This window comes from Zea mays, chromosome 5 (genome assembly GCF_902167145.1).
Source record: "Zea mays cultivar B73 chromosome 5, Zm-B73-REFERENCE-NAM-5.0, whole genome shotgun sequence".
Classification (NCBI taxonomy): domain Eukaryota; kingdom Viridiplantae; phylum Streptophyta; class Magnoliopsida; order Poales; family Poaceae; genus Zea; species Zea mays.
This window is the reverse complement of record NC_050100.1, coordinates 72615997-72760175: the sequence shown is the minus strand read 5'-3', so window position 1 is coordinate 72760175 and position 144179 is coordinate 72615997. Positions and strand designations below refer to the sequence as shown.

At 45.0% G+C, this 144179-nt stretch overlaps 4 protein-coding genes, 3 long non-coding RNA genes and 2 pseudogenes across 8 annotated transcripts; 4 read left to right on the top strand and 5 right to left on the bottom strand.

Annotated features, from left to right (window-relative positions):
* Positions 1-57396: 57396 nt before the first annotated feature.
* Positions 57397-63601, top strand: LOC100282933 (spermidine synthase 1). Of its 2 annotated transcripts, XR_552420.3 has the most exons (13): positions 57397-57619; positions 57922-58139; positions 58242-58286; positions 59201-59277; positions 59358-59480; positions 59641-59745; positions 59824-59896; positions 60047-60118; positions 60425-60620; positions 61374-61471; positions 62470-62599; positions 62901-62975; positions 63095-63601. XR_552420.3 is itself a non-coding variant. In NM_001155838.1 (12 exons), exons 2-12 carry the CDS (start codon positions 57953-57955, stop codon positions 63173-63175), a joined length of 1164 nt encoding a protein of 387 aa, NP_001149310.1. In that variant the 5' UTR covers positions 57419-57619; positions 57922-57952; the 3' UTR covers positions 63176-63355. The 2 variants fall into 2 exon arrangements, 1 of the variants encoding a protein (NP_001149310.1); NM_001155838.1 differs by lacking the exon at positions 61374-61471 and having other exon boundaries at positions 57419-57619; positions 63095-63355.
* Positions 63602-64779: 1178 nt separating this feature from the next.
* LOC100281193 (uncharacterized) lies at positions 64780-67077 on the bottom strand. The gene is made up of 2 exons (NM_001154112.1): positions 66785-67077; positions 64780-66509 (listed from the first exon to the last, which is right to left on the bottom strand). Exons 1-2 carry the CDS (start codon positions 66995-66997, stop codon positions 64962-64964), a joined length of 1761 nt encoding a protein of 586 aa, NP_001147584.1. The 5' UTR covers positions 66998-67077; the 3' UTR covers positions 64780-64961.
* A 14837-nt stretch (positions 67078-81914) lies between these two features.
* On the top strand, positions 81915-85523 carry LOC109939703 (leucine-rich repeat protein 1-like; annotated as a pseudogene).
* A 4839-nt stretch (positions 85524-90362) lies between these two features.
* On the bottom strand, positions 90363-91158 carry LOC109939500 (uncharacterized). Its single transcript, XR_002261965.2, has 2 exons — positions 91047-91158; positions 90363-90568 (listed from the first exon to the last, which is right to left on the bottom strand). It is a non-coding gene; the product is annotated as an uncharacterized lncRNA (long non-coding RNA).
* A 1692-nt stretch (positions 91159-92850) lies between these two features.
* Positions 92851-93837, bottom strand: LOC103626538 (uncharacterized). Its single transcript, XR_552996.2, has 3 exons — positions 93544-93837; positions 93140-93253; positions 92851-93071 (listed from the first exon to the last, which is right to left on the bottom strand). It is a non-coding gene; the product is annotated as an uncharacterized lncRNA (long non-coding RNA).
* A 1411-nt stretch (positions 93838-95248) lies between these two features.
* LOC103626537 (uncharacterized) lies at positions 95249-95617 on the bottom strand. Its single transcript, XR_552995.2, has 3 exons — positions 95540-95617; positions 95400-95450; positions 95249-95316 (listed from the first exon to the last, which is right to left on the bottom strand). It is a non-coding gene; the product is annotated as an uncharacterized lncRNA (long non-coding RNA).
* Positions 95618-115326: 19709 nt separating this feature from the next.
* On the bottom strand, positions 115327-116879 carry LOC103628266 (uncharacterized; annotated as a pseudogene).
* Positions 116880-117926: 1047 nt separating this feature from the next.
* Positions 117927-121638, top strand: LOC100191747 (uncharacterized). Its single transcript, NM_001360244.1, has 13 exons — positions 117927-118124; positions 118204-118251; positions 118340-118423; positions 118670-119023; positions 119238-119337; positions 119439-119484; positions 119721-119814; positions 119931-120002; positions 120117-120175; positions 120327-120395; positions 120538-120589; positions 121097-121174; positions 121257-121638. The coding sequence occupies exons 1-13, from the start codon at positions 117990-117992 to the stop codon at positions 121332-121334; spliced, it is 1269 nt and encodes a 422-aa protein (NP_001347173.1). The 5' UTR covers positions 117927-117989; the 3' UTR covers positions 121335-121638.
* Positions 121639-124432: 2794 nt separating this feature from the next.
* On the top strand, positions 124433-125357 carry LOC103626534 (uncharacterized). The gene is made up of 2 exons (XM_008646954.2): positions 124433-124830; positions 124979-125357. The coding sequence occupies exons 1-2, from the start codon at positions 124545-124547 to the stop codon at positions 125065-125067; spliced, it is 375 nt and encodes a 124-aa protein (XP_008645176.1). The 5' UTR covers positions 124433-124544; the 3' UTR covers positions 125068-125357.
* The last annotated feature ends 18822 nt before the right edge of the window (positions 125358-144179 follow it).

The window sequence follows — 144179 nt, the reverse complement described above, 5'->3', positions numbered from 1 at the left end:
CACACCGGACAGTCCGGTGGTGCACCGAACACTGCACTATTCATTGTCCGGTGAGTGCCACGTCAGCCGACCATTGGGATTTGGAGCTATTGACCGTTGAAGTCTTCTGTATTCTTGCGGCACCGGACAGTCCGGTGCGACATATCGTCGCAGGCTGTCTTCTGACTTCTGGTAGTGCAGACTGCGTCGCAGTCAACGCAGTCGACCATTGGGCGAAGTTGACCGTTGCTCCGTTGTCTCACTGGACAGTCTGATGGTGCACTGTACAGTCCTATGAATTTTAGTGGACGAGAGCGGAGAAAACCCGAGAGCGGCCAGTTCATGCAGGTCTCCAACCTAGGCACCAGACAGTGTCCGGTGCACACCGAGCAGTGTCCGGTGCGCCACAGGCTGCGCCAAATGAGTTTTGCTCCAACCATGTAGAATTCCCCCAGGTCATTTTCTTTGTATGTTTATGTGAACTTTATGCACATGAGAAAACATCCACTAGTTAAACTAGTTAGTCCATATGGTTTGTGATGGACGTCAAACACCAAAATCGATTATAGAAAATGTTGAGGCCATTTCCCTTTCAAGAGCGTGTATCAAGGTTTACATTTTCTCTTTTACTGTTTTGAAATCTCGTTTTGACTGAAAACTATATTTCCCAATTTTACATTTGAAATTAGAACATATAGAAAAATGCACCAAGAAATGTTTTAAGTTCCCTATGCCCGGGAACAGGATCTGGATGTCGCCTAGAGGAGAGTGAATAGACAAATAATAATTATCATTGTAAAACTTAAAACCTTACTCTACTCGAATACTGGATCACAGCAGAATGAAGATTGCTTCGAGTATGTGGCAGCGGAAATGAAGTTCTTGTCTCAAAGAGTCCTACACTTCACAAGTAACTTATACCACATATAAGAGTATATGAAGTGCACATAGTAATAAGGCAAGAGGCACAGAACAGAAACAGAGATAAAACAAGAGTCACAACATAGAGCACGCAGGACACAAGGATTTATACCGAGGTTCGGCCAAGCCTGAAATGCTAGCCTAGTCCTCGTTAGAGTTAACCACACCTTGGTTTGGAGTATCTTACTTCGTCCTCCGATGTGCTCAAATATATCAATGTGACAGATATAGCCTTTCAATATGTTGATGGTTGTTACAACGTTGCCGCGATTGCTTACAACCTTCTTGACAACACTTCAACAGAGTAACAGTGCTCAAGATCTTGATCTTGCTATCAGCAACACTTCCTCTCTCTCTAAAGGCTTATAACTGTGCCTCTACACAACTTAAAGAGAAATACACAAGAGAGGGAGAGCAAAATTATTTGCAATGAGTCTACAAAGTGTTGTTGCACTTGGGAGTGTTCCACACATGTAGATGGACGCCTAGGGGTCCTTTTATAGCCCCAAGTGAGCCCCTAGTCGTTGGTTCTTCAAATGGGAAGCAATCAGCCTTCCCTGTCTGCGTGTGCACCAGACTGTCCGGTGCACACCGGATAGTGATCAGTAGCTGATTTCCTTCCGTTTCTGGCGAAGCCGACCGTTGCCACCCTTCGCCCACTTGGCACACCGGACAGTCCGGTGCGACTTGATGACCATTGGCTCGACTGACGTGGCGGCACTGATTGCGCGGCCGACCGTTGGTCAGGCGTGCGGCTGGCACACCGTACAGTCCGGTGCACACCGAACAGTCCGGTGATTTAAGCCGCAGCGCACCAACTGCTTCCCGAGAGCGGTCTGCTCACCGAGAGCCAGCCTGGACACCGAACAGTCCGGTGCTCCCAGACTGGTGCAACTTCTTTACTCCAATTTGTCTCTTTTTAGGTTGATCCCTAAAAGTCGCCTAGAGGGGGGTGGATAGGCGAAAACTGAAATTTACAACTTTAAACACACTACACGCCGGGGTTAGCATTAGAATAAAATCCCAGTCCGGGAGAGAGGGGAAAACAAATCAACCAAGAAAATAAAGCGGATGACACGGTGATTTGTTTTTACCGAGGTTCGGTTCTAAAGAACCTAGTCCCCGTTGCGGTGGTCACAAAGACCGGGTCTCTTTCAACCCTTTCCCTCTCTCAAACGGTCACTTAGACCGAGTGAGGCTTCTTCCTTAATCTCACGGGTCACTTAGACCCCGCAAGGATCACCACACAATTGGTGTCTCTTGCCTCGCTTACAAAGCACTTGAGAGTAAGAAGTGAGAAAGAAAATAAAGCCAAGCCAAGCAAACAAGAGCAACAAGAAACACAAGTGATCCTCTCACAAGTCCTAATGCACTAGAATTGAATTGGGGACTTTGATCAGATCGGTGGCTTTGATTTGTGTCTTGGAGTGTTGCACTTTGCTCTTGTATTGAATGGAGAGTGTTGAATGCTTGGATGGTTGGAGCGGAGGTGGTTGGAGGGTATTTATAGCCTCCAACCACCAAAACAACCGTTGGGGTGGCTGCTGTCGATTGGCGCACCGGACACTACCCAGTGCGCCAGCCACGTCACCCAACCGTTAGAGTTCTGATGCAGCCGATCGTTGGAGCGCTGACTTCTGATGGCACCGGACAGTCCGGTGCCGCACCGGACAGGCACTGTTCACTGTCCGGTGCGCCTCTGACCTCTGCTCTGACTTCTGCCGCGAACTATAGCGCTGTCAGGGGCACTGTGCAGTCGACCGTTGCGCCGAAGAGCCATTGCTCCGCTGTCACACCGGACAGTCTGGTGGCCCACCGGACAGTCCAGTGAATTATAGCGGAGTGGCGCTGGAGAAACCCGAAGGTGAAGAGTTTGGACTTGTACGGCCCTGGCACACCAGACAGTCCGGTGCACCAGACCAGGGTACTCTTCGGTTTCTTTGCTTCTTTCTTTTTGAACCCCAACTTGATCTTTTATTGGTTTGTGTTGAACCTTTATGCACCTGTGGAATATATGATCTAGAGCAAACTAGTTAGTTCAATTATTTGTGTTGGGCACTCAACCACCAAAATCATTTATAGGAAAAGGTTAAACCCTATTTCCCTTTCAATCTCCCCCTTTTTGGTGATTGATGCTAACACAAACCAAAGCAAATAAATAAGTGCAGAATTGAACTAGTTTGCATAAGGTAAGTGCATAGGTTGCTTGGAATTAAACCAATTTATACTTTTACTAGATATGCATGGTTTGGTTTCTTTTATTTAATATTTTGGACCACATTTGCACCACTTGTTTTGTTTTTGCAAATCTTTTTGGAAATTCTTTTTCAAAGTCTTTTGCAAATAGTCAAAGATATATGAATAAAATTGCAAGAAGCATTTTCAAGATTTGAAACTTTCTCCCCCTGTTTCAAATGCTTTTCCTTTGACTTAAACAAAACTCCCCCTGAATAAAATTCCCCTCTTAGCTTTCAAGAGGGTTTTAATAGATATCAATTGGAAATATATTTAGATGCTAATTTTGAAAATATACCCATTGAAAATTAACATGCCAATTTGAAATATATCAATTAAAAATTTTCGAAAGGTGGTGGTGCGGTCCTTTTGCTTTGGGCTAATACTCTCTCCCCCTTTGGCATGAATCGCCAAAAACAGAGACATTGAGAGCCCTTTCTCCCCCATTGGTAAGTGAAATATGAGTGAAGATTATACCAATTTGGAGAGTGGTGCGGAGTGACGGCGAAGGGTAAACAATACCGATAGAGTGGAGTGGAAGCCTTGTCTTCGCCGAGGACTCCATTTCCCTTTCAATCTACGACTTAGTATAAGAATAGACTTGAAAACACATTAGTCGTAGCAAATGAAAGAGATATGATCAAAGGTATATAAATGAGCTATGTGTGCAATGTTTTAATCAAAATTTCGAGAATCAATAATGTTTAGCTCATTCCTAAGTTTAGTAAAGGTTTTCTCATCTAATGGTTTGGTAAAGATATCGGCTAATTGTTCTTTTGTGCTAACATAATCTATCTCGATATCCCCCCTTTGTTGGTGATCCCTCAAAAAGTGATACCGAATGTCTATGTGCTTAGTGTGGTTGTGTTCAACGGGATTATCCACCATGCGGATTGAACTCTCATTATCACATAGGAGAGGGACTTTGCTCAATTTGTAGCCATAGTCCCTGAGGGTTTGCCTCATCCAAAGTAATTGCGCACAACAATGGTGAGAGCACCTAGAGGGGGGTGAATAGGTGATCCTGTAAAATTTAACAACTAATAGCCACAAAACTTGGTTAAGTGTTAGTATGGCTAAGTAGCGAGATCTTGCGAACACAAGTATCACAGAGACACGCGAGTTTATCCCGTGGTTCGGCAAGTATAACACTTGCCTACCTCCACGTTGTGGCGTCCCAATGGACGAGGGCTGCACTCAACCCCTTTCAAGTGATCCAATGATCACTTGAATACCACGACTTTTCTTTGCTTATCTCTTTTCCCGTTTGCGAGGAATCTCCACAAGTTGGAGTCTCTCGCCCTTACAATAAAGATCACAGTGAAAACACAAGAGTAAGGATGGAAAGCAACTCACATAAATTCGTACCAATACACACGCACGCAAGCCAAGACTTGAGCTCAAAATGAAGCACAACGAGTTCACTACAAGAACGGAGCTCAAATCACTAACACGATCGATCAAGTGCGCGAAGACGGAGTGTGGAAGACTTAGAATGTTTAAAGTATGCTTGGGGTTACTCCTCCATGCGCCTAGGGGTCCCTTTTATAGCCCCAAGGCAGCTAGGAGCCATTGGAGGCATTCTTGGAAGGCAAATCTTGCCTTCTGTCGCGTGGCGCACCGGACAGTCCGGTGCACCACCGGACAACCACTGTTCATGTCCGGTGCACGATTTCCTTCCATTCCTGGCGCAGCTGACCGTTGCAACTTTGGGCTGATTGGCGCATCGGACACTGACCGGTGCACACCGGACAGTCCGGTGCCCTAAGCCGACCGTTGGCGCGGGCCACGCGTCGCTCGCGGATTGCGCGGTCGACCGTTGCTCTAGCGGCCGTTGGCTCACCGGACAGTCTGGTGCACCACCGGACAGTCCGGTGAATTATAGCCGTACGCCGCCGATTTTTCCCGAGAGTGGCCTGTTCGCCAGAGTCCACCCTGGCGCACCGGACAGTCCGGTGTGCCAGACCGAGCTGAGTCTTTTTCTTGTTCTCTTTTCTCTGATTCTAGCACTTAGACAAATATATTAGTACACACAAAAACCAATGTACTAAGTCTAGAACCATACCTTTGCCTTGATTATTACTTCTCTCTTTATTTAGCACATGAGAGCATATTTAAATGTGTTGGGCACTTAATCACCAAAACAATATAGAAATGGCCCAAGGGCACATTTTCCTTTCAATCTCCCCCTTTTTGGTGATTTATGCCAACACATCAAAAAGCAAATGCAAAACATGCAACATTGATTCAAATTGAAGACCAAATTGTTTTTGACTTTAATTTGGCATATTTGGATCATTCTTTGCCACCACTTGGTTTGTTTTTGCAAATCAAAATCGTTTTCCTAACTCTAATCCAAACACACATGTTTAGGCATAAAGAGAGATATTCCAATTGAAAAAAACCAAAAACTCCCCCTTTTTCTCATAATCGTAAATTCTCCCCACAAGAGACCAAATATTGACACTAAGAGTATTTTGACAAATCAAAAGTTCTAACTCTACTATTTTCACAATTCTCAAGTGGTAGCTGATCCATTTGCTTTGGCCTTAATTACTCCCCCTTTGGCATTAAGCACCAAAACGGGATCATTATTGGCCCTTTAACCTCATTGCCTCACCCAAAAATGTCAATTAAGAGCAAAAAGGCAATATGAGCTTAAGAATGAACTTGGAGGTTAGTACACTAATACCGGAGTGCAGTGGAAGTCTTTGCATGGTCCAAGTTCACCTTTCCCTTTCAAATCACCTTTGAGACTACATCTAGTAAACTCAAGCATAAATGTTAGTCTCAAAGGGTCAAGTTGTAGCACTTCTCCCCCTAAATATGTGCATCATTCACATATGGACTTGTGAGGTCCGGGGATCCCTTGCACAACTTGAGCACCATAAATAAACGATGAATCTCATAAATGCATAAAATAACTTGATCAAAGGCATAAAACACATGTATGCTATAAATCAATCCAAGTTACGCGAATCTAAGACATTTAGCTCACTATGCAGCCTGCAGAAGGTTTTCTCATCTAAAGGCTTGGTAAAGATATCGGCTAGCTGGTTCTCGGTGCTAATATAGAACACTTCGATATCTCCCTTTTGCTGGTGGTCTCTCAAAAAGTGATGCCGGATGTCTATGTGCTTAGTGCAGCTGTGTTCAACAGGATTATCCGCCATGCGGATTGCACTCTCATTGTCACATAGGTGTGGGACTTTGCTCAGATTGTAGCCAAAGTCCCGGAGGGTTTGCCTCATCCAAAGTAGTTGCGCGCAACACTATCCTGCGGCAACGTACTCGGCCTCAGCGGTGGATAGGGCAACGGAGGTTTGTTTCTTAGAACTCCAAGACACCAGGGACCTTCCTAGGAATTGGCACGTCCCTGATGTACTTTTCCTATCAACCTTGCATCCAGCATAATCGGAGTCTGAGTATCCAATCAAGTCAAAGGTAGACCCTTTTGGATATCAGATCCCGAAGCAAGGCATAGAAACTAAATATCTAAGAATTCGCTTAACGGCCACAATGTGACACTCCCTTGGATCGGATTGAAATCTAGCACACATGCATACGCTAAGCATAATATTCGGTCTACTAGCACATAAATAAAGCAAGGATCCTATCATAGACCGGTATGCTCTTTGATCAACGGACTTACCTCCTTTGTTGAGGTCGACATGCCCGTCGGTTCCCATTGGCGTCTTCGTGGGCTTGGCGTCCTTCATCCCGAACCTTTTGAGAAGATCTTGAGTGTACTTCGTGAAAGGGAATTAGGCTTACACCTAGTTCCTAAATAATTTTGGTGGTTGAATTGCCCAACACAAATATTGGACTGACTAGTTTGCTCTAGTGTATAAGTTATACAGGTGCAAAAGGTTCACATCTAGCCAATAAAAAGACCAAGTGTTGGATTCAACAAAGGAGCAATAAGGCAACCGAGGGCACCTCTGGCTGGAGGCACCGGACTGTCCGGTGTGCACCGGACAGTGTCCGGTGCGCCCGTAGACTTCGTTTTCTACCCTTCGCCAGAGGACTTCGACTTCAACCCTTCGCCCTCGGGAATTCGCGGAGGCCGGCGCGCTATAATTCACCGGACTGTCCGGTGTGCACCGGACATGTCCGGTGCGCCAACGAACCGCGGCCTCCGGAACTCGTCATCCTCGGGTTTTCACGACAGCCGCTCCGCTATAATTCACCGGACTGTCCGGTGTGCACCGGACTGTCCGGTGTGCCAGCGGAGCAACGGCTCTCTTCGGCGCCAACGGCTCTCTGCGGTGCATTTAATGCGCGCGCAGCGCGCGCAGACGTCAGACTTGCCCATACCGGTGCACCGGACATCAAACAGTACATGTCCGGTGTGCACCGGACACCCAGGCGGGCCCACAAGTCAGAAGCTCCAACGGCTAGAATCCAACGGCAGTGATGACGTGGCAGGGGCACCGGACTGTCCGGTGTGCACCGGACTGTCCGGTGCGCCATCGAACAGAAGCCTCCAGCCAACGGTCAAGTTTGGTGGTTGGGGCTATAAATACCCCAACCACCCCACCATTCATGGTATCCAAGTTTTCCACTTCTCAACTACTACAAGAGCTCTAGGCATTCAATTCTAGACACATTCAAAGAGATCAAATCCTCTCCAATTCCACACAAAACCCTAGTGACTAGAGAGAGTGATTTGCCGTGTTCATTTGAGCTCTTGCGCTTGGATTGCTTCTTTTCTTTCTCACTTGTTCTTGAGATCACAACTCCATTGTAATCAAGGCAAGAGGCACCAATTGTGTGGTGGCCCTTGCGGGGAAGTTTTGTTCCCGGCTTTGATTAGAGAAGAGAAGCTCACTCGGTCCGTGGGACCGTTTGAGAGAGGGAAGGGTTGAAAGAGACCCGGCCTTTGTGGCCTCCTCAACGGGGAGTAGGTTTGCAAGAACCGAACCTCGGTAAAACAAATCTCCGTGTCTCACTTGCTTATTCGCTTGGGATTTGTTTTGCGCCCTCTCTCGCGGACTCGTTTATATTTCTAACGCTAACCCGGCTTGTAGTTGTGTTTATATTTATAAATTTCAGTTTCGCCCTATTCACCCCCCCTCTAGGCGACTATCAATTGGTATCAGAGGCCGGTGCTTCATTAGAGCCTAACCGCTCGAAGTGATGTCGGGAGATCACGCCAAGAAGGAGATGGAGACCGGCGAAAAGCCCACTACAAGCTACGGGAGCACTTCATCGGAAGAGTCCCGCACCAAAAGGAGGGAGAAGAAGAAGAGCTCCTCCAACAAAGGGAAGGAGAAGAAATCTTCTTCTCACCACAAAGAGAAGAAGGAAAAATCTTCTTCCCACAAGCCACATCGGAAAGGCGACAAGCACAAGAGGATGAGGAAGGTGGTCTACTACGAGACCGACACTTCATCAACATCGACCTCCGACTCCGATGCGCCCTCCGTCACTTCTAAGCGCCAAGAGCGCAAGAAGTATAGTAAGATCCCTCTACGCTACCCTCGCATTTCCAAACATACACCTTTACTTTCCGTCCCACTAGGCAAACCACCAACTTTTGATGGTGAAGATTACGCTAGGTGGAGCGATTTAATGCGATTTCATCTAATCTCGCTCCACAAAAGCATATGGGATGTTGTTGAGTTTGGTGCGCAGGTACCATCCGTAGGGGATGAAAACTATGATGAGGATGAGGTGGCCCAAATCGAGCACTTCAACTCTCAAGCCACAACCATACTCCTTGCCTCTCTAAGCAAGGAAGAATACAACAAAGTGCAAGGGTTGAAAAATGCAAAGGAGATTTGGGATGTGCTCAAAACTGCGCACGAGGGAGATGAGCTCACCAAGATCACCAAGCGGGAAACGATCGAGGGGGAGCTCGGTCGGTTCCGGCTTCAAAAAGGGGAGGAGCCACAACACATGTACAACCGGCTCAAGACTTTGGTGAACCAAGTGCGCAACCTCGGGAGCAAGAAGTGGGATGACCACGAAGTGGTAAATGTTATTTTAAGATCTCTCATTTTTCTTAATCCCACTCAAGTTCAATTGATTTGTGGTAATCCTAGATATACTAAAATGACCCCCGAGGAAGTTATCGGGCATTTTGTAAGTTTTGAGTGCATGATAGAAGGCTCGAGGAAAATCAACGAGCTTGGCGACCCATCCGAAGCCCAACCCGTTGCATTCAAGGCAACGGAGGAGAAGAAGGAGGAGTCTACACCAAGTAGACAACCAATAGACGCCTCCAAGCTCGACAATGAGGAAATGGCGCTCGTCATCAAGAGCTTCCGCCAAATCCTCAAGCAAAGGAGGGGGAAGGACTACAAGTCCCGCTCCAAGAAGGTTTGCTACAAGTGTGGTAAGCCCGGTCATTTTATTGCTAAATGTCCTATATCTAGTGACAGTGACCGAGGCGACGACAAGAAGGGGAGAAGAAAGGAGAAGAAAAGGTACTACAAGAAGAAGGGCGGCGATGCCCATGTTTGTCGGGAATGGGATTCCGACGAAAGCTCAAGCGACTCCTCCGACGACGAGGATGCCGCCAACATCGCCGTCACCAAGGGACTCCTCTTCCCCAACGTCGGCCACAAGTGCCTCATGGCAAAGGACGGCAAAAAGAAGAAGGTTAAATCCAACTCCTCCACTAAATATGAATCTTCTAGTGATGATAATGCTAGTGATGAGGAGGATAATTTGCGTTCCCTTTTTGCCAACCTTAACATAGCTCAAAAAGAAAAGTTAAATGAATTAGTTAGTGCTATTCATGAAAAGGATGACCTTTTGGACTCCCAAGAGGATTGTCTAATTAAAGAAAACAAGAAACATGTTAAGGTTAAAAAGGCTTATGCTCTAGAAGTAGAAAAATGTGAAAAATTATCTAGTGAGCTAAGCACTTGCCGTGAAATAATTGACAACCTTAGGAATGAAAATGCTATTTTAAATGCTAAGGTTGATTCACATGTTTGTAATGTTTCAATTCCCAATCTTAGAGATGATAACATTGACTTGCTTGCTAAGATTGATGAATTGAATGCATCTCTTGCTAGCCTTAGATTAGAGAATGAAAATTTAATTGCTAAGGCTAAAGATTTTAATGTTTGCAATGCTACTATTTCCGACCTTAGAACTAAGAATGAAATGTTGCATGCTAAGGTTGTAGAACTTAAATCTTGCAAACCCTCTACATCTAATCTTGAGCATGTTTCTATTTGCACTAGATGTAGAGATATTGATGTTAATGCTATTCTTGATCATATGGCTTTAATTAAACAACAAAATGATCATATAGCAAAATTAGATGCTAAAATTGCCGAGCACAATCTAGAAAATGAGAAATTTAAATTTGCTCGTAGCATGCTTTATAATGGGAGACGCCCTGGCATTAAGGATGGCATTGGCTTCCAAAGGGGAGACAATGTCAAACTTAATGCTCCTCCAAAGAACTTATCTAACTTTGTTAAGGGCAAGGCTCCCATGCCTCAGGATAACGAGGGTTACATTTTGTACCCTGCCGGCTATCCTGAGAGCAAAATTAGAAAGATTCATTCTAGGAAGTCTCACTCTGGCCCTAATCATGCTTATATGTATAAGGGTGAGACATCTAGCTCTAGGCAACCAACCCATGCTAAGTTGCCTAAGAAGAAAATTCCTAATGCATCAAATGATCATGCCATCTCATTTAAAACTTTTGATGCATCTTATGTGCTTACTAGCAAATCCGGCAAAGTAGTTGCCAAATTTGTTGGGGGCAAACACAAGGATTCCAAGACTTGTGTTTGGGTACCCAAAGTTCTTGTATCTAATGCCAAAGGACCCAAAACAGTTTGGGTACCTAAAGTCAAGAACTAAATTTGTTTTGTAGGTTTATGCATCCGGGGGCTCAAGTTGGATACTCGACAGCGGGTGCACAAACCACATGACCGGGGAGAAAAGGATGTTCTCCTCATATGAGAAAAACAAAGATCCCCAACGAGCTATCACATTCGGGGATGGAAATCAAGGGTTGGTCAAAGGTTTGGGTAAAATTGCTATTTCACCTGACCATTCCATTTCCAATGTTTTTCTTGTTGATTCATTAGATTACAACTTGCTTTCTGTTTCCCAATTATGTCAAATGGGCTACAACTGTCTTTTTACTGATGTAGGTGTCACTGTCTTTAGAAGAAGTGATGATTCAATAGCATTTAAGGGAGTGTTGGAGGGTCAGCTATACCTGGTAGATTTTGATAGAGCTGAACTCGACACTTGCTTAATTGCTAAGACTAACATGGGTTGGCTCTGGCACCGCCGACTAGCCCATGTTGGGATGAAGAATCTTCACAAGCTTCTAAAGGGAGAGCACATTTTAGGATTAACAAATGTTCATTTTGAGAAAGACAGGATTTGCAGCGCATGCCAGGCGGGGAAGCAAGTTGGAGTCCATCACCCACACAAGAACATCATGACGACCGACAGGCCGCTTGAGCTACTCCACATGGATCTATTCGGCCCGATTGCTTACATAAGCATCGGCGGGAGTAAGTATTGTCTTGTTATTGTGGATGATTATTCTCGCTTCACTTGGGTATTCTTTTTACAGGAAAAATCTCAAACCCAAGAGACCTTAAAGGGATTCTTGAGACGAGCTCAAAATGAGTTCGGCTTAAGGATCAAGAAAATAAGAAGCGACAACGGGACGGAGTTCAAGAACTCTCAAATTGAAGGCTTCCTTGAGGAGGAGGGCATCAAGCATGAGTTCTCCTCCCCCTACACGCCACAACAAAATGGTGTAGTGGAGAGGAAGAATCGAACTCTATTGGACATGGCAAGAACCATGCTTGATGAGTACAAGACACCGGACCGGTTTTGGGCCGAAGCGGTCAACACCGCCTGCTACGCCATCAACCGGTTATATCTTCACCGAATCCTCAAGAAGACATCATATGAACTCCTAACCGGTAAAAAGCCCAACATTTCATATTTTAGAGTTTTTGGTAGCAAATGCTTCATTCTTATTAAAAGAGGTAGAAAATCTAAATTTGCTCCTAAAACTGTAGAAGGCTTTTTACTTGGTTATGACTCAAACACAAGGGCATATAGGGTCTTTAACAAGTCCACTGGACTAGTTGAAGTCTCTTGTGACGTTGTGTTTGATGAAACTAACGGCTCTCAAGTAGAGCAAGTTGATCTTGATGAGATAGGTGAAGAACAGGCTCCATGCATCGCGCTAAGGAACATGTCCATCGGGGATGTGTGTCCTAAGGAATCCGAAGAGCCTCCAAGTACACAAGATCAACCATCCTCCTCCATGCAAGCATCTCCACCAACTCAAAATGAGGATGAGGCTCAAAATGATGAAGAGCAAAATCAAGAAGACGAGCCACCTCAAGATGATAGCAATGATCAAGGGGGAGATACAAATGATCAAGAAAAGGAGGATGAGGAAGAACCAAGACCGCCACACCCAAGAGTCCACCAAGCAATCCAACGAGATCACCCCGTCGACACCATCCTCGGCGACATTCATAAGGGGGTAACTACTCGATCTCGGGTTGCTCATTTTTGTGAACATTACTCTTTTGTTTCCTCTATTGAGCCACACAGGGTAGAGGAAGCTCTCCAAGATTCGGATTGGGTGGTGGCGATGCAAGAGGAGCTCAACAATTTCACAAGGAATGAGGTCTGGCATTTAGTTCCACGTCCTAACCAAAATGTTGTAGGAACCAAATGGGTCTTCCGCAACAAGCAAGATGAGCATGGTATGGTGACAAGGAACAAAGCTCGACTCGTAGCCAAAGGGTATTCACAAGTCGAAGGTTTGGATTTCGGTGAAACCTATGCACCCGTAGCTAGGCTTGAGTCAATTCGCATATTATTGGCCTATGCTACTTACCATGGCTTTAAGCTCTATCAAATGGACGTGAAAAGTGCCTTCCTCAATGGACCAATCAAGGAAGAGGTTTATGTTGAGCAACCTCCCGGCTTTGAAGACAGTGAGTATCCTAATCATGTCTATAGGCTCTCTAAGGCGCTTTATGGGCTCAAGCAAGCCCCAAGAGCATGGTATGAATGCCTTAGAGATTTCCTTATTGCTAATGGCTTCAAAGTCGGCAAGGCCGATCCTACACTCTTTACTAAAACTCTTGAAAATGACTTGTTTGTATGCCAAATTTATGTTGATGATATTATATTTGGGTCTACTAATGAGTCTACATGTGAAGAGTTTAGTAGGATCATGACACAGAAATTCGAGATGTCGATGATGGGGGAGTTGAAGTATTTTCTAGGATTCCAAGTCAAGCAACTCCAAGAGGGCACCTTCATTTGCCAAACGAAGTACACTCAAGACATTCTAACCAAGTTTGGGATGAAGGATGCCAAACCCATCAAGACACCCATGGGAACTAATGGGCATCTCGACCTCGACACGGGAGGTAAGTCCGTGGATCAAAAGGTATACCGGTCGATGATTGGTTCATTGCTTTATTTATGTGCATCTCGACCGGACATTATGCTTTCCGTGTGCATGTGTGCAAGATTCCAATCCGACCCTAAGGAATCACACCTTACGGCCGTAAAACGAATTTTGAGATATTTGGCTTATACACCTAAGTTTGGGCTTTGGTACCCTCGGGGATCCACATTTGATTTGATTGGTTATTCGGATGCCGATTGGGCGGGGTGCAAAATTAATAGGAAGAGCACATCAGGGACTTGCCAGTTCTTGGGAAGATCCTTGGTGTCTTGGGCCTCAAAGAAGCAAAATTCGGTCGCTCTTTCCACCGCCGAAGCCGAGTACATTGCCGCAGGACATTGTTGCGCGCAATTGCTTTGGATGAGGCAAACCCTGCGGGACTACGGTTACAAATTAACCAAAGTCCCTTTGCTATGTGATAATGAGAGTGCAATCAAAATGGCCGACAATCCCGTCGAGCATAGCCGCACTAAGCACATAGCCATTCGGTATCATTTTCTTAGGGATCACCAACAAAAGGGGGATATCGAGATTTCTTACATTAATTCTAAAGATCAATTAGCCGATATCTTTACCAAGCCACTTGATGAACAATCTTTTACCAGACTTAGGCATGAGCTCAATATTCTTGATTCTAGAAATTTCTTTTGCTAGCCTGCACACATAGCTCATTTAAATACCTTTGATCATATCTCTTTTATATGCTATGACTAATGTGTTTTCAAGTCTATTTCAAACCAAGTCATAGGTATATTGAAAGGGAATTGGAGTCTTCGGCGAAGACAAAGGCTTCCACTCCGTAACTCATGCTTCGCCATCACTCCGAGCAACTCTCTATTCCTTGGGGAGAAATGAGCATCAAAGAAAAGGACTTCATCCTTGGGGGTGAGAGTAAAAGCTCAAAAGCAAAAGGACCGGATTTCATCTTTGGTATAATCTTAACTCATTTACTTATGACCAAAGGGGAAGAAAATACTAAGGAGGGCTCTAATGATTCCGTTTTTGGCGATTCATGCCAAAAAGGGGGAGAAATGAGCCCAAAGCAAAAGGACCGCACCACAGCAAAAGGACCGCACCACCACCACCAAATTCAAAAACTTAGTGCTTTCCAAAAGTCTTTATCATTTGGTATCCTATTGTGTTCAAAAGGGGGAGAAAGTAGTATTTCAAAAATGGTATATCAAAACCCTCTTGAACACTAAGAGGTGGATCTCTTTTAGGGGGAGTTTTGTTTAGTCAAAGGAAAAGCATTTGAAATAGGGGGAGACAATTTCAAATCTTGAAAATGCTTTGCAAACTCTTATTCATGTACCTTTGACTATTTGCAAAAGATCTTTGAAATGGATTTACAAAAAGAATTTGCAAAAACAAAACATGTGGTGCAAACGTGGTCCAAAATGTTATATAAGAAAGAAACATTCCTTGCATATCTTGTAAGTAGTTATATTGGCTCAATTCCAAGTAACCTTTGCACTTACATTATGTAAACTAGTTCAATTATGCACTTCTATATTTGCTTTGGTTTGTGTTGGCATCAATCACCAAAAAGGGGGAGATTGAAAGGGAATTAGGCTTACACCTAGTTCCTAAATAATTTTGGTGGTTGAATTGCCCAACACAAATATTGGACTGACTAGTTTGCTCTAGTGTATAAGTTATACAGGTGCAAAAGGTTCACATCTAGCCAATAAAAAGACCAAGTGTTGGATTCAACAAAGGAGCAATAAGGCAACCGAGGGCACCTCTGGCTGGAGGCACCGGACTGTCCGGTGTGCACCGGACAGTGTCCGGTGCGCCCGTAGACTTCGTTTTCTACCCTTCGCCAGAGGACTTCGACTTCAACCCTTCGCCCTCGGGAATTCGCGGAGGCCGGCGCGCTATAATTCACCGGACTGTCCGGTGTGCACCGGACATGTCCGGTGCGCCAACGAACCGCGGCCTCCGGAACTCGTCATCCTCGGGTTTTCACGACAGCCGCTCCGCTATAATTCACCGGACTGTCCGGTGTGCACCGGACTGTCCGGTGTGCACCGGACTGTCCGGTGTGCCAGCGGAGCAACGGCTCTCTTCGGCGCCAACGGCTCTCTGCGGTGCATTTAATGCGCGCGCAGCGCGCGCAGACGTCAGACTTGCCCATACCGGTGCACCGGACATCAAACAGTACATGTCCGGTGTGCACCGGACACCCAGGCGGGCCCACAAGTCAGAAGCTCCAACGGCTAGAATCCAACGGCAGTGATGACGTGGCAGGGGCACCGGACTGTCCGGTGTGCACCGGACTGTCCGGTGCGCCATCGAACAGAAGCCTCCAGGTAACGGTCAAGTTTGGTGGTTGGGGCTATAAATACCCCAACCACCCCACCATTCATGGTATCCAAGTTTTCCACTTCTCAACTACTACAAGAGCTCTAGGCATTCAATTCTAGACACATTCAAAGAGATCAAATCCTCTCCAATTCCACACAAAACCCTAGTGACTAGAGAGAGTGATTTGCCGTGTTCATTTGAGCTCTTGCGCTTGGATTGCTTCTTTTCTTTCTCACTTGTTCTTGAGATCACAACTCCATTGTAATCAAGGCAAGAGGCACCAATTGTGTGGTGGCCCTTGCGGGGAAGTTTTGTTCCCGGCTTTGATTAGAGAAGAGAAGCTCACTCGGTCCGTGGGACCGTTTGAGAGAGGGAAGGGTTGAAAGAGACCCGGCCTTTGTGGCCTCCTCAACGGGGAGTAGGTTTGCAAGAACCGAACCTCGGTAAAACAAATCTCCGTGTCTCACTTGCTTATTCGCTTGGGATTTGTTTTGCGCCCTCTCTCGCGGACTCGTTTATATTTCTAACGCTAACCCGGCTTGTAGTTGTGTTTATATTTATAAATTTCAGTTTCGCCCTATTCACCCCCCCTCTAGGCGACTATCACTTCGTTTGGGAGAGGAAGGTGCCATCCTTGAGTTGTCTCACTTGGAACCCAAGAAAGTATGTCAACTCGCCCATCATTGACATCTCAAATTTCTGTGTCATCACCCTGGTAAACTCCTCACAAGACTTTTGATTAGTAGAACCAAATATTATGTCATCGACATAAATTTAGCACACAAAAAGGTCACCGTCACAAGTCTTAGTGAAAAGCGTGGGATCGGCTTTCCCAACCTTGAAAGCATTAGCAATTAAGAAATCTCTAAGGCATTCATACCATGCTCTTGGGCCTTGCTTAAGTCCATAGAGCGCCTTAGAGAGCTTAAAAACGTGGTTGGGATACCTGTCATCATCAAAGTCAGGGGGTTGTTCCACGTACACCTCCCCCTTTATTGGCCCGTTGAGGAAAACACTCTTCACATCCATTTGAAACAACCTGAAAGAGTGGTGAGCGGCATAGGCTAACAAAATGCGAATAGACTCTAGCCTAGCCACAGGAGCAAAAGTCTCCTCAAAATCCAAACCTGCGACTTGGGCATAACCTTTTGCCATAAGTCGAGCCTTGTTTCTTGTCACCACCCCGTGCTCATCTTGCTTGTTGCGGAACACCCACTTGGTTCCCACAACGTTTTGCTTTGGACATGGCACCAGGCTCCAAACTTCATTTCGCTTGAAGTTATTGAGCTCTTCCTGCATGGCCAACACCCAGTCCGGATCTTGCAAGGCCTCTTCTACCCTGAAAGGCTCAATAGAAGAGACAAACGAGTAATGCTCACAAAAATTAGCTAATCGTGAGCGAGTAGTTACTCCCTTGCTTATGTCACCCAGAATCTGATCGACGGGGTGATTCCTTTGAATTGTCGCCCGAACTTGAGTTGGAGGGTTTGGTGGTGCTTCTTCTTCCATAACTTGTTCTTCTTGTGCTCCCCCTTGATCACACGCCTCTTCTTGATGAACCTGTTCATCATCTTGAGTTGGGGGGTGCACCATCGTTGAGGAAGAAGGTTGATCTTGCTGTGGTCGCACATCTCCAATCGCCATGGTGTGTATTGCGACCGTCGGAACATCATCTTCATCTATATCATCAAGATCAACTTGCTCCCTTGGAGAGCCATTAGTTTCATCAAATACAACATCGCTAGAGACTTCAACCAGACCCGATGATTTGTTGAAGACTCTATACGCCTTTGTATTTGAGTCATAACCTAGTAAAAACCCTTCTACAGCTTTGGGAGCAAATTTGGAATTTCTACCTTTCTTCACCAAAATGTAACATTTGCTCCCAAATACACGAAAGTATGAGACGTTGGGTTTGTTACCGGTAAGAAGTTCGTACGAGGTCTTCTTGAGGAGGCGATGAAGGTAGAGCCGGTTTATGGCGTGGCAAGCTGTGTTCACAGCTTCCGACCAAAACCGCTCAGGCGTCTTGAACTCTCCAAGCATTGTCCTCGCCATGTCAATAAGCGTCCTGTTCTTCCTCTCTACCACACCATTTTGTTGTGGTGTGTAGGGAGCAGAGAACTCGTGCTTGATGCCTTCCTCCTCAAGGTACTCCTCCACTTGCAGATTCTTGAACTCGGACCGTTGTCGCTTCTTATCTTTTTCACCTTGAGCTCAAATTCATTGTGAGCCCGCCTTAGGAAGCGCTTAAGAGTCCCTTGGGTTTCTGTTTTATCCTGCAAAAAGAATACCCAAGTGAAGCGGGAAAATTCATCAACAATTACTAAACCATACTTACTTCCCCCGATGCTGAGGTAGGCGACGGGTCCGAAGAGGTCCATATGAAGTAGCTCCAGAGGTATTGATGTGGTCATCACATTCTTGCTGTGATGAGCGCTTCCCACCTGTTTACCTGCCTGACAAGCTGCACAAGGTCTATCTTTTTCGAAACATACATTGGTTAGACCTAACACATGTTCTCCCTTTAGAAGTTTATGAAGGTTCTTCATCCCAACATGTGCTAGACGGCGATGCCACAGCCAGCCCATGCTAGTCTTAGCAATTAAGCATGCATCTAGATCGACCTCCTCTTTCGAAAAATCAACTAAGTAGAGTTTGTCGTCTAGTACACCCTTAAAAGCTAATGAACCATCACTCCTTCTAAAGACAGACACATCTACATTGGTAAATAGACAATTATATCCCATATTACATAGTTGACTAACAGATGATAAATTGTTCCCCAGTGATTCAACTAAAAACACATTTGATATGGAATGCTCGGATGAAATGGCTATCTTTCCTAGTCCTTTAACCTTGCCTTGATTCCCATCTCCAAAGATGATCGAATCTTGGGAATCTTTGTTCTTGACGTAGGAAGTGAACATCTTCTTCTCCCCTGTCATGTGGTTTGTGCATCCGCTGTCGATAGTCCAGCTTGAGCCCCCGGATGCATAAACCTGCAAGGCAAATTAGGCTTGGGTTTTAGGTACCCAACTCTTGTTGGGTCCTACAAGGTTAGTTACAATAGTCTTTGGGACCTAAATGCAAGTCTTGTCTCCTTTGCATTTGGACCCCATCTTTCTAGCAACCACTTTTTCATTTTTACATGAAAGTACATACGTAGTGTTGCAAGCATGAAAGACAGAGGTAGGTTTATTACACATTTTCCTAGGAGCATGAGACACAAAATTTCTCCTAGGCCTACCATTAAAATTGGAACTTGAAGCAATCATAGCATGTGAATCAAAAACATTATAACTCTTATTATAATGAGAACTTCTAGAAAATTTTCTATCATTGTACATGAAAGCATGATTCTTTTTATTACTACTAGCCATAGGGGCCTTCCCTTTCTCCTTGTTGGGAATAGGAGCCCTTTGGCTTGTTAAGTTCTTGGCTTCCTTTCGAAAGCCAAGTCCATCCTTTATTGAGGGATGTCTACCAACGGTGTAGGCATCCCTAGCAAATTTTAACTTATCAAAGTCATTTTTGCAAGTCTTAAGTTGGGCATTAATACTTGCCACTTCACCATTTAATTTTGTAATAGAAGTAAGGTGCTCAACACATGCATCAACATCAAAATCCTTACACCTATTACAAATGACAACATGCTCTACACAAGAACTAGATTTATTAACTACTTCTAGCTTAGCATTTAAATCATCATTAGTACTCTTTAAGCTAGACACAGTTTCATGACAAGCAGATAATTCTGAAGAAAGCATTTCATTCCTTTTAACCTCTAAAGCAAGAGAATTTTGCACACTTACAAACTTATCATGCTCTTCATATAAAATATCCTCTTGCTTTTCTAAAAGTCTATTCTTTTCATTTAAAGCATCAATCAATTCATTGATTTTATCTACTTTAGTTCTATCTAAACCTTTGAATAAGCTTGTGTAATCTACTTCATCATCACTAGACTCATCATCACTTGAAGTAGTATACTTAGGGGTATCTCGAGCGCTTACCTTTTTCTCCTTTGCCATGAGGCAAGTATGACACTCGTTGGGGAAGAGAGATGACTTGTTGAAGGCCGAGGCGGCGAGTCCTTCGTCGTTGGGGTCAGAAGAAGAGCAATCTGAATCCCATTCTTTGCCAAGATGCGCCTCGCCTTTCGCCTTCTTGTAGGCCTTCTTCTTCTCCCTCTTCCCGCTCTTTTCTTGTTCCTGGTCATTAGCATTATCGGGACAATTCGCTATAAAATGACCAGTCTTACCACATTTAAAACAGGAGTGCTTTCCCTTTGCTTTGCTCTTGTTGGGATGCTCCTTGCGTCCCTTTAACACCGTCTTGAAGCGCTTGATGATGAGGGCCATCTCATCTTCGTTTAGCCTGGCAGCCTCAACTTGTGCCACCTTGCTAGGTAGCGCCTCCCTGCTACTGCTCGTTGCTTTGAGTGCAACGGGCTGGGGCTCATAGATGGGCATTGGGCCATTCAATGCATCATCAACGTATCTTGCTTCCTTGACCATCATACGCTCGCTCACAAACTTTCCGAGTATCTCCTCAGGCGTCATCTTTGTGTACCTAGGATTTTCACTGATGAGGTTCACAAGATGAGGGTCAATAACAGTGAAAGACCTGAGCATAAGTTGGACGACGTCGTGGTCCGTCCATCCCGTGCTTCCATAGCTCCTGATCTTGTTGACCAGGGTCTTGAGCCTGTTGTACGTTTGCGTCGGCTCCTCTCCTCTGATCATGGCAAACCTTCCTAGCTCGCCTTCCACCAACTCCATTTTGGTGATCATGGTGGCGTCGTTCCCCTCATGCAATATCTTGAGGGTGTCCCATATTTTCTTGGCGTTGTCCAAGCCGCTCACCTTGTTGTATTCGTCCCTGCATAATGATGCTAACAAAACAGTGGTAGCTTGTGCATTCTTATGAATTTGTTCGCTGATAAACACAGGGTTATCGGTACTATCAAATTGCATTCCATTCTCAACTATCTCCCAAATACTAGAATGGAGAGAGAAAAGGTGACTACGCATTTTGTGACTCCAAAAAGAGTAGTCCTCTTCATCAAAGTGTGGAGGTTTACCAAGATGATTAGAAAACAAATGGGCATTGGAATTATAAGGAATACGAGAATAATCAAATGAAAAATTTGAGTTAACCAGTTTCTTTTTCTCGTCGTAGTCGTCGTCTCTTGGGGAAGAAGAAGACTCGTCGCTGTTGTAGTAGACGATCTTCTTGATGCGCCTCTTCTTCTTCCTGTCCTTCTTCTTATGACTTGAGCCAGAGTCAGTGGGCTTGTCGTCCCTCGGCTCGTTGAGGAAGGACTCCTTCTCCTTGTAGTTGACCACCATCCCCTTTCCCTTAGGATCCATCTCTTCGGGCGATTAGTCCCTTTTGTGAAGAGAACGGCTCTGATACCAATTGAGAGCACCTAGAGGGGGGGTGAATAGGTGATCCTGTAAAATTTAACAACTAATAGCCACAAAACTTGGTTAAGTGTTAGTATGGCTAAGTAGCGAGATCTTGCGAACACAAGTATCACAGAGAAACAATCACAAAAGACACGCGAGTTTATCCCGTGGTTCGGCATGTATAACACTTGCCTACCTCCACGTTGTGGCGTCCCAATGGACGAGGGTTGCACTCAACCCCTTTCAAGTGATCCAATGATCACTTGAATACCACGGCTTTTCTTTGCTTATCTCTTTTCCCGTTTGCGAGGAATCTCAACAAGTTGGAGTCTCTCGCCCTTACAATAAAGATCACGGTGAAAACACAAGAGTAAGGATGGAAAGCAACTCACACAAATCCGTACCAATACACATGCACGCAAGCCAAGACTTGAGCTCAAAATGAAGCACAACAAGTTCACTACAAGAACAGAGCTCAAATCACTAACACGATCGATCAAGTGCGCGAAGACGGAGTGTGGAAGACTTAGAATGCTTAAAGTATGCTTGGGGTTACTCCTCCATGCGCCTAGGGGTCCCTTTTATAGCCCCAAGGCAGCTAGGATCCATTGGAGGCATTCTTGGAAGGCAAATATTGCCTTCTGTCGGGTGGCGCACCGGACAGTCCGGTGCACCACCGGACAACCACTGTTCATGTCCGGTGCACGATTTCCTTCCATTTCTGGCGCAGCTGACCGTTGCAACTTTGGGCTGATTGGCGCATCGGACACTGACAAGTCACTAGGGATCTCCCTAGAAACTGACAAGTCCCTGATGTGCTCTTCCTATCAATTTTACACACTCCCCAATCAGCATCTGAATAACCTATTAAATCAAAAGTGGATCCCTTGGGGTACCAAAGACCAAACTTAGGTGTATAAACTAAATATCTCATGATTCTCTTCATGGCCCTAAGGTGAACTTCCTTAGGATCGACTTGGAACCTTGCACACATGCATACGGAAAGCATAATATCCAGTCGAGATGCACATAAATAGAGTAAAGATCCTATCATCGATCGATATACCTTTTGATATATGGATTTACCTCCCGTGTCGAGGTCAAGATGCCCATTAGTTCCCATGGGTGTCTTGATGGGTTTGGCATCATTCATTCCAAACTTGGTAAGTATGTCTTGAATGTACTTTGTTTGGCTGATGAAGGTGCCGTCTTGGAGTTGCTTGACTTGAAATCCTAAGAAATACTTCAACTCCCCCATCATAGACATCTCGAATTTTTGAATCATGATCCTACTAAACTCTTCACGAGTAGATTTATTAGTAGACCCAAATATAATATCATCAACATAAATTTGGCATATAAACAAATCTTTTGCAATGGTTTTAGTAAAGAGAGTAATATCGGCTTTACCAACTTTGAAGCCATTAGTGATAAGGAAATCTCGCAGGCATTCATACCATGCTCTTGGAGCTTGCTTGAGCCCATAAAGCGCCTTTGAGAGTTTATAAACATGGTTATAGTACTCACTATCTTTAAAGCCGGGAGGTTGCTCAACATAGACCTCTTCCTTGATTGGTCCATTGAGGAAGGCACTTTTCACGTCCATTTGATAAAGCTTAAAGCCATGGTAAGTAGCATAGGCAAGTAATATGTGAATTGACTCAAGCCTAGCTACGGGTGCATAGGTTTCACCGAAATCCAAACCTTCAACTTGTGAATAACCCTTGGCCACAAGTCGAGCTTTGTTCCTTGTCACCACACCATGCTCATCTTTCTTGTTGCGGAATACCCACTTGGTTCCTACAACATTTTGGTTAGGACGTGGAACTAAATGCCATACCTCATTCCTCGTGAAGTTGTTGAGCTCCTCTTGCATTGCCAGCACCCAATCCGAGTCTCTTAGTGCATCCTCCACCCTGTATGGCTCAATAGAGGAAACAAAAGAGTAATGTTCACAAAAATGAGTGACTCAAGATCGAGTTGTTACCCCCTTATGAATGTCACTAGAATTGAGTTGACGGGGTGATCTCTTTGAATCGCTTGGTGGACTCTTGGGTGTGGCAGTCTTTGACCCTGAATTTCTTGCTTATCTTCCTTGTCCTTGTTGACTTGATCTCCCCCTTGGTCATTGTCCTCCTCTTGAGGTGGCTCATCCTCTTGATCCTCATCATCTTGAGCATGATCCTCATCTTGAGTTGGTGGAGATGCTTGATTGGAAGATGATGGTTGATCTCGTGCTTGAGTGGGCTCTTCGGATTCCTTAGGACACACATCCCCAATGGACATGTTCCTTAGTGCGACGCACAGAGCCTCTTTATCATCTAATTCATCAAGATCAACTTGCTCCACTTGGGATCCATTAGTCTCATCAAACACAATGTCACAAGAAACCTCAACTAATCTAGTGGATTGGTTGAAGACTCTATATGCCCTTGTGTTTGAATCGTATCCTAGTAAAAAGCCTTCTACAGCCTTAGCAGCAAATTTAGATTTTCTACCTCTTTTATAAAGAATAAAACATTTGCTACCAAAGACTCTAAAATATGAAACAGTTGGCTTTTACTGGTAAGGAGTTCGTATGATGTCTTCTTGAGGATTCGGTGAAGGTAGAGCCGGTTGATGGAGTAGCAGGCGGTGTTAATCGCCTCAGCCCAAAACTAGTCCGGAGTCTTGTATTCATCAAGCATGGTCCTCGCCATGTCCAGTAGAGTTCTATTCTTCCTCTCCACTACACCATTTTGTTGAGGTGTGTAGAGAGAAGAGAACTCATGCTTGATGCCCTCCTCCTCAAGAAATCCTTATATTTGTGAGTTCTTGAACTCTGTCCCATTATCGCTTCTTATTTTCTTGATTCTCAATCCAACCTCATTTTGAGCCCGTCTCAAGAATCCCTTTAAGATCTCTTGGGTTTGATATTTTTCCTGCAAAAAGAATACCCAAGTGAAGCAAGAATAATCATCCACAATAACTAGACAGTACTTACTCTCACTGATGCTTATGTAAGCAATTGGGCCGAATAGATCCATGTGGAGTAGTTCAAGCGGCCTGTCAGTTGTCATGATGTTCTTATGTGGATGATGGGAGCCAACTTGCTTTCCTGCTTGACATGTGCTACAAACCCTGTCTTTCTCAAAATGAACATTTGTTAGTCCCAAAATGTGTTCTCCATTTAAAAGCTTATGAAGATTCTTCATTCCAACATGTGCTAGTCGGCGATGCCAGAGCCAACCCATGTTAGTCTTAGCAATTAAGCAAGTATCAAGTTCAGCTTTGTTAAAATCAACCAAGTATAGCTGATCCTCTAATACTCCCTTAAATGCTACTGAATCATCACTTCTTCTAAAGACAGTAACACATATATCCGTAAAAAGCAGTTGTAGCCCATTTTACATAATTGAGAAACATAAAGCAAATTGTAATCTAAAAAATCTACAAGAAAAACATTGGAAATGGAATGGTCAGGTGATATAGCAATTTTACCAAGTCCTTTGACCAAACCTTGATTTCCATCCCCGAATGTGATAGCTCTTTGGGGATCTTCGTTTTTCTCGTAGGAGGAAACATCCTTTTCTCCCCTGTCATGTGGTTTGTGCATCCGCTGTCTATTATCCAACTTGAGCCTCCGGATGCATAAACCTGCAAAACAATTTAGGTCTTGTTCTTAGGTACCCAAACGGTCTTGGGTCATTTCACATTAGAAACAAGCACCTTGGGTACCCAAACACAAGTCTTGGAGCCCTTGTGTTTTCCCCCAACATATTTGGCAACTATTTTGCCTAATTTGTTAGTTAAAACATAAGAAGCATCAAAAGTTTTGAATGAAACATTATGATCATTTGATGCAGTAGGAGTTTTCTTTTTAGACAATTTAACATGGGTTGATTGCCTAGAGCTAGAAGCCTCATTCTTGTACATAAAGCATGATGGGAAACAGAATGAGACTTCCTAGCATAAATTCTCCTAATTTTGTGTTCGGGATAACCAACAGGATATAAAATATAACCTTCGTTATCCTGAACCATGGGAGTCTTGCCCTTAACAAAATTAGATAATATTTTAGGGGCATTAAGCTTGACATTGCTTCCCTGTTGGAAACCAATGTCATCCTTAATGCAGGGCGTCTCCCATTATAGAGCATGCTTCTAGCAAATTTAAAATTTTCATTTTCTATCTCATGCTCATTGATTTTACTAGTTAATTGAGCTATATGATCAGTTTGTTGTTTAATTAAAGCAAGGTGATCATGAATAACATCAATATTAATGTCTCTACATCTAGTACAAATAGTGACATGATCAATAGTAGATGTAGAGGGTTTGTGAAAGGGAAATAGGGTCAAACCTTTTCCTAAATGATTTTGGTGGTTGAAATACCCAACACAAACAATTGGACTAACTAGTTTGCTCTAGATTATATATTCTACAGGTGCTAAAGGTTCAACACAAACCAATAAAAAGATCAAAGTTAGGGTTCAAATGAAAGGAGCAAAAGAAACCGAAGAGAACCCTGGTCTGGCGCATCGGACAGTGTCCGGTGCACCAGGGGCGATCGACTCAAACTCTTCACCTTCGGGTTTCTGGAGAGCCGCTCGGCTATAATTCACCGGACTGTCCGGTGGGCCACCGAACTGTCCGGTGTGCCAGCGGAACAACGGCTATCGAGCGCAACGGTCAACTCCAACGGTCGCCTGCAAACGTGAACAATGTGCGGACAGTTCGCGCAGAGTCAGAGCAGCGCCAGAAGGCGCACCGGTCAGTGAATAGTGACTGTCCAGTGCCCCAAGATGTCAGAGCTCCAACGGTCAAAACCGTCAGAACCCTAACGGTTGGGTGACGTGGCGGGCGCACCGGACTGTCCGGTGTGCCCATCAACAGACAGCCTCCCCAACGGTTGGTTTGGTGGTTGGGGCTATAAATACCCCCAACCACCACCACTCAAGGCATCCAAGTTCTTTAGACATCTCATTCAATATAAGAGCTAGTGCAATCAATACAAGACACAATTCAAAAGAATCAAAGCCTCTCCAAGTCCCAAATCCACTCCAAACACCTAGTGACTAGAGAGAGAGTTTTGCTCGTGTTCTTTGAGCTCTTGTTACTGGATCGCTTTCTTCTTCCCCATTCTTGTTCTTCAAGCACTTGTAATCAAAGCAAGAGACACCAAGTTGTGGTGGTCCTTGTGAGGGGTCTAAGTGACTCGTTTGATTAAGTAGAAAGCTCACTCGGTCTAAGTGACCGTTTGAGAGAGGGAAAGGGTTGAAAGAGACCCGGTCTTTGTGACCACCTCAACGGGGACTAGGTTCATTGGAACCGAACCTCGGTAAAACAAATCACCGTGTCATCCGCTCTATTCCTTAGTTGATTTGTTTTCCTCTCTCTTTCGGACTCGGTTTTATTTCTAACGCTAACCCCGATTTGTAGTTGTGTTTAAAGTTGTAATTTTCAGTTTCCGCCTATTCACCCCCCCCCCCTCTAGGCGACTTTCAGTTTGCAAACATTTAATTCATCTATCTTAGATTTTAGCATGGCATTTTCATCTCTAAGATAGGAGATAGACTCGTTGCAAACAATTAAATCATTAGCCTTGGAAATTAAGCTAGAAATGGATTCATTCAATTTATTAATCTTAGCAATTTAACTAGCATTCTCATTTCTAAGATTGGTAATTGAATCATGACATATGCTGAGCTCTTTAGACAAGTTTTCATTTTTCTCTACTTCCTGAGCATAAGCATTCTTCATCTTAACATGCTTTTTATTTTTATTAATAAGGAATTCCTCTTGGCTATCCAAGAGTTCATCCTTCTCATGAATAGCACCTATCAATTCATTCAATTTTTCCTTTTGTTGCATGTTAAGGTTGGCAAAAAGGGTAAGCAAATTATCTTCATTATCACTAGAACTACCCTCATCACTAGATGTAGTATACTTGGGGGTGGTTCTAGTTTGTACCTACTTCTTTTTGCCATCCTTTGCCATGAAGCAATTGTGGTCGATGTTGGGGAAGAGAAGACCCTTGTTGACGGTGATGTTTGTGGCATCCTCGTCGGAGGAGGAGTCGGTGGAGCACATGTCGGAGTCCCATTCCCGACATACATGGGCATCGCCGCCATTCTTATTGTAGTACTTCTTCTTTTCCTTCTTCCTCCCCTTCTTGTCGTTGTCCCTGTCACTATCACTAGACATAGGGCATTTAGCGATAAAATGACTGGGCTTACCACATTTGTAGCACACCCTCTTGGAGCGGAGTTTGTAATAATATATTTTATCTAAGTGCTAGAAACAGTGAGAAGAAAAGAAGAAAAGAACCAAAAAGACTTGGCTCGGTGCAGCCAAAACTCAACTCAGTCTGGCACACCGGACTGTCCGGTGCGCCAGGCTGGCTTCCGGTGAACAGGCCACTCTCGGGAAAAATCGGCGGCGTACGGCTATAATTCACCGGACTGTCCGATCAGCCAACGGTCGTCAGCGCAACGGTCGGTCGCGCAATCTACGGGCGACGCGTGGCCCGCGCCAACGGTCGGCAGGGGCACCAGACTGTCCGGTGCGCCATCGGGCCTGGAGCTGCAACGGTCATCTGCGCCAGAAAAGGAAGGAGATCGGCATCGGACTGTCTACAGTGACTGTCTGGTGGCGCACCGGACTGTCCGGTGCGCCACTCGACAGAAGGCAAGGATAGCTTTCCTTGTTGGCCTCCAACGGCTCCTAGCTGCCTTGGGGCTATAAAAGGGACCCCTAGGCACATGGAGGAGCTACCCAAGCTTACAAGAAACATTCTAAGACTCCAAGACTCCAACTTCACGCATTCGATTCTTTGTGATAATGACTTGAGCTCCATTTGAGTTGTGAACTCCGTGCGTTGTGTTTTGAGCTCAAGTTGTGACTTGTGTGCGTGATTGTGCTGTGGATTTGAGTCTTGTGTGTGTTGCTCTCCCCTCCGTTACTTCTGTACTTATTTTGTGATCATCATTGTAAGGGCGAGAGGCTCCAAGTTGTGGAGATTCCTCGCAAACGGGAGAAAGACTAAGAAAGGAAAAACCGTGGTATTCAAGTTGATCATCGGATCACTTGAAAGGGGTTGAGTGCAACCCTCGTCCATTGGGACGCCACAACGTGGAAGTAGGCAAGTATTCCTTGGCCGAACCACGGGATAAAAATCGCGTGTCTCCTGTGTGCCTTCTCTTTGATTATTTGTGTTCACAAGAACTCGCTTCAAGCTACTTAGCCGTTCTAACTTTCATAACTAAGTTTTGTGGCTATTAGTGTTGAATTTTACAGGATCACCTATTAACCCCCCCTCTAGGTGCTCTCAATTGGTATCAAAGTCGTACTCTTCACGTAAGGGACTAATCGCCCGAAGAGATGGATCCTAAGGGAAAGGGGATGGTGGTCAACGACAAGGAGAAGGAGTCCATCTTCAACAAGCCAAGAGATGACAAGCCCACTGACTCTAGCTCGAGTCATAAGAAGGACAGGAAGAAGAAGAGGCACATCAAGAAGATCGTCTACTACGACAGCGATGAATCTTCTTCTTCACCAAGAGACGACGACGATGACGATTCTTCGTCAAAGAAAAAGACGGTTAATCAAAACTATTCCTTTGATTATTCCCGCATTCCGTACAATTCAAGTGCCCATTTACTTTCTATTCCTCTTAGAAAACCCCCACACTTTGATGGAGAGGATTACTCATTTTGGAGTCATAAAATGTGTAGTCATCTATTTTCTCTCCATCCTAGCATTTGGGAAATCATGGAGAATGGAATGCATTTCAATGGTATGGATAATCCTGTGATGATTAATGAACAAATTCATAAGAATGCACAAGCTACCACTGTTTTGCTAGCATCTTTGTGTAGGGATGAATATAACAAGGTTAGCGGCTTGGACAACGCCAAGCAAATCTGGGATACCCTCAAGATCTCACATGAGAGAAATGATGCCACTATGATCACCAAGATGGAACTGGTGGAAGGCGAGCTGGGAAGGTTTGCCATGATCAAGGGAGAGGAGCCAACTCAGACTTACAACAGGCTCAAGACCCTAGTTAACAAGATCCGAAGCTATGGAAGCACAAAATGGACGGATCATGATGTCGTCCGACTCATGTTAAGGTCATTTACTGTAATTGACCCCCATCTTGTGAATCTCATTCGTGAAAACCCCAGGTACACAAAGATGACGCCCGAGGAGATCCTTGGAAAGTTTGTAAGCGGGCGTATGATGGTGAAGGAGGCACGATATGTGGACGATGCTCTAAACGGTCCACTACCCGTCTACGAGCCTCAACCTGTGGCTCTTAAGGCTACTAGCAGCAGGGAGGCGCTTCCAAGCAGGGTGGCACAAGTGGAGGTTGCTGGCCTCAACGAGGATGAGATGGCGTTTATCATCAAGCACTTCAAGACTGCACTTAAAGGACGCAAGGAGTACCCCAACAAGAACAAAACAAGGGGAAAGCGCTCCTACTTCAAATGCGGTAAGACTGGTCACTTTATTGCTCAATGTCCTGATAATGAGAATGATCAGGCACAAGAAAGACACGACAAGAGTGAAAAGAAAAAGAACTACAAGAAGGCAAAGGGAGAGGCGCACCTTGGAAAGGAGTGGGACTGTGACTGCTCTTCATACGACTCCGACGATGAGGGACTGGCCGCCTCAGCCTTCGACAAGTCTTCACTCTTCCCAACGAACGGCAAACGTGTCTCATGGCCAAGGAGAAAAAGGTAAGTGTTCGAAATACATCTAAGTATACTACTTCTAGCGATGATGATTCTAGTAATGATGAAGTAGATTATACTGATTTATTTAAGGGCTTAGATAGAGCTAAAGTAGATAAAATCAATGAGTTGATTGATGCTCTAAATGAAAAGGATATATTGCTAGAAAGGCAAGATGATATTTTGTATGAGGAACATGACAAATTTGTTAGTGTTCATAAGTCTCTTGCCTTAGAACTTAAAAGAAATGAAATTATGTCTTCCGAATTGTCTGTCTGTCAGAAATCTGTCTCCTAGTTTTAAGAATTTAAATGATGAATTAAATGTTAAGCTAGAGGAGGCAAATGCAACTAAGTCATGTGTAGAGCATGTTGTTATTTGCAATAGATGTAAGGACTTTGATGTTGATGCATGTAATGAACATCTTATTGCTATTACAAAATTGAATGATGAAGTGGCAAGTCTTAATGCTCAACTTAAGACTTGCAAAAATGATTTTGATAAGTTAAAATTTGCTAGGGATGCCTACACAATTGGTAGACACCCTTCTATTAAGGATGGACTTGGTTTTCGAAAGGAAACCAAGAACTTAACAAGCCAAAAGGCTCCCGTTCTCAACAAGGAGAAAGGGAAGGCTCCTATGGCTAGTAGTTCTCAAAAATGTCATACTTACATTTATGATAGAAAATTTTCTAGGAATGCTCACTATAATAGGAGTTATGATGCGGTTAATTCACATGCTATGTTTGCATCAAGTTCTACTTTTGTGCATGGTCGAAGTAGGCCTAGGAGAAGTAATGTTGTGCATCATGTGCCTAGGAGAGTATGTAATGAACCTTTTACCATTTACCATGCTTGCAATACTTCATTCGCGCTCTTATGTAAGAATGAAAAAGTAGTTGCTAGAAAGGTGGGATCCAAATGCAAGGGAGACAAGACTTGTATTTGGGTTCCAAAGGCTATCGTGACTAACCTTGTAGGACCCAACAAAAGTTGGGTACCTAAAACCCAAGTGTAAATTGCCTTGCAGGTTTATGCATCGGGGGGCTCAAGCTGGATTATCGACAGCGGATGCACAAACCACATGACGAGGGAGAAGAAGATGTTCACCTCCTACGTCAAGAACAAGGATTCCCAGGATTCGATCATCTTTGGAGATGGGAACCAAGGCAAGGTTAAAGGATTGGGAAAGATAGCCATTACATCCGAGCATTCTATCTCCAATGTGTTCTTAGTTGAATCGTTCGGGTACAACTTATTGTCTGTGAGTCAATTATGTAACATGGGTTATAATTGTCTATTTACCAATATAGATGTATTTGTCTTTAGAAGGAGTGATGGTTCATTAGCGTATAAGGGTGTATTAGACGACAAACGCTACCTAGTTGATTTTTCGAAAGAGGGGGCCGATCTAGATGCATGCTTAATAGCTAAGACTAGCATGGGCTGGTTGTGGCATCGCCGTCTAGCACATGTTAGGATGAAGAACCTTCATAAACTTCTAAAGGGAGAACATGTGTTAGGACTAACCAATGTATGCTTCGAGAAAGATAGACCTTGTGCATCTTGTCAGGCAGGAAAACAAGTGGGAATCACTCATCACAGCAAGAATGTGATGACAACATCAAGACCACTAGAGCTTCTTCACATGGACCTCTTCGGACCCGTTGCCTACCTTAGCATCGGGGGAAGTAAGTATGGTCTTGTAATTGTTGATGATTTTTCCCGCTTCACTTGGGTGTTCTTTTTGCGGGATAAATCAGAAACCCAAGGGACCCTAAAGCGCTTTCTAAAGAGGGATCAAAACGAATTTGAGCTCAAGGTGAAAAAGATAAGAAGCGACAATGGGTCCGAGTTCAAGAATATGCAAGTGGAGGAGTATCTTGATGAAGAAGGCGTCAAGCACGAGTTCTCCGCTCCCTACACACCATAGCAAAACGGTGTGGTAGAGAGGAAGAACAGGAGGCTAATCGACATGGCGAGGACGATGCTTGGAGAATTCAAGACTCCCGAGCGGTTTTGGTCGGAAGCTGTGAACACAGCCTGCCACGCCATAAACCGGCTATATCTGCATCGTGTCCTCAAGTAGACCTCCTACGAACTCCTTACCGGTAATAAACCCAATGTCTCTTACTTTCATGTATTTGGGAGCAAATGCTACATTTTGGTGAAGAAAGGTAGACATTCCAAATTTGCTCCCAAAGTTGTAGAAGGGTTTTTACTAGGGTATGACTTCAAATACAAAGGGGTATAGAGTCTTCAACAAATCATTGGGTTTGGTTGAAGTCTCTAGCAACGTTGTATTTGATGAGACTAATGGCTCTCCAAGAGAGCAAGTTGATCTTGATGACATAGATGAAGATGATGTTCCGACGGCCGCAATACGCACGATGGCGATAGGTGATGTGCGACCACAGGAACGACAAGAGCAAGATCAGCCATCTTCCTCTACAATGGTGCATCCCCCAACTCAAGATGATAGATAGGTTCATCAAGAAGAGGCGCGTGATCAAGGGGGAGCACAAGAAGAAGCACCATGGGACCCTCCAACTCAAGTCCGAGCGACGATTCAAAGGAATCACCCCGTTGACCAGATTCTGGGTGACATAAGCAAGGGAGTAACTACTCGCTCAAGATTAGCTAACTTTTGTGAGCATTACTCGTTTGTCTTGTCTATTGAGCCTTTCAGGGTAGAAGAGGCCTTGCAAGATCCGGACTGGGTGTTGGCCATGCAGGAAGAGCTCAACAACTTCAAAAGAAATGAAGTTTGGAGCCTGTGCCACGTCCAAAGCAAAATGTTGTGGGAACCAAGTGGGTGTTCCGCAACAAACAAGACGAGCACGGGGTGGTGACAAAAAACAAGCTCGACTTGTGGCAAAAGGTTATGCCCAAGTCACAGGTTTGGATTTCGAGGAGACTTTTGCTCCTGTGGCTAGGCTAGAGTCTATTAGAATATTATTAGCCTATGCCGCTCACCACTATTTCAGGTTGTTTCAAATGGATGTGAAGAGTGCTTTCCTCAACGGGCCAATAAAGGAGGAGGTGTACGTGGAACAACCCCCTGGCTTTGAGGATGACAAGTACCCCGACCATGTGTTTAAAGTCTCTAAGGCACTCTATGGACTTAAGCAAGCCCCAAGAGCATGGTATGAAAGCCTTAGAGATTTCTTAATTGCTAATCCTTTCAAGGTTGGGAAAGCCGATCCCACTCTTTTCAATAAGACTTGTGATGGTGACCTTTTTGTGTGCCAAATTTATGTCGATGATATAATATTTGGTTCTACTAATCAAAAGTCTTGTGAGGAGTTTAGCAGGGTGATGACTCAAAAGTTTGAGATGTCGATGATGGGCGAGTTGAACTACTTCCTTGGGTTCCAAGTGAAGCAACTCAAGGATGGCACCTTCATCTCCCAAAACGAAGTACACGCAAGACCTAATCAAGAGGTTTGGGATGAAGGACACCAAGCCCGCGAAGACACCAATGGGAACCGACGGGCATGTCGACCTCAACAAAGGAGGTAAGTCTGTTGATCAAAAGACATACCGGTCTATGATAGGGTCATTACTTTATTTATGTGCTAGTAGACCGGATATTATGCTAAGCGTATGCATGTGTGCTAGATATTAATCTAACCCAAGGGAATGTCACCTTGTGGCCGTTAAGCGAATTCTTAGATATTTAGTTTCTACGCCTTGCTTCGGGATCTGGTATCCAAAGGGGTCTACCTTTGACTTGATTGGATATTCAGACTCCGATTATGCTGGATGCAAGGTTGATAGGAAGAGTACATCAGGGACGTGTCAATTCCTAGGAAGGTCCCTGGTGTCTTGGAGTTCAAAGAAACAAACCTCTGTTGCCCTATCCACCGCTGAGGGCGAGTATGTTGTCGTAGGATAGTGTTGCGCGCAACTACTTTGGATGAGGCAAACCCTCCGGGACTTTGGCTACAATCTGAGCAAAGTCCCACTCCTATGTGACAATGAGAGTGCAATCCGCATGGCGGATAATCCTGTTGAACACAGCCGCACTAAGCACATAGACATCCGACATCACTTTCTGAGAGACCACTAGCAAAAGGGAGATATCGAGGTGTTCCGTATTAGCACCGAGAACCAGCTAGCTGATATCTTTACCAAACCATTAGATGAGAAAACCTTTTGCAGGTTGCGTAGTGAGCTAAATGTCTTAGATTCGCGTAACTTGGATTGATCTATAGCATACATGTGTTCTATGCCTTTGATCATGTTATTTATGCAATTTGTTACTTATTTATGGTGCTCAAGTTGTGCAAGGGATCCCGGACCTCACAAGTCCATGTGTGAATGATGCACATATTTAGGGGGAGATGTGCTACAACTTGACCCTTTGAGACTAACCTTGTGTTTGAGTATACTTGTTGTAGTCTCAAAGGTGAACTTGGACCATGCAAAGACTTCCACTGCACTCCGGTATTAGTGTACTCACCTCCAAGTTCATTCTTATGCTCTAGTTTCCTTTTTGCTCTTAATTGACATTTTTCGTGAGGCAATGGGGTTCAAGGGCCAAAAATGATCCCATTTTGGTGCTTGATGCCAAAGGGGAGAAATTAAGGCCAAAGCAAATGGATCAGCTACCACTTGAGAATTTTGAAAATAGTAGAGTTAGAATTTTTTATTTGTCCAAAATACTCTTATTGCAAAATTTGGCCTCTTGTGGGGGGAGAATTTGTGATTATGGCAAAAAGGGGGAGTTTTTGTTCCTTGATTAATTTTTCCATTGGAATATCTCTCCTTGTGCCTAAACAAGTGTGTTTGACTTAGAGATAGGAAAATGAATTTGATTTGCAAAAACAAACCAAGTGGTGGCAAAGAATGATCCAAATATGTCAAAATTTGTGAAATGCAATTTTGTTCTCAATTGCATTGATGTTGCACTTCTTTTGGATGTGTTGGCATAAATCACCAAAAAGGGGGGAGATTGAAAAAGAAATGTGCCCTTGGGAAATTTCTATTATGTTTTGGTGATTAAGTGCCCAACACATTTAAAAAAGTTCTTATGTGCTAAATGAAGAGAGAAGTGCAAATCAAAGAGAAGGTATGTTTCTAGACTTAGTACGTAGTTTTTAAGTACTAATATGTTTTATCTAAGTGCTAGAAACAATGAGAAGAAAAGAAGAAAAGAACCAAAAAGACTTGGCTCGATGCAGGCAAAACTCAGCTCAGTCTGGCACACCGGACTGTCCGGTGGTGCACTGGACATTGTCCGGTGCGCCAGGCTGGCTTCTGGTGAACAGGTCACTCTCGGGAAAAATTGGCGGCGTAGGACTATAATTCACCGGACTGTCTGATGGTGCACTGGACTGTCTGGTGAGCCAACGGTCGCCAGCGCAACGGTTGGCTATGCAATCCGCGGGCGACGCGTGGCCCACACCAACGGTCGGCAGGGGGCACCGGACTGTCCAGTGTGCACCGGACAGTGTCCGGTGCGCCATCAGGCCCGGAGCTGCAACGGTCATCTACGCCAGAAAAAGAAGGAGATCGGCACCGGACCGTCTACAGTTACTGTCCGGTGGCGCACCGGACTGTCCATTGCGCCACTCGACAGAAGGCAAGGATGGCTTTCCTTGTTGGCCTCCAACGGCTTCTAGCTGCCTTGGGGCTATAAAAGGGACCCCTAGGCACATGGAGGAGCTACCCAAGCTTACAAGAAACATTCTAAGACTCCAAGACTCCAACTTCACGCATTCGATTCTTTGTGATAGTGACTTGAGCTCCATTTGAGTTGTGAACTCCGTGCGTTGTGTTTTGAGCTCAAGTTGTGACTTGTGTGCGTGATTGTGCTGTGGATTTGAGTCTTGTGTGTGTTGCTCTCCCCTCCCTTACTTATGTACTTCTTTTGTGATCATCATTGTAAGAGCGAGAGGCTCCAAGTTGTGGAGATTCCTCGCAAACGGGAGAAAGACTAAGAAAGGAAAAACTGTGGTATTCAAGTTGATCATCGGATCACTTGAAAGGGGTTGAGTGCAACCCTCGTCCATTGGGACGCCACAACGTGGAAGTAGGCAAGTATTACTTGGCCGAACCACGAGATAAAAATCGCGTGTCTCATGTGTGCTTTATCTTTGATTATCTGTGTTCACAAGAACTCGCTTCAAGCTACTTAGCCGTTCTAACTTTCATAACTAAGTTTTGTGGCTATTAGTGTTGAATTTTACAGGATCACCTATTCACCCCCTCTCTAGGTGCTCTCATTATGTGATGCGTCATTTTATCACTCCACATACAATAATCTTCACCATCAAAACATGGTGGTTTGCCTAATGGAACGGAGAGTAATGGAGTGCGTTTAGAAATGCGGGGATAGCGTAGGGGGGTCTTACTAAACTTCTTGCGCTCATGGCGCTTAGAAGTGACGGACGCGGTGTCTGAGCCGAATGTGGAGGGCGACAAAGAGTCGGTCTCGTAGTAGACCACTTTCTTCGTCTTCTTCTTTTTGTCGCCACTCCGATGCGACTTGACGTGGGGAGGTGATTCCTCCCTTCCTTTGGCGCCAGACTCCCTTGATGGAGCCTTCCTGTGGCTTGTGGCCTTCTCGCCGGTTTCTATCTCCCTCTTGGCGGATCATCCCATCATCACTTCGAGTGGTTAGACTCTAAATGAAGTATCGGGCTCTGATACCAATGGAAAGTCGCCTAGAGGGGGGTGGTTAGGCGGAAACTGAAATTTACAACTTTAAACACACTACAAGCCGGGGTTAGCGTTAGAATAAAATCCGAGTCCGGGAGAGAGGGGAAACAAATCAACCAAGAAAATAAAGCAGATGACACGGTGATTTGTTTTACCGAGGTTCGGTTCTAAAGAACCTAGTCCCCGTTGAGGTGGTCACAAAGACTGGGTCTCTTTCAACCCTTTCCCTCTCTCAAACGGTCACTTAGACTGAGTGAGGCTTCTTCCTTAATCTCACGGGTCACTTAGACCCCGCAAGGATCACCACACAATTGGTGTCTCTTGCCTCGCTTACAAAGCACTTGAGAGTAAGAAGTGAGAAAGAAAAGAAAGCCAAGCCAAGCAAACAAGAGCAACAAGAAACACAAGTGATCCTCTCACAAGTCCTAATGCACTAGAATTGAATTGAGGACTTTGATCGGATCAGTGGCTTTGATTTGTATCTTGGAGTGTTGCACTTTGCTCTTGTATTGAATGGAGAGTGTTGAATGCTTGGATGGTTGGAGTGGAGGTGGTTGGGGCCTTAGGGGTATTTATAGCCTCAACCACCAAAACAATCGTTGGGGGTGGCTGCTGTCGATGGGCGCACCGGACAGTCCGGTGCGCCAGCCACGTCACCCAACCGTTAGGGTTCTGATGCAGTCGACCGTTGGAGCACTGACTTCTGGTGGCACCGGACAGTCCGGTGTCGCACCAGACATGTACTGTTCACTGTCTGGTGTGCCTCTGACCTCTGCTCTGACTTGTGTCGCGAACTGTAGCGATGTCAGGGGCACTGTGCAGTCGACCGTTGCGCTAAAGAGCAGTTGCTCCACTGTCACACCGGACAGTCTGGTGGCCCACCGGACAGTCCGGTGAATTATAGCTGTCACACCCGGTTTTGGAAGGTAAACCGAATGCGAACCATGTACGTGCCAGGATCCAAAATTAACGTACACGGCGATTACATAAATGACTCATCATAGCACAATGCTTCGAATAACAATAAAGAGTAAGTAATAATATGAAAGACTAGAGTCATTTACATAATATAATCAAAGTACACAGAATAGAAACGTAGCCAACGTAAATTAACCCACCACAGGCAGCTGACTGGGGGAGGTCGCTAGCCTAAACCACGAACTCGTCGAAGTCCTGGAACTCCTGGAGATCCGCCTCGACACCTTCTTCTCCTTCTTTACCTGAGCATAGATTGCACCAAAGGCAACCTTGTGTTTGTGAAAGCAAGGGTGAGTACACATCAACGTACTCAGCAAATGTCCCGTTTGGCTGAGGTGAACTAGCTTTATGTGGGGTTAAGGTCAAAGCAGTTGCTTTTAGTTGGTCAGGTATTTATTATTAGTGGAAGCCACGTTTTATAATATAACTAACCAGTGAATCATTTCCTCATCGAGGAACATCATTATCATCATCAAACCAAAATAATAAATAGAACCATTATATCTCAAACCATCTATATCTCTAATCAAAGAGAATCCCAAGGCCACTCATAACCGTGAGCACGACTGATATATCAGTTTCTAATCCTCTGCAGAGGTCGCACACTTTACCCACGAGTCATGATTCCCTTTCTGCCCGGGGAGAGCTAATCCCCATTGACCACTATCTAGGTGGCCTGGCAGGGTACCACTACGTAGACTTTACAAAGACTCCCCTGGTGCATAGCTGCTCGTTAGGTTTCGCCAGTCGTACAAACGCAGTACACCTCCCCAAGGTGGGTGACTAACAAAACCAAATCGAATGAACCTCTGCACCCCCTTAGCAGAGGGAGCACTACGCCCTGGCCCCCATTGATGGTCCTCCGGCAAAGCCAACTATACCCCTAGGTTCATCTAATTAATCAGCTAAGGGCGTCCCATTCCACCCTCATGGTTGCACTGTTATCCCGATTGGTCACTCCACAAACAGGTCCTTACGGAGAGGTACTCAGGAAAAAGGCCTGAGCCCCCTAGAGTATCACAAGATCATCAACATAATCAGGATAACAGTATCATATCATAAATGTTCACATCATGTTTATTGATTAAAGTAGAGCAATAGCATGAAGCTAACCATAATAACCCAAAAGGTAATCAAGGACAAGTTAAATAGAAAGCTAGTCAATCCTTAGGTTTCAATTAAGTAATGCGGGACAGTGAATTATAAGTAGATAGGACATAATGGGTTAGAGGACACTTGCCTTCACCAAACAGATGCTCAGGGTCTTCAACTTTGTACAACTCGAAGAGTTTATCTCTTGGTCGCCAACGCCTGACCATCGATTCCTCGAAGCTCGGAAACGAATCGCCATCTAATTGCAACGCGAAGCGAAGACGAACAAGCACAATCAAACAAACATATATATATACATAAGAACATTACACCATTCAAAGAAATCATAATAAAGCATGCAAAAATAGAGTTCGCTACTATAGTCATGCGAGTAAAGAAACGTCGACTCGAAGCTACGGTCAAGAAGTTAACTGGTTTACGCTAAACAGGTATAACTATTGTTGGGGGTATGCTTCGTAGCCGAAGATCCTAAAAAGAACACCTTCAAAAGGTCTTCTCAGAAGCAAACGCCGAAGCTATTATCTATAAAGCTTCGGCACAAAGACAAATCTCAAGATGAAGGGTTGAACCGACTTAAAGATGAGTTGACTTAAAGGCCCATGATGTTTTGTGTCATTATTGTAGTCGATTGTAAAGGACATAAATGTAATTTTGCGCAGGTTGCATCCTGTGCCCATAAATATGTGAACAGTATCTCGGCACTGTTCACGCGATCCTGTAATCACGGACACGTTATGCTTGAATTATTGCTTTCCGCCAAGGCGAAGGTATAATGTGCTTAAGTATTATGTTTTGATACTTGTATATTCATATAATAAAAAACATATGAAAATATTTTATACTTTATATTTCATTTTTCATTGATTGTCGTCTTACAAATATAATCACGAAGGTGAAATCTTTGTGATGCTTTACCCATGACCTTCGTCCGAAGATCATTAAATCCTTGGGGAGATAATGCTTCAGCGGACGAAGGGCGTTTATACTTAACATCTTTTGTGTTGTCTTATTCTTAATTCGAAGCATTTGAGAACAAGTCCCCAACATTGGCGCCCACCTCCGGTGAACTCACTTCCACTTTCTGAGCTGATGGCTTCGTTCAAAGCTGGAGTTGCTTCGGCTCCGAAGCTTGTACTCCCGATAACAGGTGGTTCATGCTCAGAGCCGGCTAACAAGAAGCAGAAGAAGGAGGCATAGAGAAGGGTACAACATGTAGGGGTGCAAGGACCCTTCATCAAGTCAAGATGGTCTCACATCCCGATTACCTTCTCCCAAGAGGATCTTCAGCTCAAGGATTACCCTCACAATGATGCTATGGTTATGTCTTGTGTTATCAAAGGATTTCTGGTCCATAATGTTTTGGTTGACACAGGTAGTGCAACGGATATTATATTTGCTAAGGCCTTCAGACAGATGCAAGAGCCCGAAGATAAGATCCATGACGCCACACATCCCCTTTGTGGCTTCGGAGGAAGGCAGATTGTAGCACTTGGCAAGATCACGATGCCAGTAACCTTTGGATTTATCAACAACACAAGGACTGAACAAGTTGTGTTTGATATTGTTGACATGGAGTACCCTTACAACGCAATCATTGGTCGTGGTACTCTCAATGCTTTTGAAGCAATTCTTCATCCAGCATATCTTTGCATGAAGATACCTTCGGATCAAGGGCCTATTGCTATTCATGGAAGTCAGGAAGCTGCCAGAAAGGCCGAAGGAAACTGGACAGATTCAAAAGCAATCCATAACATAGATGGAGCTGAAGCTTGTGAGCAATACAAGTATAGAAGGAAGAAAGCTGCTTCGGCCGATCAGCCGAAGCCCATGCTCTTATGTGATGATATAGCAGAGCAGAAGGTGCTATTGGGATCTCAATTGTCTGAGGAACAGGCGAAAACTCTGGTAAGGTTTCTATTCAACAATAAAGATGTCTTTGCATGGTCAGCTAATGATCTCTGCAGAGTCAACAGGGATGTTATTGAACACTCGCTCAATGTTGATCCATCCTTCAGACCCAGAAAGCAGAGGCTTCGGAAGATGTCTGATGACAAGGCCGAAGGTGCTCGGAATGAAGTAAAAAAGACTCCTTAGCGCCGGAGTCATCAGAGAAGTGAAGTACCCAGAATGGCTAGCCAACACTGTTATGGTAAAAAAGGCCAATGGCAAATGGAGGATGTGTATTGATCTTACTGATCTCAACAAGGCTTGTCCGAAGGATGAGTTTCCATTACCAAGGATAGATTCCCTAGTTGACGTAGCAGCTTCGTCAGAGCTTATGAGTCTGCTAGATTGTTATTCAGGCTATCATCAAATTTGGATGAAGAAAGAGGATGAGCCAAAAAACAGCTTCATAACCCCTAGTGGAACATATTGTTATCTTCGGATGCCTGAGGGGCTCAAGAATGCTGGAGGAAGCTTCAGCAGAATGACAGCGAAGGTTCTTCATTCTCAGATAGACAGAAATGTGCTAACTTATGTTGATGATATCATAGTAAAAAGCACGAAGCAAGAAAATCACATTGCTGATCTGCAGGAGACCTTCGCTGATTCTAGACAAGCCGGTCTGAAGCTGAATCCAGAAAAGTGTATCTTCGGAGTGAAGAAGGGTAAATTCCTTGGTTGCCCAGTTTCAACAAAAGGGATTGAGGCTAATCCAAATAAAATCGAAGCTATTCTTCGGATGGAACCACCAAGCACAAAGAAGGGGGCTGAACGACTGACAGGAAGACTTGCATCTCTGAATCGATTCATATCTAGATCAGCAGAGAGAAATTTACCATTTTTTGAAGTACTGAAGTCAGCCAAAGTTTTTCAATGGGGGTCAGTTCAGCAGAAAGCCTTCGACGAGCTGAAGCAGTATTTGATAGATCTAACGACATTAACTCCACCAGCGCCAGGGGCTCCTCTGTTGTTATATGTGGCAGCTTCGCACTCAGCAGTAAGTGCGGCACTTGTCCAAGAGAAGCTTGAAGGGCAAGCCAAAAAGCAAGCCCCAATATACTTCGTCTCCGAAGTCCTTAGTTTATCAAAGAAAAACTATACAGAATTGGAGAAGGTGATGTATGCTGTTTTGATGGCTTCCAGGAAACTTCGACATTATTTTTTAAGCATACCATATAATTGTTCCTTCTTCATAGCCTTTGAAGGATATTATGAGAAATAGATAAGCTACTGGAAGGATTGGGAAGTGGGCTGCGGAACTCAATGAGTTCTGCATTGATTATGTGCATAGATCTTCGATTCAGTCCCAGGCGTTAGCAGACTTCATTGCTGACTGGACGCCAGGGGCTCAGGAAGAAGAAGCAAGTAAAGATGCCGAAGCTTGGACAGTATTCTGCGATGGTTCTTGGGGAACCTTCGGAGCAGGTGCAGCTGCCGTCTTAATTGCACCTTCCAAAGTCAGAACATGCTACGCAGTGAAACTTGATTTTAGTTGTACAAATAATATTGCTGAATACGAAGCTTTGCTTTTAGGTCTTCGGAAGTTGAAAGCAATGGGGATAAGAAGGGCGGTCCTCAAAACTGATTCTCAAGTTATTTCTGGCCATGTTGAGAAAAGTTGCAAAGCAAGAGATCCGAAGCTTGAAAAATATTTGGATACAGTTCGAAGACTTGAAGCCTCCTTCGAAGGGTTTTCTGTTAAGAATATTCCACGAGGAGAAAATGAACACGTTGATCTACTAGCCAAGTCAGCAGCACAGGGGCTGCCATTACCTTCGGAAGTTTTCTTTGAAACAATAAAAGCACCTTCGGTTGACCTTCTTGAAAGAGCAGTGCTCAATATATCTCCTGTTTATAGCGAAGATTGGAGAACTGAGATCATGTCTTTTCTCCAGGGCAATTTTCTTTCAGATGACGAAGCTTATCAAAAGAGAATAGCGGCAAGAGCCCGTCCATATGTAATAATAGAAGGGGAGTTATACAAGCATGGAGTCTGTTCTCCACTACTCAAATGTCTATCCAGAACTGAAGGTATAGAGCTGATGAAAGAAATACATGCAGGCATGTGTGGATCTCACATCGGATCCAAGCCTCTGTTGGGTAAAGTCTTTCGTCAAGGATTCTATTGGCCGAAGGCAGCTTCGGATGCAGCAGAATTAGTCCAAAATGCGAAGGTTGTCAAAAATGTGCAAGAGATCAAAAACAACCTTCGTCTCTAACTCAATTAATACAGCCCACTTGGCCATTGCAAAGATGGGGCCTTAATTTGCTAGGCCCACTTCCACCAGCACAAGGGGATTTAAAATATGTTGTAGTGGCAGTGGAATATTTTTCCAAATGAATTGAGGCGAAGCCTTTAGCCACAATAACTTCGGTTACTGTTCAAAAGTTTTTCTGGCAAAATATTGTGTGTCGCTTCGGAGTGCCGAAGGCCATTACCGTGGACAATGGAACACAGTTTGATGTCGAAGCTTTCAGAGAGTTTTGTGAACAAATTGGCACGAAGATCCATTTTGCATCAGTTCGGCATCCGGAGTCAAATGGACTTGTCGAAAGAGCTAATGGCATTATAATGACAGGAATAATGAAGTTAATCTTCAACCAGCCCAGGGGGAAGTGGCCGGACAAATTAATCAAAGTGGTGTGGAGCCACAACACAACAATATCAAGGTCAACATGTTTTACACCATTCAAATTGTTGTTTGGTGACGAAGCAATAACCCCAGAAGAAGCTAAAGCGGGATCAATAAGAACAGTGGCTTCGGTAGAAGACGAAGCTGATTATTCTGTGGCAAAAGACGCTATAGAAGGGATCAGGCTTCAGGCTGTAGAGAATATCAATAAATATCAAGCCAAAACAATAAAATGACGTGACAGAAAGGTTCGGTTAAAAAATATTAAGCCAGGACACTTGGTACTTCGGAGAGTTGCCAACCCAGACACAGTAGGCAAGCTGCAGTTGAAATGGGAAGGGCCTTTCCTGGTAGTATCTTCATTAAGACCCGGTTCCTACAGGCTGAAGGATATGGACGACAGCGATATTCCTAGATCTTGGAATGCGGATGAGCTTCGACGGTATTATGTGTAACCTGATGTAATCTTTTTTATTCTCTCCTATGGCACCCTTTTCCTTTCCAAAGGAGGAGAAAGGTTTTTAATGGGGCCATAGCATGTAATTTCTCTTTTCCTTATATCAGCTCTACAAGAGCAATATCCCCCGAAGATGTAAATGTAAAAACTGGGCATGCACCATCGAGTGCAACGAAAAAAAGAGAGAAGAACACGGAGAAGCTCGAAAGACGTCCTTAAGGGGATGCAGAGCACAACGAAGCTATAAAAAGCCGTTCCTAAGGGAGCGCAGCGTAAGTTTTCTGCTCAAAAGTCGTTCCTAAGGGAATGCAGAGCTTACAGCGAAAAGTCAACGTTGATTCCGCCGAAATAAAAGGCGAAGAAGCTCCTAAGGGAGGCTTACAGCGAAAAGTCAACACTAATTCCACCGAAATAAAAGGCGAAGAAGCTCCTAAGGGAGGCTTACAGCGAAAAGTCAGCGCTGATACACCGGAAAAATAAGCGGTGAAGCCGAAAAATAAACGACAAAGAATTGTTATTATGGTTTCATATGTATCTTCAAACATTCATTTGCATGATACATTACATCATACATTTGCATTCATAAACATTCACTTAGACATACATAGGATCATCATCAGCATAACATACAAACTTGCTTCGGTTTCGAAAGAGAAAGCTTCGGGAAAAAGAGAAAAAGAGGCAATTTTATGCTTCGCTGTGTACGCAAAGAAGGGAAGGTGTTTTTCGCCTATGGCTCAAAAAGTATTAATTTCGTCCACACCAAAGCATTTCATACATGGACGAAAAAGTAAGATTATATTACAAAGTAAAATTCAATTACATCATACTTTATACAAGTTATCACAGGAGTTTTTTGAGCTATTTTTATAGACTATTCGAGCTTCGACAGCATCTCTGGAGCTTCTTCCTTTTATTCTGCAGCTTCAGCTTCGGCTTGGTTAACCTGTATGTAAGTTTTATAAGCTAAATTCAAAATTAAGGTAATCATAAGGTATAACATTGTTACCAGCTTAAGGTGGTCTCGGGCTTCGTCACCAGCTTTCTCTCGCCCACCCTTTGTCCATATCACCTTTATAAATTTATTCGCAATGCTTCGGGCGAGGTTAGGAATATCATCTAGAATTGCTGGTGATAGGCTGAAATTGGGTCTGTTGATAATTTTTCCATGCTCACAGCCAGATTTCAGGAACGCAGCAGCGGTGCCCCGAGAAGCTACCAGGGCACAAAAGTCGTCGTGTCCAGCAATAACATCATCAAGGTCATCAATCTCACCTTCGATGTGTTCGAAGGCTCCTGGTAGATCTTCAGCCGAAGGAATAAATTTTTCACTGCTGGCCCCGACTGAATAAAACACCTTCTTCAGTCGTTGAACACATTGATTGCTGAATTTCAAACATTTGTTCCGAAGGTCTATCAATGATTTTTTCAAAACTAAACCATTCTGGATTTCAGCCTCAAGTTTTTCATTAAGCTTCAACTTTTCTTGTTCGGAACCGAGAAGCTTTGTATTCAGTTCCGTTATTTTAGCTTCGGCTTCCGCTAGTAAACCTTCAGTTGTTTGGAGTTCGAACTCTTTTTTCTCAAAAGCAACTGTTTGATATTTTATTTTGTTTTCTAAGTTTTCAATTATAACCTCCTGCTTTTTGTCTTCTAAATCCTGTTGCATCCTCAAAGCTTTGCTCAATAGCATACTCTGTACATGAACAACCTTCGTTAGAAAACATTTTTTATGAAAATAAAAAGTTAGAGGGAGATTGTTTACCTTGAAATTGGAATAAAACAAACTACCAACGATGTGCTGTCATCGGTAGCGGCTAATATCGGCTTCGAGCTTCGGGAAACCGATACTCTTTGATAGAGTACCGATAACCTTTGCTCCGGTCTGATCTCGGATGCAGCCTAGATTCTCATCATCAACACCTCCAAAGAGAAGTGCCCCTGGCCGATAGCCGCAAGAAATGGCATACTCTTTTAATTCTTCTTTTTCGGCTTTTGTTAATTCTTGACCAACCAAGTTTTGAAAATTGAAAATTTCATCTTCCAGTGTTTCTTCGGCAATTTCTTTCTTTTTCTCGGCCTCTGGGGCCGAAGCCTCTTCGGTGGCTCCAACAGCTTCTTATGCGGCCATGTCTAGCAGAATTTTATCTATATCAAGAGCCACACTTTCCAAATTAATGTCTTCGGTTCTAGTAGCTTCGGCATCTGTGGCCTCCGAAGGAGCAGCTTCGGTAGCTGTTGTGCTTTCAATAGCAGGCACCTTCGGAGCTGAAGCCCTTGGTGGTGTTGCTTCAATCACTTCTGTCACAGTAACAATCCTTTGCCTCTTTGGCCTAGGTGCCTTTGTTTTTGTGGGCTCCTTTTCCTTATGAAAAAGCTTCGTCAGATGAAGCCCCAATGGACTCAGTTTGACAGACAAAGTTTCAGTCATTAGCTTTAGGATTTCCTCTATTTCAGCAGCAGAAGATGTCGCAGAAGTCTTCTCTTCCTCATCAATTGATTTTTGCTTTGGGGTCGAGTCCTTTCTTTTCTTCGAAGCAACTGCTTTCGCCTCAGATTTTTGTTTCTTCTTCTTTGATTGATCTTCGTCGTCTTTATTCAAAGCGCTAGCCACCCTTTTTATTTTTTGCCCTTTGGCACCCTTGTCCAGTCGCTCATAGTCAGGATATTCAAAGCCTATAGCATCCATCACTCTGTTTAGCCTTCGTTTCGGACAGGTGCCGAAGGCCGCTGTCATCAATTGATCTTCTTTTTTAGAATAATTTCCAAGAATTTCGTTGCACATTACTTCAATTGTATCCAGCCATTCTTGGCAGGGTACTTTGAAATGTTTTTTGAACTTGTAGTGGTAAGGCAACCGAATAAGCTCCCCTTTCTTCTTCTCCCCCTCTAGTTTCGGCATTTCCCACTCCTTCAAAGTAGGAAATACTCTGAAGGCCAAAAATTCCTGCACCAAGTCTCTAGTGCCAATATGATCTGCAATTACTCGAAATTCAGCCAAGGCAATCTGGCTCGGGCTCCCCCGTTCCATATTGCATGGGGGTCTTGTTTCTCCGAAGGTCAATTCTAACGGACTCTGGACCAATTTATCTTCATCTTTGTCAACTTTGACATAAAACCATTCAGATTTCCATCCTGCTGGCCATTTGCTTCGGTAGCTAATCACTGGGAACTTTGTAGTTTTGCGGTAAGCAAAGTTGTAGCAGCCAAAATTTTCATGCAAACCATCCCCCTGGCCTTGGTTTGGTAGTGCAGTTCGTGTACTCGGCAAAAACCTTCGGAGAATGGTTCCACCCCCTGGCTTCGGAGGGCCCAGATATAAACACTCAGCCTAACGATAGCATTAGGCGTCAGCTGATGAAGGTAGATCCCATATTTCTTCAACACACCAGCAATCATCTTGTTCAGAGAAAATCTTAAACCAACATTAAAAAGACTTTTGAAAACCACCACTTCATTTTTTTCCCGGCTTTGGGATAGTTTCTTCTCCACCGAAACGAATCAATTCCTTCTTTGCTTCACTAAGATAGCCCAACTTCACCATCTCAGGAAAATCAGCTTCGGAGATGGTGGACTTTCCGAAGTCCAGGTGGCTAGGCTTGCTCGGCACTGCACTACTGTAATCATCTTCGGAATCAGTTTCTTCAACGGCGGCCTGTTCTGCTTCGGCATCAGGGATGTCCTCCGGTGTTACCAACCCAGAGCGCTTCATTGCTTCTGAAATAGGAACAGTCTCGGTAGCTTCGGTCTCATCTCCCTCACGATCAACCCGAGCAGTAGAGCGAACTCTGGCCATTTGATTATGACTCACTTGAAATTTTTGGTGTTGACTTTTCTGTTTTTTCTGAAGCTCTTACTCTTGTGCCGAAGCAGAATCACAAGCGAAGTTTCATTTGAGCACGATGATTAAGCTTCGGCTATGACTAAAAATTTGGCAGCAAAACAGTGCAATAGCAATGAATGTCGTGGTAACTTCACACCTACTCGTCTGTTTATATAGTGCCGCAGGTGGGAAGGTGAATCGGCAAGGTCTCCGGCACCGAACAAACAGTCACCCGCACTCACTGAACGGTGGGCCACAGGGTCCGAGAAGGTGAATTGCTGGCGCGCGCGTAATTGGTGCTGCAAGATGGGGCACACGCGACGATTATTTTAATCGTTTCTCGCCAACGAGCTCAGGGAAGGTGTTTTTCTGGATCTTCGGCGTCCCGAAGCCTAGAAGACTTTTTCACGGATCAAGCTCGTTACGAAAAACGATCTAGCACCGCGAAGGGGCTACTGTTGGGGGTATGCTTCGTAGCCGAAGATCCTAAAAAGAACACCTTCGAAAGGTCTTCTCTGAAGCAAACGCCTTAAAGATGAGTTGACTTAAAGGCCCATGATGTTTTCTGTCATTATTGTAGTCGATTGTAAAGGATATAAATGTAATTTTGCGCAGGTTGCATCCTGTGCCCATAAATAGGTGAACAGTATCCCGACACTGTTCACGCGATCCTGTAATCACGGACACGTTATGCTTGAATTATTGCTTTCCGCAAAGGCAAAGGTATAATGTGCTTAAGTATTATGTTTTGATACTTGTATATTCATATAATAAAAACATATGAAAATATTTTATACTTTATATTTCATTTTTCATTGATTGTCGTCTTACAAATATAATCACGAAGGTGAAATCTTTGTGATGCTTTACCCATGACCTTCGTCCGAAGATCATTAAATCCTTGGGGAGATAATGCTTCAGCGGACGAAGGGCGTTTATACTTAATATCTTTTGTGTTGTCTTGTTCTTAATTCGAAGCATTTGAGAACAAGTCCCCAACAACTATAATCTTTAATTCGACATTATCAAATATAAATTATATATAATATTTAGTTTCGCTTAACCTGTTACACTAGTAGCTGTCAGCTAAATAAGTAAATTAAATAACACCAGTGATCCTAACCGAGACAAATTTACGACGCGCGAAATAGCACTACAACGTGCAGAACGACGCGCGGACACGAGCGACATAGCACGCTGACGACACCCGAAGCAGTGCGTGCGACCAGCGCGAATGACACGTGAATCAGCATGTGACCATGAGCACATCACGCGCGAACAGCACGCAGACAGTGCGACGACGTGTGATAATCGCTAACAAACAACGCGATTACACTAAACAAGTATTGGTTAGAATATTAGTTCGGCATAATTATATTGATTGACATTTATCAAATGTAAATTAAAACTACTACTTAATTTTGACTAAATTACTATTTTAATAGTGAACGATTAAACCAATAATAATTAATTATCTGACCTGAGTGATTATAATCAAACGGTTTAATATCGCGCGCAACACGCGAAACAACACGTGTGACATGCACGAACGCCGCGTAAACAGCGCGACGCCGCGCACAACACGCGCGAACAACGTGCGCGACACACGCGAAGGAGCACGTGGACAACACGCACGACAATGTGTGACCAACAAACGACAATGCACACTATACGCAAAAACAACGCGTGCGAACGACGCGCGACAACGCGTGCGAATAGCACGCGCGACACTCGCGAACGACACGTGACGACGCGCGCGAAACAACGCGCATGACAGCGCGCGACACACGCGAGTCAACGCGACTACGCGCGCGAACAGCACGATGACGCCCGAACGATGCCGCGCGCGAACAAAAACAAACAAATAATTAATTAAAATATTTAAGCTGATATTAATCAAGTTAATTAACATTTATATTTATAAAACCATGAGTTAAAACTATAAATTATTGTTAACTAAATCTTATCTTAATAGTCAATGGATAAGCTAACAATTAATTAAGTAAACAAAACATGTGTCATGACGAAGTGATATTTTTAATGTGTACACGACATTATTATGAAACTAACACAACTGGAACAAATCGAAACGGGTAATTAACGCAAAAAATATGGAATAATTACTAAATCACGGATTATCGATGTGTCGCAGACTGGTTGGCTGAAACTTAGTCACACGAATGACCACAAATACCATGGACGCAGAATATCCAGGACGAAAGTGTGTGGCGATTTTGCATTAGCTGGAAGCCTGGAACCGTACCGCATGCAACAACTCTGAATCTGCATGTCTTGCATGCTGTGGGGTCCATGGCGGTTTTTTCCCCGGGATTGCTAGGCACGCATAGTCCTGCAGATTTGGGCCGTGCCTAATGGGTCAGCACGAGCCCGACACGAAATTAGTGGCACGAAGCCCGGCCCAGCACGAACAAAAATTACACGGGCCAGCACGACACGTTACGCGGGCTGGGCCGTGCTCTGATTGACGGTCCGACGGCCCAAGTAGCCCGACACGCCATACTGGGCCGTGCTCGGGCCGGCCCGGCACGTTTTAGGGTTTCACGCCGACGCGCGCCGTAACCTAGCACATTTCATTCATCCCGCGCGCCGTAACTACTCCACTCCTCAGTCCTCCCGAGTCCCGACGGCGCGACAGCACGACTGGAAGAGCCGCGGCTCCTCGGTTCCTCCGTCCTCCCTCCTCCTCCTCCCTCCGAGCGCCGAGCCGCCGACGATGGATCTGTGGGACAGCGGCTCCTCGGTTCTCCCTCCGTGCACTCGGATCCGCGGCAGCAGGCTCCTCGGTTCTTGTCTTCTGGATCTGCGTCTTCTCAGTGCTCAGTTCCTCCGTGAGACCGTGACTCCTCGGATCTCCTCGCCTAATCCGTGAGACCGTGAGACCGTGAGTCCTCCAGCAGCCCGGATCCCTTATTTGCTTCGAAAATCGAAACCCTAATCGTGATTTGTTGCAGGAAATCCTAGCCTCCTCGACCTCCCAGTTCCAGGAACCAATGCGCCAGCGCCACGCCGCCGCCACCGCGAGTTCAACCGACTCCACGGGCAAGTTCAACCGCCCCTGCAAGGTATGCAAACAGTCCTCTTCTTCCCTGGACTCTCACAGTCTCACGGTCTCAATATTTCCCTCGATGATGATGTGGTCGAGCTCGTTATTTATATACCCCTGTTTTGGACTCTCACGGTCTCACCTAGTTCTGATCCCCATTGTCCACTGATTACTTAGCAGTTTAGCACATTAGCGTCTGAGCTTACAATGGGGAGGAAGAGGTCAGCTACTCGAAAACCTTATGCTAGTAGGAGGTTAGATGGTTCCACCAGTCCTTGCGAACTCGCCCCAACCCCAACCATGGAAGGTAGATCTGATGGTGTACTTGTGTGTAGTGTTGGTGCTAATGCATCCTTACCAGTAGATGGTGCTGGTGGTGTACCTTTTTGTAGTGGTAGTTCCTCCTTACCAGTAGATGGGGGTGAAGGTGTACCTGTTTGCAGTGGTAGTTCCTCCTTACCAGCTGATGCGCTAGTGCATAGTGCTTCTAAACCATCTGTTTCCAGGGCAGAGTGCTGGAAACATATGGATAAGCGGGAGATTGTCGACAATGGTATAAAAAGTTATATTGCTGTATGTCATTATTGTAAAACTGAGTTGAGTGCAGATTCTGCTGGTGGCACTGGACATCTGAATCGACATTTCAAAGCTTGTTTGAAGAAGGTAGGGCAAACTCTTGGTGCAGGTGTGCAAACTCAACTTAACTTTGCTGCGGATGGCACTGTAAGTACATGGGTTTACAATCCACAAGTAGCACATGAAGAAATTATCAAATACATTGTTTCTGAAGATTTACCTATTATGATGGGTGAAAGCCCTAATTTTAAGAATATGATTCAACGTGCTTTCTGTCCACAATACCAACCTATCAGTAGAACTACTATAAAATCTGATTTGATGTCGCAATACCGTAAACATCTTGTTGTTCTTAAAGAAAGTTTTAAAAAAGTTCAGTTTTCATTTGCTTTAACTTCAGATATTTGGACTTCATTACATCAAAAAACTAGCTACATTTCTGTTGTTGCACACTATTTGGATAATTCATATTGTCTTCATAAGCTTGTTATAGGTTTTAGAGTGATGAATGATTCACATACTGGTTCTGCAATTGCTAAGCATATTCTTGGGGTAGTTAATGCTTTTGGTATAAGCAATAAGATTATGTCTATTACTCTTGATAATGCTTCCTCAAATACAAATGCAATTGAATCCCTATCCCCTCATCTGCATTCATATATAGATGGTTATGTTGTCCACCAAAGATGTGTGTGCCACATTATTAATTTGGTTGTTCAGGATGGCATAACAGTTGTTAGCAAACATTTGGATAATGTTCGTGCTACTGTTCGTTTCATAACAAGTACCCCTCAAATGATTACAAAATTTGGTGAGTATTGCAAGGCAAATAATATGAAACAAAGGAAATTTGGCCTTGATATGAAGATAAGATGGAATTCTACATACCTTATGCTTAAGAAACTAGAAGGTTATGAGAAAATTATAACTGTATTTGTGAATGCTAATGCTCTTGATATTGATTTGGTGCTAACTGAGGCTGATTGGTATATGGTTAAACATTTTAGAGAGTTTTTGATGCCTTTTTATGTAGCCACAAATGTTCTATCAGGTGTTTACTATCCTACATCCTGCTTAGTCATTGATTACATTTGGTTAATTGCTGAGTCATTTGCTAAGCACAGATCTGATTCTCTTCTTTGCACTGTTGTTGCTCCAATGGAGTTAAAATTTCTAAAATACTTCGATAACATATCCCATATATATTGCTTTGCAACTATTTTGGATCCTAGAAAAAAACTTGATGGGTTACAAACTGCTTTAGAAGGAATTGGCGACTTGCTAGATATGGACTATTCAGATGCTTTCAATCATGTGAAAGATGAATTATTTCGTGTTTTTGGTTTTTATTATAACAAATATGGTGAAAGTGATGTTACAGGAACAATGGCTGAACATGACATAGAACATTCAGATAGTTCTTTGACATCTCACTTATGGAAGAGATCTAAGGGGAAAGAATCTGCTAACTCTACAACAAATCAAAGGTGGAATCCTAATGCTGAATTGAATCATTATCTGTCTACTAACTTTGCAGCGACTGATCGCACCTTGAAGGGTGATAAGGTAAAATTACTTGAATGGTGGAGGGAACACAAGTACAGTTTTCCAGTATTATCTCATTTTGCTAGAGATATTCTTCTTGTTCCTGTTTCTACGGTTTCCTCTGAAGCAACATTTAGCACAGTGGGTAGAATTATTGAAGAAAGGAGGTCCTCTCTTTCACCTGAGACAGTGGAGGCCATCACCTGCCTTAAGGACTGGAAAAGAGCAGATGATAGAAAGCAACATCAACTTGAAGATCCTGAGGTTGAACAAGCTTTTGCTGATTTCAGCCAAGATTAGTGTTACTTTTATCTAGTTCATGTGGACTGTTATTGTAATATGGACTGTTATTGTAATATGGACTGTGGACATTAAAACTTTATCCGATCTGTACTCTTTTCCTTACAGAGGGAGCCCCACACTGGGGTGTAAGATTTTTAACGAGGCAGATCGAGGAATAAAAACATTTTCCCTCTAAAATTTGTTTGTGTTGTTATTGTAATATGGACTGTTATTGTAAGGTTGTTTCATGTGTAATATGGACTGTTATTGTAAGGACTGTTATTGTAATATGGACTATTATTGTAAGGTTGTTTCATGTGTGCTGTTATTTCCCACTGTTGTTTATTTAAATTTATCTAGTTCATGTGTGTTGTTGTTTTTGTTGCATGAGAGATTTGAACTTGTTTATGTATCTGACCTGGTCATATGATGCTTAATTGCGGGCTGGGCCTGGGCCAGCACGGCCCGATGAAAGCCCGTCGTGCTTTAGGGCCGTGCTAGGCCTATATTTTAGGAGATGAGCACGATTTAGCCCGCCCCGAAAGAAATTCGTGCTAGCACGACCCGAAGCATTTAAGCCCGAAGCACGACGGGCCCGTGCTGGGCCGGCCCGGCCCGGCCCAACTTGCAGGACTAGGCACGCATGCACGTGAATCCACGTACGACTTTCTTCCTGTTCTCTCTTCAACCTTCCATGTGCCTCCACTCCATTCTTCAACCGCAAGGACGCAAGGGGACGGGCGGGCCTGGCCTGGCCGGGGCTCGGTGCTAGGCTTCGGCGCAGGTGCCGGGGAGCCGTGGCCAGGGGCAATAACCCACACGCGCGTGGGGGCTGGGGGCTCCACGCGGTCTGCGTTGCAGGGAGCAGGCACTGGCCATGGTGGCGAGCGCGCATCAGCTAGCTACGGCGGGGCGGAGCGAGAGCGAGATAGACGAGGGAAGGGGATAGACGACCTCACCTCACCAGACCATCACGATGAAGCACGGCGAGGAGAAACATGGACAACAGGTCAGCGAAGCTCAAGTGGGGAAGGTGCTTGACGTTGAGGTTTCTTCAATCGCTCGCCGGAGCTGGGCCACGCCACGCCGAGCTGTGCGCAGGAGAGCCAAGGGCGGAGCTGCGCCGCCGGAAAGGGCTGGTCGTGCCCGAGGGCAGGGAGGCACTAGAGAGAAGGGAGCGGGGCGAGGGAGATGCAGGGGTTGTTCAAATGGTCGGCATGGGTAGGCGGTTGGCGCTTTTCTGCATCATGAGCAAGATGGACTGCATCGTGGGTATACATGACCAATAAGCATGATGCCCGCGACCCCGACACGAAGCCCACTATTTGGGCCCGGTCTGAGCCCGACACGGTCCAGTTTTATGCGGGCCCGGGCCGGCCCGGTACGAATAAGCGGGCTGGGCTCGATCGGACAGGAAACTAAGCACGGTGGGCTAGCCCGGCACAGTTTGTTTACCTCTAAGCCCGTTAAGCCTGCTTTTTTACACTAAAACGTGCTTTTCGGCCCGTATAGCCCGCTTTTCGGCCCGTTTTTTCCGTGCTAAACGGGCCGGGCCGGCCCGTTTAAGCCCGCTGCGGGCCGGACTCGGACAGGAAATTGAGCCCGCGTGCTTAGACGGCCCGGTTTTCTAACCGTGCCTGGCGGGCTGGGCCCAAAACGGGCCGAGCTTCACCGGGCCCGGGTCGAGCCGGGCCGGGCGACCCGTTTGGCCATCTCTAATCATGGGCAAGATGGACGGGGATAGGCAGTTTTGAGGGAGATGACAAATGGGCCCCATGGCGCAGTGCCACGCCCGAGCAGGGGATACTGCCCGATAGGGCCTGAGGGGGCAGGGAGCGGCTAGGTACGGCTGTGCCAGCACGCTCGACACGCGACGTGGCTGGGCCATAGGGCGCGGGAGATGGTCACTAAATTTGTTGTGGATCGCGAGCGAAAGAGACGATTGCGCGGCGGATGGAGACAGAGTTAGACATGTGGTAGATATGGTTAGATAAAATTAGATGAAGATAGTCGGAGTCGGAGCTGGCCCGCGGGCCCAGGATGATGAGATAGACTTTGGAAGAGTAGACGGGATAGACGAGGATAACCGACGCGAGCAGCATGCCGTTCGCGAGAAGCTGTTCAGTGATCTCGTGAAAAGGGCACGTGATCTGGAACAAGCCTGACGAGAGGAAGAAGAAAAAATATACATATATTATCAAGTTTTTTGGGGAATATTTTAGCTTCCACAACTACTAAATTTTAGGGATAAAAATAATATCAGAGAATCTAGATTTCACGTTTAATACTCGAAAAAAGTTCTAAATGGTTAGAAAATCCCCCAAAACATGCTCGAGATAATTTTACATATTTCGAAAAAAATTTGCACTCATAAAACACTATGCAATGGCATGAATGCAACAATCAAAACTTCTCTAGGATTTTATTCTACTACGCTAAAAAATTATATATATATAATAAAATAACTCTCCACTATTTAGAAAAAAATAGTATAAAAGAAGGAAAGTAAGAGGGTAACACCTGAATTTGGTGGATATCATAAAAGAAATTTTATACCCCAAAATTCAGGGTATTACAATAGCGGAGTGACGCTGGAGAAACCCGAAGGTGAAGAGTTTGGACTTGTACGGTCCTGGTGCACCGGACACTGTCCGGTGGCACACCGGACAGTCCGGTGCGTCAGACCAGGGTACTCTTCGGTTTTTTGCTTCTTTCTTTTTGAACCCCAACTTGATCTTTTATTGGTTTATGTTGAACCTTTATGTACCTGTGGAATATATGATCTAGAGCAAATTAGTTAGTTCAATTATTTGTGTTGGACATTCAACTACCAAAATCATTTATAGGAAAAGGTTAAACCCTATTTCCCTTTCAATCCCTAGCACTTAGACATACACGGTTAGCCACTAAAACAATTGTCTAAGTCTTGAGATCATACTTCTTTACTCCATGATTTATGATCTACTTTAGACAGAGCTTCAAAACCATCAAGTCAACTTAACTTGATCTAGATTAATGCACATAAGCTCCAACACCTTGCAAATGTCACATAGAACATATCCAAAGCTAGGAACAACCCAAACTAAAGGTCAAAGTAAACTTAGCTCTTTTGGACAACTTCTAGTTCTGGTTTTGGCACTGCTCCTCCTTCTAGTGATCTTGTTCACCTCTCGAGCTTGATCTTGAGCCTTATGACTTACACCACATAACTGTAGATGTTACCTCATTGGTTGTAAGTCATGTCCTTATGCAGTGATCCTTGATACACCATAACTCTTCTTAACTCGATCAACCTTGACTTTGCAAGTCTTCTTATTCACCCCTAGCAATGGGTTCCTCAATCTCCTTGACCTTCTCCCGTGCCCTCGGTACCTCGAAGCTCTTCTTGCCTGCATTCTTGGCTTGATCAGTTGTCTCCGAGTTACGCACACCGAGTCTCACTTAAGCAATATCCATCTTACTTGTGATGTCCATTATCTATAGATATTCTAGTCTTTGGACCATCACACTTGTTCATTTGTGTTGAACTCGTTAGCTTCGCATTAAGCATCTGTTCAACACCTAGCACACCTATTAGTGCTTTAATTGGGTTGTCATCCAAACCACCAAATCCCACAAGAGAGCTTTCATGTTTCCCACAGCCAACCGGGAAAGAGAAAATCACCATAAAACCAACTTTCTCGCTCGGTAAATCAAACATTAGCGTGTGTATAATCGTGTAAAATACTTTTTTTAAATATAGATCGTACTGTTTATATAGTATAGAGGATCATATAAAAAGTGAGATATGGTGTAGATAGCCTAGAGTTAGGGTTGTGCATTCGGTTTTATTGGTTTATTTGGTGTCAAAATGTCTGGTGTCTGAAAAATGGGAACCAAGATTTTTTGTTTGGAAATAAAAAACGCACAATTTGGTGTTCGACTTTTCTGATTCGGTGTTTGGTATTACCATAATCAACAAACAACTAGTAATTTGAAACTGCAAACATAAAATTGCATAAAGAACGTACCGATAATTCATCAACAAGTACTTAATGAAATTGAAATTTAGGGTTAAATAAGAGCAACTAACACATAGTTCTTAAAAATTATAATGATACGAATATAGGGTTTAGGACCTTATAACAAGTGCTTGTTAAGTTTCAAGAGGTAGGATTGCTACATTTTATTTGTTTTTTTTGTATTTTTGGTGCCTGAATATTGAAAACCGTCCCAAACATCAAACACCAAATAGAGTTAAAATCTAAACCGCATTAAACACCAAAAATCAAATAAACCGTAAATTTCGGTTCGGTTGCCCTTTGCTTCAGCAAACACACCTGTACTTTCCATTTTCATCTCGTTTCGCCGCCTTTTACTTATCCCATCTTCCCTCGACTGCGCTCTCTCTCCCCCTTCTCTCGCGCGGCAACTGGGCCATCGCCGCCACCCCTACCCAGGTCTTCGTCGGTCGCTTCGCCAGCCGCCAGGTCTTCGTCGGCCCATCCCCCGGTCTTCGTCCTTCAATCCTCCGGCGACGAGCACCCACCAGGTACGAGATGAGCCCCCCACACACCCCCAAATCTCTTCCTGCCGTGCGAAGCCGAGCATCGGATCTGATCCGAGTACAAGCGCATACACGCCTACCAATCCTGGATTATTCTGCCGGAAATAATTGCTCCCACGTTTCCTGTATCCCGCAACCTGTCCAGTTCTGCGTCATCCCCCAACCGCTCCTTGCTCCCACCACGCTCCCTGTACCCCGCAGCCTCTTCAGGCAGCATTCCTAACACCGACGGCTTTCGTTGACCTTGTTTGTGTGCGCGCGCACGTGCCTGTTTTGCTTTGCTCCAGAGGCTGGGAACTCCAAAGAGGAACAGGGTCCATGGCTGGAGGCGCAGGAAATGGTTCGAACGAGGCGGTGCAGGCAAAGGGGAGTGGGGGTGATAGCTCCGCCGCCAAGCCGCTGCCCCCTTGCTGCGTCAAGGCGAGAGCGGCGGCGCCCGAGTCTGAGGCCAAGTGCCATGCCACCGTGGTTTCGGGATGGTTCACCGAGCCACGATCACACTGCGGTACGCCCCTGGTTCCCTTGCTTCATGACATGTACTATTTTTTATTACCACTGTCATCTCTTAACTGGCTATTTTATTCCACCCTGATTGCTGCCTGTGCAGGTAAAGCCAGCAAGGTTCAGTATTACAATAACCCAATGTGGCCAGGTACTTGGCCCACCCGCTGCTAATATTGTTTACCTTATGTCTCTTAATTACCATTTGTCTAGCGGAGGAATGGTAACCCGAATTTCTAGCGCTTAGTTTATTGTAACTACAACTGAATTTTCAATCAACGATTTAACCAGAATTTATTTATGTAAGAAAATGATTTAGCCTGAGTTATTCTTGAAATAAAATTCCAGTTTTTTAAGTAGATATGCATCTTGTCATGCTTTTGTACGAATAATGATTTTCGATAGTTCTAAGATAGTATCTCTATTAAGGAAGTTTATCTAACCTAGTGCATATGACACACTCTGTAAGGATTTTTATTTATTTATTTTGTTGTTTGTATAATACACTCTTTAGTCTGTTGACTTTGCTTGTGGTGACGTGTGTCCTATGTCTGTGTAATTCTTTCTCATGGTAGAATGACCTTGCATTAGCTGATAAAGACATAACATAACAGAGTGCATATGTAGCTAAGTGCTAATTATGCCTTTTTATTGTCAATTTTACTATGGATGGTTCTGTCCTTGCCACGAGAAAGCCTGTGCTCTTTTGATTTCATTTTCTGGCCACTGTAACATGTTCAATTTACGTTCCAATGTTGCATAATCAGTGTTTTGCTATATTCCCCAGTGTGGATTTTTTTCTCCATAAGGGCTAGTTTGACAACTCCATTTTCTCAAGGGATTCCCATTTGAACTAATTTCCCTTGGGAAAATGAACTAGCCCTAAGTGTATTATTTTTTCCTGTACAAATACCGCTGTTTGGCATCCTATAATATGCTATTTTGGCATTGAAACGAATTTCCGGTTGCTCTCTGTTGCAGTATTTCTCTGGCATTTGCTCTAGAGTGAAACAATTGTACTTTATCTGTTTATCATATATATTGTGATTTCGTTCTCATATATAGGAGAGGCCCATTCCTTGAAAGTGGAGAACATATTGTACCAGGGGAAATCACCATACCAGGAAGTCCTGGTCTTTGAGGTTCTTTTCATTTACTGATATCAGAAATATAAATTTCCTTTGGCTCCTGTTGTGTATAACCTTGTATTTTTTGTGTGCAGTCGTCAACCTATGGGAAAGTCCTTGTGCTTGATGGTATTGTTCAATTGACTGATAAGGATGAATGTGCGTACCAGGAAATGATTACTCACCTCCCACTCTGTTCAATTCCATCCCCTAAAAAGGTATATCTCCTTATCCTTGCTTTTTCCCAATATTGTGAATATCATAGACAGGCTGTGTTGCTTAACATAAATCGATTCACACGGAATATTTCTTTTTACCTGCACTTGCATGGAAACTGTAGCATGCTAGCAACTTATATTATTAGGAACTACTTTGCAGGTTTTGGTTATTGGTGGTGGTGATGGAGGTGTACTTCGAGAGATTTCCAGACACAGTTCAGTGGAGTCTATTGACATATGTGAAATTGATCAGCTGGTTATTGATGTAAGGTTCTCCTTTGGTGTCTTAACCTTAAGTGTAGTCACTTAGTTATACTTCGCTGATATACATCTTATTTCTTAGATCTGCAAGGAATTCTTCCCACATTTGTCTGTTGGATTTGAAGATCCTCGTGTTCAACTTCATGTTGGTGACGGTATGTTGATAATCCCATGAGCCATGATGACTATGTTATTTGTTGATATCTGCCGATTGCTGAGGTTTCCTGTTGTTTTAGATATTGGTAATCCTTTCAGTTTGTGAGCTCTAATTCCATATGTAACAATTGTTTTTCTTCCACTTTCAGCTGTGGAGTTCTTGAGAAATGCTCCTGAAGGGACATATGATGCTATCATTGTTGATTCATCTGACCCAATAGGTGAGCTTATGCTGCAACACATAGTATTTCTTGGGAACATTGCCATGGAAATTTTTAGCTATTCTTGGGAACATTGCCATGCAAATTTTAGCTATGTCTTGGTGTTGTACATCTGTTCTGTGCCTTTTTCTTTGCTTCCCATTGTATTGTTCCTGAACTCCATGCTTTATTTCTACTAGGTTACTGCAGCATAGCTGTTCTGGGTTTATGATGAAAAATTTGCAGATTTTTCTTGCAGAAAGGACTTCGACTCATCAAAATTTCAATCAAATCTTACTATTCTTATGTTGCATTTGGCATTTGCAGGGCCTGCTCAGGAACTTGTGGAGAAGCCTTTTTTTGAGACCATCGCTAGAGCTTTGAGGCCTGGTGGTGTTCTTTGTAATCAAGCTGAGAGTATGTGGTTGCATACACATTTGATTCAGGACATGCTTTCAATTTGCCGTGAGACTTTCAAGGGTTCTGTCCGCTATGCATGGGCTAGTGTCCCAACATACCCGAGGTTCTTCATATTCTTTATTGTCTGGTCTCCTTACCTCTAGTACTTTCCCTCCGTTTTAACTGTATATTTGCTGCACTAAATCTGGTATATTACAAGTTAATTACCTGGTGCAATCCACTCTTTTGGGGCTGTCATTGGCCTAAAGATTTTTTTATTATTGATGGAATGGTGCATACTTAAAATACAATTATACTTTCACTCTGTAGTTTTTGCAGTTGTGGTCCCTTTGAACAGTATCAATCATTAGTGTTTAAAAAAAATATGTATCAACTATTTCTATTTCAACCTAAGTACCTGTTTGTATGATTTTTTGTTTGTTTGTTATACATGCATCAAGTCTGCACTATGCGTATGGATAGCTGTTTTTTGGGTACAGTATTTGTTCTTCTTCTTAAATGACATGGAACAAATATGGATCCCATTGTGTAAATCATTTACTTAAATGACATATTATCGAGTTTTGTTTCTTTGCTACATTTTTTTCTTGGTAAAAACAAGGATCAGTTCAGGAGTGCAAGTTCACAGTCTATCTTGTGCCGTGCTGAGTTGAATGGATGCATATTTGAGGGTTTTGAACTTATAGTTTCTGTGAACATTTCTAGGTTTTATCACTTTATGACAGGTCCTTGGTGGACGTACATAGGTCCTGGATTAGGCATGACCGCATGAAAACTTGTTCTGCATTCAACTATTTTTTTATCTATACCAAGAAGTTCCTACTGCGATCCTCATGAGTGTCACTATTGTTGACAGTGAACTGGTGGCAGCGCTGGTTCATTTGCCAGTCATAGGATATTTCAGGCTTTAGCTCAACTCATGCGAGGAACCAGTCATAGCCTGACAAACCATTAGTGAGCATATTACCAGCATTATCTACATGTTTTACCTGAGCAAGCCATCCTAGTTGTTGAATGCAAATATTTTACCTCATTATTGAAGCTACAAGTAGTTTTCATTTCCCCCCTTGAAGTCATTTTATGCAGGCTTTATTAGACTTACCAAGAATTGAAAATAATCACTTGGCATTGTGTGAACGTGCTGCTACAAGTTAGGACGTTAAGCTTCCTGGAAAAAGAAATTGGAGCTATGGAGATAAATGCTATTTTACTGTGAAAGACAGGACATATGGTTTTTGGAAGAAGACTATGCGTTGTACTTGTGAATACTCAATACTGTAAAAAGTTTACTCTTTTGTGATATCTTCGGGTTGAGCAAAAAACCATCAAAATGGACTAATCCGAATTTCAAAGCGAGAAATATGAACAAAGGGGTTGATCCATTGGATACCCACTTGCATTCCTAGTCGAGCCTCATGTTAAATTTTCTTCGAAGTTCGTGCAAGAGTTTCAGGGGCTTATTTCTTTGTTCTGAGAGCACATATAAGACGCTATCCATAGGATTATAATACTGGGAAATTTATTGGTTTCCCTTTTTTTTAAAAGCAGGGCTAAGTGTGGAATCTCTATTTGTTTTGACATTGTGTGCTTAGTAAGGGTTTGTTTTTCCCTCCTAGATTATATAAGTTGGATTATGGTGGAAGGGTAGAAAGGTAAAATATCACTTTATGACCCCAAATAAACTGGAATAAGCTAGTATTGAGTAGCTTATTTCAGCTTATTTGTGATCATAAAGTGATATTTTAGCCTCCTGTCCTTCCACCATAATCTAGCTTATATAATTTAGGAGTGAAACAAACATGGCCTAATTGTGAGCTGGGACAAATAAATGTTTGTAGGTTTTGCGGTTCTAGCCAGCCTTCTAGACATATGAATCTTTTGTTGTGTTCAGCGTTTTTCCCGTATGGAGCTTACCTTTTTTCCTTACAGAATGTTTGCTCGAAATTTTGCAGTGGGGTGATTGGGTTTCTGTTATGCGCCAAGGATGGCCCACCGGTCAACTTTCTGACTCCTGTAAATCCAATTGAAGAAGTGGAAGGAGCTACTAAAGCGGGAAGGGAGATCAGGTTTTATAATTCAGAGGTCAGTTTTCTTCAATCGATCGCATATGATTTCTTGTGCCAATATTTTTTTTTTGATTCAGCCTGTGCTGCCCTTTGTCCTAGCATGCAGAAGTTTATCTTAACGCCATGATTAACAGCTTTTATGACTCCGTCCGTAGTAACCCCGAGTCTGTGTTTCATTTCATCATTTGTGATATGGGAATGTTCGTTACTGTTCTCTCTCTCTCTTTTGGCTCACCGGCTGAAGCCCGTTCAACTGCAACCCTCATGTGAGATTTCTCGCATCAAAGCTCCTTTGCCTAACTTTCGTTGTTGAACAGATGCATATGGCAGCGTTTGTTCTTCCGACATTTGCCAAGAGGGAGCTAGAAGCATACTGTGCTTCCACGGAAACGGTGAGTTTTCTTTTTTTTCTTTTTACAAATCGGGACAGGTGATTATTAGTTCTCCTGCCTCTGTTGTGTTTGCACACAAGCAAACCTCGTACTGAGAGAATCTGTGCACCGTTTTACAGGAGCAGGCGGAGGAAGTAGCGGCCACGGCACCACAAAAGCTAACTGCGGCGCCCAAGCGTGGAATTACCACCGCATCCTAGCTGTTGGATACACACATAGCCATGTACTATTATTATCACGCACGTAATCTAAGCATCGAAGTCGAGTGCGTGCGTGTTGGGTGGGGGTACGCGCATCGCGGTTTGACGCGCGATGTATTTGATAATAATTCGTGCTCCGAGGTACCAACAAGCAACGATGAGAGAAGCATTCCACCTTTACACTCCCCTTTTAGGTCTGGATACTCATTATTGATCTCAATCCACATGAGTTGAGGTGGATTGGGGGTGTTTAACAGGGCTTTTTGGTTTGAAAGAGATTAGAGAGGATTAAATTTCTTTCTATACAAATTTGTATATGAGATTTAATTTTTCTCAATACACCCTTAATCGAACAAACCCTTAGTAGATCAGCCAGATGATCTATGCTATGATATATATATAACATGCTCAAGTGTTTTGTGATAATCAGCTTTGGTCTCTACTTATTTTTATGATGGATCGGTTGATTCTATGTTTTGGACGGTTTTTATTAAAATGATTTTTACAAAGCGGACTAAAGAGCTGGATGTTTGATAGTCCGCATCAGGTTCTGGTGGAGTTAGAAATAAACTGAAACAAACTTTCACAATAGGGCTAAATAAAGTTGTAAAGTAAGACTGCTTCTAGTAGATCCTGTATATGGTGGTGCAAAGCATTGTTTAATTGGTTGTACTATAGTTAGACTGCGCCGTTTATGGAGTGAATTTTGAAATAGTTGAAATGGGAGATAGAATGAATAAGCGGCAAGAGACAGTATAACCATAAATTAGTTAATTCCTAACGGTTAGTGCCAGTGTGTGCTAGGAAGCCAAACCCGAGAGATCAAGGATTGTCGCAGATCACAACAGATCTAATTAGTTAAATAAATATTTAAAGAGAGATGGATCGAAGACCTGGCTCTTATTCTCGTAATTAACCTAAAACCACGTTCCATTCCGACAAGCACGTGATATTCTTGTGTTATAGCGTGTTGGTGTTGGTTTAAGGAATGAGATAGTTTATCATTTTCTCATTTTATCACCATTTAATTTGTCATAGACTAATAATGATCAATAAAACTCCTTCCGTTTCACAATAGAATTCGTTTTAGCATTTGATTTTTATTTCTATATTCAAATAGAAGATAATAAATCTAGATACATATATAAAACACATATATTAAAGATTGTATGAATTTATTAATTTTCTAAAACGAATTTTAATTTTAATTTGGAACAAAGAGATTATGAGAAATAAGTTTATTCAACTAAATTTATAAAATGGATTCGTGATACACCCTATCTAGAATCACCACTTTGGATCCATACCATTACTATCTCACTTACATGTGTGTCCACATGAGTCAATGACATGTGGGTCCATGATATATATCTAAAGTTTGGATCTTTTAATGGTATAGATCTAATTGTTCCTATAACAATTAGTTGATGGGTCCATGTCATTGCCAAGTGCCAACGCCATTCCGTTGTCTCTACTACTACATGCAGCATCTCTTAAAAAAAAAACTACAGGCAGCATCACATTCACACCGCGAGGTCAGAATCGGACACACGCATAAACGAACATGCAGATGCACATGCTTGCCCCCATTTTTATTGAGAGCATTGAAGGTTGATACTGTAAATTATATTACTGAAATGACGAATCTGTATCACTGAGTGTGGTGATTCTCTTTCTCTACATGTCCAAGCACAGCACAGCACAGCTCAGCACACTTAGGTTCGTTGCTGCTCAACTACTCGTCAGTGGAATGGAGGAGACATCCATGTGGGCATGCGAGTTCAGATCAGAGCTTGCTCCTCGTCCCTGCCCCATCCTGCTGCTCGGAGCTGGAGATGCTGCCCATGGCCCTGGCCTGCTCCCGGAGCGCGAACTTCTGCACCTTCCCCGTGGCTGTCTTGGGCAGCTCGGCCACGAACACCACCGTCCGGGGCGCCATGTACCGCGGCAGGCGCGCCTGGCAGAACGCCACCACCTCCTCGGCGCGCACGCTGCCGGCCGCGCCCTCCCTGAGCGTCACGAATGCGCACGGCGTCTCGCCCCAGTACTCGTCGGGCCGCCCCACCACTGCGGCCTCCGCCACGGCCGGGTGCGCGAACAGCGCCGCCTCCACCTCGATGGTGCTGATGTTCTCCCCGCCGGAGATGATGATGTCCTTGGACCGGTCCAGGATCCGCACGTAGCCGTCGCCGGCGTGCCGCACCGCCAGGTCGCCCGACCGCAGCCACCCGCCGGCCATGGCCTCCGCCGTCGCGGCCGCGTCCTTGTAGTACCCGCCCATCACCGTGTTCCCGCGGAACATCACCTCGCCCATGGTGCGCCCGTCCGCGGGCACGCTGGCCATCGTGGCCGGGTCCTTCACGTCCACCTCCAGCCCCAGGTGGTGGAGCCCCTGCCGGGCCTTGATGGCCGCGCGCTCCGCCGCCGGCAGCGCGTCCCACTCGGGCCGCCACGTGCACACCGTCGCTGGCCCGTACGTCTCCGTCAGCCCGTACGAGTGGATCACCAGGAACCCGAGCTCCTCCATCCGGAACAGCACCTGCGGCGCCGGCGGCGCGCCGCCCGTCATCACAGTCACCGGCCTCTTCCTCCCCGCGCCCAGCGGCGCCCTCTCCTCCGCCGTGGCGTTCACCACCATGCTCAGCACCGTCGGCGCGCCGCCCATGTGCGTCACCCCGTGCGCCGCCACGGCCGCGAAGATGGCGCCCGAGTTCACCTTGCGCAGGCACACGTTGGTGCCGCCCTGCGCCGCCACGCCCCACACCAGGCACCACCCGTTGCAGTGGAACATGGGCACCGTCCACAGGTACACCGGCAGCGCCGTCATGTCGTTGAGGAGCACCGACGACAGCGAGTTCAGGTACGCGCCGCGGTGGGTGTACACCACGCCCTTGGGCCGCGACGTCGTCCCCGACGTGTAGTTCAGCGCGATCGGCTCGTTCTCGTCGTCCGGCCACCGGATCAAGAACTCTGGATCGCCGCCTCTGCTGCTGCTGAGGAGGAGGGCCTCGTACTCGTAGCACCGATCGACGCCTGGGATCTTGTCGTTTCCTGTCGCCGCTGACGGCGGCTCGTCGAGCGCCTCGTTGATTAGTACCACGGCGGGCACCCTGCTCGCTCCGCCGGCCTGCTGGGAGATGAGGCGGAGCGCCTCCCGGGCGACGCCCAGTAGCGCGGCGTCCACGAACACGACCTTGGCCTCCGAGTGCTGCAGCAGCACGGACGCCATGCCGGCGTCGAGCCGCGAGTTGAGCGCGCAGATCACGGCGCCCGCCATGGGAATGCCGAAGTGGAGCTCGCAGAAGGCCGGGATGTTCTGCGCGAACACCGCAACCTGCACGGGGGCAGCAACGGCTGCGGTTAGGACCGGCCGGCCAGTTCGATTCGATTCGGTACTAGAAGCAGCAGCAAATTCAGCCCGTCCACTGCCGATGAGAACAACACTATCTACCTACTCGGGCAAATCGAGAGAGACAGACAGGGGATGGAGAACAGCAAGAGCAGTAAAAGTGAATGCTTGGACGGCGGCAGGTAGATAACGCCCGAATCTACCGCTCCGTACTTATCGCACGGAAGAGGAGGCAAGGCAACGGCTGGACAGAGACTTACCACGTCACGGCGCGCGACGCCGAGCCCCGCGAGCGCCGCGGCGAGGCGGAGGCAGCGGTCCCGGGTCTGCCGCCAGGTGCGCGGCGGCGGCGCGGCGGCGTGTCCGGCGGCGACGACGGCGGGGCGGTCGGGGTAGACGAGCGCGGTGCGCTCGAGGAAGCTGATGGGCGTGAGCGGCGCGTGGTTGGCCGCGCACAGCACGGTGCCTTCCATCGCTCAGAGTTGGGCGGCGCGCCGGCGCGGAACAGAGGGGAACGAACGGCCACACTGGAGTGGAGGAGGCAGTCTGGAACGGAATGGCAGCGGAAGTGGGAATATAATAACAACAAAATCCAGCGACAGCAGCAGCGCGAGACGACGACGCGTAATCGACGAGTTGACGCGCTTGGTGGCTTGATGCCGATGCCGATGCTGACGGTGACGGACGGAGTGGAGGAAGAAGCAAGCTGCTCTAGTGCTCTCTGTCTCTAATGTTGTGATAACACGCGCACTGTGTCTGCCTACGTCATGGTCGATTCACACGTATTTTCGTGACGTGGAGCCACCAGAAGCCACTAAGCTGCAAAATGAGCGCGTGCGTCTTTTGCTATCATGCACGCACACGGCAAACTGCCGTGTTTCGTCTCGCTTTTCCGTCGTAATGATGATGGCATACTTTGTTCTTATCCCGTTTTGTTTGAAGTCTCTTTTTAGGCCATGTTTATTTGAGAGGCAGCTTTTGAAGTTTTTTCTTAAAAAACTATGGCTAGATTTCTGATCATTAGAAGCCAATGATACAAGCACACAGAACCATTTCTTTCAATTTTCCATATAAACTTAGTTTTTATAAGTTTTTAACTTTTTTTAGTAGTTGACTAGAAGCTCAACTAAACAGGATTAATGTTGTCTCTAATATATCGTACATATGGGCATATGGCTATATCAAACACAACTTCGACTGAAGATAGTAGCGGACCTACTATTTAGGCACCACATACCTACCTGGAAGTGCACCTCAAGTCTAAATATGCACGTCTTTTTATATAAAATTAGATATAGTTATTAGTACTTGATAATTTCGTCTAAGCTGTCTTTAGTTTTTGGACCCACCACTAACTGAAGATAGCATGTTTATAGAGTGAAGCTTGAAATATAAATAAAATGAGATATAAGATTGTAAAGAAAAGCAACCGGAGATAAATCTTAGTATTCATCAACAACGTGTGCTTTTGATGACACAGAACAAGCATACGAGACCTATAATACCGTGACATAGTGTTAGGAATTTATATTTTCTTGTGTTTATTTTAATCCCGAAATATGATAGCAGATTTATAACGATATGCACGAACAAGTGTGAAACACCACTAGTCGCAACAATAACATATGCATATATAAAAAATATGCTAATTATAACAAAAAATATATTAAAGTTAACAAATTTAGAGAAAAAAAATTACGTTGTAGAGAGACCAATGCTCAAAAACACTCGTGGCTTCGTTCATACAAGTCAACATCATGTGTTGCTTAAAGTAACATATCACAATTGGTACGAACAGGGGCAGAGGACCCGATATAACACAACCTACGCGGCCCGACCCCTATGGTCTCTGTCTCTCCATGACAAATGGCAACCACGTCGTGAGTTTGCCATACCTTGTTTTTTCTTGCGCTCCGCCACTGGGTACGAGTAGTTATTCACAATTGCGTGCCTCGAACATACACCAAGTGAAAGATGGGACAAGACCAATAAGCAGTCATGATGATGCTCCTGAAAACTTGATCACACACATCTAAAAAGGTCTTCTAAGGCATGCTATTCCAACACTCTATGTGTGCAGAGGATGAGGACGAGACACAACTCGACAAAGAAGATGAGTGATTCTAATGCGTTCGCATTCACGCCAAAAGTTCTGGGTAAGGAAAGAGATGTAATAACAAAAGTTCGAAGATGGATCTATTGTTGTAACATACACCCATTATTTTGTACATTAAAGGTTCATTACACTCCACACCACACCACAATTTGGTGTTGGCAATAGTTTGTAATCTCAATTTATCAATAGTTGCACATAAAATTTATATATATAAGTCGAGTCAACAAATAATCTCTACTACCTATTAAGACAGTAAAGGTAGTCTGCCTCCCCTCGTTCTGCCGTTCTGCCGTTCTGCCATCCATCGATCTGGACCGTCCGTGTCCTATCGTGCGTCTGCGTCTCCCACGCTCCATCCCCCTCCACCGCACGACCGCACCCAAACCCTAACCTTCCCCCACACGACCGCGCCGCCATGGCCTCCCATCGCCTCCACCTCCGCCGCAGGGCGCACCCTCCCTGCCACACCCGGTTTTAGAAGGCAAACCGAATGCGAACCATGTACGTGCCAGGATCAGTTATTCACGTACACAGCAGTTACATAATATGGACATCATCACACAGTGCTCAAAATAGTATTAATAAGGGAAATAGTCGATTACATCATACGTCTGAGACGTCCATATAGTTCTTACAATAAATCAAAGTGCGGAAAAGAAACGTAGATAACGCGGCCTTCACAGGCAGCCGACTGGGGGGTTGCCGCTAACCCACGCCTAGAACTCGTCGTAGTCTTGGAACTCCTGGAAGTCTCCTTCCACAGCTTCATCTTCGCCTGAGCAGTGGTTGCAATGCTGACAACCTGGGGGGGGGGGGGGTTTGGTGTGTAGAGCAAGGGTGAGTACACATCAACATACTCAGCAAGTATCCTGTTTGGCTGTAGTGGACTAGCTTTATGTGGGGATAAGTCAAGCAGTTGCTTTTAGTTGGTCAGGTTATTACTTACTAGTAGAAAGCCAGGTTTTAACATTAACCCAAGTTATTAGCCCAATGTATCCTTTCCAAACGGAAAGAATACCACTTACCAATACCATAATCGTAATCAGAACCATCAATCTCATTGTCACCTGTACCAAAGTATCTCTGATCAAGTATCACTAATCTCTGGAGCTCCCTTGGCCGCTCATAACCGCGAGCACGGCTGATATATCAGTTTCATAACACTCTGCAGAGGTTGTGCACTTTACCCACAAGCCGTGATTCCCTCTCTGGCCCGGGCTTGCAAGACCCTTATTCACTCCCGAGGTGAATGGCCAAGGATTCACTACGAAGCCTTTACAAAGATTCCCCGGGGCTGTAGCCACCCGTTAGGTTTCCTAAATGTACCGCACTCCTCCCCAAGGGACAAATCAACCTTGGCAGAGCGAGCCGCATACACCGAGCCCCATTGACGGCACGACGGCTAAGTGAACTACACCCCGGATCCTCTAATTATTCAGCTAAGGGCACCCCATTCCACCCTCATGGTTGCACTGTTTTCCCGGGCGGTCATCCATTGAACAGGTCCTTACGGAGAGGCACTCGAGAAACCGCTCGAGTCCCCTTAAATGCCACAAGTATAATCATAAATAAGAACGGGAAAACAGCGTATCATAGATAACCACATCATGTTCATTGATTAAAGTTGAGCAATAGCATCAAACTAAGCAGTAATAATCCGACCCAAATAGGTAAACAAGGACATGGATAACAAAAAGCTAGTCAATCCTTAGGTATAAATGTGTGATGCGGGAGGTGAATTAAAGAATGATTAGGACAGAGATAGGTCAAAGGACACTTGCCTCCACCAAACGACTGCTGCTCAGGGGCTTCTCCTGCGAATTCCTCGGGCTCTTCGACCGGATCGTTCTCTATGCGATTGCAAACATACATACATCCATCCACATTTAATACAAAAGAACAGTACACCATACAAGGGAACAAATAAAGTGAGTATGCATCAAGTATGACATTCGATATCGCATTTGTTATGGTTAGAAAGAAACGGGAAAGGGTCTCGCAGGGGGTTAAATCTTATGCACTAACGATCAATTACAATTGGTTCTTAACAAAAGAATTCTGTTACATATACACTAATGGAAACCTAACCATTTTAAGTTGATCAGCATTGCACGAGATAAACAATTAACTACATGAATCAACTAGCATAACGGAATTTTAAATTAAACTTCCTATTTCAATGGCATATGAACAACGATTAGCCTACTTAAAATAAAATAGCTATGATCACAGAAAGTAAATAAAATAAAATAAAAAAAATAAAAAAAAACAGAGGGGGGGGGGGGGGTTGAACCGGCCCTAGGGGCGGTTGAACCGGGCGCGGGCGCGGACGGCGAGCCAGGCGGCCTGGGCGGCTGAGCCGGCCCGGTTGAACCGGCGGCCAGGCGAGCGCGCGGGGGGGTCGGGCTGGCCAGGCGGCCGAGCACGCAGGGGCGGGGGCGCGGCCGGGCGGGCGGCCAGGGCGCGGCCAGGCGGCGCGCCGGCCAGGGCGGCCAGGCGGCCAAGGGGCCGGGCGGGCGGACGGCCGGGCGGCCAGGGGGCGCGCCGGCTGGGGGCACGGCTGGGGGGGCGGGCCGAGCCGGCCATGGCGGCGGCCATGGCGCCGAGCGGCGAGGGGAAAGGGGAGGGGGGATGGGGGAGGGAGGAGAGAGGGAGGAGGGGGGGGGGGGGCTCACCGGCGTTGGGGGGCGACGGCGAGGGGCGACCGGCAGGGGGCGGCGGCCGAGCAGGGGGTGGCGGCGGCTTAGGGCAGGGGCGGGTAGGGGCGGCGCTAGGGGAGAGAGAGGGAAAATGAGAGAGAGGGAGAGGGATTGGGGGGTTTTGGGGAAAATAAAGGGAGGGGGGGCGGCATGGGCCAATTGAGCCCAAAGGGGGACGCCAGGGGCGGCTGGGCCGGCCGGGGTCGGCCCACGGCGCGGGAGAGAGAGAAAAAGAGGAGAGAGAAAGAGAGAGAAAAAAGAAAGAAAAGATCTTCTCCTCATTTTCGAAATCCGATCTTTCTACATGAATGCATTTGCACTTTCAAAGCAATCAAAAGAAATGCAAGGTTCGGCATGGTGCATCAAACAACATAAAGTATTTAGGGTTTTTCTTACACGGGAAATCCAAACCGAATCCCGCGGGAACTTTGGAAAAGGTCAAGGTTTAGCGAGGGGAAAACGAAAAGGAAAAGGTAACGCCCGAATTTGGCGAGTAAAGAAAAGAAAAAATTCAACTGCAAAATTCGGGGCGTTACAAACCTATCCCCCTTAAAAGAATCTCGCCCTCGAGATTCAGGGCTGGCTAGCAAAGAGCTCTGGGTACTTGGCCATCAAATCATCTTCACGCTCCCAGGTTGCTTCTTCCTCAGGGTGGTGATTCCATCTGACTTTGCACATTCTGATGGTCTTCCTTCGGGTGACTCTATCTGCAACCTCAAGGATCTGAGCTGGCTTCTCAACATAGGTCAAGTCCTCCTGGACTTCAAGACCTTCCACTGGCAACTGCTCTTCCGGCACACGCAAGCACTTCTTCAACTGAGACACATGAAAGACATCATGCACAGCAGACAAATTCTCGGGCAAACTGAGCTGATAGGCCACTTCTCCTCGTCTTGCAAGAATCTGATACAGACCAATGTAGCGGGGTGCTAGCTTGCCTTTCACTCCGAATCTCCTGACTCCTCTGATCGGTGATACTTTCAGATAAACAAAGTCTCCGACTTCGAAACTCAGCTCTCTTCTTCTTGTGTCTGCATATCTTCGCTGCCTCGATTGCGCTATCTTCAGATTCTCTCGAACCATCTTGATGTTCTCTTCGGCTTCGAGCAAAATGTCTGGCCCAAACACTTGCTTTTCTCCAGGCTGATCCCATTGCAACGGAGTTCTACAACTCCTTCCATAAAGAGCCTGAAACGGTGACATCTTCAAACTGGCCTGGTAACTATTGTTATAGGAAAACTCTGCATAAGGCAATCGCTTGTCCCATCCGGACTGATCTTGCAACGCACAGGCTCTCAACATGTCTTCAAGAATTTGATTGGTCCTTTCAGTCTGGCCATCTGTCTGCGGGTGATAAGCTGAACTGAAATTCAGATGCGTGCCCAAGGCTTCATGCAACTGCTGCCAGAAATGAGAGGTGAACTGCGTTCCTCTGTCTGACACTATCTTCTTTGGCACACCATGAAGACTAGGGCTGGAAACGAGCCGAGCCGAGCCAGGCTCGGCTCGGCTCGGTGAGGCTCGGTGGAATAGCGAGCCGAGCCAGGCTCGGCTCGGTCACTTACCGAGCTCGGTAATGAGGCTCGGCTCGGCTCGATATAGGCTCGCGAGCCGGCTCGGCTCGGCTCGCGAGCCTGCACACTCAAGTACTCAACAACATTAATTATAGTCATTAGCTCAAATTTGAAGCACAATATGTTCCATGTAATAAAAAATTATGTCCCTGCACTCTAGTTCCTTGTGAGTTGTGACCAAAACAACACAATTACACACTGGTTAACGGAGATTCGAGTAAGCAGTAGTTTGGACCGAGCCTCGAGCCGGCTCGCGAGCCTCACCGAGCCGGCTCGGCTCGGCTCGTTAGTGTAGCGAGCCGTAGAATTAGGCTCGGCTCGGGCTCGTTTAGGCTCGCGAGCCTCACCGAGCCGAGCCGAGCCTGATCGAGCCCGAGCCGGCTCGCAAGCCTCGAGCTTTTTTTCCAGCCCTAATGAAGACAAACGATCCGAGACATATACAACTCTGCCAATACTGCACTGTTGTAGCTGGTCTTGACAGGTATGAAGTGGGCTGACTTGGTCAAACGGTCCACTACTACCCAAATGGAATCGTAGCCGGCTCGAGTGCGAGGCAATCCGACTATGAAATCCATACCGATTTCATCCCATTTCCACTGAGGGATCTGCAACGGTTGCAACAATCCAGCAGGTCTCTGGTGCTCTGCCTTAATTCTTCGACAACTATCGCACATAGCCACATGCTCTGCGATTTCCCTCTTCATTCCGTACCACCAGAATTTCTTCTTCAGATCCTGATACATCTTCTCACTACCAGGGTGAATCGAATAGGCTGTCTCATGAGCTTCCTTAAGAATCAACTCCCGAATGGACTGGACATTGGGAACACACAAGCGATCTTTGAACCATATCACGCCTTCTGCATCTTCTCGAAAATCTTTGCCTCTGCCATCTAGAATCAGTCACCGGATCTCATTGATCTTCTCATCATTCTTCTGCGCTTCTTTGATTTCGCGCTCCAAGGTAGGTTCCAACTCAACCGTGACTCCTCGCGAATTGTTCAGAAATCCGAGACTCAACCTGTCAAACTCTTTGGCCAACTCATAAGGCATCGGACGAGCAACCATCAGATTGACTTGACTTTTTCTGCTCAAAGCATCTGCCACTACGTTTGCTTTGCCTGGATGGTAATGAATCTCCAACTCATAATCTTTGATTAACTCTAACCATCTTTGTTGCCTCATGTTCAGCTCTGTCTGAGTGAATATGTACTTCAGACTCTTATGATCTGTGTAAACATCGCATTTCTGTCCATACAGATAGTGCCTCCATGTCTTCAGTGCGTGAACCACTGTTGCCAACTCTAGATCATGGATTGGGTAATTCTTCTCATGAACCTTCAACTGTCGGGACGAGTAAGCCACAACTCTTCCCTCTTGCATCAACACACATCCCAAACCTGTGTAGCAAGCATCACAATACACCGAGAAGGGCTTGTGCACATCAGGCAAGACTAGGACAGGCGCTGTAGTCAACTTCTCTTTCAGCGCTTCAAAGGCCTCTTGACATTTCTGGGTCCACTTGAACTCAACTTTGTTGCCTAGCAACGCTGTCATTGGTTTCGCAATCTTCGAAAACCCTTCAATGAATCGCCGATAATATCCGGCCATTCCAATGAAACTCTTGATTCCTCTAGCATCTGTTGGCGCTTTCCAGTTCAAAATGTCTGCCACTTTCTTCGGATCCACAGCCAACCCTTCTTTGTTGATTATGTGACCCAAGAACAGGACTTCACTGATCCAGAACTCACATTTACTCAACTTTGCATACAACTGGTGCTCTCGCAATCTCCGCAACACCATCCTCAAATGATCTGCATGCTCTTCTTCGCTTTGAGAATAAACCAGAATATCATCAATGAATACCACCACAAACTTATCAAGGTAATCCATGAATACACTGTTCATCAAGTTCATAAAGAATGCTGGCGCGTTGGTCAAACCAAAAGACATCACTGTGAACTCATACAACCCATACTTGGAAATGAATGCCGTCTTCGGGATGTCCGAAGGTCGGATCCTGAGCTGATGATAACCTGACCTCAGATCAATCTTGGAGAACACACTGGCTCCTCTCAACTGGTCGAACAGATCTTCTATTCTGGGCAAGGGATACTTGTTCTTGATCGTGACCTCATTCAAAGCTCGGTAATCGATGCACATCCTCTTGGTGCCATCTTTCTTCTCCACAAACAGGACAGGGGCGGCCCAAGGCGAGGTGCTTGGCCGGATGTAACCTTTCTCTGACAGCTCATCAATTTGCTTCTTAAGTTCATCCAACTCTGGTCCAGATATTCTGTAAGCTCTCTTAAAGATAGGGGCGGTTCCAGGAAGAAGCTCTATGGCAAACTCAACTTTCCGCTCTGGTGGCATACCCGGTAAATCCTTTGGAAACACATCTGGGAATTCAGACACAACCTTGATACTCTCAATTGGGTCTGCTTCACTGCTATCAACAGCTATCTGATAACAACTTCCTTTCTTTGGCTCAGGCGAGACTAACTCAGTCACCACTTCCTCTCCTAGTGGAGACACCAACTTGATTGTCCTTTTATCACAGCTGATAACTGCCTGATACTTATCTAGCCAATTCATCCCTAGGATGACATCTATTCCCTGAGTACCCATTACTATAAGGTTGGCGGGAAACGTTATCCCCCTTATTTCCACACTTATATTTAAACAAATGCTATCAGCTCGAATTCTACCACCGGCTGAGTCAATTTGAATAGGGGTTGACATGGTAGTAATTGGAAGATTATGTGCTTCTACCCATGATGCAGTAATGAAAGAATGCGTTGCTCCAGTATCAAATAACACTTCTGCAATATGGGAGTCGACTGGGAACATACCTACTATCATGCCGGGGGTCTCCTGAACTGCTTCAGCCTCCAAATGGTTCAGCCTTCCATGATTATAGCGCGGCTGAGGGCGATTGCCTGCTCCAGGCTGAGACACATTCTGCTTTGCTGGGGCATTGGGGCCTGACTGCTGCTGGGCTGCCTTCTTCGGACATTGCATCACCCAATGGCCCTGCTCTCCACAGTGGAAACATGCCCTGTTTCCAACCTGAGCTGGTGCTGCCTGACTGTTCTGCTGATTTGCTGGGGCAGGAAGACGAGGTGCTTGCTGATTCTGCCTTTGAAACTGACCTCCTGACTGATTGCTCTGACGGTTCTGGTACTGATGCTGAGGATACTGCCTTTGAAACTGCTGATGCTGCTGAGGTGGACGCTGGTTCTGCCTGAACTGCTGAGGTTGATTGCCTGAGAAACGAGGACGGCTGCTGCTTCCAGGCTGGGGTCCACTGATCTTACGCTTACGATCTTCCATCTCCTTGCGCTTTCTCTCTGTCATGATTGCTCTGTCAATCAGGTGCTGGAATGTCGGGAAGGTGTGATTCATCAGTTGGTACTGCAGAGGGTTAACCAAGCCTCTCAGAAAACGGTATTGTCGCTTGGCGTCGGTGTTGACATCTTCAGGAGCATAGCGAGACAATTGCAGAAACTTGTCCCGGTACTCACTGACAAACAATGGCCCTTGCTTGAGGGCCAGGAACTCCTCCTTCTTCACTGTCATCAGACCTGCAGGAACATGGTACTGACGAAAGCTACCTCTGAATTCTTCCCAGGTGATGGTGTCGGGGTTGGCATGGGTGGCGAGGTAAGACTCCCACCATGATTGGGCTGCTCCTCTCAACAGACGGGGACCATACAGAACTTTCTCCCTGTCATCACACTGAGCGGTATGCAACTCCCGCTCCACAGTGCGCAGCCAATCTTCAGCATCCATGGGGTCAGAAGAGTGAGCGAACGTTGGTGGATGACCTCTCATGAATTCAGCACGCTTGTCTCTGGGCATCTGAGGCATCTGAGGCTGAGGTGGTGCTTGCTGCTGCTGCTGCTGCTGCTGCTGAATGGCGGCCAAGGTCTGACCGATGGCTTGAACTGCCTGAGTCTGCATCAGAAACATCTGCTCGATGGACATCGGGGGCGAGGGTGGCAGCTGCTGCTGCTGGGGCGCCTCATCCTGTTGACCGGCTTGCTCCTGCTGAGCACGCCTTCCTCCTCTACGCCTGTTCTCTGACATCTGCAGAATGCAACCACACATCAGAACTGATCTGGCAGATCTTGCAGCATAAGAAAAGAGAATAGAATTCTTCAACAGCACTGAGCAGGTGAGCATCTTCACTGATCTCCAACACAGACCACACAGCTTCTCAGATAAAGAGGAAAGTGGAATAAAAGGTTTCCCAACTATATAACTAACTTTATTAACCTACTAGGTAAACCAAAATACAGGGGATACCCATACTCTGGTGACAATCATTACAAAGATCCAAACCAAACATAGTTCATCATGACAAACATAAATGCACAGGATATAGCAAACTACCCTGTCTAACTAAGACAAACTAAGACTGAGACTAACGCTAAGACTGAAGCTTCTACGTATATTTTTCGTATTAATTACAAGATCCAACTCTAACGATCTATGGTTCTAGAGTTATCTTGGTCTTGCAGGCGGGATTGCCATAAGACTGGTGTCCACGCTGAGGTGAGCGGTACGGGTGCTGAGTCCCAACGGGAGCGGGGGAACCACCATCCAAATAACGACGTTCCGCGCGCTCAGCCCGCAGCAGGGCGATCTCAGCACGAGCCCTACTCAGCTCGTCTAATGCATGGTCCAGCTCCGTGTTTAGCACGACGGCTAGGTTGACTGTGCTGCTCAACCTAGGATTGCCCTCACCGACAGGTGAGACAATCACGCCTCCTGTGCTGCCAGATGGACGGCGGGGGTAATACTTCAGGTCAAGACCGTCAGCTGCCCCACCGAAAACCGAGCAGTAGTGCGAAAGCGCACGCCGTGCAGCATCTTGCATGGCTGCCTCAGCTGAGTCCCGTTCAGAGATAGAATAGTGCTCTGAACAGGCCTCCGCACCCTGGAGACTGTCCTCAGGGCAGCGCACCAAGCAAGTCGCCTCCCAGCGGTCCGGGTAGACCCCGCGACTATGCTGGTAGACCACACAGCGATACTCGACGGACCAAGTATGCCGGTCAAATGCCCGACGTAGCAGGGTGTCGAGCGCATCGTGGAAGTGACACCCGCGAGCAGCGTCGCGAGTGATGGGTCGAGCAACCCATCCTTCCGGCTCAGGGTTAGCAGAGAAGTCGGTGTCGTGGCTCGAGCTGTCGTCGCCATCTCCGTCGTCTGGGTCTCCTCCAGCAGCTACTCCAGAAGCTGGGGCGCCCAGTGGTGGTGCAGGGGGCGGCTCCAGAGGAAGCACAGGGGAGCAGCTCCTCACAGACTCTATCTCCTGGTGGAGCGAGAAAGAAGAGCTCTGCTGCTCCTGTCGTCGACGTTCCTGCTCCTCACGCAGGCGGTGGTGTAGTCTCTCCAAGTGGCTGGACTGTCCGGCCACGGGACGGCGAAGTGGACGCTCAGCAAGGCGGGAGGGTAAGAAGGGGATGACTGACTTTCGTGCAGTGTGTCTAAGTCGAGCCATCTACAAAAGACATCGCAAGCAAAAGGGTGAGAACAGAATTAATATGACCAGCAAGTAATAAGTAAATGAAGGATCAGAATGAAACACAATTTTTTTTAGCAAGGTATAATATATAGTAGAACATAGGTTTGGTCGGTAGGACCAACTTTTGAAGGGATATCAAAGTCAAGGTAGGGACAGAGGTCTATAATCCTTAGAACGACCATTCTACTCTAGGTTAGCGGTCCTACAGTCAGCACGGCTTTGATACCACTTATGTCACACCCGGTTTTAGAAGGCAAACCGAATGCGAACCATGTACGTGCCAGGATCAGTTATTCACGTACACAGCAGTTACATAATATGGACATCATCACACAGTGCTCAAAATAGTATTAATAAGGGAAATAGTCGATTACATCATACGTCTGAGACGTCCATATAGTTCTTACAATAAATCAAAGTGCGGAAAAGAAACGTAGATAACGCGGCCTTCACAGGCAGCCGACTGGGGGGTTGCCGCTAACCCACGCCTAGAACTCGTCGTAGTCTTGGAACTCCTGGAAGTCTCCTTCCACAGCTTCATCTTCGCCTGAGCAGTGGTTGCAATGCTGACAACCTGGGGGGGGGTTTGGTGTGTAGAGCAAGGGTGAGTACACATCAACATACTCAGCAAGTATCCTGTTTGGCTGTAGTGGACTAGCTTTATGTGGGGATAAGTCAAGCAGTTGCTTTTAGTTGGTCAGGTTATTACTTACTAGTAGAAAGCCAGGTTTTAACATTAACCCAAGTTATTAGCCCAATGTATCCTTTCCAAACGGAAAGAATACCACTTACCAATACCATAATCGTAATCAGAACCATCAATCTCATTGTCACCTGTACCAAAGTATCTCTGATCAAGTATCACTAATCTCTGGAGCTCCCTTGGCCGCTCATAACCGCGAGCACGGCTGATATATCAGTTTCATAACACTCTGCAGAGGTTGTGCACTTTACCCACAAGCCGTGATTCCCTCTCTGGCCCGGGCTTGCAAGACCCTTATTCACTCCCGAGGTGAATGGCCAAGGATTCACTACGAAGCCTTTACAAAGATTCCCCGGGGCTGTAGCCACCCGTTAGGTTTCCTAAATGTACTGCACTCCTCCCCAAGGGACAAATCAACCTTGGCAGAGCGAGCCGCATACACCGAGCCCCATTGACGGCACGACGGCTAAGTGAACTACACCCCGGATCCTCTAATTATTCAGCTAAGGGCACCCCATTCCACCCTCATGGTTGCACTGTTTTCCCGGGCGGTCATCCATTGAACAGGTCCTTACGGAGAGGCACTCGAGAAACCGCTCGAGTCCCCTTAAATGCCACAAGTATAATCATAAATAAGAACGAGAAAACAGCGTATCATAGATAACCACATCATGTTCATTGATTAAAGTTGAGCAATAGCATCAAACTAAGCAGTAATAATCCGACCCAAATAGGTAAACAAGGACATGGATAACAAAAAGCTAGTCAATCCTTAGGTATAAATGTGTGATGCGGGAGGTGAATTAAAGAATGATTAGGACAGAGATAGGTCAAAGGACACTTGCCTCCACCAAACGACTGCTGCTCAGGGGCTTCTCTTGCGAATTCCTCGGGCTCTTCGACCGGATCGTTCTCTATGCGATTGCAAACATACATACATCCATCCACATTTAATACAAAAGAACAGTACACCATACAAGGGAACAAATAAAGTGAGTATGCATCAAGTATGACATTCGATATCGCATTTGTTATGGTTAGAAAGAAACGGGAAAGGGTCTCGCAGGGGGTTAAATCTTATGCACTAACGATCAATTACAATTGGTTCTTAACAAAAGAATTCTGTTACATATACACTAATGGAAACCTAACCATTTTAAGTTGATCAGCATTGCACGAGATAAACAATTAACTACATGAATCAACTAGCATAACGGAATTTTAAATTAAACTTCCTATTTCAATGGCATATGAACAACGATTAGCCTACTTAAAATAAAATAGCTATGATCACAGAAAGTAAATAAAATAAAATAAAAAAAATAAAAAAAACAGAGGGGGGGCGGTTGAACCGGCCCTAGGGGCGGTTGAACCGGGCGCGGGCGCGGACAGCGAGCCAGGTGGCCGGGGCGGCTGAGCCGGCCCGGTTGAACCGGCGGCCAGGCGAGCGCGCGGGGGGGTCGGGCTGGCCAGGCGGCCGAGCACGCAGGGGCGGGGGCACGGCCGGGCGGGCGGCCAGGGCGCGGCCAGGCGGCCAAGGGGCCGGGCGGGCGGACGGCCGGGCGGCCAGGGGGCGCGCCGGCTGGGGGCACGGCTGGGGGGGGCGGGCCGAGCCGGCCATGGCGGCGGCCATGGCGCCGAGCGGCGAGGGGAAAGGGGAGGGGGGATGGGGGAGGGAGGAGAGAGGGAGGAGGGGGGGGGCTCACCGGCGTTGGGGGGCGACGGCGAGGGGCGGCCGGCAGGGGGCGGCGGCCGAGCAGGGGGCAGCGGCGGCTTAGGGCAGGGGCGGGTAGGGGCGGCGCTAGGGGAGAGAGAGGGAAAATGAGAGAGAGGGAGAGGGATTGGGGGGTTTGGGGGAAAATAAAGGGAGGGGGGGCGGCATGGGCCAATTGAGCCCAAAGGGGGGCGCCAGGGGCGGCTGGGCCGGCCGGGGTCGGCCCACGGCGCGGGAGAGAGAGAAAAAGAGGAGAGAGAAAGAGAGAGAAAAAAGAAAGAAAAGATCTTCTCCTCATTTTCGAAATCCGATCTTTCTACATGAATGCATTTGCACTTTCAAAGCAATCAAAAGAAATGCAAGGTTCGTTATGGTGCATCAAACAACATAAAGTATTTAGGGTTTTTCTTACACGGGAAATCCAAACCGAATCCCGCGGGAACTTTGGAAAAGGTCAAGGTTTAGCGAGGGGAAAACGAAAAGGAAAAGGTAACGCCCGAATTTGGCGAGTAAAGAAAAGAAAAAATTCAACTGCAAAATTCGGGGCGTTACACTCCCCCTCGCCATGGACCTCCCTAAGGCGTCGGAGTCCTCCGTCCCCACGCCTCACCAGACCCGCCGTAATCGCCTCCCCTGCCTCCTATGCTCATCAGCGCTGAGAAGCCCACGGCAGCGTAGGCCGGCAGGATGGTTGGGCCGGCGTCGAAACACGCATCTTGGCCGGTGAGCACAAAGACGACGACGAGCCGACGACGGAATCGAATCTGAGGAAGGCAAGATCCACCCACGATAGGCACGGCCGGACGGGGTTCTCGATCTAGCTGAGCAGCATCCCCGCCTCATCCGCGTCATCGCGCACTCATTTGTCCATCTCTCTCGTGTCTCCGTTCTTCCTCCGCATCCGGTTGTTGCGCCTTCGTCTGCCCCCGCCCTTGGTGCCCTGGTCACCGCCGGAGCGCCACGTCTACGCCTCGATCCCGGTATGTCCTCCTCCCAAACCTCGCTACTCTTGCCAGATCTGGGTGGGATAGGTAAACGAAAACACCCACCTGGCGATGTCGCTCGCGCCAGCCACCGACTTCGACTCCATCGTCGAAGCCTTCGGGTACAACGAGTTGGCGATTGCGCGATGCCTGGGAGCTCCAACCGCGCGCCCACGGATTTCAACTCCCCTGCTGCTGGTAGGAACAGGAATACCCTACGATGGCTTCTCGGGCTCCTTCAGGTCACCCCAGATTGATGTCGTCATCGACACTGGAAACCCCTTTTTCAACTGCATTGTCATGGCGACAATTTGGTTCCCTTAATTCCCTAGGCGGTTCAGGTTTGGGCAAAATATTTCATTCTGGTTGTGTTCTCTACAGGGGGAATACAATGGGAAGCGGTGCAGATCGACCAAGTGCGGTGGCATGGAGGACAACCCGAGAATGGTGGAAAGAAGCAGGGGAAGGACAGCGCAACGAAGCCCCCTAGCTGCCCAAGGACTACATCCATGTCTGGGCAAGGTGTGGCGAGCAAGGCATGGCGAGGCGATGGACTGTCACAACCTCGTGGAGAGGGTACATTTCCCTAAGGCTCTGTTGCACTATTATTTCTTTGCATCGTCATCCTTGCTGGCTACAAAGATTCGTGTGTTGAGTTTTTTCCTTGCTTCTTATGGATAATTCATGTGAGAAGGGAGAAGATCAGCTAGCGGATGAAGCCGCTGCAGGATCTCGTGCTGGGTTGCAACAAGGTAACCGAGAAGACACTCTCACTCACTCACTCAATTAACATCAGGCACTTGCTGTCACTCGAGTAGTTTGGCGCGCTCACGGACTGGGACCCGAACCTGGTGGACCCGTGCACGTGGTTTCACGTCGTGTGTGACGGCGACAACTGCGTCATCCGCCTGTGAGTGATCTGTGCTACGACGCGCTAGCCGCTTCTTTCTTGCATGCGTGTCTTTTGATTGTTGCCGCCCTCTTCGATTTCGATCTTGGATCGCCTATTTTGTTCGTGTAGACAGTTGTGCACCAATCGCCCATTGACGTGAGATGTACTACTCGAATAGACGAAAATCTTTCACAGTAGATTGCATGACTAATGAGATACACATGTAGTGATTTCAGGCTAAAGAAGCTGCTGAATCAACTTTCAAGGATGGAAAACAGCTACTGGTTCGCTTCAAACTGATAATTTAATTGAATTCTTTTTATTTTGTGTGTGTCTCAACTATTAAGAGGCTGTGATGCATATACAGGAAATCGAGTTCCCTACAGCTGGACTACAAACCGTACCAGGTTCGAGATTGATGACCATTTAATTTTTTGTTTTATCGAAAGTGCAGATATTAAGAAGAAAATAGAAATAGTCCAAATTCTAAAATGGACTCAGTTACAAGGAAACCCTCCTAAGGAGGCCTAAAACAAAGATCCATAATGTAAGCTAAGAAACTGTCCCCAAAAAATGACCATTTAATTTGTGTACCTACTCCCTCTGATTCTGAACATAAGTTGTTTTAGATTTGTGCATATGAACTGAGGAAGTATTGAAGTGGTATTACTGCCGTGCACTTATTACATATTGCAAAAGATACCACCACCATAGGTGATAGCATTCAGTTAGCAAAGGCATAAGCGTGCCCTTGATATAGGCAATATGATGAGGGGGTGACTTAATCCCTTTACCTGAGGTCGTTCTTCTCTTGTATCCTGAGTTACTGTAATATGTAGCTTTGTTGGCGGTGGGACTGAGGTGTGCGTTGTACTTCACTCTACTTTTCTTTTAATGAAATGATATGTAGCTTTCCTATGTGTTCAAGAAAAAAATGGCATAAGCGTGGAGAATAAAATTATGGCCAGTTGTCTGGAAACTCTGATGATTTACACTTAAAAAGTATGAAAATATAAAATGACTTATATTCAATTTGGAGGGTGTGACAGGCCCAAAGCCTCCAACAGGACACAGGAACAGAGTATCACACAAGAGCACAAGTGTTTTGGTGGCTAGGATGACTTAACATTTTCTGGTTTTCTCTTCTATTAATAAATATAGCTAATATGAGCTACAAATCAGGCTGTGATGGCCCCTAATAAATGCAGAATATTACCCAACTAATCAGCCTATTACTACCTATTACTCCATGCTGAAATTTAGCTGAAGTAAATATTATGAACCTAGACACTAACATGCACCTGGACATGATTATTTCCAACAGGGTGTACCTTGGTTCTACTTAGTGAAAACCTTCTACTTTGTTTCTATTCTTACTTTTAGGTGATGGCGAAGGAGGAAATGCTTCACAGTAGATTTTGAGCATAGATTTATAACATTACCATATCAACGGTTATAAAATCAACGCTATCTTTAAAAAACACTTTCTACATAATTCAGTTGGTGTTATTTTTTGCAACCGCATACGTATACATTTTGAATTTACTGATATTCAAAATTTACAGAGTAGTTAGGATTGTATTTGTTTGAGATCTTAATTTGAAGAAAACATCATAGTTAGAATTGCATTCCTTTCTTCTATTATGATTGTATCTGCTGTATACAAGCATTTTGCAAAACTACTACTACTACTCGATTTGTTTGCTCTAAACTGCATCTTTGTCGACAGGGATCTCGGGAGACTGAACCAGTTGGGTCCTCTGGCACCCGAGCTGGGACAACTGGATCAGCTGCATACATGTTTGCTCTTCTGATCCTTCTGCTGTGCTTCGGGCCTGGAAATTTTTCCTGTCCACTGTACTGTACATGTCAGTGAACGAGATATCAGTATCACTGACCCCTGAAATTCTGAATAATAGTGAAATTTTCGGGAACAGCATCAGTGGACCAATCCCATCAGAGTTCGGTAGCCTGGCGAACCTAATCAGCCTGGACCTGTCCAAAACAGCATCTCAGGAGCTATACCCGCAGCCCTCGAGAACGCCAAGTCCCTAAAGTTCCTGTGAGTCCGGGAATACAATGGTTAGTTTCATCAGTTGCCATTGGTTCTGTTCTTGCGTGAACGTTTCTTCAACTCTGTCGGCAGGCGTTTGGATCACAATCGCCTGAAGGGGCCGATCCCAAGGGAGCTTGCTGGGCTGCCCAATCTTGGAATTGTGTGAGTACTATCTACGTGAGCTGTGCAGCTGCATTTTGCTCTCTACGGTGACTGTAGCAGTTGCGGCGAACCCAGTTCAGCCATGCCTTAACATTCTTCTTCTTCTTTTGTGCTTCTGCAGAGATTTCTCCAACAACGACCTTTGTGGCGCGATCCCGACAGACGGAGCATTCCAAAACATTCCCCGTAGCAGGTAGTCCGAGCTTCCTCCATGAGTTCATGATGTTCAGAGTCCTCCCATGCAACATACAACAGGTATTCAGGTAGCCGTAGCTGATGTCTCGCCTAAGAAGATCTTGTCAAAATTCCAGTAAACATATAATCAGAATAAATCTGCCCTGCCAAAAAGGCATTTCCAGTGGAACACTTTATGGTACAACATACATGACTGTCATAATGTTGCATTTCAGCCTGGCATTCTCTCCTTTTGTTGTTCCATTTTTTGCCGCGTACATTTGTCACGTTTTCTAGGGAGCCAGCTCCTCGAAATTCTAGGGTGCCCGGTGCCGCTGGAAACCGAGTGAAGCCGGCAGCCGTCGTCGAGGAGGGTGCCGCTGCCGCTGCGTCGTAGTCTCTAGTAAGATCCTCGTGTCCTGATCGTTCCGGTGCTGTCTGGCTTTCCATTATGCTTGTTTGCCCTTGAAGCGTTTGATGCAATGCCTCAACCCACTATGCGCTGAGGGGCTGTCGCCTGTCGGTATACCAAATTTAGATGCTTGTTTCTGATCCAACAATCTAACATAATGGAATGACTTAGTTTTCTTATAATGAAGAAACAAGCTAAGATTTTGTGGTTGCGTTTAATTTGTGTTGCTTTTCCTACTACTTACCTGGTAAGCTCTTATATTCTTTACTTGGTTCTCCATGTAACATAATGGTGGGTGCAGCTGCTGCCCCAAATGATATTATGACGGATAGCTCTTAAAAGTGTTCGAAAATCAGAGTATTAAGTCTTTATGCGAACTCTACACCGTTTGTTCCTGTTTGTGAATCCCTATTGCCTGAGTCACTCATCAAATAAATTGTATGTCGTTGCTATGAACTGAGTCCCTTATCAAATAAATTGTATGCCATCCCAATGCACGGGTATTGTACTATAGTAATTCAAGTGTGCATATAATTAAATACAAGATTACTGCACTTGTTCTTTATTCGTGTTAATTATTTTTCTTGAATTTTGAATACTACAGCTACACCTCATCCACCTTGCGCTCGCCAATCTGGTGTGTTTCGCCTCTTGCTCACCACCTATTCGAGCAAATGCTCACATGGCTCGTTCAGAGCTCCTCCTCATAGTGGGTAGTGATTGCTCAACTATCAGATCGGAACTATGTAAGCGCTGGATGTTGTAGTGTACAGGCTGTATGAGTTTAGGTTCTTTGTTCTTGTTGATTATACTTTTTGTTTTCATACACTTGCATTTTACTTTTTAGTTTCACAGTGTATATCATAAAATTCATTTTGCACATGCTTGGATGCTCGTTCAATAGGGATAATCTCATTACAATGCCTTGACCTTACAGTGAGCTGCTCCTCGTCGACGCATGCCAACACATTCCCGGGGACCCATCCACCTCCTTCTCCGTCTTCACGGTAACCACATTGCCCTTTGTCCAGCAGATTGTAGGTAGTATAGATCTTGTTCGGCTTTTCACCTCTTTTTTCTTAAGAGAATAGAAATAGTTGTTGCGTTGTTTTGTATGCGATAGGCCAGTGCATGCATGGTGGAGCATGACGACTGAAAAAACAATTTTTACCTTTGATCCTAAGCATCACATCTTAACTATATGGCGTTATGAAAACAACATATCAAATTTCATCTCATGCTGTGTTTTGGCGGTAGCTTGATGATGGTATACCGTTGATGGCTGATTCTTTTTTCTTCTGATAGCCATCTTACAGTTCCCATTGTGCTTTGTTGATTTATAGCTGCCATATACGCAAGGGAGAATATGTTGAACAATGTCTTGCGTGCCATTCCAACATGTTTCTGCAGGGTGGAGTGGCTTGTCGTGCTCCCACGTGCGCTTGTTGCAGCGTTCGTCAAGACCGATAAAGATTTCTAGGCTATGGGTAAGTATGTTTGACAATTTCGACGACATGTTTCATAGAATTACTTCGTCTTTAAACATGCATATATTTCTTAGGCAGACACATGTTTACCTGTGGGAGCAGAACATATGAGAGCTTTGTTTATAGTCAGAGTTTCCTTTGTTAACTACCTTTTCATGTTTCAATATTTCTGAGACGTTTTCTTCACTGTTTCAGCTGAAACTTCTGGTACAACTTTGACATTTGTGATAATAGACAAGTGGGTTGTGACTGTACCATCTATCGGTGATTCACATTGTGTACAAGAATCTGCTTAGGATCAAATGTACTTTTTATCAGCTGATCATTGCTTTGACTCCAACTCAAATGAGTAAGTTTTTCTCCTAATGTTATATATTTCCTATTTTTCAGGGTCAATATTATATATTTATTAGTAAGAATTGTTTGATGTTTATAATCTTCCTGTTTTTTAGTGTCAAGCGTGTGATGCCATGTGGGAGCAAAGTTGGGAAAATGGATATTGGCGGTGGTCCAGAGGTTTGTGTATCTGTCTCACACTTAACCCTGTGTGCTCCTGAATGGATTTTTTGTGTGTTTGGCGTATAACCTCCCATTGTGATTATTCCTAATTTCAGCAGTTACCAGTAGCCCCATGATTATATTATTGAATTTGCTATGTTCAAGTGTACTCCAAATGGTATATCATGGTAGAAATTTAAAGCTAATGCAGTATGTTTCAGTCCTATGGTACTTATATTTTGCACCAAACCATTTCACCATTTTTCTTTGTTCCATGATATGACTCCCACTCTCTTCGGTCTTTGCTAATTGTTTGACCCAAAAGTGACCCTGTGGTTTGGGTGGCCTTGTGATGTTATATATGACCAACCACTTTTTTCCTAAATAATTCTGCTAATTCATCCTTGACATTTAGATTATTCTGCATATAATATAAACTTGGCTTTGTGTTGATAACATAGCTTGTAGGCGGATTTTAGTTATGCGCGTCTTAATGTAGCTTTGATATAGGAGTACTTTTTAAATGTAATATAGTCAAATAAATAAAGTGTCATCTTTGTATAGCAGTTGTGTCATCTTAGTTTGGCATTGCTATGAAAATTTAGAATGTGAATACTTATGTTTTCTATACTAATCATGTATTCATGTCTCATTTTGACTACCCAGGGAAATTCAGAGTCGTGTTCGCCTCAATTCCTACACTCATCTTTGCAGCTCTATATTGTTCAACAAAAGATTTGGTTAGTGCCTTCATGCTTCCATTTTTCCTTTTAATACTTAATACTATTGTGTTCATATTGTAATGTTTTCCAAAAGTTAACTACATTGCTAATTCAAGTAGACACCACAGCTTGCATGCTAAACTATGACACATAATACTAAATAATATCAATCAAATCCATCAAGGAGGCACAGAACAACAATGGCTGCCAATAAGATAAAAACCCACAAAATAGAAAAGCAATATTTTGCCTTAGATAAACCACAATTGTTAAGACTATGAAATCGTGTGCAAATAAAAACGAGGGATACTAAATTTTAACATTCTACAATTATTAACTTAACATACCAAAGTTAGAATGTCTGTATACAAGTATTAATAAGTATGTTAGATTTTAGCTCATCCAGTACTATTACCCTTTCTTTTCAAATGCACCCAGTTACCAAAAAAGGAATTACAGAATAGTTATGAAAAATGCTCCACAAGAAGGACTCCCTTTTCATCAAGTTGTTTTTTGGTCAAAATAGCATTATGTAAAGTTAGCCACATGAAATCTTGACCTTAAGATGGATTTTGGACTTCCAAATGTGCTTGTTTTCCTTGTCCTCATATTTTCTAAACATATGTTTATACATTGATCTGACAAAAAATAAACCAGGCTTTTTCCACTTTTGGGTGTGCTCAATGACAATCAGTTTCACTACGTTTGGGTGTAGTTCTGCAACAACCCTCCTTGCCAGTACAGTTCAGGCAGCACCACTGGTCTTGATGATGCATGGAAGTAGTGGCTATCAATTCCCGCGAATCAGATCTTTCTTGGCCTCCCATCTTTGCCTCAGGCAGCTGGGAGTGGTTTTATACCTTTTGATGACATCAAGTCTTAGGTGCTTCCATTGATCAAGAGCTCAGGGAAATATGGAGGGATCATGCTGTGGTCCAAGTACTATGATGACCAAGATGGCTATAGTTCTTCAGTGAAGAGTGATGTTTAGGTTGTTGCCTGTGGTGTGTCACAATATCTATGTGTTACTTGTGTGTATGTGAGAAATTATGTGACTCTCGAGTCTGGATAGTGCAATAAGTATTACTCAAGGATATGATTGAATCTTCTATCATACTATTCAAATTGTGTCATATTGTATCTTTTAAGGTATGTAAGCATCCACTTTTAGTGATGTTAACAAAAGATAGAACAATAATTAGTGTTTTTCATATCAATATATTGCATCACTAGGTCAGTGCCCGTGCGTTGCAACGGGGACATATAATATCTCGATAACTTATATATGCACATATGTGTTATATAGTTATGAGATAGAGGATGACATATATGCAAGCTGTCCGGGATGACATCGAAGAGAAACTTGGACATGTGACGCACAGACACTCACCTAGTGTATTATATAAGATAGGTCAGTGCCCGTGCATTGCATCTGAAACATATAATATCTCGATAACTTATATATACATATGTGTTATACGATTATGAGATGGATGACAACATTCGCGAGCCGTCCGTAATGATATCAAAGAGAAACCCAGGCCTGCAACGCACAGGCAATCACCTAATAGTGTATTATATAAAATATAAAAACCTAAATGTCAAACAATATTATTTGCTAATCCATCTTACCTATATAGTGCTTTGCATCTTTCATTGATGAGCGATGTAGCTCATATGTTCATATCCAGCTATTATACCAATGCACCATAGTTGTCAGCTAAAGGGTGGTCCTTAGAGCCACTATCATATGTTGACCTAGCATTTCTACCAAACACTGGTGATGGTGGTGGTCTGGTGGATTGGAGGATTTATTTGGTTCTGCTTTCTTGATCTCCACCGACAAGCAAATCAAATGACCTAAGCCTGGTCAAAGTCTCTTCCATTAATTACTATTAATTTAATCAGTCATGGACCAATAGAAAATTGGTTTGGATTTGTGAGTGCGGTGAGAGGAAAATAACTTATGCATAAATTAAGAACATAACATGATGTTAAAAATGTAAAATGGTATTTTGTTCAAGTTGGCCAGACATGGGCAGAGGAAACCAGGTCTGTGTAAAAACCGGGCCAGCCCGAAACAATTTCTACAATTATATACGTAGAATTAAATAAAATATTGGAAAGACATTCTCTCATTAATCTTAGGACAGATTCGAAATACATAGTTCCAAGAAAACTACAAAACAAGTTAAGTTTCATGCTCTGATGAAACAACTATTAGAGCGAAGATTTCATCGCATCATTCCCTCCACCGATGACCACAATCAGGGCTGCAGCACACAAAGAACAGGGTCATCCCCTCCTCCCCTCTTGCTGCGGCCTGCAAATGATAAAAAGAAGCGCTGGGCTTAAGTTTGTCTCAAAACATTTAAGCAGGTTCAGTACCATCAATTGCAACTACTGAAATACAAATATCACTTTGCTGCAGAAACGGTAAACACGGTAATTTTGAACAATACAGAAAGAGACATGAGCGATACGCTCTGCATCTCCAAATGGCATTTGGTAGTAGTATTTACTGCACAAAAGAGAACCCATATTCTGGCACCAAACAATAATACAAGGCCACGTTTTCTTGGGATCTGACTCCTGACTTGTGAATGAGGACATGCCCATGTCAGTGATATACATGACGGCCTCAACATTTAGGATAGACAACGCCAAAAATAAAAAGGGAAGCAAGATCCAACGTTAACATTAACAAGGTGCAGAATTTTGGCATATTTATTTTTAACAAGTTATTTAGATTGCATAACAATATCACATGAAAATGCGATAAGGCAAAACAAGAAAAATACCTGGAAGAAAACAGCCTCTCCATGCGCACAGAGATTGCAGCGGACAATCTTGGTTCTGGGAAGAGTTGGATCAGAAGCTACATCCTGCAAGACCTGGGTTCGCTCCCCAGCAGTGTGGTGCACCTCGTTCCGATAGACATAGTTATTGTCAGAGACCTCCTGAACCAGACCAGGAATAGTACTGTTAACTTGTAAGCAGAATAAATGGTGTTTGAGGGATGGCAAATTATTGTCAAAGACATAATCAACACTGTAGGACAAGTGTAGTATATTTCAGTGTGTGCAGAACATAGTTATTAAGGCGGTAAGGCGATGGACCTCCTGTTTATATTTTAGGGGATAAAACATAAGGCGAGGTGACGCTTCAAAGTTAATAAACAAGCTAGCACTTTTATATGGCAGTCGAGCCATCCAGACCTAGCACAAAAACACCACGCTAACTCTGCCCAGGGACATTAATGGACAGTTGGGCACGAATTTTAGGGTCACAAACTATCAGGCTTTTTTCGGCCTGGCCTGGCCTGACCTGCAAAATGTCTGTATCATGAAGAATTTCCATATATAGTTGGTTGGAACAGTGGTCTAATTTAGCAAATTACTTCATGCATGATATTGAACAACATTTAGAACAGATTTATGTCCCAGATTGTGTTAGTAAAGAGTACCAAAATGGTTCAGGTGCAAACAGGTTTCAATTGAAATGATGATTTCCACAATTTGCATTTTGCAAACCACATTTCTTAGATAAATCTTGTCTCCAACAATTACATTCATTAAAACGGTGTAGTAAAAATAAGATTAACTACTGAAAATATGAAACAACCACATATAACTACATCTATATGACATCCAGTTTTAGTCTGCAAACTTGGAGAGGCAAGTTAATATGACTATCAGGATTCATGATTCATGAAGTTTTTTCCGTCACTAAACAATGTGTTTGTTATATTTATGTTTTTAATATAGTAAAGCATCAAATGCAGTTGTGTGTTTGTAATTCCATGTGTATCGCCAAGTGACAATTCCTGACCAATGGAAATGGTCCATTTACAACAAAAAATGAAAAAATGGAATCAAATTTCTGATGCAAGATATAACCAAGTCATTCCAGGAAGATTATAATAATAGAAAAGGTGATGAACCTGTAGGAGTGTCAAATGCGGGCAACAACCTCTGAGCTATGTCAGCAGCTAAATGAAGTAACTGGTCATCATAAGATTGGATTCTCATACCTGTCAACGAGAAGATACAATAAGAACTGGACCATTTGAACTGTTCAGCCTTAAAAATATCTCTTTGCCCAAGAAGCACTCTTAACACACAATAACAATTAGGATCCAAATAACAATAAGCAAAAAAAATCAGTCTACAATATTTTTTTGGTTGACCCCCTATAGGCATTATGCTAATTTTATTGCTTACACATAATAACTCTGAAATCTTCTCAAGTCTTAGGCATGAATAAAATACGATGGCTGAAACACTCAAAATCCATTTAGATATCTGTTGGTTTAACCCTGTTAAGTGTTACAAGTTTAGAATTAGAAACATTCCTTATTCATCTATGCACATACAATAGTTGGCATGATACTGTGGATGAAAATAGCACAGTGAAATGTCCACCATTTCATTTTAAAAAAATTACTATGGATTATTTCTCTTTCCTACAATTTTTCTACATTCAGTACAAAAAATGTTTAGTGAAACTTGAAAAGGCTCCAGAACCCTTGCAACAATCACAAGGAAAAGGCTAAAAACATCAGGAAAGTGCAGAACTTAATCCAGATTCCAGAGCATTCAACCATTTCAATATATTAGATAGCCTCAACTATAAAACATAAATTAGTATACAACTATACATAAATGTTTTCAAATAGCTCATGAGGCCTCATCGCAATACCCATATCCATAACGAGTGGAAGAGTGCAAGTTGTTGATCTACTCTTCAAAAAACTCTCGCTCGTGCAGAAGCCATGAAGGCACAACACCTTGGCTCTCTTGTCCTGCTTCATGAGCTCAACTCTCCTAAGCACAGCGTAAGTTTAGACAAACACAAGAAACTTTAGACCCAGAGGACATGTGAAAGCTGGTACCACTTCAAGGCTCCATGTCGCTTTCACCCAACTCTAGTTGTACCATAACTCAAGCACCACATGACAACATGTTGAAAGAAGAGAAGAGGTTGTGTTACCTAAGTCTGGGAAGTCCTGCAGAAGTAGATCACTCACATAAGAAATGATTCTAATCCCAGGAACACTTAAAACATATTAAATACTACATGCTCCATGGTTTGTTGACTTTGCTTCTTATCTTATAAAGATTAAAAAACTGGTGTGTACTGAATACTTGTTAATCGAGCAGAAATGGTTACCCAACTCAGAACAATGAAAAGAGCAGATATGTCTTAGTAGCAGGCAGATGAATTATCGTTGTACCTATATGGTTGAAGAAAGAGAAAAAGATGGATGGGTATGCTTGCTCACGGTCTCAAACTAACCTTGTATCCGAGGGGGCAGAAGTGGAAGGAGTCTAGAAGGCTGAAGAATGATGCAGTCATATGTAGACTTGAAGAATTATGGACATAAGCTGCACATATACAGGCAAATGCATTACACAAATAGATACAGGTCTGTAAAACCACATAACCAAACTACATTTCTTTCTCCGGAACACAGTCCAAAACAAATAGATACAGGTCTGTATTTCATGGATTAAAACATCAAAGGATGTAGTAAACTCTATAGAACTACTTGTGCGTCCAAAAAGATTCTTGCGCAAGAATATAGGATAATCTGCTATCAAGCACACAGAGACATTGGAAAGTTGCAGACTTGAATGAAGCACCAAATAAAAACAAGAATAAATACAACTAAAAAATGTATGTACTACCTGAATAATCTACTTGCATAATCAAGCATACAGAGACATCTGGTAAATAATAAACAAGAATAAACATCGCCTTCAAACAGTAGAGACATTTGGCAGTCCTAGAATCGAAGTAAACAATGTAACCCCTATCTGTATTTTGGTAGTCCCAGAATCGAAGTAATCGAACTAAAATCACAGTCCTAGAATCGAAGTAATCGAACAAGAATAAACACTACAGAAGACCACAAGCAGTCCCAAAATCGAAGTAACCAAACTGAATAGTGTAACCCCTATCTGTATTTTATGGATTAAAACATCACAGAAAGTAATCGAACAAGATGTTGCTAGCCATAAACCTTTTTCTTGAAGCATGTTTCTACGCTCCTGGACCAGTCTTTGCTCGACGATATGACAGTGGAGACAATGCCGATCTCGACCTCGCCTGATAATATGCCCTTGAACACGATACATGTACGAAAAGTGTTGATGTTGCTAAAATCTTCACAAGCGACTTCAAGCTCAGCTCTGTTCAGCTTTTGGGCACCTGAATACAGGAAATAGACCGGTGATCTCTTCCTGTGATGTAGTAGGCTATAATCTTAGCTGAGTGGCTAAAACCAATTCGTCCAATGTCATGTTCCTTAACCCAGAATCAATTTTGAATAATTCAGTGGTTCGCAAGAATAGGAATGTTAGAAGCCTGTGATGTTTGTACACTCGAGCAAAAGATTGGAAAAAATCTCTATCAACTCTCCACTCAATTTTGCACCTCTCCCAGTAAACCCTCTTCACCCCTTTTACCTGCCTAGCACTAACTGCCTAGAGAATTACAAACACCAGAATGTTAGCATCGCCTAGCCCCCACAATATCTTAAAAGGTAGAAATGCTCTGCGACTTGCACTACAACTTTCAACTACGTAGCAAACATCACTGTTTTACGTTTAAACCTTTAACCAAACAAACCACTCCATATGGCAGGAAGCATTATGTAAAATCAGTAACCTGGCTACGCGATAGATTGAGGACGTCATCGCCCTGTGAGCCAGCCGTGTCACGAGGAGGAGGATCTCGTACAGATCCATGGCACGCAACCTGTCACCCGTCGCCATCGTGATGCGGATCCGGTCTTCTCCCTCGTGCGTGAGGCGTTGGTGACCATCGATAGTAGTAATAGAATAGAATAGCGCCTTAGCTGGACCAACAAGCATCTCGCCTGTGAAAATTCAACAAGACATGAAATCAGATTTTTTTTCGAGCAGGGCCAAAGAGTATGATGCACAATTCTTAATTTAACTACAGATTGCATATACCGGTTGTGACATGCTTCTTTTGTCCTCCTAAGATACCTCTGATCATAGAGTCTCCAACCATTGTATCCGCACAGATCTCCAGACCCAGAATCTGCAAAAGAAATACAATTACTGTTAGGGGGCATATATATCCATTTCACGTATTTTCTTTTTCTGTAGTATATTTTTACTTACCTTGAGGATGTAATCTGTAACCACGCTCTCCTGACCTTCCACGGAGATAGCCTGTTTGCACAGAAGCACAAATAACTTTGAGTACCTTTGTCACTTCCAATGTAAACACAGGATTTGGTTAGAATTAAATGGATTTTTACCTTCATGTAAACATCGACATCAGGATCTGGTTTAATGTTGGCTTCTTTCTCCCTTCTTGAAAGCTCAGTAAGCATGTCTGCGTAATTTGAAAACACCATCAGGTTCACTTCACCGAAGGTGAATAATTATCTGTGTTCCTTTCCAATGTCTGTGTTTACATACCATAACGCGTTCTGACTCCTTGACATCTTGCAGAGAAGGCAAGTGTTTCCCGGACCGTCATTTCGCCGACGTGAACATCGTGCTGCCCAATGTATGCCGATGTCCTCTGAGGGACAAATTCATCCATGTCATGACCATTGTAAGTCACTCTTCCTGACACCTGAAAATTACCATTGCAAGTTCACCTATTCAGTACAGTTTACAGCTATCTCTCTCTCCCAATATATACCCTTTTTGCCTAGAATTCAGAAGTTCACAATCAAGAAATTATCGCAAGATGTGATACCTTCAGATTGGAGTCAAGTTTCCCTGCCAAAGCCAAAAGTAGACTTGTTTTCCTGGATCCAGGAGGTTCAAGCAGCAAGGACATTCTGAATGAAGTGCCAGTTAGTAAGTACAACTACAGAAAAACTGAAAACCTTGCACTTTAAAATTCTTTGGCTTCTTACCTGCCGGGTCTTATGACCCCACTGATATCGTGAAGGATGGAGACATGCCTCTTCCCGCTAGAGACGATGTGCATAGCACTTAGTACATCCTATGATGGGAGCAGCTCACGAGAGTTAGTAGCCGAAGGAATTCCTTCTCCGTGGCTGCCTAGGAAGCATGGAGGGGTGCCCACTGCTGCAGATGAGATGCATACTGAAAGTCGCCTAGAGGGGGGGTGAATAGGGCGAAACTGAAATTCTCAAAAATAATCACAACTACAAGTCGGGTTAGTGTTAGAAATATAATAGAGTCCACGAGAGAGGGTGCAAAACAAATCGCAAGCGAATAATGAAGTGAGACACGCGGATTTGTTTTACCGAGGTTCGGTTCTTTCAAACCTACTCCCCGTTGAGGAGGCCACAAAGGCCGGGTCTCTTTCAACCCTTCCCTCTCTCAAACGGTCCCTCGGACCGAGTGAGCTTTCTCTTCTCAATCACTTGGAACACAAAGTTCCCACAAGGACTACCACAAGTTTGGTGTCTCTTGCCTCAATTACAAGTGAGTTTGATTGCAATGAAAGAATCAAGAAAGAAGAAAGCAATCCAAGCACAAGAGCTCGAAAGAACACAAGCAAATCTCTCTCTCTAATCACTAGGGCGTTGTGTGGAGTTTGGAGAGGATTTGATCTCTTTGGTGTGTCTAGAATTGAATGCTAGAGCTCTTGTAAGTAGTTGAGAAGTGGAAAACTTGGATAACTTGAATGGGGGGGTGGTTGGGGTATTTATAGCCCCAACCACCAAACTTGACCGTTGGTGAAGGCTGTCTGTCGATGGCGCACCGGACAGTCCGGTGCACACCGGACATGTCCGGTGCGACAGCCACGTCACCAAAAGCCGTTGGGTTCGACCGTTGGAGTTCTGTCTTCTGGGCCCGCCTTGATGTCCGGTGGCGCACCGAACATGTACTGTTGAGTGTCCGGTGCGCCAGCATGGGCGTGCCTGACCACTGCGTGCGCTGACGCGCATTTATTACGCCTGCAGGTGACCGTTGGCGCCGAGTAGCCGTTGCCCCGCAGTTACACCGGACAGTCCGGTGTACACCGGACATGTCCGGTGAATTATAGCGGAGCAGGCGAATTGAATTCCCGAGGCTGGCGAGTTCCTGAGGCCGCCCTTCCTTGGAGCACCGGACACTGTCCGGTGTACACCGGACAGTCCGGTGAATTATAGCGGAGATGCCTCTGGAATTTCCCGAAGGCGACGAGTTTGAGTTGGAGTCCTCTGGTACACCGGACACTGTCCGGTGCGCCAGACCAGAGGTGCCTTCGGTTACCCCTTTGCTCTTTTGTTGAACCCAATACTTGGTCTTTTTATTGGCTAAGTGTGAACCTTTGGCACCTGTATAACTTGTACACTAGAGCAAACTAGTTAGTCCAATTATTTGTGTTGGGCAATTCAACCACCAAAATTATTTAGGAACTAGGTGTAAGCCTAATTCCCTTTCAATCTCCCCCTTTTTGGTGATTGATGCCAACACAAACCAAAGCAAATGTAGAAGTGTATAATTGAACTAGTTTGCATAATGTAAGTGCAAAGGTTGCTTAGAGTTGAGCCAATAAATATCACTTACTAGATATGCATGGATTGTTTCTTTATTTTAACATTTTGGACCACGCTTGCACCACATGTTTTGTTTATGCAAATTCTTTTGTAAATCCTTTTCAAAGTTCTTTTGCAAATAGTCAAAGGTAAATAAATAAGATTTTACAAAGCATTTTCAAGATTTGAAATTTTCTCCCCCTGTTTCAAATGCTTTTCCTTTGACTAAACAAAAACTCCCCCTAAATGAGATCCTCCTCTTAGTGTTCAAGAGGGTTTTTGATATATCCATTTTGAAAAATTACTTCCTCCCCCTTTGGAACATAAAAAGATACCAATTTGAAATTGATCAATTGAAAATCTCCATTTTTTAAAATTAGGTGGTGGTGCGGTCCTTTTGCTTTGGGCTCATATTTTCTCCCCCTTTGGCATGAATCGCCAAAAAATGGAATCATTAGAGCCCTTTCCTAACTCCTTTCTCTCCTTTGCAAAGAAAACATATGAGTGAAGATTATACCAAAGTTGGAGAGTGATGCGGAGCGACGGCGAAGGATGAGTAGTAGAGTGGAGTGGAAGCCTTGTCTTCGCCGAAGACTCCAATTCCCTTTCAATATATCTATGACTTGATTTGAAATAGACTTGAAAACACATTAGTCATAGTATATAGAAAAGAGACATGATCAAAGGTATACTTATGAGCTATGTGTGCAAATTAGCAAAAGAAATTTCTTGAATCAAGAATATTGAGCTCATGCCTAAGTTTGGTAAAAGTTTGTTCATCTAGTGGCTTGGTAAAGATATCGGCTAATTGATCTTTAGTATTAATATATGCAATCTCGATATCCCCCTTTTGTTGGTGATCCCTAAGAAAATGATACCGAATGGCTATGTGTTTAGTGCGGCTATGCTCAACGGGATTATCCGCCATGCGGATTGCACTCTCATTATCACATAGAAGAGGAACTTTGGTTAATTTGTAACCATAGTCCCGCAGGGTTTGCCTCATCCAAAGCAATTGCGCGCAACAATGGCCTGCGGCAATATACTCGGCTTCGGCGGTAGAAAGAGCGACCGAATTTTGCTTCTTTGAAGCCCAAGACATCAAGGATCTTCCCAAGAACTGGCAAGTCCCCGATGTGCTCTTCCTATTAATCTTACACCCCACCCAATCGGCATCCGAATATCCAATTAAATCAAATGTGGATCCCCGAGGGTACCAAAGCCCAAACTTAGGTGTATAAGCCAAATATCTCAAGATTCGTTTTACAGCCGTAAGGTGGGATTCCTTAGGGTCAGATTGGAATCTTGCACACATGCAAACGGAAAGCATAATGTCCGGTCGAGATGCACATAAATAAAGCAATGAACCAATCATCGACCGGTATACCTTTTGATCCACAGACTTACCTCCCGTATCGAGGTCGAGATGCCCATTGGTTCCCATGGGTGTCTTGATGGGCTTGGCATCCTTCATTCCAAACTTGCTTAGAATATCTTGAGTATACTTCGTTTGGCTAATGAAGGTGCCCTCTTGGAGTTGCTTGACTTGGAATCCTAGAAAATACTTCAACTCCCCCATCATAGACATCTCAAATTTTTGTGTCATGATCCTACTAAATTCTTCACATGTAGATTCATTAGTAGACCCAAATATGATATCATCAACGTAAATTTGGCATACAAACAAATCATTGTTAAGAGTTTTAGTGAATAAAGTAGGATCGGCCTTTCCGACTTTGAAGCCATTTGCAATAAGGAAATCTCTAAGGCATTCATACCATGCTCTTGGGGCTTGCTTGAGCCCATAAAGCGCCTTAGAGAGCTTATAGACATGGTTAGGATACTCACTGTCTTCAAAGCCGGGAGGTTGCTCAACATAGACCTCTTCCTTGATTGGTCCATTGAGGAAGGCACTCTTCACGTCCATTTGATAAAGCTTGAAGCCATGGTAAGTAGCATAGGCTAATAATATGCGAATTGACTCAAGCCTAGCTACGGGTGCATAGGTTTCACCAAAATCCAAACCTTCGACTTGTGAATACCCCTTGGCCACGAGTCGAGCTTTGTTCCTTGTCACCACACCATGCTCGTCTTGTTTGTTGCGGAAGACCCACTTGGTTCCTACAACATTTTGGTTAGGACGTGGAACTAAATGCCATACCTCATTCCTCGTGAAGTTGTTGAGCTCCTCTTGCATCGCCATCACCCAGTACGAATCTTGGAGTGCTTCCTCTACCCTGTGTGGCTCAATAGAGGAAACAAAAGAGTAATGCTCACAAAAATGTGCAACACGAGATCGAGTGGTTACCCCCTTATGAATGTCGCCAAGGATGGTGTTGACGGGGTGATCTCGTTGGATTGCTTGGTGGACTCTTGGGTGTGGCGGCCTTGGTTCATCATCCTCCTTGTCTTCATCATTTGCATCTCCCCCTTGATTGTTGCCGTCATCTTGAGGGGGCTCATCTCTTTGATCTTTTCCTTCATCAACTTGAGCCTCGTCCTCATTTTGGGTTGGTGGAGATGCTTGCGTGGAGGAGGATGGTTGATCTTGTGCATGTGGAGGCTCTTCGGATTCCTTAGGACACACATCCCCAATGGACATGTTCCTTAGTGCTATGCATGGAGCCTGTTCTTCACCTATCTCATCAAGATCAACTTGCTCTACTTGAGAGCCGTTAGTCTCATCAAACACAATGTCACAAGAAACTTCAACAAGTCTTGAGGACTTGTTAAAGACTCTATATGCCCTTGTGTTTGAGTCATATCCTAGTAAAAAGCCTTCTACAGTTTTAGGAGCAAATTTAGATTTTCTACCTCTTTTGACAAGAATAAAACATTTGCTACCAAAAACTCTAAAATATGAAATATTTGGCTTTTTACCGGTTAGGAGTTCATAGGATGTCATCTTGAGGATTCGGTGTAGATATAACCGGTTGATGGCGTAGCAGGCGGTGTTGACTGCCTCGGCCCAAAACCGATCCGGTGTCTTGTACTCATCAAGCATGGTTCTTGCCATGTCCAATAGAGTTCGATTCTTCCTCTCCACTACACCATTTTGTTGTGGAGTGTAGGGAGAAGAAAACTCATGCTTGATGCCCTCCTCCTCAAGGAAGCCTTCTATTTGTGAGTTCTTGAACTCCGTCCCGTTGTCGCTTCTGATTTTCTTGATCCTTAAGCCGAACTCATTTTGAGCCCGTCTCAAGAATCCCTTTAAGGTCTCTTGGGTATGGGATTTTTCCTGCAAAAAGAACACCCAAGTGAAGCGAGAATAATCATCCACAATAACTAGACAGTACTTACTCCCGCCGATGCTTATGTAAGCGATCGGGCCAAATAAATCCATGTGTAGGAGCTTCAGTGGCCTGTCACTTGTCATGATGTTCTTGTGTGGATGATGAGTCCCAACTTGCTTTCCTGCTTGGCATGCGCTACAAATCCTGTCTTTCTCAAAATGAACATTTGTTAGTCCCAAAATGTGTTCTCCCTTTAGAAGCTTATGAAGATTCTTCATTCCAACGTGGGCCAGTCGGTGATGCCAGAGCCAACCCATGTTAGTCTTAGCAATTAAGCATGTGTCGAGTTCAGCTCTATCAAAATCTACCAAGTATAGCTGACCCTCTAACACACCCTTAAATGCTATTGAATCATCACTTCTTCTAAAGACAGTGACACCTACATCAGTAAAGAGACAGTTGTAGCCCATTTGACATAATTGGGATACGGAAAGCAAATTATAATCTAAAGAATCTACAAGAAAAACATTGGAAATGGAATGGTCAGGAGATATAGCTATTTTACCCAAACCTTTGACCAAACCTTGGTTTCCATCCCCGAATGTGATAGCTCGTTGGGGATCTTGATTTTTCTCATATGAGGAGAACATCTTCTTCTCCCCTGTCATGTGGTTTGTGCACCCGCTGTCGAGTATCCAACTTGAGCCCCCGGATGCGTAAACCTACAAAACAATTTTAGTTCTTGACTTTAGGTACCCAAACGGTTTTGGGTCCTTTGGCATTAGAAACAAGAACTTTGGGTATCCAAACACAAGTCTTGGAGCCCTTGTGTTTGCCCCCAACAAACTTGGCAACTACTTTGCCGGATTTGTTAGTCAAAACATAAGATGCATCAAAAGTTTTAAATGAAATGCTATGATCATTTGATGCAGTAGGAGTTTTCTTTCTAGGCAACTTGGCACGGGTTGGTTGCCTAGAGCTAGATGTCTCACCCTTATATATAAAAGCATGGTTAGGGCCAGAGTGAGACTTCCTAGAATGAGTTCTCCTAATTTTGCTCTCGGGATAACCGGCAGGGTACAAAATGTAACTCTCGTTATCCTGAGGCATGGGAGCCTTGCCCTTAACAAAGTTAGACAAATTTTTAGGAGGGGCATTAAGTTTGACATTGTCTCCCCTTTGGAAGCCAATGCCATCCTTGATGCCAGGGCGTCTCCCATTATAGATCATACTTCTAGCAAATTTAAACTTTTCATTTTCTAAGTTATGCTCGGCAATTTTAGCATCTAATTTTGCTATATGATCATTTTGTTGTTTAATTAATACCATGTGATCATGAATAGCATTGATATCAACATCTCTACATCTAGTGCAAATAGAAATGTGCTCAACGGTAGATGTAGAGGGTTTGCAAGATTTTAATTCAACAATCTTAGCATGTAGTATATCATTCTCATTTCTAAGGTTAGAAATAGTAACATTGCAAACATCAAAATCTTTAGCCTTAGCAATTAATTTTTTATTTTCAATCCTAAGGCTAGCAAGAGAGATGTTTAATTCTTCAATCTTAGCAAGCAAATCATCATTATCATTTCTAAGATTGGGAATTGAAACATCACAAACATGAGAATCAACCTTAGTGATTAATTTAGCATTTTCATTTCTAAGGTTGGCAATTGTGTCATGGCATGTGCTTAGCTCACTAGATAATTTCTCACATTTTTCTACTTCTAGAGCATAAGCATTCTTAACCTTAACATGTTTCTTGTTTTCTTTAATTAGAAAATCCTCTTGGGAATCCAAAAGGTCATCTTTTTCATGAATAGCACTAATCAATTCATTTAACTTTTCCTTTTGTTCCATGTTAAGGTTGGCAAAAAGGGTATGCAAATTATTTTCCTCATCACTAGCATTGTCATCGCTAGAGGACTCATATTTAGTGGAGGATTTAGATTTAACCTTCTTTCTTTTGCCGTCCTTTGCCATGAGGCACTTGTGGCCGACGTTGGGGAAGAGGAGTCCCTTGGTGACGGCGATGTTGGCGGCGTACTCGTCGGAGGAGGTGTCGGTGGAGCTCTCGTCGGAGTCCCACTCGCGGCATATGTGGGCATCGCCGCCCTTCCTCTTGTGGTACCTCTTCTTTTCTCTCCTCTTGCCCTTCTTGTCGTTATCCCTGTCACTGTCACTTGATAATGGACATTTAGCAATAAAGTGACCGGGCTTACCACACTTGTAGCAAACCTTCTTGGAATGGGATTTGTAGTCCTTCCCCTTCCGTTGCTTGAGGATTTGCCGAAAGCTTTTGATGATTAAAGCCATCTCCTCATTGTCGAGCTTGGAGGCGTCAATTGGTTGTCTACTTGGTGTAGACTCCTCCTCCTTCTCCTCCGTCGCCTTAAATGCCACCGGTTGCGCCTCAGACGTGGAGGGTTTGTCAAGCTCGTTGATCTTCTTTGAGCCTTTAATCATGCATTCAAAGCTCACAAAATTCCCGATAACTTCCTCGGGAGTCATTAGTGTGTATCTAGGATTACCACGAATTAATTGAACTTGAGTAGGGTTAAGGAAAATAAGTGATCTCAAAATAACCTTAACCACCTCGTAGTCATCCCATTTCTTGCTCCCGAGGTTGCGCACTTGGTTCACCAAGGTTTTGAGACGGTTGTACATATCTTGTGGCTCCTCCCCTTGGCGAAGACGGAAGCGACCGAGCTCCCCCTCGATCGTTTCCCGCTTGGTGATCTTGGTGAGTTCATCACCCTCGTGCGCGGTCTTGAGTAGGTCCCAAATCTCCTTTGCATTCTTCAACCCTTGCACCTTGTTGTATTCCTCCTTGCTTAGAGAGGCGAGGAGTATGGTTGTAGCTTGTGAGTTGAAGTGCTCGATTTGGGCTACTTCGTCTGTATCATAGTCTTCATCCCCTACGGATGGTACCTGTGCTCCAAACTCAACAACATTCCATATACTTTTGTGGAGTGAGGTTAGATGAAATTTCATTAAATCACTCCACCTAGCATAATCTTCGCCATCAAAAGTTGGCGGTTTGCCTAATGGAACGGAAAGTAATGGAGTATGTCTAGATGTACGAGGATAGTGTAAGGGGATCTTACTAAACTTCTTGCGCTCTTGGCGTTTAGAAGTTACGGACGGCGCATCGGAGTCGGAGGTAGATGTTGATGAAGTGTCGGTCTCGTAGTAGACCACTTTCCTCATCCTCTTGTGCTTGTTGCCTTTCCGATGCGACTTGTGGAAAGAAGATTTTTCCTTCTTCTCTTTGTGGTGAGAAGAAGAAGATCTTTTCTCCTTCCGCTTGGAGGAGTCCTTCTTCTTCTCCTTCCTCTTGGTGTGGGATTCTTCCGATGAAGTGCTCCCTTGGCTCGTAGTGGGCTTGTCGCCGGTCTCCATCTCCCTCTTGGTATGATCTCCCGACATCACTTCGAGCGGTTAGGCTCTAATGAAGCACCGGCTCCGATACCAATTGAAAGTCGCCTAGAAGGGGGGTGAATAGGGCAAAACTGAAATTCTCAAAAATAATCACAACTACAAGCCGGGTTAGTGTTAGAAATATAATAGAGTCCACGAGAGAGGGTGCAAAACAAATCGCAAGCGAATAATGAAGTGAGACACGCGGATTTGTTTTACCGAGGTTCGGTTCTTTCAAACCTACTCCCGTTGAGGAGGCCACAAAGGTCGGGTCTCTTTCAACCCTTCCCTCTCTCAAACGGTCCCTCGGACCGAGTGAGCTTTCTCTTCTCAATCACTTGGAACACAAAGTTCCCACAAGGACTACCACAAGTTTGGTGTCTCTTGCCTCAATTACAAGTGAGTTTGATTGCAATGAAAGAATCAAGAAAGAAGAAAGCAATCCAAGCGCAAGAGCTCGAAAGAACACAAGCAAATCTCTCTCCCTAATCACTAGGGCGTTGTGTGGAGTTTGGAGAGGATTTGATCTCTTTGGTGTGTCTAGAATTGAATGCTAGAGCTCTTCTAAGTAGTTGAGAAGTGGAAAACTTGGATAACTTGAATGGGGGGGTGGTTGGGGTATTTATAGCCCCAACCACCAAACTTGACCGTTGGTGAAGGCTGTCTGTCGATGGCGCACCGGACAGTCCGGTGCACACCGGACATGTCCGGTGCGACGGCCACGTCACCAAAAGCCGTTGGGTTCGAACGTTGGAGTTCTGTCTTCTGGGCCCGCCTTGATGTCCGGTGGCGCACCGGACATGTACTGTTGAGTGTCCGGTGCGCCAGCATGGGCGTGCCTGACCACTGCGCGCGCTGACGCGCATTTATTACGCCTGCAGGTGACCGTTGGCGCCGAGTAGCCGTTGCCCCGCAGTTACACCGGACAGTCCGGTGTACACCGGACATGTCCGGTGAATTATAGCGGAGCAGGCGAATTGAATTCCCGAGGCTGGCGAGTTCCTGAGGCCGCCCTTCCTTGGAGCACCGGACACTGTCCGGTGTACACCGGACAGTCCGGTGAATTATAGCGGAGATGCCTCTGGAATTTCCCGAAGGCGACGAGTTTGAGTTGGAGTCCTCTGGTACACCGGACAGTCCGGTGCGCCAGACCAGAGGTGCCTTCGGTTACCCCTTTGCTCTTTTGTTGAACCCAATACTTGGTCTTTTTATTGGCTAAGTGTGAACCTTTGGCACCTGTATAACTTGTACACTAGAGCAAACTAGTTAGTCCAATTATTTGTGTTGGGCAATTCAACCACCAAAATTATTTAGGAACTAGGTGTAAGCCTAATTGAAAGGGAAATGTGCCCTTGGGCCATTTCTAAGTATTTTGGTGATTGGGTGCCAACACAAGTGGTTTTGTATAAAATGGTGGACAAAGTACAAATCAAGAATTAAGGTATGTTTCTAAGCCTTAGTACATTGTTTTGGAGACTAATGTATTGTGTCTAAGTGCTAGAAACAGGAGAATTCGATTCAGAGACAAGTTGGCTGTGTACAGCCACAAGGCTGTTTCGGTCTGGAGCACCGGACTGTCCGGTGGTGCACCAGACAGTGTCCGGTGCGCCAGACTGGCTCTGGTGAACTCGCTGCTCTCGGGAGTTTGACGGCGGCGTACGACTATAATTCACCGGACTGTCCGGTGTGCACCGGACTGTCCGGTGAGCCAACGGTCGGCCGGGCCAACGGTCGGCCGCGCGATCTGCGCGGGACACGTGGCCGAGCCAACGGCTAGAAGGGGGCACCGGACTGTCCGGTGTGCACCGGACATGTCCGGTGCGCCAACGGCTCCAAGTCTGCCAACGGTCGGCTTCGCTATTTAAGGAAGGAAATCGGGCACCGGACAGTGTCCGGTGTGCACCGGACTGTCCGGTGCACCCGACGACAGAAGGCAAGAAAGGCCTTCCAGATTTGCTCTCAACGGCTCCTAGCTGCCTTGGGGCTATAAAAGGGACCTCTAGGCGCATGGAGGAGAACACCAAGCAACCTTAGAGCATTCTTGATCATCCACACTCAGTCTCTGCGCATTTGTTTGTCATTCTCAGTGATTCGAGCTCCGTTCTAGTGAGAACTTTGAGATAGTATTTTGAGCTCGATTCTTGGCCGTGTGTGTGCGCATTTTGCTGTGGATTTGTGTGTGTTGCTTCTCTCCCTTACTCCGTGCTTCTTTGTGAACTTCAAGTGTAAGGGCGAGAGACTCCAAGTTGTGGAGATTCCTCGCAAACGCGATAAGAAAAGAAAAGCATAACACTGTGGTATTCAAGTTGATCATTGGATCACTTGAGAGGAGTTGAGTGCAACTCTCGTCCGTTGGGACGCCACAACGTGGAGTAGGCAAGTTTTGTACTTGGCCGAACCACGGGATAAACCACTGTGTCTTCTCTGTGTTGAACTCTTTGTGGTTATCATATTGTGCAAGATCTTCTCTCTAGCCACTTGGCATTAACTGTGCTAACGCTTAACCTAAGTTTTGTGGCTTAAGTTTTTAAGTTTTACACGATCACCTATTCACCCCCCCTCTAGGTGCTCTCAATTGGTATCAAAGCCGTTCTCTTCAAGAAAGGGACTAACCGCCCGAAGAGATGGATCCTAAAGGCAAGGGGATGGTGATCAACGACAAGGAGAAGGAGTCCTTCGTCAACGAGTCAAATGATGACAAGCCCACCGACTCAGGCTCGGGCCACAAAAGAAAAGACGGGAGGAAGAAGAAGACAAGGCGCATCAAGGAAATTGTCTACTACGACAGCGACGAATCTTCCTCCTCCCAAAAGGACGACGACGACTACGATAGACGAAAGACGGTTAACTCAAACTTTTCTTTCGATTATTCGCGCATCCCGCATAGTTCAAATGCTCAATTGCTCCCCATTCCACTTGGCAAGCCCCCTCACTTTGATGGAGAGGATTACGGATTTTGGAGCCACAAAATGCGTACTCACCTGTTTTCTCTCCATCCAAGCATTTGGGAGATTGTGGAAAGTGGAATGAAATTTGATAGCTCAGATAGCCCTGTGTTTATTAATGAACAGATTCATAAAAATGCACAAGCTACTACTGTGTTGCTAGCTTCTTTGTGCAGGGATGAGTATCATAAGGTGAGCGGCTTGGACAATGCCAAGCAGATCTAGGACACCCTCAAGATCTCTCATGAGGGAAACGATGTCACCTTGCTCACCAAAATGGAGTTGGTGGAGGGCGAGCTTGGACGGTTCGCGATGATAAGGGGCGAGTAGCCGACACAAACATACAACCGGCTCAAGACCCTTATCAACAAAATAAGGAGCTACGGGAGCACGCGATGGACGGACCACGACGTCGTCCGCCTAATGCTAAGGTCATTTACCGTTCTTGATCCTCATTTGGTGAACAATATTCGTGAAAATCCCAGGTACACCAAGATGTCGCCCGAAAAAGTTCTTGGGAAATTCGTTAGCGGGCGAATGATGATAAAGGAGGCGAGGTACGTGGACGACGCCTTGAATGGTCCGATCAACGAGCCGCAACCCCTTGCTCTCAAGGCAACACGAAGCAAGGAGGCGCTACCTAGCAGGGTGGCACAGTTTGAGGCGGCCGGACTTAATGATGAAGAGATGGCTCTCATCATCAAAAGATTCAAGACGGTGCTTAAAGGTCGCAAGGGACAACCAAGCAAGACCAAAGCCAAGGGGAAGCGCTCATGTTTCAAATGCGGTAAGCTTGGTCATTTCATTGCTAACTGTCCCGATAATGGAAGTGACCAGGAAAAGGGGAACAAAAGGGAGAAGAAGAAGCATTACAAGAAGGCCAAGGGCGAGGCACATATCGGAAAGGAGTGGGATTCGGATTGCTCCTCCTCCGCCTCCGACAATGAAGGACTCGCCGCCACAGCCTTCAACAAGTCATCCCTCTTCCCCAACGAGCGTCACACTTGCCTCATGGCAAGAGAGAAGAAAGTAAGCACTCATACTAGTACTTACGCTTCTTCAAGTGAGGATGAGTCTAGTGATGATGATGAGATAGATTACTCATGCTTATTCAAGGGATTAGATAGAACCAAGGTAGACAAGATTAATGAATTAATTGATGCCTTGAATGATAGGAATATACTTTTAGAAAAGCAAGAGGATTTGTTGTATGAAGAGCATGATAAATTTGTAGAAGCTCAGAAATCTCTTGCTCTAGAAATTAAGAGGAATGAAATGCTCTCTAGTGAATTATCTTCTTGTCATGAAACTATTGCTAAGTTAAAAAGTTTTAATGACGATTTAAATGCTAAACTAGAAGTAGCTAGTAAATCTAATTCTTGTGTAGAAATTGTTGAAACTTGTAATAGGTGTAAAGATTTTGACATTGATGCTTGTAGTGATCATTTAGTTTCAATTTCCAAATTAAATGATGAGTTAGCTAGTCTTAATGCCCAACTTAAGACTAGCAAGAATGAATTTGACAAGCTAAAATTTGCAAGGGATGCCTACACGATTGGTAGACACCCCTCAATTAAGGATGGACTTGGCTACAAGAGGGAAGCCAAGAACTTAACAAGCCATAAGGCTCCTATCTCCGCCAAGGAGAAAGGGAAGGCTCCTATGGCTAGTAGTACTAAAAGGAATCATGCTTTTATGTATCATGATAGGAGACAAACTAGAAATGCTTATAGGAGTTATAATGCTTATGATGATTTTGACTCTCATGCCATGTTTGCTTCTAGTTCTTCCTATATGCATGGTAGAAATATGTCTAGGAGAAATGCTATTCATCATGTGCCTAGAAAGAATATTATTCATGCTCCTAGGAAAGTAGTGAATGAACCCTCTACAATTTATTGTGCTTTAAATGCTTCCTTTGCTATTTGTAGAAAGGATAGAAAAATTGTTGCCAGGAAGTTAGGGGCAAAATGCAAGGGAGACAAAACTTGCATTTGGGTCCCTAAGGATATTTGCACTAACCTTGTAGGACCCAACATGAGTTGGGTACCTAAGACCCAAGCCTAAGTTTGCCTTGCAGGTTTATGCATCCGGGGGTTCAAGCTGGATTATCGACAGCGGATGCACAAACCATATGACGGGGGAGAAGAAGATGTTCACCTCCTACGTCAAGAATAAGGATTCCCAAGATTCAATTATATTCGGTGATGGGAATCAAGGCAAGGTAAAAGGGTTAGGTAAAATTGCAATTTCCAATGAGCACTCTATCTCTAATGTGTTTTTAGTTGAGTCTCTTGGTTACAATTTGCTATCTGTTAGTCAACTATGCAATATGGGATATAATTGTCTTTTTACAAATGTAGATGTGTCTGTCTTTAGAAGAAGTGATGGTTCACTAGCATTTAAGGGTGTATTAGACGGCAAACTTTATTTAGTTGATTTTGCAAAAGAGGAGGCCGGTCTAGATGCATGCTTAATTGCTAAGACTGGCATGGGCTGGCTGTGGCATCGCCGCTTAGCACATGTGGGGATGAAGAACCTTCACAAGCTTCTAAAGGGAGAACACGTGATAGGTTTGACTAATGTGCATTTCAAAAAAGATAGACCTTGTGCAGCTTGTCAAGCAGGTAAACAAGTGGGAGGAGCACATCACAGCAAGAATGTGATGACCACTTCAAGACCTCTGGAGCTGCTACATATGGACCTCTTCGGACCCGTCGCCTATCTGAGCATAGGAGGAAGTAAGTATGGTTTAGTTATTGTTGATGACTTTTCCCGCTTCACTTGGGTGTTCTTTTTGCAAGATAAGTCTGAAACCCAAGGGACCCTCAAGCGCTTCCTCAGGAGAGCTCAAAATGAGTTTGAGCTCAAGGTGAAGAAGATAAGGAGTGACAACGGGTCCGAGTTCAAGAACCTTCAAGTGGAGGAGTTCCTTGAGGAGGAAGGGATCAAGCACGAGTTCTCCGCTCCCTACACACCACAACAAAATGGTGTGGTAGAGAGGAAGAACAGGACGCTCATCGATATGGCGAGGACGATGCTTGGAAAGTTCAAGACCCCCGAGTGCTTTTGGTCGGAAGCCGTGAACACGGCTTGCCATGCCATCAACAGGGTCTACCTTCATCGCCTCCTCAAGAAGACTTCGTATGAGCTACTAACCGGTAACAAACCCAATGTATCTTACTTTCGTGTATTTGGGAGCAGGTGCTACATTCTAGTGAAGAAGGGTAGAAATTCTAAATTTGCTCCCAAAGCTGTAGAAGGGTTTTTGTTAGGTTATGACTCAAATACAAAGGCGTATAGAGTCTTCAACAAATCATCGGGTTTAGTTGAAGTCTCTAGCGATGTTGTATTTGATGAGACTAATGGCTCTCCAAGAGAGCAAGTTGTTGATTGTGATGATGTAGATGAAGAAGATGTTCCGACGGCTGCTATACGAACCATGGCGATTGGAGAAGTGCGGCCACAGGAACAAGATGAACGAGATCAACCTTCTTCCTCAACATCGGTGCATCCCCCAACTCAAGACGATGAACAGGTTCATCAAAAGGAGGCGTGTGATCAAGGGGGAGCACAAGATGATCACGTGTTGGAGGAAGAAGCGCAACCGGCACCTCCAACCCAAGTTCGAGCGGTGATTCAAAGGGATCATCCCATCGACCAAATTTTGGGTGACATTAGCAAGGGAGTAACTACTCGATCTCGATTAGTTAATTTTTGTGAGCATTACTCCTTTGTCTCTTCTATTGAGCCTTTCAGGGTAGAGGAGGCCTTGCTAGATCCGGATTGGGTATTGGCCATGCAGGAGGAACTCAACAACTTCAAGCGCAATGAAGTTTGGACGCTGGTGCCTCGTCCCAAGCAAAATGTTGTGGGAACCAAGTGGGTGTTCCGCAACAAACAGGATGAGCACGGGATGGTGACGAGGAACAAGGCTCGACTTGTGGCCAAAGGTTATGCCCAAGTCGCAGGTTTGGACTTTGAGGAGACTTTTGCTCCTGTGGCTAGGCTAGAATCAATTCGTATCTTGCTAGCATATGTCGCTCACCATTCTTTCAGGTTGTACCAAATGGATGTGAAGAGCGCTTTCCTCAACGGGCCGATCAAGGAGGAGGTGTACGTGGAGCAACCCCCTGGCTTCGAGGATGAACGGTACCCCGACCACGTGTGTAAGCTCTCTAAGGCGCTCTATGGACTTAAGCAAGCCCCAAGAGCATGGTATGAATGCCTTAGAGACTTTCTAATTGTTAATGCTTTCAAGGTTGGGAAAGCCGATCCAACACTCTTTACTAAGACATGTGATGGTGATTTGTTTGTATGCCAAATTTATGTCGATGACATAATATTTGGTTCTACTAACCAAAAGTCTTGTGAAGAGTTTAGCAGGGTAATGACGCAGAAATTCGAGATGTCGATGATGGGCGAGTTGAACTACTTCCTTGGGTTCCAAGTGAAGCAACTCAAGGACGACACCTTCATCTCCCAAACGAAGTACACGCAAGATCTGCTAAAGCGGTTTGGGATGAAGGACGCCAAGCCCGCAAAGACTCCAATGGGAACCGACGGACACACCGACCTCAACAAAGGAGGTAAGTCCGTTGATCAAAAAGCATACCGGTCAATGATAGGGTCTTTACTTTATTTATGTGCTAGTAGACCGGATATTATGCTTAGCGTATGCATGTGTGCTAGATTTCAATCCGATCCTAAGGAGTGTCACTTAGTGGCGGTGAAGCGAATTCTAAGATATTTGGTTGCTACGCCTTGCTTCGGGCTCTGGTATCCAAAAGGGTCTACCTTTGACTTGGTTGGATACTCAGATTCCGACTATGCTGGATGTAAGGTCGATAGGAAGAGTACATCAGGGACGTGCCAATTCTTAGGAAGGTCCCTGGTGTCGTGGAACTCTAAGAAACAAACCTCCGTTGCCCTATCCACCGCTGAGGCCGAGTATGTTGCCGCAGGACAGTGTTGCGCGCAACTACTTTGGATGAGGCAAACCCTCCGGGACTTTGGCTACAATCTGAGCAAAGTCCCACTCCTATGTGATAATGAGAGTGCTATCCGCATGGCGGAAAATCCTGTTGAACACAGCCGCACAAAGCACATAGACATCCGGCATCACTTTTTGAGAGACCACCAGCAAAAGGGAGATATCGAAGTGTTTCATGTTAGCACCGAGAACCAGCTAGCCGATATCTTTACCAAGCCTCTAGATGAGAAGACCTTTTGCAGGCTGCGTAGTGAGCTAAATGTCTTAGATTCGCGGAACTTGGATTGAATTGTAGCATACATATGTTTATGCCTTTGATCATGTTCATTCTGCATTTTGTTGCTTATTGTGGTGCTCAAGTTGTACAAACATTCCCTGGACCTCACAAGTCCTTGTGTAAGTGATGCACATATTTAGGGGGAGTTGTGTTACAACTTGACCCTTTGAGACTAACCATATGCTTGAGTTTGCTTGTTTTAGTCTCAAAGGAGAATTAAAAGAGAAAAAGTGGACTTGGACCATGAAAGACTTCCACTGCACTCCGATGAGAGGGTAACTTATTCCAAGTTCATCTCATGAACTCTTATTGCCATTTGCTCTTAATTGAAGATTTTGGTGAGGCAATGGGGTTATAGGGCCAAGATTGATCCCGTTTTGGTGCTTGATGCCAAAGGGGGAGAAAATAAAGGCCAAAGCAATAGATGGATCAGCTACCACTTGAGAAATTTTGAAAATAGTAGAATAGAGCTTTTGGTTTTTAAAAACTCTTGCATTGTCTCTTTTGTCAAAAGTTGGCTTTCTTGTGGGGAGAAGTGTTGATTATGGGAAATAGGGGGAGTTTTTGAAATCTTTGATCAATCTCTTTTGGAGTGACTCTCTTTATGCTTCAACATGTGTGTTTGACTTAGAGATAGAGATTTGAGTTTGATTTGCAAAAACAAACCAAGTGGTGGCAAAGGATGATCCATATATGCCAAAATTGAATCAAAATAAATTTGAGTTTTATTTGAAGTAATTTTGTACTTGTTCTACTTGCTTTATGTTGTGTTGGCATAAATCACCAAAAAGGGGGAGATTGAAAGGGAAATGTGCCCTTGGGCCATTTCTAAGTATTTTGGTGATTGGGTGCCAACACAAGTGGTTTTGTATAAAATGGTGGACAAAGTACAAATCAAGAATTAAGGTATGTTTCTAAGCCTTAGTACATTGTTTTGGAGACTAATGTATTGTGTCTAAGTGCTAGAAATAGGAGAATTCGATTCAGAGACAAGTTGGCTGTGTACAGCCACAAGGCTGTTTCGGTCTGGAGCACCGGACTGTCCGGTGGTGCACCGGACAGTGTCCGGTGCGCCAGACTGGCTCTGGTGAACTCGCTGCTCTCGGGAGTTTGACGGCGGCGTACGGCTATAATTCACCGGACTGTCCGGTGTGCACCGGACTATCCGGTGAGCCAACGGTCGGCCGGGCCAACGGTCGGCCGCGCGATCTGCGCGGGACACGTGGCCGAGCCAACGGCTAGAAGGGGGCACCGGACTGTCCGGTGTGCACCGGACATGTCCGGTGCGCCAACGGCTCCAAGTCTGCCAACGGTCACCTTCGCTATTTAAGGAAGGAAATCGGGCACCGGACAGTGTCCGGTGTGCACCGGACTGTCCGGTGCACCCGACGACAGAAGGCAAGAAAGGCCTTCCAGATTTGCTCTCAACGACTCCTAGCTGCCTTGGGGCTATAAAAGGGACCTCTAGGCGCATGGAGGAGAACACCAAGCAACCTTAGAGCATTCTTGATCATCCACACTCAGTCTTTGCGCATTTGTTTGTCATTCTCAGTGATTCGAGCTCCGTTCTAGTGAGAACTTTGAGATAGTCTTTTGAGCTCGATTCTTGGCCGTGTGTGTGCGCATTTTGCTGTGGATTTGTGTGTGTTGCTTCTCTCCCTTACTCCGTGCTTCTTTGTGAACTTCAAGTGTAAGGGCGAGAGACTCCAAGTTGTGGAGATTCCTCGCAAACGCGATAAGAAAAGAAAAGCATAACACTGTGGTATTCAAGTTGATCATTGGATCACTTGAGAGGAGTTGAGTGCAACTCTCGTCCGTTGGGACGCCACAACATGGAGTAGGCAAGTTTTGTACTTGGCCGAACCACGGGATAAACCACTGTGTCTTCTCTGTGTTGAACTCTTTGTGGTTATCATATTGTGCAAGATCTTCTCTCTAGCCACTTGGCATTAACTGTGCTAACGCTTAACCTAAGTTTTGTGGCTTAAGTTTTTAAGTTTTACAGGATCACCTATTCACCCCCCCCTCTAGGTGCTCTCACTAATTCCCTTTCACATACCATGACTTTGTTGGAGAAGAAGTTGGTCATCGCGGGGACACCTCGGTTGCCGACTTAGGCCTCGGCGTCGATGTCCAGGTTCTCAAAACGCACCTCTATCGTCGGATTATCGATCCCAACCCTGCAGGTCAATTTACAATCGCTTTCTGAATTTCTCTTCACTTCACCGGTGACCAAGGATTCAAATAAGAGCTGAACTTTTTTTCTTTCTTTTACTCACCGCTCCATGCGGTCGTGGAGCTTGAGCAGGAAGCGCTCGTTGTCCTCCTCGGCGGTGCGCATGAGGCGCTCGATGAGGTTCTTGCGCTCCTGCATGCCGAGCCCCTGGATGTCCACCTCCTCGACGCCGGCCGCGGCCCCCGTGAGGATGCCCTTGCGCATGCGGGAGATCCTCCAGCTCCAGCGCTTCGTAGTCGCCGGTGCCACAAATAAAATTCACTATCTAGCCTTCTGAAATTTAATGAAACTGAAACCACAATGTTTACTTATTGTGTTAAATGCCTTATCACATTCACATATTGTAGAAAGAGACATAAGCAGCATACCCGCGCAAAACCAGGCTGTCTGATGGGTTCATCTACAGGATCAAAATTCAATATATCTTTTTCTGCCTCTCCATTTAGCCATTTGATCTACAGGCTGATCGATGCATGCATATATAGCATAGTTACATAGTTTCATACTCCTCGTGGAAGTACCTCGTGTGTGGATGGTTCGGGGTATCGTCTTCCTTGGGCCGGCACACGGTAATGCTTGCCTCGCTCGACGCCTTCTCCAATGCGGCCACCCGCTCATGGATGACCTTTAGTCGGTCGTCTCCTAGAGCTCCCTCCCCTTCCGGCGTGACCAGCACCAGCTGATGGAGGACAGGGGACTTATCCAGGAAGAAGCTGAGCAACCGCAGCTGGCACCATGTCCCACTAAAATTCACAAACTTGACGAACGTCAGCTGGTCAAGGACGATCTCCTCCTTGGGTGCCATGTCTTCGCTATCATCGTTCTCGACGCTCCACACTGCTGCCGATGAGCTGCCTTCTCCCTCCCGCTTGTGATCAATATGGAGCTGCGGATGGAGTTCAGCTCCGGTAAGCAGCAGCAGCTAGAAAAACGAGTTTTACCTGCCCAAGAAATGAGAGAGTCTTACACGCACAAAGAGCCGTTGAAGGACTGGAAGTGGGATGAGCTTGAAGAAACCGGACACGGCCTCAAGGCAGTAACCTTCGTAGTTCATCAGCAGCTGCAACTCTTCTAGGTTCGGCATGTCTTTGAATGGGTCGAGCCAGCTGAGTGAATCAACATGCTAATCTGATCCACAAGAGTATCCCAATCCCATTCACAGGAAGCGTCACGGTTGGTGACGAAGACGTTGCAGTGCAGGGCGAACGACTCCAGCGCGGGCGCGTCGACGCAGAGTTGTTTCAAGGCCTGGCAGCCCACGAGCTCCAGCACCCGCAGCGTCTCGCTGGCCACGCTCACCATGGCGAGGCGGGAGCAGCGCTTCAGGCTGAGGCGCTCGAGCGCCGGACAGTTGGCGACAAGGCCCCGGAGCGCCTCGTCGGTGACGTCGACGTGGCTGAGGGAGAGCGAGCGGAGGCCGGCGAGACCCACCGCGGGGAGCGGAATGGCGCGGAGGCTGAACCGACCGAGCGCCAGCCGCTCCAGTGAGTTCCTGGCCTGGAACAGATCGGCGGGGAGCTCCAAGAGCGGCGCCTCGTGACCGGCGTGCGGGACCTCCTCCTCCTCGCCCTCCTCCTCCTCCTCCTCCGGTAGCGGCGGTGCCAAATCCACTTCGACCGCCCTGGCGCCCCTCCGCAGGCCAGCCGCGATCCACCCGATGACGTCTTGCCCGTCCAGATCTGATGGGCAAACCAACGCCACGCATGAGTCTGCTGACCGGTTGGGTGAAGGCAGCCGATGGGGAGGAGTTGGAGGACGACAGTGCGCTGCAGGCCGCCGATGGGGAGGTGGAGTCCGACGGTGCGGTGGGGGAGGAGGTGGAATGCGATGATGGGGTGGAGGAGAGGGAGGGGAGGCCGCCGGAGTTGAGCGCAGTGGAGGAAGCGCGCGAGCCCGTGGCTGGAGCCGCCGGCGGAGATTAGGTCGCGGCCGTCGCTGGAGATTAGGTCGCACGGTAGGCTGCACGCTGGACAGTGGGCTGCACGATGGGATGGGCCTCAGATCTACACAAAAATTATTGGGCCGCACGAACCGCTGCCACATGTGTGTGCCATCTATTTTATTAGTGCCACATTGGCCATTGAGAGTAATGGAACATGGCTTATAAGGGCAGCTGTGGATTCTATGTTGCTCACTAAGAGAGATGGGACGGAACGTTGAGAGAGATGGAACGGAACAGAATGTAGCACATAAACTTGTGCATGTATTGTTTATTTTGTTGCGCGGGACTAACGGAGACAGAACAGCCGTTGGCAGAACGCGTCAGAGGCAGAACACGTCAGAGGCAGACTACTATTGCTTACTTAATAAGTAGTAGAGATATTGATTCCGTAGCAACGCACGAGCTTACACCTAGTCAAATATATATAAGATTAAGAATATAACACAACATTACATTACCTAACATTTAAAATACATATTTAGAATTATATGGCTAAGCCTATGTTAAATCTACAATTAAATCTACAAAATTGTGGTAGTGCTGGTCTGTCTTCTGAACCCGTGATTTGAGACTATCTCGATCCCTATAAAATTAGTGTAAAAACAAAGAATCTTCTGTAGTAATTTAGAAACGTATCATGTGCAAATCTACTTTTTAGTGTAAACCGTGCAAACAAGTGTTTTTTTAAATAACTCCTACTGTGCATTAGCTTCAAAACTTGCGCCAACGTGTTGTTTTGCACTTGATATATTCCAGTAATTTTTTTTGTTAATCACCACTTCCCACTAATGACTGAAAACTACTTTAGAGCCACGGTGGCCTAGATCTATTTTTAACCGGATTGTTTGTGTAATTTATATAAATTTTGATTAGTTGAAACGATTCTAAATGCATTTATGTATAATCGAACATGGGCACATGCCTTACTAAGATCAAACGCTATCGATAATTCGTCGTTTTCTGTTTCAGCATTGTATTGTTTTTTTACCTCAGTTCTCACACGACTACACGAGTGACACCAGCTGGCTTTCACAAGCTTCTCTTGCATTGAAACCATCCGGCCGGCCGCGATCTGACCCGTCCATTTGCCGATCCAACGGCCACCAACCCACCACCACCACCTCACGAGCCCAACCAAATTCAAACCAACGCTACCGTGCAACCAAACCAACCAACCCCATTCCTCCGCCGGCCGCCGGCAGCCGCCCGCGATGTCGAAGGCCGCGGCAGCGTCCCTCCCGCCGCCGCCGCCAGAGGTGGCGCACCTTGTGGAGCAGCTCCAGCGCCACCACCTCGCCCCGGACGCGTCCCTCCTCTCCAGCTCCGCGCACTCCGACCTCCTCCAGGTACGCCCGCCCGCCGCGCCCGCCACCCTCCTCACCCTACCGGCCTACCGCTGCTCACCTGATCCCTGTGCCGGCGCAGGCGCGCGAGGAGGTCGCGGCGGAGCGCGCGCTGTACCTCGAGGCACTGGTGAGTCCCGACTCCCCGCCCGCCTCGTCGGATCCGCATTTTAGGTTTTGCTCGCCGGGTTCTCATCAGATCCGGCGCTGTGCCGTAGGCGGTGTACGCGGAGGCGGTGGCCATGGTGGAGGAGTACCATGCGGCTGCCGGCGCCGGCAAGAAGCTCAACTGCTCCCCGCAGGTTCTGCTCCTCTGTGACGAGTCCTCATTTTAAATTGACTGGTGCAATTGTGCAAATATATCTTCAAATGTGAGTTGGGTGGGCAGTACTAGCTGAACAATAGACCGTGGAATTCCGCACGGTTGGTCAATGGGAATTCCTCATCGTTGGTTCAATTGACTTAGCACCATGTTCGGGAAACTGTCCAGCAAAAATTACATTCTGATTCAGTCGCTGAGCTTTGTCGGTTCTGAACTTCTGATCCAGGTGTACGAGTCTTTGGAGCACCGGTTGGCCGTGGCAGAGGCAGCACAGAGGCTTAGGCTCCCACTGCTCTCTCAGGACGGGGAGGTCCATGAGCAGGAGATCGAAAAGCTGAGCACCTATTCAAGAAGTTCATTCGATAGCACCCTCACAAGCGCGACACCCAGCTCAAGTTCAATCTCGACGAGTTACAACAATTATAGCAGCAGCGCTAGTGCGGTGACTGTTGCTGCTCCACATTGGAGTGGTAGTTCTGATGCAGTTGAACCTGGAGTTGGTGGTGTTCCTGACCGTTTTCTTGGGATCACTTCTGATTATCTCTACCAAGTGCAACAAGAGCAGCCAGCCATGTCTGTTGTAAGAACATTTTTTCGTGCCTAAATGGTCAATTCAAACCTTGTTACTTTTTTTATGTGGTTAACGTAATTCTGGTATATACCTTTAGAAGTGCAAAACTATTCTGTAACCAATTTTAGACTATGTTGCGTTTTATCCTTTTTGTCAATGAGTGAAAGAATAAATAAAATCTTCACCTGAACTTTGAAAGCATCTGCTTTTGTGTTGATTACAGGACATGGTTGATTATCAGAGAACTTTGGCTAGGGAGATTGAAGCCCGGTTAGAAGCCAAGTGTGATGCTTTGGCTGATCTATTTGCTATGGATGAAAGGGGTCAGTTACTGAAACTAGTGGAAGATTAGGAGAGAGGGATGGAGCAGTCCAAATTCTGGTTCTGGTTATTATTCTGTCTTACCTTAACATCTTTGCTGCAGATTCGTCATCCCTCAGTCAAATTTCAAGTGCTAGGCTTCCAGAAAGGTAGACTTTCTTATCTTACATTTTACATCACACTGTACCAATCACCTATTTAATATTAATACCATCTCACCGTCCCTTCTTTGCTGCAATCCCATCCATTTACATAGCCAACATATCTTGGCATGAGTGCCCAATTTTCCATGGAATTGGAAACTCATGTGGAGCTTGTGATATGATGAAGTTGGACAGGCGTCCCTGATAAGTATTCCTCATTTTTTTTACTTCCCATTTGACAGGGTAAAATTAATCATCGAAGAGATAGAGAAGGAAGAGGCACATCTCCTGGAGGACCTTGCTTCAATGGACAGAAAATTTGCTGAACATTATAATGTATGTTTGTATGCCTTTACTAATGCCTATTTTTTCAGAGGTGCACTGACTTTACCTTGGCACAAATTCTTTCTCGCACCTCTAAGTAATTAGCTATGGTTCTGAAAATTCCAAAGGTCTTGGAGCAAATTCTTGCTGTGCTTATACAGTTTGTTAAAGACAAGAAATTGGAGCATCAGCACCAATTTGTAAGCATTCTCATATTCTGTTCTCTGGTTGAACTTCTTCAAAGTAAACATGTCACATTTTCATACTGTTAGTATTATTAGTCGAAGTGTTTAACATGTCTCATTGTCTAACAGGATGATCTGAAGAAGACCTGGCTTATCAAAAGGTGTCGGACAATGAATGCTAAACTAAGGTTGGTACTCGCAACAGTGATCATATTATAAGTGTACAACAGTTGTTACTCTATACAACAGTTCTCTCTCTATATATTTTGAATTCCCTGTGCTAAGGGATTTGAAGATTAGGTTAACTATATATATATATATATATTACTTTGATTCCAGCTATCTGGAGCATCATCTATTGCGTGACACTTACACCAAGGACACAGTACCAGCACTGCACAGGATCAGGTATAGTTAAGGCAATCGATCTTGTAGTGGATATACTTTTTTAGTCATGTTGCACTTGTTATTCATAAGATGGATTTGATTTGTTAGGTGCCTTTGGTTTTCAGCGAAGGACCTTCTTGTAACATATTAACTGCTTTTGCAGGAAGTATCTTGTAGAGGCCACAAAAGAAGCATCCAATTCTTATAATGAAGCGGTAAGATACATGATTTTGCTTCTTGAAATATTTCCAATGTCTGGTTGTATGAACAGCCAAGAAAAAGCTCTCAAATTGGTGGCTACAACTCACGAAGAGTAGAACTGTACAAATCTTAAGAGCCAATGCCTAGCAGCTACTTTTTAGTGAAAAAACAACTAACTGATACCTTGAGGCTGTATGAAGTAGTTAGCATCAAGTTATAATTAATCATTTATGACTAAGCAAAGTCCTGCTTAGGAAGGTTAAATGTGCAAACATGTGACAACCTATGATTTTAATGTTAACCTGCTGCAGTAGGCAATTTAACCTGATGTAGAGTTTATTCCAGTTGCATAAACAATAACCAGACATATGGTATTCTGTATTTTTTCATTTTTAACTACATGTCTGGAGAAAGAACGGTGCCATACTGCCATCTCAAGGAATATTCCGTCTGAAAAGAACTCATGGAACCCAATGTTCCGCCAGCTAACTGTTTGCTCTGATGATTGTTCTTGGTGTCAGGTTTCGCGGTTGCGTGAGTACCAGGGTGTAGATCCACGGTTCGATGTGATTGCGAGGCAGTACCACGAGATTGTAAAGGTAATCTGGCTCAGTGTTGCTGCCACTAGTTTACCGTATGTTTTTACTTGCTAAGTTGCTAACCCTGGTCGAGCTTCATCAGAAACTGGAGGGCATGCAGTGGACAATTCACCAGGTGGAGATGGACCTGAAACCTCACCATGACCACGCAGCTGTTTAAGTCCACATCTGTTGGAGGCCATGTTTATTACCTGAATGCAGCGGGTGCGAGTTAGGGGGGTTGCAGTGGATTTGATTTGAGTCAGAGGGTTTCTGTTTGTGCATGTTTTTTTTTGTGTATATCCATGTTGGATAATAGCACCATCAATGCTTGCTTAGTTATACGGTCATGTATTCGGTTTGTTTGATGACGAGAAACACTAGAAGAGAGCGAGACATGGAAAACACCAGAACAATTATCATTGTACTACGCATCCACTGCCATGTCATACAAAACAAGGCAAGTCTAGATGACTTTTATTAGGAATCCTAATGGCTATAATGGAACGTAGTAGCCGAGAAGAAGGCTTCGTCCGGAGGCATCTGTTTTGCCAGGAAGTGATTACCTGCTCAAGTGTCATTATATTTCTATTATAACATTTCTAAACTAGTGATGATAATAAATAAGGTCGAAGCAAGTACATTATGCTAAACAACAACGGAGATGTTAAGCCAGGTTACTATAGCAATTACGTCTGGCTAATTTACTAGCAATGATAATGTACATGGTAATTTCCATATACAAACGTATTCAAGCATTTCTAAAACTACAGCTAGAGGCCTGCACACTTATATATACAGATATAAAAGGTGCAGAAGATGGATGCATCTGATAGACATCCATCACACATACACATCTTAGTTTCCAGTACAATCAAGATGGTGAGGACAAATGTAACAATGAAGATGCAGAAGAAGATCCTAGTTCTGCTAATGCTCATCATCCTTGCTGCCTCTCGTAAGTCGCTCATTCTATCATACCTGCAGCCTGCAGGGTCCCTGTAAAAACTGTTTATGTAGCCATTAACAAATGGATGATATGGACATGTTGCAGAGGAGGTAGAGGTGGGCGCCGAGGATTCATGCGTTCAAGGGAATCCATTCCCAAAGTGCTTCGTAAGCTGCTTGCGTCCAGGTGCTTGTGACAACTGTTGCAAGGATAGGGGCTACACCAGTGGCAAGTGCGTGCTACTTGGCTGCATTTGCTGCAAATAAAGACGTGGGGTTTTAGTTTCCATGCACAGCATGAAAAGAAAAAAAAATAGTGTAAGATTTAATAATCGAGCTTCATGACGGGATGGATCTGAATAAAACGATAGATTTTTGGTTCCTTTTGTTCTTCTGAGGCTCAATCGACATATCAACCAGCTAGCAAACTAATTAACTTACTTGTCGAGGGTCGACCAGATCTCATGAATTGTATCGCGGTGACCAACCATGCTCAAACTTAGAAAGCGAGAGATGGGAGAAAAAAAAAGCATTTCTGGCCTCTCGTTGTTTGCATCACGATGGTCATCCTGATTCTAACAAATCCGATCAACAAGGAGCATGTAATAACAAGTTTCCAAACAAATTTCTCAGAATCGTGAGCTTATGTTGTGAAGCTCATCAAAGAACGGTAACATATGTGTATGTGTAATTTGTCTCATCAAAGAACGGTAACACCATGTTCCATGTCGTCTCCGCGGATCACAAAATGGTTAAGATTGATTGACCCTTAACCCGCTTTTATAAGACCAATTGAAGGACCGAACCAGGCGACCAGAGACGAGGCCGGGCTAAAATGGGAGCTAACAAATTTTTTTTTTGATTTAGGCAATATTGGCTTCCTTTCTAAAACTTCATCCAATCCGACACATGTCTACCACACACTCACGCTCTGAACACCAATTAAGGACATGTACTGCACCTATGTACCATGTTTGTTGCAGCGTCTCTTACAAGACAGACAAAGAGAGAACCTCGTCTTTCTGGATCTATATGCATGTACCAAATCTTTTCGCATCAATTATTGCCATCAGAATGTTTATGCACCAAAGCAATTCGAGGTGTACTACACACAAATAAATCCATGTGCATGTATATACACTACTAGCTAGTATAGTACACCCAGACAAGGAAACCGAGACTCGCAAGACCAAAACATCGCTGCAGACTGCAGTAGCATATACATAAAATTAGCTAGCTCTGCGTGCATGTTCCAGCAACGTAATTAAGCTTGCACTTGCGCACACGCTGCTAGCATTCTTCTTTCGTGCACGGATGCCGTGCAGCCCTTTAACACACCCTGGTCCAGTCCGCTCAAAGTCCACCATCGCCAGGGCTGGACGTTCAAACGCTCGCAACGGTCTATTAAGACGGGCACCTCGCTCTGAAAAACTAGACTGAGAGAGAAGAGAAGTCCGTCCTTATAAGAGCACCACGGGTCCACATACCCCTTGGCTTGGCGAGATGGTACTAACCCAGGGCGTACATATCGGTCCCTCACATCACACCCCCATAAGATGGGAAAAAATTGCTATTTTGTCACATTCCACCTCTTTGCTATTATGTCACCTTATGTCTATGACTTTTATGATCATTTGTGTCTATAATTTGTGGCCTGATGGTAAAATAGAGAAACCTAAACTGAGAGTGACAAAATAGCAAATAGCCCAATAAAAGGTCCAAAGCTCTCCCAGACAATAACGACAATGTGGGCTCCGATACCAATTGTAACGCACCCCTGGGGCAGTCCGCCTAAAGTTCACCGTCGCCTGTGTCGGACGTTCATACGCTCGCAGCAGCCTATTCAGACGGACACCTCGCTCTCAAAACCTAGGCTGTGAGAGAAGGATTATAAGGGCACCCTGACCCCCTTGGTTAAACGAAGTAGTACTAACATAGTACGTGCATACCGGTTCCTCACAAGCTCGACATTTTTCACATAGACATACAAGCAAGCAATTTTCATCCATCCTCCCCGACATTTCTCACATAGACATACAAGCAAGCAGGTTTCATCCATCCTCTAAGTTTGATCTACTGATCTTGGCGCAAACTTGTGGTTCTGGACTCTGGAGATGGTGTCAAAAAAAATGATACCAACCAACAGCTACATACTTCCGGTTCTGGAGATGCACACAAATTCAGTTTACCTGGCGCAAACTTGTGCAGGAATTCATCCGCTAGCTCAGCTAAACACACACACGCGCGCGCGCACGGGAGAGGAGAATCACACACGTCTCATCAGCTCAGTCTCAGGCTCTCCGCCTAGCGCCTATATATACGCACGCGCACACGACCGAAGGGTGATCGACAAGCAGCAAAAACACAGGCTACCTCGATCTCTAGCTATAGCTACCAGTGTCTTCTTCAGTTCCTTGAGAGGAGGAGAGAACCCAAGAATATAATGGAGGGGAAGAAGAGCAGCCTCGCCTGCTGCTGCCTGCTCATGTTCCTGCTGCTGTCAGCGCAGCAGCAGCAGGTGGCGGGCCTGTCCAAGTTCTGCCGCTGCTACCGGAACTGCTACACCGACTGCAGGAAGTCCACGGGCCGCTACCCCTGCAACGCCAACTGCTTTCAGGACTGCATCAACGGGATGCTGCCGCCGGCTCCGGCGGAGGTCGTCGTCCCCGCCGACTGCCGCGACATCTGCCTCATGGGCTTCTGCGGCTCCATGGAGATCGCCGGTGACGGTGAGGCCAGCTAGCTAGCTAACTTCTGGACAATAATCTGATAGACAGGCATATATGCATGCATGCATACTTCAGTTCGATAGTATAACCTTTCGATCATAGATGAATGAAATCTGACTGCTTCCTGTGAATTAATGTTGTATTTCAGCCGTGGCTGGGGATGCCGAGGCGTGTGTGGCTGACTGCACCAAGAACCTCGGTGCCTTTGCACCAAGTGCAGCCAAGACGATCAACTGAAGCATGCATTAGGGCCCGTTCGCTTGTACAGGATTAAACCGGAATTCGTTCCAGCTCATCAAAATCTATATAAATTAAAGAAGTAATCCGGTTAGGAATTAATTCGAAGCTCCAATCCCTAAAAACCGAATAGGGCCTTATGCATCTGAGAGAGTGGCTTGAGATCGAGTTGAGAGCAACAGATAGAGTTCCATCAGTGTAATGCAATAATTGGATGTTTAAGCGATCCTATATATAATGTACTCCCTCCGTTCCAATTTATAATTAATTTGCGCTAAGTTTTACCGGCTCGTCTTATTAAAAAAATATTTATTATTATTTTTTTAGTTGATACTCAATCTATACTACTCTATTAAGAAACTAATGTGGATACTTGGTGCTACCACAGCTTCACCCTCCGTGTTGACATTCTGGGACCGCCCCACGCGCCCCACCTCAGCGCCGTGCTCTGTAGGCCCCACGCCCAACGCTCTCTCAGCTACTGCCCTGTGGACCCCCATGTCCGCACAGCTAGCTACTGCGCATGTGTCACACCCGGATTTTAGGGGTCCAAAACCCGGGCGCAAACATAATCACCAGGTGTGCTGGGACCAAGTCTCACACATATAATGAATCATGGCACAGGATCGAATGTCACATCTTTACTATATAACAGGAGTTCTATACAAAATAAATAAATAATTACATCATATGAGGAAACGATCCAGCAACCCAAAGTTGACTGCGAGACGACGACCTAGACCTCTCACGAACACATCGCAGCATCCTCCACGCGCCTCATCCTGCGGTACCTGTTCTTGACCTGTGGGGGGGGTGTGAGACAGCAAGAGTGAGCTCACATACGTTCATCGCTCAACAAGTTGTGGGGAATAATGTGCATGAACTCGCCAAAGATGGGAGCTCACGTGAAGTGTAAGGCTTACCAAAGAGGATGGCTGAAGCTGAGCATTGCTTTTAAAGTTGGTCAAAATTTTATTAGCCATTACTAAGTATAAGTAAATACCAACCCAATTAAATAGTAGAACAGAAGTAACAACATCACCTGCGATGCAATGCATATGACAAATTGAATTTAAGTTCCATAGATTAATCATGTGAGTGTCCGAGCCGCTCATGACCGTGAGCACGGCTAGTATACCAGTTTTACACTCTGCATAGGTGGCACATCTTTACCCACAAGTCATGTTACCCATCTGCCAAGGGATCGCGACTTCCCATACACCTCTACCGAGGAGGCGAGGCAGGGTAACACTACGAGGCCTTTACAAAGTTCCACTAGCTTCAGAAAACCCGCTACAGTTTATAGGAAGCTCCAATGCAGGAATCCCTTGCAGGACCGCCATCGCAGCAAAATCCTCCCGAGGGCCTCCCTACACTGACCACTCCCCTACTGCCCTTGCCCCTTTCAGGTAAGGTAGTCTTCCACTAGCTTTCCTAATTAATCGGCCAAGGGCGTCCCATTAAACCCTTGTGGTAGCACTGTTTTCCCGGGTGGTTCTCCATGTTCCAATTAACATAATGATCTTATCATGAACAGTGATAATAAACAGATAATAAAAGTGTGATCATGAATAATGTATCTTCATACCCAAAACCACATAAAGCACTAGCAAGTACTACCCAAAAAGTTCAGTGGTAAACAAGGTATAAAGATAGTCAAAACTAGGGTAACCTATTAGGTCCCATCAAAATTAACCTATGCAGATCATTATGATTAATTAGAACATGAGTGGGTAAAAAGAAGTGATCAAGGGCACAACTTGCCTGGCACTTGAGATTCCAGGTACCAGGATGATCTTCAGATGACTCGTGACCTCACTGCTAGTCGTAGCAATACAAACAAACATTGTATAGGAAAAATTAACATTACACCAAACATATATGCAAAATACACAGTAATAATCTACACATTAAAATAAAATTCTAGGAACAGAAATCATAATTTTTGGAGTTATAGATTTTAAGATATGAATTTTTAAAGGTTTTATTGTGTTTAAAATAGATTAAGTGAGGAATTAAACTTCTTACTGTTTTCATGACCAAACAGAGGCTCTAAGTGATAAAGAATAAAATTACAAAAATTTAGAAAGTGGAATGGCTCAATTTGGACCAAAAATGGATTCTCTACGAATTATTGAAGTTCTAGCAATTATTTTCCTATTAAAAATCTATTTATAAATCATTTTCCCTGATTTTATTATGTTCTGGACTGGGCGCACTATTTCCAGAGAACCCAGGGGGCTCGGGGTAAAAATCTGTAGACCCAGAGCACAGCGATATAGGACGGCGGGTTAATTTCTGTTTTACACAGGGTCTCTTTAGCAAAAAGGCTGGCTGAAGGGGTATTGCGCGATATCTGCCGTCAGATCAGAAATGAATGCCCCTGATTAGAATAGCTTTAACTCGAATCGGTAAGCAGCCATGGTCATTGGATCCCGGGTGGATGGCTCGGATTCAAAATCGCCCAGAGTGAGTCGCGGCCGCCAGATCCGGATCGGACGACCCGAAATCGCCGTCCGCAAATTACTACGGTCTAACCCATCTCCACCACACAAATTACATCTAACGGCTCGAGGCGAAATCCCCAAACTCACACCCGTGGCCGGAACACGCGACGGCGCAGCCACCACACGGCGGCGGGTTCACCGGAGCTCGCGAAATCCGGTCCTCCCGAGCGCCAAACCCAAATTGAAAGGCGCCGCACGATCTAGAGGGCAATGCGAACCGCATGGAGGAAAACTCACCATCAATAATGGCGCAGAGACGACTGCCCACGGAGAGGTGCGGATTCGTGGCGGAGTCTTCACCACGGCGAGCAATTGCCGGTCCCCTGCGCCCCAATCGTGCCAGCCGAGACCACGCACGGCTCGCAGGGATCGGGAGGGAGTGCACAGGCTAGCTACCCTGACCGGTCGCGAGCACACCACGAATTGAGCCCGCGGCGGCGCTATTCTTCTCTCTGCTTCTTTCTCTCTCATTCCAGAGGTTGACGGCAAGACGATGGCGCATCTCATCTTTATAGTCTCGAGGAAGCGGCGCTACCACATGCCCCAACAACCTCCCCCGAGCTGGGCGAGTCCGCACCAAGTCCGTCATTCACGAGCGTGGATCTCGGATGTGTTCGTTGAGTTGGAGGGGATGAGTCCGACACAGAGGTCCCACGTGCCAGCGAAAAGAAAGATGCGCGCGGCATGGGAGCGAACCTGACATGATGGACCCACACGGCAGAGGCGCCTGGAGCCGAGCACTTTGCCGCGCGTAGACTTGGGCCGCGCGGAGTGAAGGGATGGTTGGGCCGAATTGGTCAGCTTGGGCCCAACCGCGCACAGTTCATTTTCTCCATTTTCTCTCTTCTTTCTAATTTCTTTTCTTCTCTATTTCTAAGCTTAATTTGAATCCGAATTTTAAATTCAAAGTTGTTCCAAATTTATTTTCAATCATATTGTGAAGTTAATAATACTAACTTTGGAAACATAACTATATTATGTATATCATTCCTCCTCTTCTCATTTTCAAAAACCCTAATTTCAAATTTAGGGTTTAATTCAACTTCTAGTATTTATTTTCTTATTATGCTTATTATTATTATTTAATGCACAAACATATAAACTCCAACATGATGCATATATATATATATATATATTTATCGTTTGTTTTAATTCAACTCTAAATTTTATGTATACTTTGTTTATGACGCAAATGAGGCACATCAAATAAGGAAATCACTATATATTTCTTGTACACAATTTTTGAGTATTACAAATCCTACCCCCCTTAAAAATAATCTCGTCCCGAGATTTGTAAGAAATGGGATATAGAAAGCCAAAGGCTTAGGTTACAGTTTAGCTTCGATTTTTTTTCTAAGTGGCTTTAAGCACAAATGTTTTCATAATAATTTTTTTTATATAAGGAATTGATTAGGAACACATGGGTATATTTATGTATATCCACTTTATTATGTAGGGTAAAAAAATGTCTTTAAAGCATAGATAGGTCTGGGTAAGAAAAAGTGGGGTAAGGAAAGACTCCATCCAAGATTGTGGATCTTGACTCATCTTGGTGACCTCACTTGATCCTTGAAGACTTGAGTTGGTGCTCATCCTTTCTTGATAAAGTTGATCATCTTCTTCGGTCTTGTCTCATTGATTAGGAGTTAGTGCATATTATCGGGCTAGGGAATATGGTTTAGATATGGATGAGATAGACTACATGATGTAGGTCAAAAGTTTGTTTGATGTTAGGTGGGGATAGGCAGATCATGCAATCCATCAAGACTCTATTGGTTGGGTTGGTCTATCATTCTTTATTTAGTGTAGGGTGAACTTAGTTAAAACATGTGGATAGGGTCTAATCTATTTCACAAGTATTAACTTGTCCATTAAGTAACTCATTTTAAATTAGATCATATTAGGTTAGATGGGATCTAGATTAGATTGGTATGACTAGCTTGACTAGATAAGATCTAATTAATTTGCATTAGATCATGGTTGTTAAACTAGGGTGGATGAGTATGCTTATTAGGATAAGATGGATCTATGAGTGTAGGATAGAATCTTTTAAGATGAGATGGATATTGTTAGGCTAGATCCTTTAGTGAGGGATAATCTAGTTTGTCTAGTTATTTTATAAATTTTATTTATTTATATTTACGCCTATATGTATATGCAGATGTAATTGTGGACATTACTCCACAACTCATCACACTCAATCAAAGATCCAAATCAAACCAATATTATAAGAACAAGCATTCAAGTGCATAGAAAAAAATTGTTTTTGTTCCTAAGATTAGGTCTCCTATTCCTAAAGGTCACTTTTAGGCACAAGATTTCAAAGTGTGAAATCCACATTTGTCTTTGGAAAGAAAAGATCAGAATAATCAGAGTAAGCGGAATTAGATGAGAGAAGATTAAGGGAAGTTTAGAAAAGAATCAGAGTAGCAGAGGTAAGTAGATAATGGTTGTCCAGTTCTATCTAGGTTTCATCCTACAGTCAACATTCCTCTGATACCACTTCTGTCACACCCGGATTTTAGGGGTCCAAAACCCGGGCGCAAACATAATCACCAGGTGTGCTGGGACCAAGTCTCACACATATGATGAATCATGGCACAGGATCGAATGTCACATCTTTACTATATAACAGGAGTTCTATACAAAATAAATAAATAATTACATCATATGAGGAAACGATCCAGCAACCCAAAGTTGACTGGGAGACGACGACCTAGACCTCTCACGAACACATCGCAGCATCCTCCACGCGCCTCATCCTGCGGTACCTGTTCTTGACCTGTGGGGGGGGGGTGTGAGACAGCAAGAGTGAGCTCACATACGTTCATCGCTCAACAAGTTGTGGGGAATAATGTGCATGAACTCGCCAAAGATGGGAGCTCACGTGAAGTGTAAGGCTTACCAAAGAGGATGGCTGAAGCTGAGCATTGCTTTTAAAGTTGGTCAAAATTTTATTAGCCATTACTAAGTATAAGTAAATACCAACCCAATTAAATAGTAGAACAGAAGTAACAACATCACCTGCGATGCAATGCATATGACAAATTGAATTTAAGTTCCATAGATTAATCATGTGAGTGTCCGAGCCGCTCATGACCGTGAGCACGGCTAGTATACCAGTTTTACACTCTGCAGAGGTGGCGCATCTTTACCCACAAGTCATGTTACCCATCTGCCAAGGGATCGCGACTTCCCATACACCTCTACCGAGGAGGCGAGGCAGGGTAACACTACGAGGCCTTTACAAAGTTCCACTAGCTTCAGAAAACCCGCTACAGTTTATAGGAAGCTCCAATGCAGGAATCCCTTGCAGGACCGCCATCGCAGCAAAATCCTCCCGAGGGCCTCCCTACACTGACCACTCCCCTACTGCCCTTGCCCCTTTCAGGTAAGGTAGTCTTCCACTAGCTTTCCTAATTAATCGGCCAAGGGCGTCCCATTAAACCCTTGTGGTAGCACTGTTTTCCCGGGTGGTTCTCCATGTTCCAATTAACATAATGATCTTATCATGAACAGTGATAATAAACAGATAATAAAAGTGTGATCATGAATAATGTATCTTCATACCCAAAACCACATAAAGCACTAGCAAGTACTACCCAAAAAGTTCAGTGGTAAACAAGGTATAAAGATAGTCAAAACTAGGGTAACCTATTAGGTCCCATCAAAATTAACCTATGCAGATCATTATGATTAATTAGAACATGAGTGGGTAAAAAGAAGTGATCAAGGGCACAACTTGCCTGGCACTTGAGATTCCAGGTACCAGGATGATCTTCAGATGACTCGTGACCTCACTGCTAGTCGTAGCAATACAAACAAACATTGTATAGGCAAAATTAACATTACACCAAACATATATGCAAAATACACAGTAATAATCTACACATTAAAATAAAATTCTAGGAACAGAAATCATAATTTTTGGAGTTATAGATTTTAAGATATGAATTTTTAAAGGTTTTATTGTGTTTAAAATAGATTAAGTGAGGAATTAAACTTCTTACTGTTTTCATGACCAAACAGAGGCTCTAAGTGATAAAGAATAAAATTACAAAAATTTAGAAAGTGGAATGGCTCAATTTGGACCAAAAATGGATTCTCTACGAATTATTGAAGTTCTAGCAATTATTTTCCTATTAAAAATATATTTATAAATCATTTTCCCTGATTTTATTATGTTCTGGACTGGGCGCACTATTTCCAGAGAACCCAGGGGGCTCGGGGTAAAAATCTGTAGACCCAGAGCACAGCGATATAGGACGGCGGGTTAATTTCTGTTTTACACAGGGTCTCTTTAGCAAAAAGGCTGGCTGAAGGGGTATTGCGCGATATCTGCCGTCAGATCAGAAATGAATGCCCCGGATTAGAATAGCTTTAACTCGAATCGGTAAGCAGCCATGGTCATTGGATCCCGGGTGGATGGCTCGGATTCAAAATCGCCCAGAGTGAGTCGCGGCCGCCAGATCCGGATCGGACGACCCGAAATCGCCGTCCGCAAATTACTACGGTCTAACCCATCTCCACCACACAAATTACATCTAACGGCTCGAGGCGAAATCCCCAAACTCACACCCGTGGCCGGAACACGCGACGGCGCAGCCACCACACGGCGGCGGGTTCACCGGAGCTCGCGAAATCCGGTCCTCCCGAGCGCCAAACCCAAATTGAAAGGCGCCGCACGATCTAGAGGGCAATGCGAACCGCATGGAGGAAAACTCACCATCAATAATGGCGCAGAGACGACTGCCCACGGAGAGGTGCGGATTCGTGGCGGAGTCTTCACCACGGCGAGCAATTGCCGGTCCCCTGCGCCCCAATCGTGCCAGCCGAGACCACGCACGGCTCGCAGGGATCGGGAGGGAGTGCACAGGCTAGCTACCCTGACCGGTCGCGAGCACACCACGAATTGAGCCCGCGGCGGCGCTATTCTTCTCTCTGCTTCTTTCTCTCTCATTCCAGAGGTTGACGGCAAGACGATGGCGCATCTCATCTTTATAGTCTCGAGGAAGCGGCGCTACCACATGCCCCAACAACCTCCCCCGAGCTGGGCGAGTCCGCACCAAGTCCGTCATTCACGAGCGTGGATCTCGGATGTGTTCGTTGAGTTGGAGGGGATGAGTCCGACACAGAGGTCCCACGTGCCAGCGAAAAGAAAGATGCGCGCGGCATGGGAGCGAACCTGACATGATGGACCCACACGGCAGAGGCGCCTGGAGCCGAGCACTTTGCCGCGCGTAGACTTGGGCCGCGCGGAGTGAAGGGATGGTTGGGCCGAATTGGTCAGCTTGGGCCCAACCGCGCACAGTTCATTTTCTCCATTTTCTCTCTTCTTTCTAATTTCTTTTCTTCTCTATTTCTAAGCTTAATTTGAATCCGAATTTTAAATTCAAAGTTGTTCCAAATTTATTTTCAATCATATTGTGAAGTTAATAATACTAACTTTGGAAACATAACTATATTATGTATATCATTCCTCCTCTTCTCATTTTCAAAAACCCTAATTTCAAATTTAGGGTTTAATTCAACTTCTAGTATTTATTTTCTTATTATTCTTATTATTATTATTATTATTTAATGCACAAACATATAAACTCCAACATGATGCATATATATATATATATATTTTTATCGTTTGTTTTAATTCAACTCTAAATTTTATGTATACTTTGTTTATGACGCAAATGAGGCACATCAAATAAGGAAATCACTATATATTTCTTGTACACAATTTTTGAGTATTACAGCATGCCTAGCACCCGATCCCCAACTTTTTTGCAAATTGGCCCTTTTCGGGTTTTCTTTGCACAATTATGCCCCTGGCAGTTTCATTTCAAAAAATGGACCCTTGGCTCGGCGCCGTCATCATTGGCGCCGAGCTTCTGTGTGCTGGCGCCAATAATATTGGCGCTCATACGTCAGACGGTGGTGTGACCTAGGATCTACGTGGCATGTACCTCAGCGCCATAGATCTTGGCGCCGAGGTAGGCGCCCGGTCACGACGCCTACCTCGGCGCCAAGATCTATGGCGCCGAGGTACATGCCTATAAATAGTACCCTACGTCTGGCTTGTTGCTGTGCTCATTCCAATTCTTCAAAACTAGAGATATCGCCTGATTTATATGATGTCTAGGCGTGGTAAATATGCTAAACCAAGGTAAGTTTTGGATCCGCCTCTTATTTTGTGAGTCTATTATATTTGTGATTGTTATAGAGTTTATGGAAATTTAGGAAGGGTCCTTTGACCGGAACTGCCTTCGACCCGCTGCCTTTGCCAAGTGGTGTTCCAGTGCCTATGTGTTTTTGTGGTGATCCTTGTAAGGTCGATAAGTCTGAGGATCATGACACCTATCGACAGAGGTATTGGATGTGTGCTAACTTTGCATTTGAGCCAACTATTGTTCAGCGTCGGATGAATTTAATGGTGAGAATAGTCTTGTAATATGTTTACAATTTGTGAATGTTTTTGTAAATTTTTTTTGCGTACTAATAATTGCATATTTTGTAGACTCCTCCACCGCTATGTGATTTTGAGCAGTGGATTGACACAGAAATATCAGAGAAAGACAAGAAGTGGTTGGAGAATCTTAAAAAGTGGGATGCAGAGGACAAAGAGAGGATGGAAAAAAGACGAGAGGAGCTTGCTGCGGAGCAACAACGTGAAGACGAAGGGAAAATGAGGCGTATTGCTGAATGCAGGGAATAGAAGGAGAAAAAGCTTGAGCGCGCACGTCGTGCAAAGGAAGCAATGGAGGAGAACCCTGATGCATTTCGCAAAGGCAAATGGCCCCGTTGCACTCAGTAGTCTTGGTGTTTTATTTGAAGTTATGTAATAATGAACTTATTATTCGGTATTATGTATTGTCGAACAATGATATTTCGTAATGAATTACCTTCAAATTGATGAAAAAGTACATAAATACACAATTGATGAAAACTAGATTTAAAGCAATTCTTGAAGGCGACTTCAAGCAATTGAAAAAGATAATCAACACGCTGAAAGAAATTGTTACAGAAGAGTTTTCTAGTAGTGCTCCCACATTCCAAATTGAGTTGACCCTTCTCCATAGTATCCTCCCATTGTTGGTGTCTGATGTGGGTGCGGTGGAGACGACGGAGGACCAACATTCTTGTTGTGACAAGGGCAGCAACAATATGGATCTGGGCATACTTGCACCTGTGAAGCACCAACATTGTTGTTGTCTCTTTCTTCCTCGTCATTTCTGTTGCTTACTTCCCTCTCTAGATCAAATATCCTATTCTGTAGGTAGGATATGTATTCCGCATGAGGAAAAATCGGACGAGGATCTACCCAACGAGTGAACCCACAATTCTCCTTGACCAATGAATGTTGCATAAATGTTTATAGTTAGTTTCACTGAATAATAAAAGTATTTAGAACAAAGGAGTAGAAATTAATTTGTACATATGCATAAGGACACCTGAAGAAACGCCGGCCTCCATCAATTCCACCCTCAACGAACATCTGCACCAAGCAATCCTCACCATGCATGCACTTCGGCCAATCTTCTCTCCTATTATCGTAGGACCTAAGTCTAACCTCTTTGTTGAAATCTTTTTTACTTTGAACTGGAAAGTTAAAAACTGCCTCTTCAAAAAAATCTGGACCAAGAGGACCATCAAAACACAGTGGAGTTAACTTCCCTCCATCTTTTCGTCTCTCATTTACCGCACCCTTGCCCCTAGAAGACCCTGAAGCCATTGTATTGCACAATGAAGCAAATGTACAAAGGATCGTGTATATATAGGCTAAAGGATAGATAGTGTAATGGATTATAAACATCAGATATGTACAAAGACTCTGAAAAGGCTATGTTCTGCTACTGAAAAGGCTACATGTCCTACGATAACGTAGGATATTGTTGATTCTGAAAAGGCTATATATACAATCCTGAAAAGGCTATATATACATTCCTGAAAAGGCTATTTATACACTCTGAAAAGGCTATATATACACTCCTGAAAAGTCTAGATGCTAGTCCAAAAATTAATGCTTCTGAAAAGGCTATGTAATAGTTATGTAAAGGCTACATGACATAACCAACGATTTCACAAAATTTCGGCAGAGTTTTTTCTGTTTTTTGTCAATCCAACATATACACATAGATAAGCATAACATACAAGTGCATACAATTCTAAAAAATTCCAAGCAAGCTCATAAAAGTCTAAACAAATGCATTACAAGTCCATAGAATTCATACAAGTCCATTAAAATGTCATACAAGCCCGTAGAGGCCAAATGAGTCCATTACAAGTCTATATAATTCATACGTTACAGTCCATAGAGTCCAAAGCAATTCAACGTCTCCTAGTCTTACCCTTGCCTAAAGCGTCGGTGCCTGGAGTGTAACGTTGTGGAGAGCGGTGTCGCCTACGATCTTGTGGTTGTAATGGCTGTGTCGAAGGAGCCCCCTGAAGCTGTGAAGGTCCTATCTCGTCGTGATCGTAGTCGAAGCCAGCACCAAGACCTGTGGAGGGCGTTGCTGTGTCGGTACACGATGGTACATGGACGTCATGTGCAACAGTAGTCCTGCAGCCACAGCGAGCAGCAGCTCCACATAGGCGCCTAGATAAACGCTGCATGCCAAAGACATATTAGTTTACAACATATTCATAACACGCTAAAGGCTATAAACGATGCATGTGGGCTTACCTGCAAGAAGCTGCGCATGCTGCTGTCGCCCACAGTCAAAAGTTGGCGATCAATGTCCTCTACCGACCGTCGCAATGTGTTACCCTGTACAACACAATTTGCATCACACATACAATTTATACATGTCGAGTATTAAAATCGAGTAAAACTTACCACTCGATCTAATATGGGTGCCGCCTCCACTTGGGTTCCCAGTCTAGTGGACAGGTCATACTCCGTTTCTTCATCGTCAGAAGAATCAATGTCGGCGTAGTCTTCCGCTGTCCACTGCTGGCGAAGCTTACAACGAGTCGCACCCTGGTACCAAGCTTGGTACCGCCTGTAATCACTGTTGTTGTGCAACTCATCGTTGGAATATACATTCTCAGCACCCGACTCCCAATCATTTATAAATATCAGATGATGTTGACGAAAGTCCGTTATCTTCTTTTGCTTCCGCCGGTCAAATCTACACACAAATCATATCATATAAAGAACACAAAGTTAATAATGATTGATGTTATAAATTGCAAACTAGATTTATAGATTGCGAACTTACTTGTGTAGCTCCTTTGAAGTAGGAACATCTTCAACCGGCCATAGCTGGTTCCTACCAAACTGTCTCTGAACCCTGTGAGGTAGGTGCCACTCAACACACCAGAAACAGACCAAAGGACATTGCATCATATAGAGTTCATCTTCACTGCTGCATACTACACTAAAGATCATCCCAGCATACTCAGGTGCGTTGTATGGCTGCCATGTGACCTGAAACAAAAATGAAGCAATCTATGTTAAGTATAATAAAACAAATTTCATAATGATAAGATATACATGTTGAGTACTTACGCTAGAGGCAGAAAGGGTGTCAAACTCGTTAACATACTCCATGTATGCCCTCTTAGCTCTCGCAAAAGGAGCTGCCACTTGGTCCCAAATATAAGCATACGTCGGTCGAAGACGTTCATTTCCATAAATCATCCATGGCCAGGGTCTAGGCTGGAAAACACGTGGTCGACCAACTGGTATGCGAAACCTGCAAAATGAAATTTATGTTAGTAAGTAATATAGCCTTATTAAATAAAATTTTGAAGACGTCGGTCGAAGACGTACCACATCCATATCTGCAGGAGGTAGACGCAACCGCCTATAGACGAAGAGGAGGACGTACGACGGCAAGCCTCACAAAGCTGCCGGTACAAAAAAGAAAGCACAGCGGAGCCCCAACTGTATCCCAGTCGGTGAGACATGGGATGTACATCCAGGACGCGCAGTCTCCTGTGGCGTCTGGGAAGAGGACACAACCAAACATGTGCAGGATCCAAGCTCGACAATAGAACTGGACTGTAGCCTCATCAGCATCAGCAGGGCACACACCAAAAGACTGACGGAGCCATGTGATGCCTACTCCAGCAGTCCTTTCAACGCCCTCAGCAGGAAGCTCTCTACCAAGAAAGGCCTCAACTCTAGCCCTCCAACCGTCAGAGTCACATTGGTCTGTCACTGCTCTGCCACCAACATCGAGTCCAAGTATCTTCTGTGTATCCTCTAATGTGACTGTCATCTCACCAAAAGGAAGATGAAAACTATGTGTCTCAGGCCGCCACCTACATAATTAAAAAAAATTAGTGTAAACGAGCTCAATGATTCAAGAATATTTTTACAAAATCCTAACAATACCTGTCCACAAGTGCAGTAATGGCCGCCGAATCAATAGTAGGCAACCCGCGTCGTAACTGGTACGATATTACATCTAGACCTGCTCGTCTGAGGTAATTAGTGTACCTGTCGTCGAACACCATGTCTAGGAACCCATTGTGTGTCCTAGAACGAAGCGTTGCTAGGTCCTACACGGAAAAATATTATATAAGCAACACCATTTGTACAACAACAAATCTACAACAGATATTTACAATTAAATACCTGGCCTTCCGACAGAAGGCGCCCCCGGTGGCTCTCGTCGTAGAACGGGTCGAGGAGGTGGAACTGTGCCATCCTACAAAATGAAATTAATGTTAGTAAGTAATATAGCCTTATTTAATAAAATTAAGGTACTATCATAAAACTAAAAATACAAACCTCGCTAATCTGCCAACGACAAGTGCGTGAATTATGACCAAGTCTACCGCACTTGCCACACTCATACTGCTCGGGGTCGGTAAGAAATGGTGTTCTCCTTCCCCTTCTACTCCTACCACCAACCTGATCCATAACCATCTTGTGCCTCGTCCTCTTCCTGGATCCACGCTTGGTCCAACGACTGCTTGGATCAGCGACATACTTTGGGCCATCGTACGGAGGCCACTCACCCGCGTCACGATAAGGAATAAATCTTGGACTCCAAGTCAACACTAGTTTATCAATAGTAAACTCTTGAGGTATCCTCCTCTCTAAGTCAAAGTTACGAGCTCGAGCAGCTGCGATTAGATGAGAACATGAAAAATGGTATTGCCTGGGTGCGCCACAAGTACATGACAAGTCATTAAGGACAACCACATGCTTCCTCGACTCTTGTGACTCGCCGTCGGAAGTAGTGCCAGCTTGAAGGAATACCTCATATGTCCCTGACTGTAAGTCAAAACAATCAACAGTGTGTGTGTTTTCCCTTTCCTTTGCCTTCTCTAGAAATGTCTTAGGCTTTGGAGCCCATCTCTCTCCCTCATTCTGCAATCCAACTGCATGGGTGTGTCTATCATTAAACCATGCCACAAGCTTGTAAAAGGTAAATGTCACTATAGCAGTGACCGGCATACCACGTATGCCCAACAATAATTTGTTGAATGACTCGGCCATGTTACTACACTGGAACTCATATCTCCATCCCCCTAAGTCGTGAGCTCTCGTCCACTTCTCCAAATCCAGCATCAATCCATTCAACCAATCTCTACCTTCGGCATTTGTTGCGACTTTGAGCTTTTCTAACTTTTCTCTAAAGAACTTGTCTTCCAGCTGTCGACATGTCTCCTGGAAAAGCTCAAAGTTATCCTTGACACCATCCTTACGCAGAAGATTCTCAGCAAGGTGTCGAGTACACCACCTGTGATGCAAAGGAGGGTACCCATCGATCTGCTCACGGACCGCGTTGAGTATTCCCTGGTGCCGATCTGATATTACACCAACTTCCCGTCCTAGGCCAACCACATGTATCCGGACCAGTCGCAGGAACCACCCCCAACTGTCTTTGTTCTCTTTCTCAACCAGAGCAAATGCTAGGGGAACTAGCTTGTTGTTTGCATCAACGGATATGGCAATTAGAAGAGTGCCCTGGTACTTGCCGAGAAGAAACGTGTCGTCAATTGAAAAGACAGGACGGCAGTGCCGGAAGGCATCCACACACTGGGGAAAGCACCAGAAAGCACGGAAGAATATATGTCTCCCATCAAGCCATGCATTTGGTTTCGGGATGTACTCATAATGCATGCCTGGATTGACCGCCTTCATTGCATTTAAAAGAACAGGTAGCTGCTCGTACCCAGACTCCCAGTCCCCATATATCATCTTCCACACACACTGCTTAGCCCTCCAAGCTTTACCATATGTTATCTTGTACCCATCAAACACATTCTCCACGATCCTCATGATTGTCCTAACCTTCATATTTGGTTCCGACTGCAGTATTCCCATAAGTCGCTTCCCAATGAGGGTTGATGTCAATTGGCGATGTTTCATCGTTAACTCATGTTCAGCACATGTGTGTGGCCCCACTACTTTTGTTATCTTCCACTTTGCGGTGATCTTTTGTATCCTAGCACAAACCCTCCATGAACAGTTATCCTTGTCACATACAACCGTGTAACGACGTTTCTCGTATGAATGAAGTACTCTATACGGCCTCTTACGTAAGACTGCGTAATGCTACAACCACCTCTTCAAGGCAGTTAGGTCCTTGAAGACCCTACCCTTTTCAATCATCATGCTAGGACCGGCCTCAGGAGCGTCTAGCAGCTCATCATCCCTTCCTTCTGCATTTGCCTGATGAGAAAGACTAAGATCGCTGAACTCATGCACTCTAGGATCCCGACCGTTTGGAAAAACACGTTGCAACATCTCAATGTCACTCTCTGTGAGTTCACCAACCGGGCGATCATCATCTGAATCGGCAGCAATAGCAAAGGCATATGGCTCCTCTTCATTCCTAAACTCAGGACTGTTGGAGGCAATAAAACCATCACCGAAGCAGCCACGTGCCTCGGTATGAGGATCAACCACAAGAGTATGAGTCTCTCCTGCAACATGTACAAGATGATCAGTCCCACGTCAAATGGAATGAGCAAAGTGCTCATGGTCCAAAATGAAGATGTAATGCCAATAAGACTTACTGCAATTGGTTTGTGCCAAAGGGATACACGCAGCTAAATCTGTCTGCAGACCATCTCCTGGCTGACTTAATGGGATCAAATTAGGGCCAGATTGAGCATCAGGAACAGTTGGCACGTCATCGATACCACGATCAAAGTCTACATGGGGACGGTCTACGACAACCGGACGCACCACAACCTCCATGAGTTGCAAATGGGTCTTCATAGCCGAAGTAACATAATTATCCCAATCCAGTTGACAATCAATTGGGATGACTCGTCTTATGACATTTGGTGGATGACCAATATTAAGCACTCCGTCAACCGCAATGTCATCATCTTCATGGTAACCGAGCTTTTGTTTAGCCTTTGTAAACAAATCACTCAAGGAGGGTCTACCATCGAATAGTACCGGCACGTGTCGCATGTCAATGAACTTGGCATTTCCATACGGATCTTGTTCCACATTGCCTCCATGATATAAGCTCAAAAAATTGTCCATCTATTTGAAACACCAATTAAACATTCAATATAAACTGTGGATGGTTATTACCTAACCACAAACCACTAATTACTAGCTACATAACTATAAATATAACCACAACCCACTAATATACTAACCACCTTCTAAATTACTCCTATATAATAATTATAAATTTTGACAGCACCTCCCCTACACGGGGAGGATAAAAAACATGCACATTTGACTCACTTTCATAATATTCATTCAAATTTGCATTTATCACAATAACTCATATTCATCACATTCAAAAAACAACTAATTATAGCAAAACAATCTAACATATTTAACACTAAATGCTAACACAATAACAAAAATAATCAAAAAATTACCTTAACGGTCGGGGTCGGGGTTGGACGACGACGACGCGGGCGGGGAGCGGGCTCCGGGGCGGGGCGGCGTGTCGCCGGCCGGTGGAGGGGCGAGGGCACCGGGAGGGGCGGGGCTTGGTGTGCCGGCGGGGATGGGGCGCGGCCGGGGCTCGACGGTGGGGCGGCAGCCTTGGCGGGGTAGGCCGGCGGCGATGGGGCGCGGCCGGAGCTGGGAGGGGGCGGGGCGCTACCGGCGATGGGGCGGGGCGCTGCCCGGGGGAGGGGCGCCGTGGGACGGCGCGTCCGCCGTCGAGCAGGGGGCGGCGCGGGCGGCCTTCGGTGGGCGCGGCCGCCGTGGAGCAGGGGCGCCGCGGGCGGGCTCCGGTGGGCGCGGCCGCCGTGGAGCAGGGGTGGCGCGCGGGCTCCGGTGGGCGCGAGGGTGCGGGCGTCGGCGAGCGTCGGCTGCGCGAGGGGCGGCGGCGCAGATGCCAGGAGGTCGGGGCCAAGATCTATGGCGCCGACCCCCTGACACGTCGGCAGCCAGGTCAGATTGTCCGACGCCAATATTATTGGCGCCGGCACACAGAAGCTCGGCGCCAATGATGACGGCGCCGAGCCAAGGGTCCATTTTTTGAAATGAAACTGCCAGGGGCATAATTGTGCAAAAAAACCCGAAAAAGGCCAATTTGCAAAAAAGTTGGCACCCGATCCCTCCCGCGTAGCTACCACCAGACCACACAAAGAGTGGGACCTACTACGACTCCTCGAGAGGCCCGGCGCGAGGTAGGAGTGCCTAGAACCAATCTTGATATTTGGCGACCGTGCCAGTGCGTCAGCATGCGGCCAGTTGGGCCAGCGGTGCAGAGCGCAACAGCGACTCATAGCGCAGGTTCATCAGCTCCTTGAATCGATGCCACGATGGGGTGCCTTCATCCTACTGGATCTAGATGTACCACATCTGCGCGCCATCTTCAAAGTTGTAGGAGGCCATCCAGACCTTCTCCTCCTCCATGATTCGCTGCTGATGGAAGTACAATTCACAACGGTTGATGAAGATCAATGGATCGGACGTATCGTCGTAGCGGGGGAAATCAAGTTTTTGAAACCGCGGAGGACGATCGCTGTGGTGTTGGCCGTCGTGGCCCCTGTCAGTGGTCGACGAAGAGGATGAGTTATCCTTCTGTAGCACGACCACGGTCGTCTGCAGGTTTGTCACCGTGTTGGCCAGGACCTCGATCGTCTTGGCTAGATCGATAGTAGTTGGTTCCTACATGGCTGAAGGAACTGAGGTGGCAGTGCCGGTGGTGGTGATGTTGGTGGGCGGGGGGCAAGGTCGTAGCGGCTGTGGTGGGTTGTGGAGGCGGTCGGGTGAGGGGCGCAATGGCGGTGGTGGGTTGTGGAGGTGGTCGGGTCAGGGGCGCAGCGACGAGGATGGCGGAGGTGGCGCGGAGGAAGACGAGGACTGTCTGTAACCGGATACTAGGTTATCAAGGGCTTGGAACCCTCGAACAGTAGGGCCTCGACTACGTAGTTCGTAGTCGCGACCCGTCTTCTCCTGCAAGGTTATGCCCCTCAGCTGCAGGCTTTGTTGGTGAGTGGAGAGGAGAGATTAGAGAGAATAAACTTTGCTTAATTCTCAAACTAGCTGGTTACAAGAGCATATATGGCCGACGACCCTAACTGACTGGAGATACATACTCCTCACTCCTAGGAATATAACTTATCTTCCCTAATAACCTCTGCCCAAATCTTCTCCTTAATTGTAGGGATTTGAAACATAAAGTAATCTTTATCTAACTAACCAGCTGACGTGCCTAATAGCCCGCGCGTGCGCCTAACCACCAGCGCCCGTCGCGCGCTCTTATGCCCGACGGACATCGCGTGCGCGCCTGCGCCTGGTGTAGGTGCAACCACACATTTGTTGTGAACTGCGATGGACTCGTAAGATAGTCCCGTTACTCAGCCCTCCCGTAGGAGGCCCTAAGAGTAAACCAGACCTATTCTTCTTGCTTGTCCTCTAATAACACCCTGCACCCCTTTATATAAAGAGGTAACCCTAACTTATTAGCTAAGCAACCCTAACAAAACCTATCTGGCTAGCACTGTTCACCGCTCGTGCAGCTACCACCCGACCACACATACCTTAGTGTTTAGAAATAAAGAACAATTATATAAAAAAATAGTGTAGAGCAAGCACTCAAACGGTCAAACCCATGTCTCTCTGCTCCAGAAATTTGAGGCTAACTACTAGACCACACGTACCTTAGTGTTTAAAAATAAACAATAATTATATTTAATATATATCTCAGTACCTATTTATATGATATATAAAAAGTAGCAAAGCATGACCAACTGGCTAGTATTACTTAAGCATGCATTTGACCTAATCCCTAAGGCTTTATTTGGATACTCTAGTAATTACCCTAATCCAACTTAACATATGTGGATTGAGATCAATACTAGAGTAAAACTAGGTCTAAGGTGGGGCGTGCAGCCACGGGCCGAACCTGCTGGCTCGGTGAATAGAAACAAGCACCGGTTGAGTACTAGGGAGATATTTAATAATGAAGAGAAAGGACCGTATTTAATAAGAGTAATACTGGAGCTGCTAATTAAACGTTTCTTGGTTTGTGTAATCATGTTCAAAATGACTACTCCCAGTGAATTAATAGGAACCGGAGGGAGTATGGTTTAACATATGATATACATTAAGCCAGTCTTTAATTCCCAGTGAATTAATCTCCTGAATTTGTGCCTTTTACATACAAAGTTTATATAAGCACGTAAAACCTGTAACTGATGGCTTCCTCTTTTCACCTG

Coding starts and splice junctions, on each gene's coding strand:
- LOC100282933 (NM_001155838.1), top strand. CDS start 57,953: ATGGCTGGAGGCGCAGGAAATGGTTCGAACGAGGCGGTGCAGGCAAAG. Junction 59,278..59,357: donor AGGAAGTCCTGGTCTTTGAG/GTTCTTTTCATT, acceptor TTTTGTGTGCAG/TCGTCAACCTATGGGAAAGT. Junction 60,621..62,469: donor AGTGTCCCAACATACCCGAG/GTTCTTCATATT, acceptor GAAATTTTGCAG/TGGGGTGATTGGGTTTCTGT.
- LOC100281193 (NM_001154112.1), bottom strand. CDS start 66,997: ATGGAAGGCACCGTGCTGTGCGCGGCCAACCACGCGCCGCTCACGCCC. Junction 66,510..66,784: donor GCGTCGCGCGCCGTGACGTG/GTAAGTCTCTGT, acceptor GCCCCCGTGCAG/GTTGCGGTGTTCGCGCAGAA.
- LOC100191747 (NM_001360244.1), top strand. CDS start 117,990: ATGTCGAAGGCCGCGGCAGCGTCCCTCCCGCCGCCGCCGCCAGAGGTG. Junction 118,424..118,669: donor AGCTCAACTGCTCCCCGCAG/GTTCTGCTCCTC, acceptor CTTCTGATCCAG/GTGTACGAGTCTTTGGAGCA. Junction 119,485..119,720: donor AGTGCTAGGCTTCCAGAAAG/GTAGACTTTCTT, acceptor CCCATTTGACAG/GGTAAAATTAATCATCGAAG.
- LOC103626534 (XM_008646954.2), top strand. CDS start 124,545: ATGGAGGGGAAGAAGAGCAGCCTCGCCTGCTGCTGCCTGCTCATGTTC. Junction 124,831..124,978: donor CATGGAGATCGCCGGTGACG/GTGAGGCCAGCT, acceptor GTTGTATTTCAG/CCGTGGCTGGGGATGCCGAG.